The following is a 144179-nucleotide window of genomic DNA, read 5'->3' as shown; positions in this document are numbered from 1 at the left end:
TTCCCTCAACCCCATGGCCCACTCTGAAGGGGCCCCACAGCTCCTGTGACATCCCAGCTCCCAGAGTTGTGTCCGTGTTCCATGGGGCAGTGCCAGTGCCTGGCAACGAGCACAACACAGCCATTCGCTGCAGCCAACGCGCCCTGCTGAAGCTGCCAGCGCTCCCTGTGCCCTGCGTGGCAGTTGCAGCCCTCCAGTGCCCAGCACGGCTGGAGCTCTGTGGGACTGGTGTGGGACAGGGAGCCCTCTCTGAGCTTGGGCTCCTGCTGCAGCCCGAGAGAGACAGCATGGAAGACATGGAGTGGGACATGAGGCAGATCCTGGAGGTGGAGATGGAAGATCTTGATGAGGAGATGGATATTGATCTGTCAGAGGAGGAAGAGATGGAAGTGGAGGAGGAATGCGATAGAGAGCAACCAATGATCCTGAGATGAGGACACCACCAGCAGCAGCACAGGCAGGTGCTCCCCATCCCTGCCCAAGGGACAGTGGCGCCTGGCTGGGCTGGGCTGGGTGTCCTCGGTCAAGGACACGACGGCCGTGCCCTGTATTGTGGCACCACAACTCCCACCCATGCCTTTCCTGCCCTGCTTTGGGCCACAAAAGCCCCATGCCACCGCCGGGGCCTGAGTCTCATTCCCAGCCGGGCTCAGACCTGGCCACACAGTCCCGCTGTCCCCGGCTGTGCCTGCCTGGGGGCACATAACAGACTTAGAAGGGCCCCTCTGCACTGACGGTTCCCTGTCTTTCCTTCCAGGGCTGACGGACACACAGCCATGCCGGTGGGGCTTTGTACATATGTTCAAGAAGTTGGGGGCTTTTCTATATATGTTCTATATTATTCATGTTTATAGGCAGCAGATATTGTTTTTAAGAAGATGGTTGTACTATTGAGAAGTTCCCTTTTATTCTAAAGATGATTTCAAGGTTTTTTCGCAAGTTCACCGTTTTCACAGAAGACTTTCATTGATAAGAAAATTATTCTTAGGAAGGCATAAGATGTTAAGATAGTTTTTCATTAGGTAGATAGTTGTTTTTATTAACAAGATACTTCTTTTTAGTAAGTAACAAGTCTGTTCGTGTTACTAAGAAGTTGATTGTTGTTATGAAGAAGACTTAGTTTTAGAAAGATGATTCTTGTTTTCATAACGAAGAATGCCCTTTTTACTAAGAAGATTTTTCTAAAGTCAATAAAGTCTTTTCATTTGTCATACCTGTTGTGTGTTTGTCCTTCTGTGCATCCATTTCCGAGGGCCCTGTGGTCACACAGGCCCTTCCAATGTTCACTGGCAGGCCAGGCCGGCCTGGGGAAGGTGCCGGCACTGGTCACTGCTGCTGTCCCTGGGCTGGGGCAGAGCAGTGTTCCCAAGGGCAAAGCTGTGCCCAGCACAGAGGAGTCTCTGCCAGGAGTGGCCCCTGCGCTGCTGCCCCCAGAGCAGGCAGAAAACCTCCTGCTGTCCTTGCTGCTGCAGCCAAAGGTACTGCTGGGCCCAGAGCTCAGCCCATAGGGATGCCAAATCCCTATGCATGGCCCAAAGGCCATGGCTGCCTTGGGAATGGCTGGGCATGGCACCTGGGGACAAGCTTTCCCAGCTGCAGGAACTGATGTTGAAGGCTTTGGGGCTCCAAGTGCTCTGTGTTTTGCTTGCCATTCTCCTGGCACTGCCCTGGGCCATGGCAGAGTCCAAAGGCAGGCGAGGTCATCCCTGCCCTGCCCGGATTGCTGCTGCTGGCAGTGGGCCCTGTCCCATGCCCCCACTCAGGGTGACGGTGGGGTGGGCAGCGCAGGCTGTGCTGGGCAGGGTCGGAGGCTTGGGGCTGAGGGTGCTGGTGCCAGGGTGCCATGGGCCGCGTGGGTCCAGGTGCCTGGGGGTGGGTGCAGGGTGTGGGAGCCGTGATGGCTGCAGAGAGTGCCGGGAGATGCCATGCTGGGAGAGGCAAGGCTATGGCATCCTGGGGCTGTGGCTGCACAGATAGGAGCTGGAGAGCCTCAGGACACTGGTGAGCCTCAGCCCATACTGCTCCTTAGTTAGAAATAAAGGAAAGAAACATTCAGAAGGTTGAACTAATTGGAAAACCAATCTTTCTTGGTGGATGAAGATCTTTGTGGGAAAGAAAGTAATGCAGGAGCCCCCAGATGCATTGCAAGGAGCAAAGGATAGGAAGAGGAAATGACGGCTCTCCCATATAATATAAATGGCAGCCCTATTGAGAAGTTTCCTTTTATTCTAAAGAGGATTTGGAGTTTTATTCAGAAGTTCGCTGTTTTAGTAGAAGATTTTCAGTGATAAGAAAATTATTCTTAGTGATGCCAAAGGGGTTTTTGTTATGATTTTCACATTTTGTAGATTTTAGGAGCACAGTAACTGTAGCAAATGTAGATGTAACATGCTAATATTCTGGCAGCCTAAGTTCATTGTTTATACATCCTAACTCTTAGTATTTATCAGTAACTCAAATTCCTTTAGTTAATTAATCTTGTTTAGACTTCTCTCCAAGGTAGAGCTGAAGGATATCAGAAGGCCTACAAAACAAAACATAAACATAGGTCAGAGTTGCCCAGAAGTCAGAACTGGATGAACTCCAAAGGACCTTTGTGTGCCCGAGGAAGAGGAGCTGATGAAGACAGAGGGTCTTGACTACCCCAGACCCAATCGCAGAGGTTGGACCAGGGGTGGAACCAGGGCTGGACTGAGAAATGTGTAAAGCAATGATTGGAGGGATCTTATTAGAAAAGCCATGGAAACTAGAACTGAGGTGTGCATGCATGTCATCATGTATTCCTGTGGACTGTAGGCCTGTGATATTAAAGGACCTTTACTTTTTATCTTACTGTACACTAACATGCTCAGAGTCCTGTTTTGGGGTGGGGGGCTCACTCATGGCATCAGTTTGGCGCCCGAAAGGTGGAAATAGCTAGATAGCTACAGGTTTGATGCCTGAACCCCAGACCACTGAGGGTCATCCGTGGAAGAAGTTTCATCCTGCAGGAATTCTCTAGTGCCAGCACATTTTGAAGGATTCCTTCAGTGGACCTTTGAAACTCCTAACAACCGGATAAGATAAAAGGAGAAGTTCCTTTGGGTATTTTTGCTTGCAAACTAAGGGAAGGTTTTTCCCTGGAACTGGGAATATGTTGGGCTGGGAGGTATAGCTGATCAGGCCAGTCAGTTTTCTCAGCCTGGTGGGCAAATGGGTGTTTTGCCTGGGTGAGGGACGGTTTGGTCCCTTGTTCCTTCAGGAAGGGCAAAGCAGAGTGCTCAGGGGTTTCATGTTGGCTGAATGCAACTGGAAAGGAGAGGAATATCTCTCTGGGATTACATCACTCTGTCTTAGCCTGAAGCGGTAACATAGCACTTGGAGGAGTGAGCTTGCTTGATATTCCTGAGGCCAGCAGTTCAAATCTGGGTGCTGAAAAGTTTTTTTCCCTTGCCTGTAACTTGTCAGCATGGGTTGTACGCAATCCATGGAAGAGGAGGTTCCAGTAGAGTCCTCTCTAGCTTTGGTTTTGCGGAAATAGAAGCATCTAACAAGCCCTGAAACATCTTTGAGAAGGCAAGTGTTACGAAAAGAGAAACAGTGGGAAGAGATCAAATATACAGAGCAGGGAGGCACCGGTGGCTTTCCTGAGGTTGCTCTGGCAAGCACAGTCACTGATAAGGCAGCCCTGGAAAGGGTGGCCAGAAGGAATGTTGCAGGGACTGCAGAGAGCAGTGTGGGGCGGGAAGCAGCAGGCTCATTTCCCCTTTCCTCCTTTCTGCTGCCCAGCAGTTGGCCTGAGCTGTACAAAGGGAGGCAGCACCCTCCCTTCCCCCTTTCCCCACCTCTGGCATTTCCAGCTATGCAGAGGCAGAGATAAGCGAGGGAAGAGCAGCAGGCACTGCCCTTACCCGGCAGCCAGCTTGTCCAGTACAGAAGAACAGAGAGACGAAAGCAGTGGATAACACCAGGATTGCAGAGAACAGTCTCCTTCCTGACTTCCCTTCTCACATAGTGCCTTTAGAATAAAACCCTCAATCACCAGAAAACATTGTATATTTTCCTTCACAGCCACAACTTTTGACTGGTATTTTAAGTACTATTCAAACTAAGGAGCTGAATGTTGAAAATAAAAGAGTAGGTAGATCTTTCACAGATTCCTTCCTTTCTCTCCAAACTGTTACTTTTGTCTTACTTTCAAACAAATGACTGATTGAATTTCTTGTTACCGTTCTTTATTCTGCTGTAAGGTCTTAATTGCAAGCTAGCAACACGTTGGCTGCATGGGCAAAATTAGCTATGCATCAGAAATCAGTGAAAGTGTGTGTGACTTTACTGTAAATCACTTATCTGTATTTGGCTTTATGATGAGTTAAGGATTGCAAAACATCTTACCATGGTCTAGTTTTTCTTGTTTAAATATAAATCTGTGGTTATTCCCCACTATCCTTCAGAAACTTTCCTGGAGTTTTGCCTTGCCCCTCTCCTCTAGATCACAATGTGAGAACTGAAATTCCAAGAAGGTATTGGTCATGAGTTAATTTTATCTCAATGGTTCAGAGGTTTTTATCCATATGTTTACCTTGATGGGTACCTTAAGGGAAGAAAGAGTTATGTCTGCTGTATTTGAATATGTGCTGCAGCTCAGAACAAACCTCCAAGTACATACAAAGGTGTAACATCCTGAGACTGATACAAACAACCACCTGTATTGCATGAAAGAATTGATTCAGATTACAGCCTGTGTGTTGCCATTGTCAAGGCTGCGAATTATCAAGGCGAGTCTATACACAAAGATAGTGTGAAGTGATAGGAAGAGGCTAAAATCTGAGTACTCACAGCTCAGCAGCTGCAGTCAGGGTCACCGCCAGCTGCAGACACCAGGGGGGTGCCATGCCAGCAGTTCTCAGCCAACTGCAGTCAGTTCCCAAGGAGCCAACTGGAAATGGATGTGACTCAGAAAGTGACTTTACAATGAACATGTAGCCTATTGGTGAAGTTTGCGTAAGCTGTAAACTTCTTGTTCACTTTGAATGCTACCTACTATCCCCTACTGATTGCTGGACTTGGACTACTGTTGCAAGCACATAGTAAATTCATGTTACATAGACCCACAAGTTTCTGAATAGCCAGTGCGGTTCTTCCCTAGAGCTGGGTCAGCTTCTCCTATTGAACAATCCGTTTAATTTGGTCCCCTTATTACATCCACACAGAGATTTCAGTGTTTTCATTATTTAGAGTTACTCACTGAATAATGCATGGGAACATCTTGCAGACTGTGTATTTCTTGAGAATGCTGTGCCACAGCTATTGCTTGCTGACTAGCTGGACTGTGTGACTGATCACTGAAGTCAAACAGAATATTTTCTCCCCAGACCAAGATGTATTTTCAAGTTTACACATTTTAAAGTAGGGAATAATCAGTCACATGTACTTCTCACCAATACCTACAACATTTCCAATTCCTCTGCACACTCTTAAGAGAGTAAGTTTTGTGTGTTCACATGTGCCATGAATAAAACATGAAACAAAACTGCAATTGTAGATTAACAAATAAAGTCGGCTCTTAGTCTAGTGGTCAAAATTCTTATCTAGGAAATCAGAAATCTGTGTTCGGCTTTCCTGTCAGCCTGAAGGCATGCAGTCAAGTCCCTGCGGCTCCTAAGGGTCCATCCTTCCCCAGTTGAATCCTCCACGTAGGGAGATCCTTTTCCCTTCTGTTTGAAAGTTTCCTTTCATGGATCAAAATCGTGAGTTTCTTGAATCTGGAGATAGAGAACAAAAAACAAAAAAAATCAGCCCAAACAGAAACAAACACCAACACAAACACAAACACAAACACAAACACACACACACACACACACACATGCACACACACACAAAAAAAAAAAAAAGAAAACCCCAAAACCAACCACCACAACAAACAAACAAACACCTTATACAATGACCAAAACTCAAGAAAATCTGATTTTGTAACCTTGTAGCCTGGCTGGTGGAAGACCTTGATCCAAAGTTGTTTCCTGGAGATACCCTCTGAGCTGCAGCAAGGACCGTGACAGAGGGTAGCACTGGCACAGTGGAAAATGGCTTCCGAGAAGTAAGACCTGCTTACCCCTGCACTAAGGTGGTCTCTCCGCTCTGTGTCCTGAGGCAATGTAAAGTGTCCAGGGTACAGCTTTGATTCAGCCACTAGAGAGGAACAGAAAGCAGGAACGACATCTGACTTAATTTCTTCTGCCAACAGGCTTCTGGTTCTGTTTAGCCAGTACTGGAAATCTGAAGCTGTGTTACCATTCCCAACGACTGTACAGGTTCTGTTTTGACTCTGAATCAGCCTACCCATGATGGACACCTAGATTTTTAGACAGTGCATGGTCTACACACAAGTCCCAAGCTGATGCTCTGTACCTAGCCCCTTGGGACTATTTTCAATTACTTCTCTCCCACTAACCCTGGAAATAATTCTCATGTGACATTTCTTTCCCTCAGAAGGGAGCTGCTAAACATTGCAGGGCCTCTGAAAGATCTGACAGGGACCTTTCCTCCCTCCAGGTCTCTGTGTGCTGTGGCCCTGAGTGCATTGAAGGGGACAGGGGAGGACTCCAAGGCCAGACCCAAGGAAAGGTGTGAGATGGTGTGAGATTGACACTTCCAATGAAAAAAGTAAAATGAATTTTTTAACAGATAATTTTCCAGAAGGAGGGGGAAGGTTTTCCAGAGCTGCCACAGAAAGAGAAGAGCCAGAGGAGAAGAAAGTCCAGGAGAAAGTGTGAAAGTAGAACTTGTATAGGGAGGAAGAAGAATAAACAATATTTGATGAGTACATTTTTAATATAAAGCAACAGTGAAACAGGTAAAAAAGAAACCCTGTGCAAGAGCTCATGTTTCTAATAAATGGTATCGATTTTGTGGATACCAGAGATTTAGTCTCAAAAAATTATCATAGTTTCTGCACTCTATCCTGTGCTTTGCTACCCAAAACATCCAACTGTAAGAGACAGTAGCAGAGAGAAAGAGATAATAAAAAATATGCTTGCAGTTTTTCTTCTAGTGTTCTTGACTCATTTGAACTACAAGGTAAAAAATGGTGAGAGCTTTTTTGTGTCTTAAATAACTCAACTCACATTTTCCATTGTCTACCTTCACCTGCATTGTCCATTGAACAAGAAATACTGAACCTGAGGGCAACACTGTGCAGCAGAATGTGCTGTCAGAGGAGAAGTACTCAGTGATTGGCCCTTGTGAATAATGTGTGTCCCCAGAGATGTCCCAGTGCCCCTCCCTCTTTCATTTGGTGGGTTTGTACTCACGCTCATACCTTTGCATTTGTGCAGTTAGTCCTTCCTTCTGCCTCTGTTTTACTCCATCTTTTTTCCTTCTTCATCTGGGTTTACATCCTTCCTTCTGCACTTTGGATTTTATTTTGCTTATTGTCTTTCAGGCAAAAAGGGAAGTCTCCTACAGGGAGAGCTCATTTCTTCCTGAAATGAATTGCCTCCGATCATGCTGCCCTCCAACACTTGGTCATCCCTTATCTCCCAAAAGTCAGGAGAATAAGCTGGGTATTTTCAGTTAAATACACACAACAATATTATTCAGATTCTGCAAGGGTTAACTGTGCAGTCCCTACAATCTCAGTGTCACATGAGCATGGTAACAGCTGATCCCTTTCTCCAGGGATGCCACTGAGCAAGGGCCAGGGGAAACAGTAACCACACCAGTACTGTCATTGTGGCTGAGGACTCTGCTGAGGTAAGTGCCCCAGTAAAAAAGAGAAGTGAAGGGCAAAGAAGGCATCCCAAAACACTCATCATCCTACCATGCAGGCAGTGAAAGAAATCCCTTCTCCAGGGACTGGGAACACTAGGAGAGTCACAACTTCCACAACTTTTGCTGGTGAAGCTACAGTGGAATGTCCAGCATGTCAAGCTTGTTTTGCCAATGAACAGTCTAGATCCCCCTTTAACTGGAGAAATCACACCCAGTCACTTCCCACCCTCCTAGAATGACCATGTGCATTAGCTCCAGCACATTCCTCCTTCTCCTTTGCTGGTATTGAGAATTCTTCTGTGAGAAAATGCTAACATGCACCCCCGAGGAGGACAGTGTTGAGAAGTGGAGTGGACCTGACCAGGTGCACATGCAGGACTTGTTGAAGTTTGGAGTTGAAGCATTTTCTCTGTGTGGTTTTGAGTCTGAAGAAGTTCTGTATCCCATCCCCAGCCCAGGTGGTTTCTACACCCCCTGTGTTCCTTTTCCCTCCCATGTCTTTCCCCTGTATTTTTTCCTAATGAGCCACAGTGCTGCAGAGATGCCGGTGCCATCTCTCCTGGGCCAGGTTGGTCCTGCGTGGGCACAGTCCCCTGCCGTGCACTGCCAACGCAGCCACTTGACTCCAGCTGTGGCTGCACTCACCCAATGACAGTGCCATGGCCCCTCCGGCACCACCAGGGAGCGCCGCCATGCCTGTGCCATGTGGCATGGGCCATGCAGGCGCCGCCGCAGATGCCGCGCCAGGGCCGTGGTGGCTGGGACCTGCTGGCAGGTCTGGGTTGGACCCTTCCCGGGGCACTGCCCTGCACTGCACAGCTGGTGGTCTGCCAGAAATGCACCTGTGTCTTCCACCCATCCTGTCCCGATCCCCAAGCCCCTATTGGTCAGTTCTCCAGTCACTTGAAGAGTGTTTCCCTGTTGGCTATTCAGGTTGCCAGTTAACCACTTTTCCCCTCCCTTCGTCCTATTGCATCCAAGTTCTGAAACCCTCCCCTCAGAACTCCCTGAACCGATCCTTTATAAGTTGGCTCCTTCCTTTAATAAAGGCTTTTTGGTTTCATCCCCACATTGTGTGTGTTGTGCTCTCTGAGAAGCCATTTCCCCTCAGTCAGTTTTCGTTATTCTTCCGCATCAGCATTAAGATGCAAATGTTCATCAAGGCAATTAGACAATCTGGATGTTGTCCTGCTCAGTAGGGGACATCAGCACTAAGGAGCTGCTAAAGGAGCAGTGAAGGTTCCAGTCAAAGAATCACAGAATATTATCAGTTGGAAGGGACCCACAAGGATCATTGAGTCCAACTCTGGGCAAATAGCCCATGCTGGGATAGAACCTGCAACCTTGGCATTATCAGCACCAGACTCTGACCAACAGAGCTAATCTCAGGATCACCAGCACCTGAAATACATTCAGAGCTCACTTTTGGAGTCTTGTTTATGTTTCCCATCACTCAGGAAAGCCCTTGAATACAACTCTGTACACAGAGATTCAGATGTTTTTAAATTGCCTCCTGCCCTTGGTAGAGTAACATAAGCACACACTAATGTTCCCAAGTTTAGGCCCTTCAAGACTTGCATCCAAAGACTGTTTCTTGTATATGCTTATTTTCTACCTGTAGCACAAACCCCACCAGTTATTGGGAAGCACAACCTACAACAATATATACAGGAATTAATGTAATTCAGAAAGTGAGGCAACAGGCTCCAGCCTAGCAACTGAACACAAAGCTCTGTCAAGTGGCAGGCTTCGTTCATGTGAGCTCCCTTGGGTCATTTGCTCAGGAAATTAGTGGGCTGGGAGCATTGCTGAGGTAATAATTGTTACTTCTGGGAAAGAGCGCCACACCTATGGCTCACCTCCACCTCGGCACAGCAAATGGAGGTTGCTGTGGCGGAGCTGAGGGTCACAATGTAAACAGGCACTCTGGGACTGCCAACCACACCTGTGCCCCTGCCATCTGGGTGTGGGCACTGGGTGTTGTCACAGATTTGTAGGTGGCCCAAACATCCTCCCTCTCCAAGGATCACCAAAAGCAAATGCAGCATTGAGTCAGTTCTCCAGCCGTTGACTCCAGGCAGGTCTTTCCCTCATGATGTGTGAATTATGTTTTTAGTCTGTTTGCTGGTGACCCTGAGAATACGTTTTCTTGTTACAAGTCAGTCTAATACAGTTTGTCTGCTTTTTGGTAAGGAAGAACTCACAATGGATCAAAGTGTTTAATTTAACCACAAAACAAGATATTTCTTTTGATTCTTCATGGGGGGAGAAGGAGAACTATGTTTTTTCTAAAAAATGGGTAAAAAAAGGCAGAAGGGGAGTTGAAAAACTTCAAGTGGTTGTCTAACATGAAACAAATAAAATTGCTTTACAAGTCATTTTCCTTCCCAATTTTAATGCAGTTCCCTATTCAGCTTGATAATAAAATTACTTTTTCAATGATTCATTCTCATATGAAATTTAAATGGTTTAAAAATGTGCCAGATTGGGGAAAGTTTCCTATGTTTTACATAGCTTTATAGCTCAGGTTTGTGTTCAGTTAGAAAGCCCAGCTCCAGCAAAGACTTCTGATCACGAGCAAGGAGAAAAATCCCAGGGTGCAGAGTAGTCTAACACAGCAGGGTTTGCAATCTCAGAATAGCAATGCTGGACAGGGGTGAGGATGTGCCAAGAGAAGGAAAGGGAATGGGGAAGTCTAAAAAACTACAGGGTGTGCAAGAGGCAGCAACAGAGTGAATTGGTGTGATTGTCTTGTAGCCATGAAGTCACAGCAAGGGCTAAGATGCAACTCCCACACACAAATGTCTAACTCATGGAACCCTCCGGATGGAAGGAGTGAGATAGTGGGACTCAGGTCACAGATTTGGGCTTAAAGTCCTTCCTAAGCAGCAAGATCACTTGAAGAATCCATGAACTGTTTTCTTGCCTTTCTGTCTCAAGAATTTTTATTTCTCCCCTTTCAGGAGAGATGCTCAACCATTTGTGCTTCTACATCTAATAAAAAGAAGTGATTAGGCTTAAAAAAAAGGCAACTAAACCTGTTACAGTAAATTATTAACAATAATGAACACACTATATCATTCACTGCATTGCTTTTAATGGCATGAACACAAGCAAAGAATGATTACAGGATGTATCCCTAGCTGCCTCAGTCCTGAATAGGAGCTAAGAGCAGGAGCACAGTCCAAAGGCCTGAGGCTGGCTGATCACTAAGGAATGTGCATCATGGCCATCTACTCCATAAACGACACTGTAAACACAAGGATTAAATCTTGGGTGTGTTAGAAATATAAGCTCTTGGACAAAATTTCAGCAGAAAGAGAGGGTAAGGATTTGATCTGGTATAGGACCTTACGGAAATTGCAGGGCAGAAATGGAGGATGAAATCAGAGCTGGGGCTACAAATACACAGCAGCCCAGTAATGCTGAGCAGTGCTGCTAGTCAGATTGTGCAGCTGTATTTCAGGCTGGGGGTGACTCCTTTGCTGCCAGCACAAACCAGAAGGAATACAGCAGGTAAGAGGCAGAAATGTGCTCACTCCTACCCCTTGGCCTGTAGTGATATGAACTGTTCCTCCAAAACTACGTTCCTAAATTCTGTCCTACCTTCTTGACCAAAGTCAAAATCACCTTCCCAAAGTCCTATTTGCATCACACTTGCTAAGGGATTCTGTGCAAGTCATTGTGATACAGATCTACAGCCTAAATGAAGAACACATGCAGAATATTTGATATTGCAGCAGAAGTATAAAGTTTAAGTAATAAAAGACAGCTTTTTATCCTAGATGTTGATAGTATCTTAGTAGAGTAAATAAGAAAATATCCTGGAATATACTAGAATGAAATATGCCAAAAGGTTCTCAAAAAATTGCCATGTTAGTAAACAATTTTTTCAAAGCAGTAAGGGGGAAATTATATCAGGCCTCTGCCACTGTATATAAAGAGTCCCTGTGTGGGATCAATGAATAGGCATGCGCAGCCAACCTTCTTGCAATTGCCTGCAGGTTAAGAATTTGGAAGTTGGTGCAAAATTTGAGACTGAGGCTGAACATTCACTCACATCAGGACTTTAACATAACATCCTAAAGGGAGTGTTGCTCTAAATTTTAGATCACAGCAAACTTGTTGAAAGGCTTGAGGAGATCTACAGAAAAAGGTCAGAAAAGTTGTAAATGTTTATTTTGATGAGATTAAATGAGTGCTTTCAATCCTACTTTTACACTTTCATCTATGTTTTCACTTACAGTCTCTGCAGAACCCTTCTAGTGCTTTTCTGTCCTAGGAGATCTTTAGCACACATGCACTGAAAGGCAAAGTAAGCCCATAAGGGAATTTGCAGGCAACTGCATTGCCATTGCTAATGCCAGTACAACAGCAGAAAAACCAGCTGGGCAAGAAAGTGAAAGCTTGGACTCATTCAGAAATGTTAACACTTTTAGCAGGAAAGCTAAGGGCTATCCTCCTGTGAGGAATACATAATGAAGGGTACCTGAACTGTTGAGAGACTATGAGGAACATAATGGACAATATATCTGTACGTGGATCACATAAAAGACTATGCAAAGGGAACGTGCACCTGGGAAGCCATCACACTATATTACAAGTATCTACAATTTGTGGAGGAAAAATAACAAAGAAGAAAATGAGAATAGACAAGCAGGCCAAATCATTATACTCTTCTCAAAGGAAAGAGACATCAGTGGGTTCGAGGCACTTGTGAAGTGTGGCAGAGATTTCAGTGGCAATGGGTAAAAGGGGAACATTTTATCCATCATCAGGGGTAGTTGGCTGCACACATTGCAAAACACAGATGTGCCCGCCCTGCAGCATGCTTAGGAATAACTCACCAGACATGCCTGATCTTCAGCTGTGCCCAGCCGCATTTGAACTTTGCTTAAATGGCTGATGACTTCTATTGCCAAGCTGCCAGAGTGGGAACACAGCACAGTGTCCTGTGCAGAAATTTGGAATTGTTGTCTTAGTTCAGCAGGCGGGACCAATTTATCACTCTGTGGGTGTGACCAAAGCTATGTATTCTAAACCCTCTATGTCGTTTCTCATGAACTGTTAACAATGGACCATTTGCAGCAGCTGCCCAGCACACACCCAACCCCTCAGGATATAAAGCTGGGTGTTAAAGCTCGTGAGATAAGAACTGCGATAACTTCCCTCCAGGGAGTCATTAGCACCTTCACACCCAGCCTGAGGGGGCGTGTCTGCTAAGGGGCCATCAACAATACCAAAAATACCCCATGCCTCACAGAGTTAGATCACCCATTATGGAACTCCATGCCTTCGGGGAGGTACTGGGTGCTCTCACCTGAACCAGAAGGTATATAATCTTGGGGTTTGAAGACCTCTGATACCACTCATTGCATCTACAGGAGGACAGAATCTCAAAAGGACTGCGACCATCACTCTCAACCAGATTGCAACTGTCATCTGGACCAACAAGTTTTTCCCTTACTTTTATTTTGGGCTCAGGGGAACCACATGGGACTCAGCACAGGGGCTAACAAACACCAATGGGCTTGTGTCCCAGGGTGCTGGGTTATACTTCTCAGTTTTGTAGGTCAAAACCATTTTATCTGTGTGTCATTGAATTTATTGTAATAATTTTTTACAATTGTAACTGATTTATAATCTCTCTTGAGCTGGGTTCATTTCTACTGCCGGTTCACCTTCAAACTACCACACTTGTGTCTAAAGCCAGCTGAAGTGTGCACCCTCATTCTTGAAACTGGCTCCTAAAATCACTTGGAAGAAGGAAAAATTAATGATAGGGTGTGACGGTAAAGGTCTAACATTAATAATGACAGTTCTTGTATGACATTTAAAAAATATAAGAACTTCATGTTTAAACTGCAAGAGGATTACAATTCAACTTACAAAGGCTGGGTTTAACCCTGGTCTGTTTGACTTAACCATTTCACAATTGCATGGAGCTACTTCATATGACATGTGGCTTTTGTTCTTCTTATAGCACTATTGCTATTCCCTATTACTTGAGGTGTGAGGTTTCTTGACTGAGCTCACTTGTACTGGTAACTTACCAGCTTTATATTTTCCCCCTGGTTACCATGCACAAAGTCTAATTTGAATGTCTTTTGCGTGTATACTTCTGACAATTTGAAAGAATTCCCATTTGTGATAATTTTGAGAAAATACACTGTCCAAGGACAAAACACAAGGATTTAGATGAATTTTGGACTAGTTACATAACATACATGTCCCAAACTACCTCTCCAATACCACCTATTTTTGTCTGAGCCCAACTACTCCCCAGTCGCTTGAGTGCTATTTTAAAAGACCATAGAAAGCATACTTTAAAAGCATGTGTTTTCTGGGGTTTAGACCCATGACAGGTGAATTCTTGGTTTAGCTTTCTCTAAATCCTCTTCCTCTTCTTTCCATCCGTGCTCTAATGCATAGAATTCCTGGTTTACAAAGCAGAGCAAATAACCTGCAACGTAGCAGGAGGAAGAAACCAGTAAGTGTTCATGCCACAAATGTCAGGTTGTGCAGGATCAAGTCCAGGCACGAATGGCTACATACTTATCACTTGTTAAAGTGATTCTGCCTCTCAGAACTATTTGTCATATCCAGTTTAGGAAGTTACAGTTTCTCACTCCGGCTTGCATGAAGAAATGAAATTTATAGATAATTTTTGGAAAACAGTTCCTCAAATTTGCTCACTACATAATGACTACTTTGTATATGTAGTAACAAATTTTTTAAGCCACAGAGTATTTTGTTCCATCTGGACAGTTTCTGTGAAACAGTTCTGCTTGTAGTAGCCATTAAAAGTAAATGCAGGAAATATTCTTCCGGGCCAAGAGCACACCCCACACAATGCCCACTGTGAATTAATGGGGCTCTCCTGCTGCAAAAACAGGTCCACAAAGCTGAGGTGCTACAGCTAATGCTATTCACCCCCAGGGTATCTCCAGCAACAAGAGGATGGATGTCGGGTGAAAGAGAATTCAAGTGATTTTTAAATGAAGGTATCAGTTTTTAGTATTATGATGCTGAACAAGACTAAGATCTCTTGACTTCAAAGAATGAAGTTTCATATCTCAGGCATTTAATGCCAGATATTTGCCAGGATTTTTGTCTTAGTACAACTATTTATAATCACTCTAATGCTATGTAAAAGACTGTGGCAAGACATCCCCAGGAAGTTACATTACTATAGGGTTTTATACTTCTTTTGCTGCTTCCAATAAATAATGAACTTCTTCAGATGTGTCAGAGGGCATTCCATTTCTTCAACTACACATGACAAATGATGAATTGTTGACTTTTTTCCCCACACTAAATTCCTATCTAGCTCTCTAGTGACTCCAACTGTTGCAATTGGCCTGGTTTTGTGTATCTGTTCTGCACAATGACAATGAATCTCTCAGATTTCAAGTGTGAGGAGCATTTTCTTTCAGTGCTAGACATATGTACGTATTTTGTTCAGCTCATTTACTCTAAGTGTGAGTTTAGTAGTTCTTCCTTCCTGTTTTCAGGTATAGAAATATGTGAAAATAAAGGAAATCTTATATGGAAACAATTATTCATTGCTCTGTTGAACTTGGCCACCACAGTAATCATGTGAGTATGCATGGAGCAAGATCACTTTGCGTAGTTTGTGCTGAAGAGCATGACTTCACTCTTGCTTTCCAAGCTAAATAAAGCTACTGCAAGTATACTTTTAAAAGCTGAAATCACACACTCAAATAAGTTACAATCTGTGTTTGGGATAGCTATAAATGAAATTTTTTTTCTCAGTCTTCATATTAAAAGAACATCAATGGAGAAGGTGCTTGGAGGTCTAGCTGGAATAACTTTCTGGGCACAGTTCACATGACTCATGAATTAGTGTAAGTAAGCACAGCTACTTACAGTCACACAGCCTGGTGGTATTTGGAGCTGGCTCATTTGTTGACTTTCTGCTGTGGGAGAAATCTCTTGGGTTAAATTAATCTCCTTTCTCTGTAAGACCCTTGGCTGTTGTGTCAGTGTGGAGTGGATGTAACACCTGTGAGTTACAGAGACATCCCTTTGTCCCATCATGGAAACTCTTATGAGCTGAATGACATGGTGATTGCTTTCTAATTTAAAAAGTACTCCTGAGGGATCATCTAAGAACTGAACACACTTCGGCAAAAAGAGGCATGAAATAACATATAGGAATGCTCCAGCCTGTCATTACCTGTTTCAGGAGGTATCACTAAAGGCAGCCTCTGCTTGCTGGGGAGAGACTTGTAAAACTACCCTTGTGGTGCTCTTTGGGGAAGAGTAGAGCCACCTGTGAGGATAACTGTTGGAAACAGTCTCTTCTGCACTTTTAACAAGCAAGCTTTTGGATCAGGAATGACTACATGTTTCAGGACAATAGACTTTAAAACACTTTGAGTGAACAGACAAGATTCCTCAGCTCCTCTTAGGTTTCTTGTTTACAATGCCGCATTTAGTACTGAATATGACCAGCTTGACCTGTAAGAAATCTGCCAAAAGAGCCTATGATGAGGGAAAATTTCCTTTTCAGCCAATTTCTTTACCAGCCACATCAAGGTGGTTTTCTTATGTCGCAATCTTACTGCCACCTGGAAGGCATCTGGCAGCACTCAAGCCAGGGAAATTTCAAAAGCTTAAACCTTAACAGGCCACTACCCTGGCTAGCTGCTTTTTGCTGTGTACATTACAGAGGGCTACTCTGGAAAAACAAAACAAAATACCTAATTATTTTGTGTTAATTTAGAAATCTACACCAAGCAAACCACAGCATTTCTTTTGCCATGATTTTCAGAAAATGCTGCTCAATAGCAGTTAATTCTCACAGTCAGTTCTGGTATGAGCCAAGAGGACCATGCCACTTGCCATAGTTTAGGAAGAAGAGATTAAAGTTTGTCTTTCTGGAAAGGCACAAAGGAATGGAAAGACAGGTCAAGATCAGATGAAGAAACTAAATCAGCTAAGTAGGCCATATTTGAGGTAAATGATATTAATGTGATCTCATCAGAAACTGTGTAGAAGACCAACTAGTCACTCAGAACAGCTTTATCAGAAGCATCACTTAGTTTTTCTGAGCCCAGACTCTTTTTAACAACAGATCTCAGAGGGGCACAGTGTGGGAATGTGGTCATGGCAGAGGTCGTTCCTATCAATATACCCGAGTCATGTTGAAAACATGATAGGATATCAGTGTTTTGTAACTGTATCCATCATTAGAGCTGTTTCTACAGAGCAGATAAGATCGAAACAGAAGCTCACTGACCCTCTTGCATTTCAAGATTTCATTATCTTTATTACAGAAATCCCTGAATGCAGCTTACTTCCCATGATATATTTAAGTCCATGTTGTCTCTGACACTTTAATTCTCTCAAGACCTGAAAGCACTCTTTCTCTATGCTTATTAATTTTACATGGTTCTTTGAGACAAGTAAATAATAGGATCCAACTCATCCATTGTCCCACTGTTGGGGAACTAAAATGCATGGATGACAAACATAGTGCTAACAGCAATGCTATTCAATGCTGATTTTACCCAGCTGTGTCAGAAAGCCAAACAGTCTGCTGCTCCCAATCCCTCCAATTTTGTCCTGCCCTTTAGAAGAGAGAAGATAAATCTCTGTTACAAAGTTATAACTTAATTTTCCTTCCAACTACTATAATTTTTTAAATTGCACTTCATATGGTACTGCATTGATACTATCTTTGCAATGGAGACATAGATTGACTAACCAGAATACACTGCGCAGCAGCAGCCATTCTCCTTTCTTGGTAAGGTGTCAGGCTCAGGAAGGAAAGTGGCCACCAGGGAAGAATCATACAGGTTTAGATGAAAGGATTCTTACTGTACCAATTCCCGTGCCTAATCTGGAGGAATAGGTGATGCAAGGAGACATAGGCCCATGCCATGGTCTTCAGATACAAACCTTTACCTGACAACTTCAATTCAGGTATTATCAATTGTCACATGAAGCCACATAGCAGCTCACAGTGAAAGATTTATTCAGGTAATACACCACTGCTGTACCTGTGATTAGTCTAAAACAAAGTTTCTCAACATTTGCAGTTCTGAAGTTTACTGAAGAAAACTCTCACCATTCACCAAACTACAGCCTTGTGTAAAGACCAGATTCATTGCATGGCTTTTCTTTTTGTTGCCACCTGAGTCAGATGCTGCTAGTCCCCTTTGGGAACTTCACATTATAGTATAGTGAAGAATAGCGCCCTAACCTGTGAAAGTCATCTCTCTCCAGAAGAGATGAAGAAGAAAGATATATTAGAGAGAAAACTAAAAAAATCCTAATAAGTAGAGATCATGGAGCTTCAGGATATTGAATTAAATGTTCCTAGTGCTCTTTTGGGGAATAAAAAATATTAGAACCCCATGCACAAACAGCAGACTTTCAGGAAGCTGGTGACTTTGCAGTTGATGTATAGGTAGGTATGTTCCAGGCTACACACTCACCTAACATTTGCACCAAGGAATTCCTCTGCACATGGATGTGAAATCGTAACTGGAAATACTGCAGCTGAGCCTGTCTGGTTTATTGCAGGGGCAGAGCTGCCACTGTCATGAGCTGAGAGCACCTGTGTTCATCTCACCCTGCTGTTGGTTCCAGCCTGCAGCTTGTGTCTCTGTCCTGAATTTGTCTAGGCTGCTTTGCTCCCCACTCTGTTCCCGATCAACTGACACAGCACCTACCTTCCCTGAGCCTTCTTGTGCATGCTGGAAATTAGGAAATTTCTTGGATGTTGGCAGGAGAGATTTGTTTAAGATAGGAAATGAATTGTGTGATATGGCACCTCCATCAGACCAGAAAGCAGTCAGTCTTCCATCAGACTGTTTTCCACTGCCCCAGTTATAATAACCTTTTGTCACACCACAGCTCAGAACACACAAACAATGCAAGTCGCCTCTTTTTCTCTGTCACTAGAATTTTTTTAAAGTTGTTGTTGTTGTTGTTATTTGGATTATTTCAGTGGTTGAATTTGGAAGACAACCTTGAAGATCATATCTAATACCCCCGCCATGGGTAGGGAAACCTTCAGGTAGACCAGGTTGCTCTGGCCTTTAATACCTCCAGGGATGGGTCATCCACAACTTCCCTGGACAACCTGTTTCAGTGCCTTACCGCCCTCACAGTTTTTTCTTAATATATGATCAAAACCTGCTCTCTTTGAATTTGAAAGGATCTTTTCAGCACCTTCCCACCAGCAGCCAGTCGAGCACTTCACCCCAAAGCAATCTGGTCTCTTTTCTCTTCCCTGTGAAACCATGGCCCCAGAGTCTGACCATGCAACACTCCCTCATCTTTGAGCTTCCTCACTGCACAGTTTTTCACCCTATGTTTAACATAGTTTCATCCCACATAGTTCACGTGGGGCACCAGGCTACAGTGGCTGCTGGCCCTTACCAGGAAGCTATGCCAGGGAACAACCACCAAACACTGAAAAAAAAAATTGTTTCTAGACCTCATTCAAGACAAAGGAAAGATTGTCGTGGCAAGCCCCAGGAAAGGCTCAGCAGAGTCCAACAGAATAGCAGCACTCCTGTGTTTAATGCTGCTGTTTGCTGCTTGTGTTACTTTCCAGAAGGAGTGTGTTATGCCCTGGGATCACAGATCAAGTCCAAACCATGCCACTGCACTCAGGCTACAGATCTGCTTTGCCTTCCCAAGTGTGACAGACACGGTTAATGCCCCTGAACAAGTGTAAGATGCTGCACAGCTGTGCTGCAGAGCTTCCCTGTTCCAGTCCTGAGCTGGCTGCCTCTTGGTCTCAAGACAGAAGGATCCCCTCCAAAAGTGCTCACAAGAGCTTGAGTGAAAGGTTTTAGCTACAGTCAATGTTAAATTCTGCAGTGTACTTCTGCCTACTGTTGCCTATGGGAAAGTCAGAAGCCTATTCAAATCTGTTAGAAAATGAGCAAGACTAAAGTTAATGGCAAGAAGGTATGTTTATCATGGGAGCAGTTTTAACAAAAGCAGGTGTAGTGATTGCTACACAAAATACAAAAATACAACACAAATTATCAGAACAGTTGCTATGTACTGGGATTTATTTCAGGAAAGAAAAAGTAGCAAAGAAGCTGGAAAGACTTTATGCACTGTATCACACATAGGCAAAATTACATGTTCTGAAAAGAGCTGTCATTCCCATATTGCAATTGCAAAAGCTTTTAGATATCCAACATGTTATTTTGCTATGTACTGGCACCGTCTGAAGTGTTAGATAAAATCCAGGACTTCTTAGATGCCCTTGAAGATTCAAATGGTTTGAAGAACAGAAATTACAAGCTTCATTTTAGGCAGAAGCCAGTATATCCTTTTCCAGAAAAAAACAGATGTATCTTATAAAACCTTTATAGGATTTATTATGGTGCTGCCCATTAGCATCAACATATTTAAGGATATGTCAGAGTTTCCATCATAACCCCCTGCTTTAAAGTGTTTTATAACTCAGCTTTAAAGATATGGCACTTTCAGGGACAGACACAATCCATCTGTTTCTATACCAGGAATTAAAAAAATGTGTACTCACACACACAATCCTAATCTTTAATGCAGTTTTGTAGCCCAAAATGATCTAAATCAAAAGAATGGGGTATTTTCAGCCTCTGACATTACAGTTCTTTACTTTCACTGCTCTCGCACTGTAGCCAGTTGTAATTTGTTTTGCAAACCTTAAAACCAACTGCTGTTAGACCATATCCACTTCTGCAGTGTTACTACCAGGGACCCAAGGAGAGAGTCTCCCTTGCCCTCTCAATACACGTTTCTGCAGCAGGCCTATAATGAGCTATTTGGTCGGTAAGAAGCAGTCTGAAAATCCACTTTAGCAGGTACTTAAGACTAGGATGCAAAGAGCTTTGACAAATTTGCAAGAACATCAGTGAGTGAAACAATAAATTAATTGCTTATTTACAGTAAGTTTTATTTTTCATATTTCTGCTTTTTATTTTAAGCTTTTAGAAAACAAAGGGCATGAAATTAAAGCTTCTCCATTTAAGAAAGTCTGAAATTTCCCTATACAGCTTTTCTAGTATGTTCCCCAATGTCCATTTCTGAATCTCTGAGAAGTGTGGGGCCCCTCCTCACAGAGTAGGACAGGATTCTCCCAGGATCTGTAGGAAGAGCTTTGCAGCAAGGGGTGGAAGTGGGCAGTCACCCCAGCAGCTCTGGGGAAATGTCCCATAGGATAATACATTTTGTACAGATGACCCAGCTCCTACCAGCTGCTGAAGGAGCAGGCTGTTCACTCCACTGGGCTTCTAAACCATCTTTTTAGTGAAGTACTTTATGAAGTTAACCACTGACCACTCAGTGACTGTTCACATACGTAAGCTCAGCTGTTTCCATATCTTGCTAATCCAGAGACCGAAATCAAGACAGTTCCAGACTTACATCTCGTCTTCACCCATAGGAACAGCTACTCTTCCAGTATACAGGATAACAATTAGTTAAAACCCAAAAGCCAAACATATTTAGTGTTTTGGAATTACAGTTTCCAGAGAACTGTCTTGTATGTGGTTTCTGTAACACTAAGAGGGCACTGTAGTTGTGTTGCTGAATAAATATAGCAAGCTGATAACCATCACTTTTTGGAAAAGCCAGACATCAAGGATGCACTGAACTATCCAAGGAATATTCTTTATAGCAGAATTCCAAAACTCTATAATTTCTGAATTTAATCACAAATCCACAGTGTTTGCAGTTCAATAAGCAATACAATTCCTCACAATTCTTACCTACAGAAAATCACCAGAACTGTTGGCAAGCTGAAACATCTGCAGAAAGTCAAGAGAGGCACAAGAGAGTGTTCACTTCAAACAAAGGCACAAAGGCCTTTCAGTAACTCAGGCTCATAGACGGTATGGGATTGATGCCTAAAATTCCTGCAAAAATGCACTCAAAACATTAGTGACAAAGATAGAGAAGTACCTGTACTGGAGGCTTCCAAGGTGCACACCACAAAACATGCACACAGGTGATCAAACGTGTTAAAGTTTTTATAACCTTCAGCCATTTTAGATATTAACACATTGACATATATGTTAGCCAACCCGAGGTACCAATTTCTCTAATACCCCACCCACAGAGGTCCTTAGAACTGCCCCTTGGAGAGGGTCTGGGTCCTCTCTATTGTTTTGTCTTGAAGCTATCTTGCAAGTGTTTTCCTCAAAACACAATGTCCTTGGCAGTGTGAGAAACATGCAGTGATTTTCTAAACACCACCTAAAAATGTGAGCAACACAGGAAGACCCACATAACTATAAAAATCCACAAAATACACACTAAAATCTTTAGGGATCAGGATGATCCAACACAAGGAGGCCATAAGGAAGACATGTGATCTCTCAGTCACATGGCCTGCAAAGGGCTCAACCTGCTGCTTTAATCCTTACCACCATTTACCCAGTAGAGAAGCATTTCGTACTAATGAAAAAAGGAAACAAGCCGTTTCCTCAGGGCTACAAATGCCCATTGTCTATCAAGACATGTAGATATGGACAGAAACAAACATATTGACTGGTTGTTTTGTTCCCCTTGCTGTCCTCTGGTCTGGCCATTGCATGTCCTTGCAGCATGTACATGGTGCTTAGAAAAACTGAAGCTATGTGTATCAGCGAGCCAGCCCAAACAGTCCACACAGTGGTCCACAAATATATCACTCAACTGCAACAGCTGAAGAAAAGCCTTGGCCTGTGGTTAATAGCCATGTTTGGCCTTGGACACTCACACATACACCTTGTCCCCACACCATGATGTGAGTTTTCATTTGCCCCTGCAGAACACACTCACCTGTAAACACTCACTTGAATGGCAGCAAAGACAAAACCACGGAGAAATTACTAGCAAATTCAGGTTCTGAACTCTGCAGTTGCTAAAGCTCAGGCTTCTGCTCAGTGCTATCAGAGCAGCTGCATTTCTCAAGCACCAGTCCAAATGGTGGAAACGTCTTTCATTTTATTTCCCATCACTAGAAGACAGAGACCTAGAGACCTGAGTAACAGAGAAAACAGAAAACAGAGATTGCTGCTGGTAACAGATAACCCAGATGTATGGTAAGTAATGCTGGGTCTGCTATGAGATAGTCCATGGAGATTGCCAATATGGCAAGTGTGCCAGAAAAAGGTAATTGTTCTCCAGTTCAGAAGGACAAATGGGTACACAAATAGCGTTTTCATCCTCTAAACACTCACTGCCATTTTAGTGCATCCAACTGGATCTCCCATAGCTCTCCCCAAACTACACTCAGACATCTGCATACTATACAACAGGCAACTGAAAGATCAAATCATCCTGTCTAGTTGGTCTGATTTTTTCTAGGAGCGGAGCACTGCCTTGGCAGTGTATATGCTTAGTGATGCACTCCAAACTCCTGTTAGTAACTACTGTTTCCTTGATTTTATTCTTTCCAATGAAAGACTAAATGTTGGAAAATTGTTGCCTTTTCAAAAACAAAAAACCCCAACTTCTTGTTAGCTTCTGACTTTTATGGCCTGCATTTGCTGTGCAAGGAGGTCAAAATGCTCACAAAGTTAATGACATCAAAGTCTGAGTAGAGCCATGTTGCTTCCCAATTAGCAGTGGCCACTTCTACCCCAACTGAGAATAGCACCCATAGCCCCCAGTTATCTCTGAGAGGCAGGAACTTACCAGTGTGAGGCTCAAGGTTTCCAGACAGCAAAACTGAACCAACCTGGTCAAACTCTGTACATTAAGGTAATACAGTCCAGCATGAGGCATATACACCATGAGAGCAGCAAAATGATAAAAGAGAATTGTCGAGGTATAGAAAAAGTCCTGGATAGTTCCAGATGGAGAATATAGTGATTTCTGGGAAACGCAGGCTGTGAAAGCAATTGTGCAAAGAATATGAAAGATGTCCTGAAGCACTAAGTAGCAGCCAAGCTATACTGCTCACAACAGAGAATCACAGCACACAGCATGCTTTTAGCACATAATGTTTTTAAATTAGATCCTGGATTTTTGAGAATGGTTGGAGAGGCATTATTTTTCAAAACTGAAACCCCCCAGGTCCTGCAGCATGACAGAAGTGGAGACAGTCTCATCAGTGATGTAAAAATTGCAGGGTGCTGGAGAATGAAGTATACACTGGGTCAGACACTGGTATTGAAACAGGTGGTGGTGGTGCAAAGACATCCTGAGTAACCAGGCAGAGCCATCCCATGCTGCATCCACACCATACCTGGAAATCCATCATCAGGTGGCTAGAGAAGAAAGGTTTTTCAACTCAAAAGAAAACATCATCCACAAATAGCTCCTCTCTCCCACCAAAACCAGCTGGAGATGGGTGATGGTTGTCACAATGTTGGTAGTAAAAGCTGCCTTTCACACCTCCATCTTCGCAGTGCAGCAGGCAAAGTATGACTGTGAAGAAATTATTTTTCAAGTACATTTGTTCCTTTCAGCAACAAGTTAGCATGTCTTCCACTTCAGTGTTTATTTTATGGTATTTTTAATTAACCTACCGATCTACTAAACACATTCAAAGTGACAATTAGTGTCAGAAAAGACATCATGTTTTCTTCAGAAACCATAATCTCCATGCCTCGAAGTAACCAACTGCTGTTAAGTTTTACAAAACGGATCTTGCTGGGAAAGCATTTAATGACATTTTCCCTGTTGCATCCTTAGCCTCCTGAATTGGTTTGGTTGTGCTGCTGAGAACTCATTGAGATGGAAGCAAGATGGCTTGAGCAAGGCCAGCTTTTGTCTCAGACCCTGCATTTTCAGAGGAGGCAGAGGTTTCAGGGATACCATTTGTAATAATGCCTCTGATAAGAGATAACTTGCAAGTTGCCTGACTCTTTCCTGTGCACTGGAAAAGTCAGGCAATAAAGAGCATTACAAATAGTTATTGTGCTGTTTAATGCAATACAGGTCATCTGCAAATGAAGGCTACAAACCTCAAGTGATTTTTCCTGCCCGCTGACTGGGCAGAATTTGGCACTACTTCTCTTGCCACTGTTGTTGTTCTAACTAACAGGCTTCCCAGAAGTGTCTGCCAAGATTAGCCTTGATGTAATTCTAGCAGCTTCATCAGAGATGTATTTACCTCTGTCCTTAAACACTCACTCATTTTTCAACTTTCCAGAATCTTTCTATGAACAGTGATTTGCTTTTGATGCCCAAGATGCCAAACCAAGACTTCTCTGTGGTCAGACAAGCAATTCCAAGGTCAGACAGTGATGATTTTGCATGACAACTGTGGCTGCTGCCTTAGGTCTCACTGAGCTTACCAGCCCCTGTGTAAGCATGACAATAGTTCACCTTTCTCATTAACTGCTCCACAGATACTTCCAACATTATGGACCATGGTTACCAGGCAATAGCTCTGTTGCTCTTTTTACATCATCACACCGTAAGAACATTGCTGTTCAGGTAAACATCTTTCCAAATACAAAGCTCTTTAAATGCAAAAACACATAGGCTAAAGAAGAAAAGGAAAGTTACAATAATGGAATGCATTTGGCACAAAACTCAGAAGAGTACTCAGTAGATGACTCCTGGGGCAGTTCATAAATGTGGTTACTTCCTAGTCATAACTGCTCTCTACCGAAAGAGTTGGAAGAATTAGTCAAGGTTGGTTTTAGAAATAACTTGTGCTTTGTAGTAATAGAAATGTTTGATCCTATGACCTTGGAGTTGTCTGAAAATCCACAACTGATGTAATTTTCTTTTCAAGACAGGTTCTTTTTCTCAGAGAATACAATTCTCAGCTTTTACTAACATTTCAGCTGACAGTCAGGTGCTACTTGATGACTGCCCAGGGTGTCAGCAGAGACAAGACTTGTCTCCCCATGTGCAGTATGGAGTGTACACATCTCCATGGAAGGCAAATCCTAGCAATCTCTTCTCACAAGTACAGCCATCTCTGACACTTTGCTGTCCCTCCTCTTAAGGATCTCACAAAGCTTTTTGTTTCATATTCAATATATTCTGCCTGTTCCACTGTTGCAAGGCAAAGGTCAGGCAAAACCCATTGTGGTTTGTGCTCATTTCCCCATTTATCCTTGCAAAAAATACGTACTTTTAAGGGGGCAAGCACTTAAATGGATGGAAAAATGTTTGCCTCTGAACACTTTAGCCAAAACTGCAGAGCAAGAGGATACCTTAAAGTATCATACTTCTCACTTCTGTAGAAGTATCAGCTATATTGGCATTTTTCCAAATTATAATCTGCATTAAAGGTAGATGAACTCCTAGGACGTTTGTTTTTAAAGCAGAAATGGAAGACTGTATGATCTACATTTCAATAAAATTGAAGACATCTCAGTGAGAAAAATTCACTCTAACTACACCCCAGAAAGCAACATTTCCCCTTGGTATAAGCAGTACCTCAGTTTTGCTGCACTTATTACTTATACTCACTTACATGAAAATCTGAATTTTTCCTAGAGAAACCTGGAAGAAAATTAAAGTTCAAAGTACTATGACAGAAAACTAGAGAATTATTACACAGTGACTTTCACAGACGTTTGAAAGCCTGTAGGAAGAAACTTTGCACAGCTATACAAAGAAAATTATGCAATATGGATTCCTAATGAAGAGAAACTTCATATTGCAAAATACTTACCATCTTCCATCCCAAAAAATACTAGGAAGCCAATTTCACTTTTTGCTAGTAAAAAGAGTCCTCCAGAATTTCAACTGTACTGGAAGAACTGTTGATTAGTCATTCGAGGCACTGACTGCACCTATTAGCAGCAGATACACTGTTCTTGAAAAGGTTCTATCTGTTCTACTGAACAACTATAAGGAAATAGAGTACTAGTCTTGGCATTGCAGCACTAGCCTCAAAATGTTACTTGCAATTTCAAGCAACCTAAAAAATTCCTTGTCATGCACATGCAACACAGATTTAGCTCCATTGTTTTAACATAAGAAGATTTTGCGAATACATCACAAAGCACTTTCAGGTGAAGTTGTGGATTTCAGTTGCACCTTTGAGACGCCCAAATGTGACCTTCTTTCTCTTTTTCATGCTGAAAGCTGTGCAGTTCTCTCTCATGGAAAAAAATGGAAGTTACAACAAAGTAAGTGTTGAAACACTGAGGAGCCAAAACAGATAATTTAATTTGGGTAAGGAAACTCTCTGGCTCCTGTTCTGGCAGAATAAAGGAAACCTGAAAGCAAATTTAAGAGCAAAAGGCACTTTCTTGGGCTGCAAGACAATCTCATAATACAGAAATGGCATCACCTACTTAAGGACTTCACTTTACTCTCCAGAAAAATGAAGATTCAGTGGTACTCTATGGTATGCAAGAATTATGTTCAGTTCCCAATACCAGTGAATAGTGAACCTGAATTTAAAAGAAGTTCTCATTTAAAGCACTCAAATACTTGGAAACAAAGCATGGTACTCAGTTGCGTATCACAAATATATGCCTCTAAAGAGAAGATAAATAATTTGAGACCTTGTATTTTGGCTAGGCTTCCTTAAACTTCAAATTAATTAACAGCTTCAGGAATTGTAGACATATTTGACTGGCTTTCTTCAAAAGATCCCTCACGCCTTTTTTTTTTTTTTTGGTGGAATCCCATTCCTGGATTCCTTCTACCTCCACAAACAAGAGCAGTATGTATTGAGACATATTTAATAAAAAGACTGGCCAAGTCTCTGTTGGTCCTTGAGAGCTTTTACCATGGTGTGAACTGCACCATGTAGCGGCAGTGCAGGCACAGATTTTACTCAGTCATGAAAACCAGCCAAATAAACATCCATCAGTTCTCAAAGAAGACACTGTGCCCATAAAAAGCAGGTGGCAGTCACCAGGACTGCATTTACCCCTAAAGCCTGGTCTTCAGATAGGCTTTCAGTTTTACAATCTACAAAATCCACAGTATCCTTAATACTGAATTATTTGTAAAGTGACAAAAAAAACCAGCAACAAAAAGCAACCATGTAAATCTTATTGCAGAATTGAGTGATACTTCCTTATTGTGCCACAGTCTACGACAGATAATTCATCTCAAGACAAAGTAACAAAGCAAAAATGTAATGAGAATTCAATACTTTGAATGACACAGAATGACAGTACTATTAGGTCAGGACATCTCAGCTGCTAGTAAGGCTTGGTAAAAGACTGGTATTTTACATGACAAGTTTTACAAAGATTCAGACCTTTTCCTTCTTAATCTTCCAGTGACGTATTCCTCACTGTCAGAATTCATGGTTACATTGGCATCTCTAATAGCTGCTTGCTGGATACTAATTCTCTTTTCAGCAGAAGATACAAAAAAAAATAGGAAGTGAGGATGTTCACATCATATAGACAAATATCAGGTAACATTCCTAAGGTGACAAAAATGCAGGTAAAGCAGAAAGCTCCTTTTCAGTTTTCAACCATGTCATAATTCATTACTCTTTGAGTTCTGGGAAATTCACATAACTCCAGTACAGTAAGGGCTCAAAAAAAAGCAGAGATATTGGCTATCAGCTAATGAGCAAGAATGTCATGCTGTGTAGAATGAGTTGTATGATTCAAAATACACATAAATACTTTAGAAAAGTCAATCCACAAACAGAAAGAACTGTCCCTGAATATATCTCAACTCTTATGGTCATCCAAAATCCACTGAGTGGGTACACACCCCCACAAACCCCCCAAGGCAGTATGTCAAGGTTCACTTTGTTATATACAACACGCATCTTCAGAGTCAGGCAGCATTTTGTCCTTCCTGTGAAGCACCAGGTCTTCAGTCACCAGCACCTGTGAACACTGCAATTCCTCAGCAGATTTTTTTAGGAGCACAACATTTATTTTCTGGGCTTGACGGCCATATTGCTTACTGTCATAATGCACTGAAGTTGCAATCTTGGCATTCAAGATCTATGAACACAATTCAACTCCAGCAACAGACACCATTAAAGGAGGCAGAATCAACTTTCAAAAAACTAATTTTAATCAAAACAAAAAAATTGTTTATCATTAACAAGTTTATAAAACAGTGATTTAGTTACATAAATAAATTGATATCAGTGTATCAAATCTTAATTACTTTCAACTTCATGAACATGTTTACATGGGTGATGAAGTACAACCTTTTAACCTATTATAATAAATAAAATGGAGAGCATGAAATAGTTTTTCTAAACAAAAATACCTACAAACATACCTCTAGCATGTTCTCTAATGAAGGGAACAAGAGACACTGGACAACTTTTGCACCAAAACATAAAAACTGCTTTAAACAGCACAAAGATACAGAACCATCAGCTAAAGTAAAGACACTATACTGTAACCAAAGTTGGTACTTAATAATATAATGAACAGTTTGGTAGTTAGATCTCCAGTTTGGTTATTTTAAAGCATTAAGACAAGGCAAGATAAAAGGCTGCTCTTGTTTGAGTAATTCTAGAGAAAATAAAATATATTAAAAAAACAAACTGAAAAGTAGAACAGTCATACCTACACAACTTTCTGTCCTGCACAAAGTCAAAATACCTATGCAGAATATATATATATAATATATATATATATATGTTATTTGTGCACAAAGGTTAGCTTATTATTAGCTCACTGCAAAGGCGTAATGTATCACGTCAATCATTTTGGAAAACATTTTGCATTTTGTGTCAAAAAGGATATTCTTTAAGTCTTCTAGGCTAGGAGGCACAAACCCCAGTTCTGGCATACTGTATTCTTAATGCTAAGGCTTGCTGCTCTGGCTGTGTGTTTTTTGTTGTCCCTCTCTACTATAGTGCCTGTTACAAGCATGTGTGTATGTGTGTATACATATATATGTATACACAGGTTGTATAAATATATATATATATAAAATTCTCCCCATTAGGTATCAGTCCAACCATGCAATTCAAAAGGTGGCTCTGCATAGATGCCCAGCATATAGTTCACCACCTGAGCCAACCCTGAAGCAAGGCGCACTTTAGTCCTTCTGATAGGTTTTTTTTGTTTAAAACCAAGCTACTGCAGCTTCAAGTATTTTGCATTACATAGATTTTTTTTTATAAATTAGTTAATGTTATATTTATCAATATTCAGACATATACTATAATATATATACAGTACAATAAATGCTCTCATTCTTTTTTTAATTTTTTTGATAAATCCCTGAGAATGTATGTTGACAGTCGCTAAGTTTCCACATGCACAAGCATTGTGTGCCATGCTTCTGGATGAACAGCACTGCAAAGCCACATGGTCAGCCTTTTAACTATTAGTATTTCACTTGTTGGTTTGTTTAAATATGCTGAAATGTAAGGATGAGTTACAAAGGAGTAAAGCTGAATCCATTCGAGGTACTTAGCACAGGATGGAGGTGTTTAGTTTGGTTTTTAAAGCCATTGCAATATGTTTGTTTTTGAGGCTGTGAACGTATACAGAAAGAACAGGAGAGCGATGTGGGCTTTTGCCACTTGACAACATATACTCAGTGTAAACCAAACCTTTTTTAACCTCTCTCTCAAACAAAACAAAAAAAAAAGAAAAAAAATTAAACACACATACTTTCACAACATGACAGTTTAGTTTGCAAACTCAATATAACTATACACATATAATACCGGTGTGGCTCTGTTTCTTTAAGTTAAAAAGGATACAAAGGCAGGCTCAAGTAAAAACAAACCACCCCTCCCATCCCCAATCCCCCTGACTCACACATTTTTGTCAACCAAACCGCTCACGAACCAGCATCATCAGTTTCTTTTTGCCTTTGTAGATTTGTTTTAGGTTATCAATAAACTGTGTAAACTGGATGTGACCATCATGAGCCATTAAGAAGGTCTCTCGTGCCTTGCTGAGGAACTCAATAAACTCACTATAGTGTCGTGGGCTGATGTGAGTGAGACGTGAATGAGTTGTATTAATGTAGGCTCCGATCGTGGCATCCAAGAGTTGCCGTAAAGGGGCTTTGTCCAGTGACATGAGCTTACCAGAGTTCCTCCTTCCATGAAGTCCCACCATGCCAGGAGTGGTCAAAGTACACCGACGCAAAATGTCTGACAGTACTGTTGCACACTTGACACTTTTGACCACCAGAGGTATTATAGCTGCTAGCTCATTTTTCCCAAGGGAGTGGCTGAGCGCACAAGCCCACAGAACGTCATTAATGGCAGGGTGTGTGTCCTGATTGTAACTCAGGTTGAGATGTGTCATGGCCAAAGTGGCCAGCTTGTAGGCCCGCATGGGGTAACCACGGTGCTCCATGTATCGTGCTATAGTGAAAAGCTGCGAGTAGCTCATGCCAGTTGTAGCAGCATCCAGAACGATTTGGTAAGCGGTCTCAAAAGCTATGTGATCCTTTTCACATAGGGTCAGTGCAGAGAGGGCACAGTTCTGAGGATCCTTCATGGCACACTGTAGAGCAAGCGTCCTAGCACTGCCGGCCAGCTTCTCCTGCTGATGGCAGTCCAGATGCAGACGGACAATGGTGCTGTTGGACATCACTGTTGTAGCAACAATACTAGTGGCTTCTGTTGGAGTGAAAAGTGTAAACCAGTTTTGCATGATACTATCCAGTGCATAAACACCTGTGAAGAGAAAGAACGGATGAGCCACAACAGGTAAGACCTAGCAGATACAGATGTTCAGCAAGAGATTACACTTGCTGCAAAGTCTAAGAGGCTGCCAGTACATCCCAGCACAAAGGGCCCAAACAGATAAGTGTGGCTGGAAAAGGACAATAAAACAAAAGCTTCTGTGCAAACTCTGTAGCAACTACCAAAATTCAGAAATAACAAAACCAGACTGCATGACAGGTTTTAATCTCCTGGTGTGACAGTTGAGCTGTTTTCTTGTTATTTAAGACAATGTGGATAAAATGTTCTTGCTTATTTGGTCTCATCATGTCATTCAAAAGCAGCCCTCACACTGCACACCAGGGCAACTGAACTTCTTTTCTCACTGTACATCTCAAGGCACAGCATGCCCACAAAAGAATATGAAAAGTATGCAAAATGGCTGTCTTAGTAGAACATCATGGCATACCTTAGCAGAACTTACTAAACACATGTAAATCAATCAAATTCATAAGCACTTGAACATCAAGACCCTTATTACAGAAATACTCTGAGCAATATGAACTACTGGATATTATCTGAAACCAGTGTTTTCCTCACTATTGCTCTATTTCCCAGTGTGTGTTTGACAGTGGGAGGAACTCATGACTCATGGGTTCCAGAAATTGAACCTTACAGCCAACTGAAGTGCCTAATTACTGCTAGAGGTAGTTTAGGCACATCTTTGAGCCCACCTAAACCTCACACAGGTCTTCATTTTCTCTCTAGGAATCTGGTGCTTCCCGTGCACCCCTTCACCCATCTACAACAATTCAGCACAGCCAGAAAATAGCAGATCTTCATTTAAGTAGATTCCTAGCTTTACCAACTTGATTAAGCCTCCAGAGTATTTGCATGATACTATGGTTCTTTATGGGACATTTCTATTAGAAAATGTAAATTAATTTAAAGCAATATTAAACCCAGTATTTTATTTGCTGATATGCAACGGCACAAAATAATACTCAGACACTAATATCTGCAAGACAGCCTCAGCAAAAATCATCTTAGAAAAGATATAAAAGCAATAGAACAAGAGCGTTGCATGAAAATCTGCAGACACAAACCACTTTCTGGCTAAGAGAATACAAAGGCAAACTCTGTTTCTCCATGCTACTGACAACAATAATTACTGACAACAATAATTTCACAGTTAAACATAAAGCAAAGGATAAACTAATCCAGAGAATAAGCAGCAGCAATCCTCTGAAGTTCTGAAACTCAAGAATCACCTGTGCGATACAATCAAACTCATATACGAAGAAGGAATAAATATACGGAAGCATTCTCCAGAAGTACCTTTACTGACAATTAAACATGCTCCCTTATCATAAGTGCTTAGATTGTTCTCATTACCACAGCTGCTGACTTCGGTTTTTTTGTTGTGTTTTTTTTTGTTTGTTTGTTTTGTGTTTTTTTTTTTAAACAGCTACACAGCTTTTAATGCACTCATATCCATTTTCAGATTCTGCATCCTCATCTTGCAGATAGTAAACCGTAATACACAAACTTAGGGATGCCTCATGAAGACACATGGGAAATCTGTGGCAAAGCCCAGAAATGATCACAACATGCTTCTGAGAACACTGTTCTCCCACTGCTGTGGGGGTATTTTGGGATATTGAGTTGGGAATTTTGGATATTGAGCATTCGTATATGGCACTTCCCACCAATTATACACATCCCACCTTATGGGGCAAAGAAGTCACACTCAACTATTGTCTCACTTGCTCTATGCTTAAAAACACACACTAATCCTTGCCATAACATATTCTCACCAATGGAGTTTTAGATGAACAGAAAGTGAGAGGCATTTACAAAACCTGGGTGTTGAAAAGAATGATCAAGCCCTCTAAGAGTAGTTGACAAAAGAAATATTTCAGAACATACCTACTTCAGTTGCACATGTTACCAACCACCTCACCATTTCCCGCCGTCGCCAATTCAGTGTTGACAGCGTCATCCGCATCACCTGTCACAATAACACAAACAAAACACAAATTAACCCCATTGAAAACCAAGGCCACAGACCAACAAATAGGGATTTGAAATTACTCAAATACACTGGAATTCAAAATGACAGCCTCTTGCTCTCTTCTCTTTCTCAGCTGATACGTCAAACAATTTAAAAGACACCATTCAGATATTTTAGAACAGCATGCAGAGAGTAATTCCAACTGCAGATCCATCAAGGATATAGGAGAGAGACTGTTTTATTTGTGGGGAAGAAAGAAACCACACCCCAACAAAAAAGCCTCCTCTCAAACAACAAAAAACACCAATTACTCAAATTAGAATCATAGAATAGAATCATAGAATCGATTGGGTTGGGAAAGATCTCCGAGATCATTGAGTCCAACCCTTGGTCCAACTCTAGTCCATTTACTAGATCATGGCACTCTGTGCCATGGCCAATCTGCATTTAAAAATCTCTAGGGATGGTGAATCCACCACTTCTCTGGGCAGCCCATTCCAATGCCTGATTATTCTCTCTGGAAGGAATTTTTTTCTGATATCCAACGTAAATTTCCCCTGGCAGAGCTTAAGCCTGTGTCCCCTTGCCCTACTGTTGAGTGCCTGGGAGAAAAGACCAGCCCCCACCTGGCTAGAACTTCCCTTCAGGTAGTTCTAGACAGTGATGAGGTCACCTCTGAGCCTCCTCTCGTCCAGGCTAAACAACCCAAGCTCCCTCAGCCTCTCCGTATAGGGCTTGTGCTCCAGTCCCTTCACCAGCCTTGTTGCTCTTCTCTGGACCCGCTCCAGCACCTCAATATCCTTTCTGAACTGAGGGGCCCAGAACTGAACACAGTACTCAAGGTGTGGCCTCACCAATGCAGAGTGCAGGGGAAGGATCACTTCCCTGGTCCTGCTGGCCACGCTATTTTTGATACAGGACAGGAGCCCATTGGCCCTCTTGGCCACCTGGGCACACTGTTGGCTTATGTTGAGCTTCCTGTCAATTAGTACCCCCAGGGCCCTTTCTGCCTGGCTGCTCTCCAGCCACTCTGTGCCCAGCCTGTAGCGCTGCATGGGGTTGTTGTGGCCAAAGTGCAGGACCCGGCACTTGGCCTTGTTGAACTTCATCCCATTGGAATCAGCCCATCTCTCAAGTCTATCCAGATCCCTCTGCAGAGCCCTCCTGCCTTCCAGCAGGTCAACACTCCCTCCCAACTTGGTGTCATCAGCAAATTTGCTGATGATGGACTCAATCCCCTCATCTAAATCATCAATAAAGATGTTAAACAGGGCTGGATCCAACACAGACCCCTGGGGAACACCACTAGTGACCGGCCACCAGCTGGATGCAGCTCCATTCACCAGCACTCTCTGGGCCCGACCCTCAGCCAGCTCCTAATCCAGGAGAGGGTACACTTGTCCAAGCCATGGACTACCAGCTTTTCCAGGAGTATATTATGGGAGACAGTGTCAAAGGCCTTGCTGAAGTCCAGATAGACCACATCCACAGCCTTCCCCTCGTCCACCAGGTGGGTCACTTGATCATAAAAAGAGATCAGGTTGGTCAGACAGGACCTGCCCCTCCTAAACCCATGCTGGCTGGGTCTAATCCCCTTGTCCACCCTGAAGGTGCTGTGTGATTGCACTCAGGATGAACTGCTCCATAACCCTGCCAGGCATGGAGGTCAGGCTGACAGGCCTGTAGTTGCCAGGGTCCTGTTTGCAGCCCTTTTTGTGGATTGGGGTGACATTCGCCAACCTCCAATCACCTGGGACCTCCCCAGAGAGCCAGGACTGTTGAAAGATGATGGAGAGCGGTTTGGCAAGCTCTTCTGCCAGCTCCCTCATCAGCCTGGGATGGATCCCGTCTGGTCCCATAGACTTGTTAGGATCCAGCTGGCTCAGTAAGTCACTAACTATATCCTCCTGGAATACAGGAGGGTTATTCAGTTCCCTCTCCCTGTCTACCAGCTCCAGAGGCCAGTTGTCTTGAGGGCCACTTGTCCTAGTGGTAAAAACTGAGGCAAAGTAGGTGTTAAGTACCTCAGCCTTCTCCTCATCTTTGTTAACTATATTTCCCTCCAAGTCCAACAGAGAATGGAGGTTTTCCTTGCCCCTCCTTTTGTTATTAATATATTTATATAATGTCTCCTCCCTCTATGCACAGTATTATCGGTAGTCATACTGATATTACTGTTTATAGCAATTAAATAAAGCATATAATTCAACCATAGAGCTCTCAGTGATGATCTTTACATATTAAAGTCAAAAAATGCACTAACAAAACAGCTTGGAGTCAGCAGCATTTGTCAGAGAGTTTTCAACCCATAATTCCTCCCAGTCCTACAGTTACTTCAAAGTGACATATAAGCCTCCATCATATTTGTTACTCCTGCCATCTTATGCTGTGGATTGGATAATTATGAAGATGGAAAGATTGATGAGGAGCACAAAGAAAAGATGATCTTTAAGAAATCTGGTTATAAGCAACCATGTGTGGTTCCAAGCAGGCCTGCAGACATTCCTGGTGACTGTTGGTACACCATCTAAAGTTACACAATAAGGCCAGCTTTGCTGATATCAGACACTGTGGTATCATTTTAATTAAACAGAAATGTAAGTCCTAGATTGGAGAATAGTATTTTGAAAGAAATCAAACTGATCTGTAAGGAGCAACTGAACACATTTCAAAATATTCTAATTCTAAGGTAAATCAATTAAGGCTAAGGTAAATCATGGAACCAGATTTCACTTGAAGTCCTCCTGGAAGAAAAACAGGCAGCCACAGATCATAGTAATTGAGTGAAAATACCTGTCCCATCGTTCATCAAAGGGAAAGCAACTAGATGACTTCCTGCATTGATGGACACACAAATTGAAGGTTAATGCTCTTCCAATAACCATGATGAATTTTCAACTTCCCCCAAGCTAAATTCAACAGAACTTACAGGGTTACAGACTGAATTCCTACACTGGTGAGAGAGGGAAGGAGGTAAAAAACCTAGTGTGAATGATGACTCCTCTAAAAGTCTTCTGTAATGACTTCCCTCTCTGTAAAGTATCAGCAGTCACAAGAGTCTTCAGCACATGTAGGGGGCATAATAACAACACCAGTGTAGATAGTCCTAACTCAAAAGAAAAAACAGTACCATATGTAGTTTCTTGACACAGAAAAGTTTCTTGATGAACTATTCCAGAATTAGTTCCTTTTATCTGACTAAACTGAGCAGCTGAGACTAGCAAGAGATAGGTCCTTTACTGATAATAAAAACTCTGTCTATCTCAAATTAAGAAAGGAGGAGCTGAAGTTGATTTATAATTTAACACATACAGCCCAAGAACTGCTCACTTCTTCCTAAAAGCACTTCACTGCACTTCACCTCTTCCTAAAAGAGAGTTCCACATTTGTCCAAGATCTATGCCATCAAATAAGACAGCTTCTCAACAAGTCAAGAAGTCTAAAAATGATGAGAAGACCCTTGGAATTATTATTACCTTAACTGAAAACCAAGCTCTCTTCAACACATGTAATTACCTTGACTTTGTCTTGATGAACTTTTACATAAATTTCTTACAAACGAACAGAAGATCTTACCGCCCACAAGAGATGTAAGAAATGGTCAAGCAACTATTAACTCCCCCACCAATTCAAAACCTCTTCTTTATGATGCACCTTGGAAGAAAGTTTATTAATTTATTCTTCCATTCGCAGGTCTGAGGAGGAAAGGACATCACTTCTCAAACAGACATTGAGTAATAAGCCACACTGACTTGCCCAGCAATTCTGCAGCAACACATGTTTGTAGCATGTGTGCAGTGATACTTGCACTAATGTACATGCAACAGGCAAACAGAAGAAGAGAAGCCCCTCCTACACCTGCAGATCTTGCAGCATCTACGCCTGTAGGGTTCTGAAGGACAAAATACATCTGAGACACTCTGTGTCCATTTGGCCATGTATATATGTACGGCCAGACTTCTCAAACGCAGATTTGGGCAGGGCTCTCCCCACGTGGGTGTGCCCTTCCAGCCTGCACAGTGGATTTTTTAGGTGAGGCTCAGCATGTGCAGAACTGGCCCCACCGTTTAAGTCGTAAGGTCCATTTGCCACAGCCGAGCGAGCTTGGACAGTGACAGTGAAGTCCTCGGGACTGTCACAGCACCCGATACTAACCGGGGCTGACCCTGCTGAGCATCCGAGATCTGACGGGATGGGATGGCAGGGAGGCATTGAACTGCCAGGGAACGGTCCCCACTGAGACTCGAACTCAGGTCCTTGGGATTCAGAGTCCAGAGTGCTCTCCATTACACCATGGGATCGCCCTATTTGGCTATACCGATGAACTCTTTTCACAGCCAGTTTAAAGGCCTTCCCTCTGCTGAGTCACATAATATATGCTGCCATTGGAAACAGGATAAAGAATCCAGGAGTCTATGCACTACTCCTAAATCTTGTACAATGTAAGAGGACTTTGCTTTCTCAGAGATCGCAGTGACAGAGTAGTGAAATTGCTGGTATCACCTTCCATCACTGCTGTAGCTGAGGTAGTGTATCTCTGTATCTGTGAGGGCACTACTGTTTAAGTTTACCATGTAAGAGGAGAAGTTTTCTAGGGCATACAAATGTCTTAAGTAGTCACATACCAGATAGTGAATAAACACAATATAATTACAGCTAAGCCAAGGCGAAGAGAAATCTGTAGACCAGTAGAGTCAGTGCTGACAACAAGTTTTTGCAGGAAAAGCATGACTGCAGAAAACTACACAGTTGGGAATTACTACCAGAAAACTGTTATGCATCTTCCTTCTGGAAAGCAAATCTTTAGGATTATTAAAACACCCTTGGTAAGCTCGGGGGAGAGGAGTGAACAAGTTCTACACCAGTTTGATTGAAACCCTGGGATGGAGGACAAAGCCTGGGTTCATGATATCACTTTCACCAGACCTCATTGAAGGCATTCTGACAACACTGTCAAGCACGAAAGAGTATGTGAATACAGTGATGTCCAAAGTGTGCTGTTTCCCCTAGATGAGATGTGGTGAACACTTGAGGTGACACACAGGCCAGCAGTCAGGATTTTTCTCTTTCTCACATAAACACACATTTAGGGCAGCAACACTGCAGGATGTGACGAAACAAGCAGAGTTCCACAGCGACCTTGGAAATACGAAAGGCTAACAAAGCATACAGAATCTCAGTTTTTTTATTAAAGGCTTTGGCTTCTAACAGCCTAGAACAGACAAATAGTACCCTTCTTCAGCATAAGAAGCAACTGGAGTAATATCCTTACACCAGAAGTCTTTGCAGCTTTATTTACTGGAGCTAAGGAATAAATAGTTTTCTGATCTTTTCATCATTTTTTTAAGAACTCCCTAAAGAGCAATGAAGATATTTAGTTCTGATGAAATGAACCATGTAAACTCCAAGATTCAACAGTGTCAGGAAATATTACTACTTGTCTCCTTTTAGCTTACAAAGTCTCTCCTGAGAGCCTGAACACTGATTTGAGGTTCTTGTACACCTTGAGCTGAATCAGATGCATCTGAATATACCACAGCTTGTGGAGTAAAGGATTTTGATGATGGAAATGAGAGTGCTGTTATCAGCACAGTCTGCCTTAGCAACAGGTTATTAAGTTTGACCCTTGATTTCAACAAGCATGTACCAATTCTCATTTAGGAGAAAGGAAGAGAAGCAATAATAAGAAATCCTTGAAGGCCAGGCACAAAATACAGTGCGTTTCAGACAAGCAGAGTAATTCTGCTTTCAATGCAGTCCTACATATACTCCAGAACCCATTGCATTGATCCTCTCTCACCCCTGACCAGAAGAGTGCCGTGCTGAAGGGACTGCCAGCTCTCTCTTCCACCTGAATGGCACAAAGGGGCTAGCTATGCAGACCTCTTTGGTCTGTGTTTACCAGTACATTTGAGCTTTGTGTCAAAAAACAGCATTTAAAACCAATTCCAGACAGAGCCCAAAGAGAGCATCCTTTCCTGTGCTTAAAAGCTATACCCACAAACACTTCATCAAATTCCTTCATTCTACTATAATACAACAATTATATTACACTACTAAAACAACAATCCAAGGAAATACCTGAAGGCCCAACTCCAGAGAAACTTTCAGAAGAGTGATGTCTGGCAAGCTGTCCATGAGTGCTGCTATTTTAAATGCATCCTGGGCAAGTTTGAAGATGTGTGATGAGGAGTGGATATTTTTCTGGATGGATTCTAACACTGTTTCCAGTCTCCGAACATCACCTGCAAGGTGTAAACAGAATCACCAAAATGGAACAAGATCCAAAAACACCCAGAGATTCATTGTAACTGAGCCAGCCACTGCTATGCAACAGTAGGATGCTTCAGAAGTACACACTTTGTTTTTAGAAATCTTCATAATTAAATCACGTATGAATGAAAGATACAAGACAGCATGTTTTTGTTGCACGCAACTCCTCTAGTGTCTGATGGTGTTAAGGCCAAAAGTCATTCTGATTTGTGAATTTTAGAAGTGATTTGTCCACTCCTGGGTCTCACAGTTCATGTGTGAGAAGAACAAAAACCTGTCTCTCAGCTTCAAACCAAGGTCATCTAGATATCACATAGCTAGATTAACTACTTTGCTAGAAAATTACTTGACAGGTTTAAGCCAGTTCAGTTTGTTGTACCCATTTCAAGCTCGTGTCAGACTGCAATTTGGATTCCTAAATACAAGCTTTATATAATCTATTTACTCCATGCAATATTAAAAGCATACATTTAGCTGAGTACATAACCGACAGCAATGTACCTTTGGCTGCTGTTAGCATGGTTGATGCCAGCTCACATTGCTGGGATTCGATGTGACTTAGGGTGAACCAGCGGGGATACCGGTTTGGAACAACGGATGCTATGTGGTGAGGGCGAGACATATCTCCTGAAGGAGCTGTAGATTCCAGTACCAGCAACCTGAAATAAGAAAGAAATTCTCTTTCGTTAAATGACTATTACATTTGGTTGCTCATGAGCTAAACTAAACCTACAAGAACACTAGGCCATGTCTATGAAATGTGCCTTTCCAGTTACAGCCAAAAAAAAAAAAATCAAACCACCTGGAAAATAACTTTTCTTGGGAAATCTTAAATGTCTATTTCAAAACATGCCTACATCAATGGGCATCTGCAGAAATTCACAGGACAATTAAGCCACCCATTTGCCAGGGCAGCAGAACCCTTCTGCATCATGCATAGAAGTGAAGTTTTTCTTCCTGTCAGTGTTCCAAATCTTGAACCACAGCCCTTAGAAAGCAGAGTGGAACATTTTTTGCTGTATTGAGAACATGTCAATATCTTCCAATATTTGGAACACACCTTCCTCAATTACTAATGCTTGAAAGTAACAGAGAAAGATATTCAATAAGTCATTTAGATTTTCACCTTGCAATAAACTCATATATGAATTTATGTCCAAAAAAGACATTCTCTTTTTCAACTATGACTGCTTTTTAAAGTCTTTAGCCTATCAATTTTTTATAATGTACCATAATCCAAAGTTAGGGTCACAAACAGCAGTATAGAGGAAGGTCCCTTTAAAATTATTTTCAGACCGTTTTCTAATCCTGAAGCAAAAATTTCATCTAGTATGCATCAATCTACAACAGTCTTCTCCAACAAAGAGCACTCATACTTAGGATATTCAAATTAGTGTGTTTATTGTTGACTACTGTAATCCACACAACAACCCACAACAAAGACTAAAGTGATGGCCCCTACAATACCCTAGACACACACAGTACACCAGACACTTTTTTATAAATGCCAATGCAAAGAGTAGAATTGAACAAAAACAGACATTTTTTTCCAATACAATTAAGCATAATTTCAGGACACGAATTTTTAATGAGCCATCAAATGAGAGTAATAAGGCAATGACCAGAAGAAAAGCCTTTTCAGCGCTTAGCTCCTTGGTCAGGGTTGGTATCTGAGGTGTGTTTCTACCAGCATTCATATGCAAGTGATTTTCTGTGAGAAAGTCATCTGGGAGGACACAGGAAGTTGGATCACTTTAGTCAGCAAAACTGCAACTACTGAACATTGAAAATCCAATGCACTGTGGTTTTCTGTGATAGAGTATTTCTTACAGAATAAACTCATTTAAAAATATGTTACGATTTCTTGCACTTAAATAAATACCTAAGTTCTGTAAGCAACTGTGGTGCATGCCTTTTTTGTTTTCGCAGCAAGATAGATTTAAGTTCCATCAGTTTTCTGCAGGTTCCTGAAGCATATGATAGTATATTTAAGAAAATCATATAATAGTATATTTAAAAATTCACAGAGGAAGGTAATATGAATATATGGCAATGCATCTAGCAGGTAAGTAAAAACACAACCCACCACATAAATAACTATCAGCAGATTATATTAACATTTTCAGACACATGTATATGCATGTTAATATGAAAAAACTCAAACCCTTCCGTTTTGAGTTGTATCAAGTCAAATCTATTCCCTAGTACCAGTAAGACACCTTTTTATATACCTAAGAATAACACACATGTAAACTATTCAATTGACTTTTTCCAAGCACAGAGTGAGGTTGCAGGGAGAGATGCATCATAAGATTGTTTCAATAAACAGCAAAAATCCCAAATACCTAATGAAGAAAAGGATTATTAGGTTATGAGTAACAGTAAATAGAAAAAGAGCATGAAAGAATGAGGCCGTTTGGGGGAAATCTTTTGTTACTTTGAATTACACTGCCAGCTTCTGTGCTCTTTTGCTGTGAAAAGAAATCCTGTTGTGAATTGGTGGCTTTCATGCAATTTTGGCAAGATTAGGGAACACCAGAAAAGCACGAACAGATTTAACATTCTTGACTTTTTTATCCCCCCTTTGGAACATCAATTATGCAGTGAGGTTTTAGCAAGGCTACCGTGTGATTAAACATCACCATTTAAATCTGGCTCCCAAAGCCTGGGTGAAATTCAGGCTTAACATGGGAACAGCCAAACTAAGCCAAAAATTGAAGTTCAGATTCCAAGTGAGCAGTCAACTAGGTCATTGCAGATCTTCATTCTCCCAAGGCTCTGCTCCACATGTTTCAGTGTTGCAAGCAGAGAACTGTAGACAGAAGTGACCATTAAAGACAGCACAACCCTGTAACTGCAGGCTGAGGTGCACACATGAAAGGCTTTGTGGTCTCAGTTTCCATTGATTTCATACTGAGTGTTCCATACACAAAAACAGGACTCAAAAAAACAGCAACAGGCATTTTTCAATACAGACATTAAACAAACACTCAAGAGCTGCTATCATGGGTCATTGAACCATGTAGACTTGTGTGCAGATTGACGCTAAACACTTTTGTTTAGACAACAACTAGCTGGGCTCTTGGGAAGTTGACTTCTTAATAAATGTTGAAGTGAGAAAGAAATATGCTTCACTTCTAGAAGTATGAACAGCAGCAGGGACTTCTACAGAGCACCTTTACTAATTTCCATATGAGATTTCTGTCCTTGCCACAGTCATTTCCTCTCTACCACAGAAGAAAAGATGCTCAACTTTCACCTTCTGACCTACTCAACCACTCAGCCATGAGACAGACATTCAATCTTCATGTTTTATTTTTGTCGCCTCAAAACAGTATTATAGTACTTTTTCAGTTAGTTTGTATTGAGAGTCCTTTATACACTGAGTAAGTCTGATGTGAATGCAAAGAGTAATCAACCTTCTGCAGGAGAATTTGAGAATTGTGGAGGAATGCAGATTGCAAATGGAATGGCAAGTGTCTAAATCTGCTACCACCACAGTTCAAGATAGCAGTACACATTTCTGAAGACCAACAAATACCAAGCTACAAAAAGACTGATTACTGTCTGTGGCTGAACATTCATATGTCTTATAAAAAGTGATGACAAAAGGGCTATGGAGAACAGCCCTGAATGCACTGATGTCTCCTATAATTTTACCAGATGGAAACAGACAACTCTCTCTTATACTGGTCTATTTGAAAGGTAACTTCTTGGGCCGAGATGACAGCTTTACAGCAAAAGAGGGCTGGAGATACCCAGGACTAACTGGAGATGGATCTTTCAGTTGGATATTTCAGTGTCTTACTTGTTTTTCTAGTTGAGAAAGGAAACTTTCAGAAAAGAAGTTTTCAGTTATGACTGGTTTCTCAAGAAAGCCCAAATCCTTGTTTAAAAGGAACAGCACACTGCTGTCATGTTCACTGAAGCATTTAGTGCACTAAGAAAAGCTGCTGACATGTCTATTCCACTCTTGCAGCATTATTTCAGTAGTTTAATTTAAGGAGGAAAACTTCACACAACCAACCTCTGAGAAACACTTTAAAGTAGAAATGAAAATAAATACAAAGACAACAAATATACTTTATAAAATAATTAACCTTTTTTCTTAACCCATTCCTTTCCCCATCCAAACACAACCAAAAAATGATAAAAAAACCCAAAACCAACAAACCAGCTACACATTTGGTAGTGTCTTCCTCATCTAATATAAACAGTTATTGAGGCATTTACGCTGAGATAAAAGAGGAGCATACACAGACAGCCCAGGCAGCTTTCTGATCATACATTTGAATGTTCTCAGTAGTTCATCAGTAATGTATATTTGTCTTCTCAACGTATTTCCCAAAATGCTAATTATAACCAGCAAGTATCCAAGGTCACTCTTCCTATAATATCCATTACTAGACACTCTTGGAAGCAGGAAAATATGCAACAGGCTAAGCAGACCTTTGGCCTGACCTGACAGGAACTATGTTTTGCTCTTATGCATGGCTTCCCATTTAGTCCTTTGTAAACAGAATTATTTTCTACCTATTTAGTGTTTTGGAGAAAGTAGCTCCAGAATAAACACCTCCAAACCATCCAGGTACAAACTGTTGAAGCTAAATATTATTTATGTGGACAGGCAGTCCTGCAATCACTGTGCAATCATGCTTGATAACAATGACCAGGAAAACTCAACATTTTTTCCATTTTATAATCTAGGACTTGATTGCTCTACGTATTTAGTTGTGGCTACTCTTTGTCAGCCATCAACTATTAAGTTCTTGACAGCAACCAGACAATTCAGATAGGATCAGTTTCTTCCCAGCATTCTGTGTGGACAATGGATTTATTGCTGATTATTTAAGTCCTTGAAACCTCATTCAGATGGGTTTTCTTAGACACCATTACCAATCTGGTCAGACTTGAGACAGAGCCCTGAAAAACATCTTTTTCCCAGTTACTGAAGACAAATGGGATGCACACCAGACATTTTGTTGTATTGGACATACTCCATTCAAATCCCAAGATTCTCCCAGAAAAGGGCAAGACGTTATGAAGCACAAAAAAAAGAACAGGCTCAGACCACACTATATGGTTTCAAATCTATCATTGAGAGTTAAGTTATAAAGAAAGCCAGTGAAACAAACAGTCCTACTGAACAGGCTAAGCAGCAGATGATCCTGAGACTTCTGGTGAAATGCCTCTTTCCTCATTGCCTTACCAATACCACCATGCATGCACAACCACATGGGTGAGTAAATGCCTGTGCTTAATTGGTTCTGTAACACAAAATCTGATGACCCAAGAGAGGGATACTAGAATTTGAAACAGGAAATCCTGTTTTACAGGTGTAAATGAACACTTAACAGTACACTCTTAAACTATTATACTGTAGTTACTACAGACAACAATTACTTTTATAGACAACAGAACAAAATACTTTTCCTTGAAGTGAAGAATGTGTATTTTAGAAAAATAAGCTAGGTCTTAATTACCAAGCTTTTTCCCTTTTCCCATCCAGTACTGGATGCGCCTTCAAGACCACTTGTGAATACATACCGCATGGCTCTCAGTGCAGTTTTGTATGCCAATTCAGCATCATGAGGTAGGAGAGAGGTGAAGAGATACTTGGCAAATGTGTGCATTGGAACACTCTCACGATGGATAACTTCACCTAAACCACTATAAGGTCCACCTGCAGAAAACAGGAACAGAATGTCAGTCTTTACATACTGCAAATACCCAACTTCTGGACCTTTAAAAGCATTTGCTACACCTTTAGTTAGAACTGCTATTCAAAGACAGAGTTTGCTGCAAAAAAGCTACAGTTATATTGCTATTTTCAGTGAAATACACATTGTATTATAAGTATGTTAAAAGCCATTTACGTATAGCATAAATACCTTTGAGAAAACAAGACATACTCAAAATTGTATAGTATTAGGCTACTAGCACTCATACAAATGACAGAAGGGTCAAAATGCTTCATGGGGCTCATTCATCAGTCTGTGCTACGCAAAAGTAGAAAGTGATACTCCTAGCTTTGCCTCCACACAGTTACATTGTGCACATCAGTCTGTTTGCACCCCATTGGTATGTGACTGCTTTATCACAAATTCACCAAGAGAAAAAAGAGTGATTACATTAGACAACTATCTTTAATTGAAGTTACATGACCAATCACCATAGCAGCACCTGATCCCTCAAATGTCTCAGTGGAAATTGGGCGTTCAAATAATTTTTTGGCCTGGACTTGGTCAAGTTGTGACCCAAGTCCTGCATCCTGCCCTTGGGTTACAACAACTCCAGACAGCACTACAGGCTGGGGAAAGAGTAACTGGAAAAGGACCTGGGGATGCTGATGGACAGTGGCTGAACATGACCCAGCCATGTACCCAAGAAGGCCAATGGCATCCTGAACTGTATCAGCAGGACCAAGGCAGTGATTGTCCTCCTGTCCTTGGCACTGGTGAGATTGCAGCTTGAATCCTGTGTCCAGTTCTGGGCCCCTCAACTCAGGAAGGGCAATGAGAGCCTCCAGCAAGTCCAGAGAAGGACAATGGAGTTGGTGTGAAGGGCCTCAAACACAAGTTCTCTGAGGAGCAGCTCAGGGAGCTGAGGTTGTTTAGCCAAGAGGAAGCCTGCGGGAGACTTTGCTGCTCTCTGCAGCTACCAGAAAAGAGGTTGTAGCTAGGTGGAGATTGGGCTCTTCTCCCAGGTAACAAGGCACAGAAGAGGTTTATGTCAGGGAAAACTTCTTAACTGAAAGGATAGTCAGGCATTGGAACAGGCTTTCCAGGGAAGTGGGAGAATCATCATTCCTGGAATTATTCAGAAAAATTGTGGATGTGTCATGTGAGGACATGGTTTAGTGGTGAACACACTGTTGCTGGGTTAATGGTAGAACTCAATTTTACAAGTCTTTTCCAACCTGAACAATTCTCTGTGATTCAGAGAACACTAGGTCCGATTGTGTCACAAAGTCCATTTGGCTCTGTTAGTCCATTATAGCCACATGATCTTAAAAATTCTATGCTTTTTTCATGGGAAAACTATCCCCATTGTTGAGGCAATGGATTTTTCTCACTCTATGAAGTGTAGATTTCAATTTCTCAACAGCAGCATCAGAATTGACAACAACAACACGATTAAATGCAACTATTTACTTGCCAAGCTCTAAATGTCACAGCATATATGAATCCCATTTCTACATTTTCCCTGTTAACTCAAGACTGTTACTCCTATTTAACTGAAGAACTGTGTCAAACAGTTTTTGACTTCAGTGACATTAAATGTTGCGAGATACAGAGTAAGGATCTTTCAATAAGTATTCCTGGACTGTTATTCCACAGATAGCATCCAGCAGCCCTACAAGTTACTGCAACTTCTAGTAGAGACTCCAATCCAAATCCACCATACTTGTACGGCCGGACGGCTGGGTGGATGGATGGTCAGTCAGCTGCGTGAATTCACTTCTTCACTGTGGAATCATGTGTCACTTAAACTGCTTCTAGCAGCAGTTCAACTTCAAATGTCCTAACTCTACACTGAAGCAGATGAGGAGAAACAGCCAAGCTATTTCAGCAAGGTTTTTGACTGGTGCTTTAGCAAAACCTGCAAGGATTAAAAAAACACTAGGCATGAAAAAATTATGAGCTCCATTGGTGGGCACTTCTGAAGACCAGGGTGATTACAAAGGAAATGTCACTGAAGATGTAGTAAGTGACAGTATGTCTCATAATAATTTAAAATGAAATTGAAAGCCATTCAAAACTAGCTGGCATTGCTTGAATGAAAGGAGCCATTTCATGTATGTTTGCCAATTGGTAGTACAGTCAGAAACTCAGTTAGGACACAAGCAATAAATGCCAAGGCATTTTTATGAAAATATATTCTGCCATTAACTTAGTAATCAAGCAAAAAATCAGAACAGTTCTTGCAAAGCAGTCTTACATTTTGCTTTCCATACACTCAAATGGTAGTTACATACAGCATTCATTAATTTGCATTAATGACATAGAAATCAGCTTAATATTGGATTAAGTTTTCTTTATTGTATTTGCAGGACTTTAACGAAAATCCCACAATTGATATGATTAGCCTCTTTAATCGCTGCACAGCTTTTCCTCTGTGTGGGTTGGCAGTTTCTACCTAAAACTCAGTCAACTAAACTACTGCAGGAAAGCTAGATTTCTCATCACACGCTAATGCAAGACCATTGCTGCACACTACTCATAACAGCAATTTTTTAGGTAGTTTTATTAGATTTCCTGCTAGGATCACTTCTCTACTACTCTAAGAAAACATTAGAAGAATTTCACTCATCAAAGGAGTAAACTAGAATTATCAGAGAATATGTCACAGGAATTCTGTCTTTTTCTCTTAAAACATTCTCACCACTAAACAACAGATGCAGCAAATTGATTCTATAATCCATGGGAATCCTACGTGGAAGTTAATAGCTAGATCTAAACAGCAGCTGTTCTTGACCAAAGGCCATAAAGCAGCAGCACAGCCACTCCATAATATAAACTCTCTTAATGGCACAGCTTCTCTACTGTTTCAAATGGCACAACTCTTAAACAGTTTAGGCAAAAACCAGTGACTTAAGAACCATAAGCAACATACTGCAATTCTTCTATATGACAGAAAATAAAAGAGTAATGTCTTACAAGAACAAACCGAAACCTGACTGCATCGTAACAATTTCACAACTTACCTAGAGCAGTACTACACTCCCCTCCCCTCCCTGAGCAGGCAATCAAAATCTGGACCATGCCTTTGGCTAACTGGTTCCTCTAAAGCTTTTTCCTCCATTTAAAAAACAAAACGAAATAAAAAAAAAAAACAAAACAAAAAAAAACACAACAAAAAAAATCCAAAAACCCAAGGCAAACAAACCAAATTAAAAAAAAAAACCAACAAACCAACCAAAAAAAAAAACCCCAAACCAGACAGACAACTTCAGAACCCATGAAGCTACTCCCTAAGCTACGCCCTAAGTGCTATGTGTTTAGCCTTTTTAAATTTAAGGCAAAAGTATGCACTTCAATGTACAGATTTTATTGCAACACTGTGGCTAATTCCCAGACACAAACTGTCTGTCTTGGTCAAAACTTAGTCCCAAGACCAGGCTTTAAGCCTCAATATTTTAACACCTATTTCAATTTTCACATAGGATACCAACTTCAAAGGCAACTAATTTTCCTAATTGCCACAAAAAAAGTTACATTTCTCTCTCAGCAAATCCAAGTGAAATTTCTGAGCTCTTTACTTGGGAACAGAGGTAAAAATCTTCATCCATTTATAAAGATGTCAGTCCAGTCACTTGTTCAGGATACAAGCAATACCCAGAATTTTCCTGCCTGGGAACGGCTGATTACCGATGCCTGCGTTATATAATAGTGAGCCTGGATTGTATAATCAGGTAATTGAGATTATGACATACAACAAATGTAAAGAACAAAGTGTAACAGTCATGCAATCTCTAGTGTGTCTGACTTTCATAAGAGATCTGAAAAAAAATTTCCTGGAGTTCTAAGTAGAAAACCCCATTTGAAACATTTAAGGCAGTTTCCACAGGAACACTAGGTCTGTGTGCTTGTGTAAGTGGAGACAGTTTATAGGAGCAGTTAGCATCTATATTCAGCTACCTTCTAATAGGAAGACTGCTTGTTTTCGAAAAATCTTCACCAGAGTATCATCCAATTCAATTTCCTGTAGCTTAGAAATGAGCTGCTCCTCATTTCGACAAACCTTCTCTTGTGCATACAAGCCATCTGGCATTATTCGCTGCTGTCCCAGCCCTATCAATGCAACTTCCACGGCCAGTGTTAAATAAGATTCCCCTTCTTCTAAGAACTTGTGCGCAGGCAGGTGCTGGTTCTCCAGAGATTTGCATTGCCCCATGGTCTCTGTAAGGGGTGACACAGAAAGAGAAACATCAGCAAACCATTCTAACTCATAATCTCCCTACAATACCACACATACAAATGCTTCCTCTGTTAGCATTAATTTTTAAAAATTATTTAAATTACTAGTGAAGTCTCTCAAAATGCAACTTAAAATATGTCATCCGATTCCACATGGCAAAAATACACAAAATAAGGTTTTAAATAACCCACTCAAGTAAAAATGGAAGTTTTCATTTTAAAACTGCACAATTCATAGAAAGGCAGCTCCTCCAGCTTTCTGTTAGAGGCCGAAATTGGAAGATCCATTTCAATTTCTTTTCCCACTTCCCCAATTTCTTTTCTGTATTTCCTTAAAGCCTTGATGTGTAAGAGGAAGGGAAAGGTGATTATACAACTGCATAGATTTCAGTTGAAGCTATTAAAATTCTGCAAATATAATAGGCCTGGGAATTCCACACCCTTAAAAGCATCCTCTCTTTGCTAACACTCTTTTCAGGCTTTTAATTTGTTACTGTAAAAGGCATATTATTAACATTATAAGTCCTACTTTTTGTAATGATTTCAAGCAGATTCCACACAGGCCAAGTGATAAATTGCTTTAAAGAGTGCTACCAATTCATTCACAGACACAGTATCTGACAAAACTCTCTTCCAGTCTGTAGCACTTTACAATCTAATTTGGGAAGAAAAAGTTATAACTGTCTGATGTAAGGAGATGGGCAACTACAGCAAATGGAAAGGTTGAATGAGTTTGGAAGACTGCATATATGTATGCAGAAGGAAGTTACTTTTCAACACAGTGTTTTATTTCATGGGGTTGTTTTGGGCTTTTTATAATTGCACAGAATCTGATTTCCAATTTTTTTCAATTAAAAGTTCTTCCAGAATTGCTGGATAGAAGATGAGAAAATTATTGAAGAAAATCTAATTGAATAAAACAAGTTCTGAGGCAAAGCCCCAAGAAGATTATAGAAGAGCTGCAGGTAAAGGAATGAATCCAGTTTCTGTCCACACAACTGGTGTTAAGAAGCTACCCCAAAGGTGGAAAGAGACTGAGAATAGGGAATTAATCAGTTAAACTCCTGGGAAGCAAATACTTAAATTGAAATGGGTGTACACATCTTATCCATATCCTAAATCATGCATTGATACAGCAACAGTACTTTACAAATCCTATCACTTATATACTATGTGATCAATTTTATATGTTTTGTCATTGTTTTGAAGTACTATGTACACTGTAGCTAAGAAGTCCAAAAACATCCAGGGCTGCATTAGGAGTGTTTCCAGCAGGTTGATGGAAGTGATCTTGCCCATCTGCTCAGCACCAGTGAGCCCACATCTGGAGTGCTGTGTCCAGCTGTGGGCTCCCCAGTCTAGGGGCATTCTGGAGTAGATCTAGTGTGGGAACACAAAGGTGCCTAAAGGATTGCAGCCCCACTCATATAATGAGAGTGAGATGAGTGGGATTATTTAGCCTGGAAAAGAGAAGGCTCAGGAGGATCTTACCAAAATGTATAAATATCTGATGGGAGAGTGTAAAGAAGACAGTGCCAGACTCTTCTCAGTGGTATCCTGTGACAGGACAAGAGGCAATAGGCACAAACTGAAATACAGGAAATTCCATCTGAGCGTAAGCAAATACTTTTTACTATGAGGGTGGTTCAAGACCGCAGGAGGTTGCCCAGGAAGGTTGTACAGTCTTCACTCTTGAAGTTACTTCAAAACCCAAATGGACACAGACCTGGGCAATGTGCTGCTCTAGGTGACCCTGCTACAAGCAGACCAAGTGGACTAGATGATCTCCAGAGCTGCCTTCATACCTCAGCAACTCTGTGACCCTGTGATTTCCTGCAATTTCTCAGAAAGAGGACAGTGCTCTATAAAGTCTTCTTTGGTTTTATTTCAAATGTGAAATACAGAACTGTCTTCAAGAATGAGAAACTGGTAATTTTTATGTGCTTTCTTAGTTTACTTTAAGCATTTTTCCCCCTGTGTTTTCTTAAGGAATGCAAATGTGAATTCTTATACTATAAAGACAGTGGCTTTGAAGCTGACTCAAAAAGGCAAGATAGAAAAATACCTCTGGCAAAGGAAAACATATGGGAGATTGCTCCCTTTGCTTAACCTTACCCGTGAAGTCTGAGAATCCATGAAAGCCCTCATCATCCACCCTGCAGGCTTCCATCAGGCTACTGAAAAGGGTGCCAATGGGGTCCAAAGGGTGTCCCACCCATCCTTCAAGATTCGTTACTGAGGTTACTCCTCTGTGGAGAAGATCTGTGACAGAAAACATGCAGGGAGGAGGGAGGGAAAGAGAGCTCATGTTAGCCCCTCAAAACAATTACACAAGTAAAACTGCTTAAAATGCTCTCAGTACAAAATTCAAGGTATTTCCAGTAGCTTCTGCACAGAAGGATAAAATAGTATCTTTCAGGTGATTTCACCATCCTTTGTAAATATGTAAAAGGGGGTGGGTGGGAAGAGAAAGAATGGAAGCTGAACTTTTTGAGCACTAGCAAAGTGTATTATGGATCAAAAACTCCAACTGCAATGTCTTTTGAAATTTCTCCCTTAATACCAGTAACTCTTCTTAAAATATCTGTTGAAGAATTACAACAAAGATTTTATTTGCTAAAATATTTACTACTCTTTCCTCACTCAAAAAGATACAATGCCACTTCTATGTTTTCAGATAATCTGATGGAATTGAAATAAATTAAAATATTCGAAAATATGACCAAATTTCAGAAATTGTAAGCTTATCCTGCATCTATTTATTTTTATATATATGTATGTAAAAAATGCAGCACTAAACTCAGAATGATAGCTACTTCAAAAAACAAAGAATCAAATGTTTAAATGAGAAAAGAAAATAATTGTCTTTTAATAGAATTGAGTGTAATTTTGGTCATTTTAAAATTTCAGTCCACAAATAGATATTTTGTTCTGTAGCCCTCACCCATCATTTGCTCAGAACACAAGAAAATTGTCAAGTGCAGTGAACTGGAGGAAGTGTGACTGTGGTAACAGATGTTAGAGATTTCCCAAATAATTTTCACTAAAGGTCACGTGGCAATAGCTCCCCCTTTGACTCCAACTCCCAAGTTTTTTCTTCCTAGACATACAGACATAACTGAACTATGGGTGACCATCTGAAAACTGTATAAAAGCCATTATAGACACTCAGCTCCTCTGCCTGATGTGTTAATTTGTACCTGTCTCCATTCTATCTTGTTCATGAGGTGAACTTTTTCTGAGTAACCTTATGTGTTATCACAGAGCTGTTAAGTCCGGTTTCTCCCTATTTAAATGTGTGGGGCTACAAAATGAAACACAGACACACTGCCAGGAAGGCAGAGTTTTTTTAAAGAATCCACAGGTACGTAATATGAAAAACGAGTAAATCATTGTCTTACTAACAAACAGCACACACTAAACATGATAGGCAGAATCAAGTAGTATTACCAAAAAGCATTAATCAATGAATTCTTACTCACTTGTCTACATTTTATTTATTCTATTGTGCTTACTTAGGAGCTTCACTTTTGTCATGCCAAGCAAAGGCTTCAATTCTCTATTCAGAAACATTTAACTTTAAATCACACAAGTGGTTCCATGGACATCAGATCAGTCACATAAATAAAAGCTAAGAAGGAGCATGTGATGTTTTCTGAAGGGAAACCTAAAGCTGGGCTATTGCTGCAGACTTCATCTGGTTATAGAGAAGACCAGCATATTTCATGGTATAAAAAGAGCATATTTTAAAAATTTCACATGAGATTCAAAAACTAAAAAGCATTGAAAGACAACACAGAAATGACAATTTTCTTTGCTTTGGGGCAGGATGGATCACTTCCATGCACTCCAATTTTTGTTTATAACAGCATTATATTAGTTGATAGCTATAGAAACTGCTCACAGGGAAAGAAAATAAACAGGAGTATTAAATGTCTACATGCTGCACTAGCAACTGGGAATGAAATGAAGCAGTATTACAACCAGCCCACCGCAACAGATTCTTCACACCTGCCAGTGGTACAAACACACACACTGACATAGGCACCTCCCTTCTTACCAACAACAGTGCTCAAAGAAAACCTTCTTCCTTGAGGACCGTGGGGAAAAAATATGGAGGCACAGAGAAACTGCAGCTGATTTTTTTTTAAGCTAGGTGTATATCAAGCAGGAAGTTTTGAGTACACAGGAACAGGCTATACCAGTGTGCCGAAAGGCTGGCTGGAGGGGAAGATGACTGACTTGGTTAAACAGGGAGATGCTGAAGGAAATCAAGGATAAAAAAAAAATCAGGGAAAGAAAAGTGCAATTTGAAGTTAATTTGGCTAATTCTGTTGGGGATAAAAAAAGGTCCTTCTATAAGTACGTTAATAACAAAAGGAGGGGCAAGGAAAACCTCCATTCTCTGTTGGACTTGGAGGAAAATACAGTTCATGAAGATGAGGAGAAGGCTGAGGTACTTAACACCTACTTTGCCTCAGTTTTTACCAGTAAAACAGGTGGCCCTCAAGACAACTGGCCTCTGGAGCTGGAAGACAGAGAGAGGGAGCTGAATAGTCCCCCTGTATTCCAGGAGGAAATAGTTAGTGACTTACTAAGCGAGCTGGATCCTCACAAGTCTATGGGAAAAGATGGGATCCATTCCAGGGTGATGAGGGAGCCGGTAGAAGAGCTTGACAAGCTGTTCTCCATTATCTACCAACAGTCCTGGCTCCCTGGGGAGGTCCCAGATGACTGGAAGTTGGCAAATGTCACCCCAATCCACAAAAAGGACTGCAAGGCTGACCCTGGCAACTCCAGGCCTGTCAGCCTGACCTCGGTGCTGATGACACCAAGCTGTGAGGGAGTGTCAACCTGATGGAAGGCAGGAGGGCTCTACAGAGGGATCTGGATAGACTTGAGAGATGGGCTGATTCCAATGGGATGAAGTTCAACAAGGCCAAGTGCTGGGTCCTGCACTTTGGCCACAACAACCCCATGCAGTGCTACAGGCTGGGCACAGAGTGGCTGGAGAGCAGCCAGGCAGAAAGGGCCCTGGGGGTACTAATTGACAGGAAGCTCAACATTAGCCAACAGTGTGCCCAGGTGGCCAAGAAGGCCAATGGCATCCTGGTCTGTGTCAAAAATAGTGTGGCCAGCAGGACCAGGGAAGTGATCCTTCCCCCGTACTCTGCATTGGTGGGGCCACACTTTGAGTATTGTGTTCAGTTCTGGGTCCCTCAGTTCAGGATAGATATTGAGGTGCTGGAGCGGGGCCAGAGAAGAGCAACAAGGCTGGTGAAGGGACTGGAGCACAAGCCCTATAGGGAGAGGCTGAGGGAGCTGGGGTTGTTTAGCCTGGACAAGAGGAGGCTCAGAGGTGACCTCATCACTGTCTAGAACTACCTGAAGGGAAGTTCTAGCCAGGTGGGGGTTGGTCTCTTCTCCCAGGCTCTCAGCAATAGGACAAGGGGGCATGGGTTCAAGCTCTGCCAGGGGAAATTTAAGTCGGAGATGAGAAAAAAATCCTTTCCAGAGAGATTAATCAGGGATTGGAATGGGCTGCCCAGAGAGGGGGTGGATTCCCCATCCCTGGAGGTTTTTCAACAGATTGGCCGTGGCACTGAGTGCCATGATATGGTAAAGGGACTGGTGCTGGACCAAGGGTTAGACTTGATGATCTCGAAGGTCTTTTCCAACCCAATTGATTCTATCATTCTATGATCTTGTCTTAGAAATACACATTTCTGCAAAAATGTCTGAACACACACTTGAAAAAATTATACAGGTATTTTTACCTAGAGTGAATGAGGATACACATAGTTTAAGAGCAGAAAAAATTATCTGAGATAAAATTTGAATAAATGGATTATTGTAGCAGCTAAGAAAGTAATTCCAGTTTTTCTGCATGCATTCTTCCCCTTCTTCCACTACCTCTTCAAAGTAAAAAGGTTCAGTGCAGGACTGCTTTGGGTTGCAAGGATCACATCGCAGAGAAACTATCCATTTCCTTCAGAATAAACAAGGGCAATGCTCAGAGGAACACTACAAAATATTTTATAGAAAACAAGTGTTTCAAAACCAAAATCAACCAACCAATAAACAAACCCTCAAAAAACCAACCAATCAATCCCCCCCATTCAGAAACACTGAAATTGTTAAGCGTTTTAAGAGATTCTCCCACAACACACTGCCAAATTTGACAAAGTTCTGTTGTACAGATTTTGCCTCATTTTTACCCTCAAAGTCACCTTTAGGCTTACACCTCAGAACATAGAGTTCAGCAAAATTATGTGTCAGAGAAAGAAAAAATTAAACACCTGACATGCCAAATGCAAAGATCTGTTCAAAAGCCTGTAAACGACATAGGCTGAGAATTTTTACTCCATAATCGAAGCACCTGATTAGGATAAAGACCTCATCACAGCTCATAACACAGCTTACAGAAATCTTCTGATATCCAGCATGTGACATTACTACTGTCTGGACTGAAAAGTTCAAAGTCACTTCGTCCACTTTAGTTTCAAAAGCAGTTTCCTCATGCAAAGTTCCAGTCTGGTGTTACTGTCCACTTGCATGTCCTTTGCCCTTCTCTTCCCCCATTTACCTTTCTTCTGAGCCCGGAACATTTCCAGCTGTTTCTGCTGCTGCCTTCTTAGTGTATTAACAATAGCTATTGCTAGCCTCAGTGCTTCTCGTGGGTATCCATGGGATCGTAATGCATCCACCCTCGCACAGGCCGTAGGAACATGCTCTAAAACAGAGAAAAAAATGAGGAATAGCAATGCTTCCATATCTGCAGTGGCCTGTTTTGCTAGGTTACTTAAAAGGCCTTTTTTTGTTTCTTTTTTTTCCTGTTGTGTTAGTAAAACTATGCAAGAGAGACTTAAAGGACTACTTCTGAGCCAGCATTTCAAGGGAGTCTCTGTTCTTTTTGCCAGGCTTTTCATCCATTTCCCCACCACCTCCCCCTCAAAAATAATGCCATAGAAAATGAACAAAGCAGCATGTCATGGAAACGTCTTTCCGGTTTAGCCACTCACCATGCCAGAGGGGCCACCCCTGAGAGTCAAAGAGCAAGTTTTCAGTGTCGTCATGGTAACAGTAGTTGGTGTACAGGTCACTGCTGATAATGTGCTGTAAGTGGCTGTCCTGCCAGTGCAGATCGCACGCCTCAATGGCTCGAGTGAACACCGTCCGATGTGGCCTGTTTGATGAATCTGTCATTTTCACAAGACCAGAAAGCTGCATCAGCTTTTACTCATTCATACATGAATCAGTCATTCACAGTATTCCTGTCTTCTGCCTATTCACCAACCCCCAGCCCATGGCAGTCTGCCTTGCCCCCTCTCCACTAAGCAGCCCCCAGAGGACATTGCACATCCTATATTATTATCCATCAGCTCAGATGATGTGTGTGCCGTTCATTTATATTCAGAGAGAGATCTAGAAACCAGCATGGCTGATGATAAACAGGACTTTGCAGAGGGAACCAACAGAGGTGAAAGACATTCAATGGCATGTACAAACTCCCCTAGAAAACCAGAAAGTATATGGCACTCAAGCATCGCCAGTTTTAATTCTTAGACTGAGAGCTGTCAGAATGAGCAATGGATAAAGTGTATGAAAGATCAGTAGTTTCTCCCTTCAAGAAATGGCATTAGCTCTGAGCACTTGTGTTAACTTTGCCACGAACATACAAAAATACAGTTAATAAAGTGAGGTACTGAAGCCACAAGGGACTGACATAATCCTTACTAGACATCTCCCTATTGCAAAATTTCTCTGCTGACATGGTACTGCATTTGTGAATGTTGAGAAGCCATGTCAGAGTTACCACTAACCTTCCCACATTGGTCTGACTATCATGAGGAAGCAAAATACCTCTGTAAGCAGTCATTTGCTGAATGAACTTATGTCCCCAGCTAGCCATGAGATTTAGCAATGAACCATGTCTTTTCCTTCAGAGGCAATCTTCCAAGAAAAAGAAACAAGAAAAACCCAACTAAGTGCAGATCTGCCACCTGCCAAGAAATTTAATTTTTACTTTATTGCAATTATATGAAATACGTATCAATACTGAGGGTTTTGAGGATTATGAGGGTTTTTTCCTGAGTAAATATCCTGCACTTTGCCTAGTGAAGAGGACTGTGCAAAGCCTTCTGTAAGATTTCATCATCACATTTTAGATTAGAAAGCATGATATTGAGTAGGAAAAGACACATCCTCCAAGATGGCAGCATTGCTTCTGCACCCTCCACACCTGGCAATGCAGATGACACACACAGAGCACATCCCACAGACAGCGGCTTTAGTTTCTCACATAAAAGATTAATGTAGTTTCAACAGATCTCTCCTTAAATAGCTATAAAGGCTTTGTAACTGCAAACAAAATAACAACCCCAACACCAGAAGGAATATAAGATTATAGTCAAGCAAAGAAACACAACATACTTAAAGGGCATTCGATTTTCATGCAACAGTATTTAGAAGCACCAAGTGAAAAGTTAGAAGACCTAACTAAACACAAATGTTTTGAAAATTTTGCAGCTCTAGAACAGTAAAAAAACATCTATTTGTTCTTCTGCAAAGATAGTATTAGTAAAACTAATTTTGGCTGGTCAGTCCTCAAAAAGAAAGTTACTTGTCCTAGGAAAGAGAGTTCAATTCTGCCAGGCTGGAGTACATAAGATAGAGGTTATACTGTATGTTGTAGTCAGTGCATATGTTTAGGCTCACCTTGGTTAGCATTTGCACCCTGAGGCAAAGCATTGGTTAAATTGGGCAGTTCGTTTCCATGGTTTCCATCTTCCCAGGGACAAACATCCACACTGTTCCATTTTTTCAGCTGTTTTAGCCAACTGGACTTCTGCTCCAACTTGCAGTGAGGATTTAAGACTATACACATCCACAGAGCACCTGATTTTAAAAAAATTGCTAAATTACGTTTTCTATTAAAACTGCAGCAGCCTATGACTAATTGCAAACTTATATATCATACACTTTTTCCTCCCCTCAAAGGCTACACTGCTTGCTTCCCAGCTACGCTTAACACCAGGCATGCTGAATTCCCTACGCAGGTGCTTGGAGCTGGTGCAGTCAATCTGAAGTCAGTCCTCTCAACTAAGAGGCATTAGTAGGTCTTTTGTATTAGAAAACCAGAGTTCCCAGTGTATGGCCCATAAGACAGGAACATCAGTAAATCCAAAAAAAAATACGCATAAGGTTACAGAAGAACATTAACCACGTTTTTCTACTGATTTTTGTATCAGAAGTGAATGTTGTTTTCTGTGATGAGATTTATGAATCTTCCAGCTCCACATTGCAGGATCCAAAAAAGTGTGTTAGTAAGACGTTTTATAAACACACACTTCCACTCTCAGAACCCATCAGAACTACTCCTGATCATGTAACTCCTTTCCAAACACATCTGTGCCTCAGATAACCAGTAAACATGAGTTCTGTGCAGTCTGATAGGAGTAAGACATTTTTATGGCAATTACTTCAGTAACTTGGTTACAGTAGAAAATTTGGTTTACATTTTCTGTTTAGGGAGTTCTAAGGGAAAGCTAATTTGTGCTGACATATCACACATACCGTCACTTCAGAAAGTGCTCCCTAAGACTATATAGCATGGCAAGCATAAATACCATCAGGGTGTCTAGTGGCAATTTTCAAATGGAAAGATTTCTTTCTAAATCAGCTGTCCCTTTATCAGCTTGAACTTTGACAGAAGCATGAAGACATCTGAATGTACTGTTTAGCAGCAGTTCATTTGCTCATTAAGAATGTGCCTTATACACTACAAGAGATTGTGAGAATATGCTTAGACTATGCAATCCTCATGGCAGACTGGAAAAAAAATAATAAAAATGCAGCTGATTCTTCTAGGATAGTAAAATTCTCCAATTCAAGAATTCTTTTGCTAAGAATGCAAAATGGATACCCCTGGATCAGGTCATCATACCATATCAATTCCTAAAGTAATTCAGGTATGCCACTCCATCGGAGACACAGCTTGATCCTTAAAAGTTACAAGTCTCCTGCTATTCAAGAACCAACATGGAATGGGGAATTGATATCAAAAAAATCTGAAAGCCACAACAAAATATGATATGTTCCAATTCAGAACACCAGAGAGACATTACACTACTGCAGTTTATTACTGCACACTAGTTAAATACAGTATAGCAAGTGTTTGGGATTTAAGTGTTGAAACTTGCCATGGAGTGAATAAGGCCAATACTACTTCTAAAAACATAATCAAATCATATGGTTTTCTTTAGACACACTTGCCAGCAGACATCACCCTCCAAAAGGACTCAAATTACAAGTGGCACTTCTTACTCAGCATCAATGGTTCAGTACTGTCCAAGACAGAATGACTACGTTTCTTGCAATCTGTAACATGAAACAGAAGATGTGGCACATGGGAAAGTTTTGGGGAATAGTTAAGTTGGGATTGCTTATTGATTTTCAAAATCAAGTATCGCTTGAGGGCACTACAGAGACACTGTACGTCTCAGCATCTGAAAAAAAAAAAAAGCTGATTTAATACTCTGTAACCAGATTCCCAGTGTTTTCAGACTGAAGTAAAATAGAGTATCTTAACCAAATCTGGTTAAGTATTTCAATCATCCAGCAAGGTAGAACAATTATTGCACCACAACCCTACAAAATGAGTGGCATTTTCTTTCTCCAATCTCAGAAACACCACTAGAGGCAAAAGAATTCACCTGCTTCCTCCTTCAGAAGTTCCACTATGTATGTGGTATATCTATAAGCCCGGAGAGATCAAACAGAAACAATAGTACCAAAACCTTTAAAACTTCGGTGGTTTAAAGTGGAAAACTATGTCAGGCCTAACTACATTGTTAGCAGCTATTGTCTCTGAAACCCAGGCTATTTTTATGTGAACGAAGCACAAGGGCAAGTGCATTTCAAATAAACTCCACACAAACCACTTAAAATTTCTAAAGAGCCCAACTGCACCCTGCTCCAAATGACTTCAGAGAAAGCTGCATGCACATCTGAGATCTTGAACAGCTCAGATGGCTGCCCTATTCCCTGCAGGAAGAAGAGTGCAAGACAAAATTCCCCCATAAGAACAGAAGGGAACAAAAAGCCTTGGGGTCAGCTCCTGTAGTGCTACAAAGCCTATCATCTGGGAGAAGGACACACAATGCCAATGACCCCACATTCTTCAGCCTATATAGGTTGCTAGGTCTTTTGGTTGGGTTGTTTTTTGGTTGAGGGTTTGTGGGTTTTTTTGGGGGGGGGCGGTGTCGTAATTTTTTTTCCTCCTCTCCCTCCCCTCCTCTCCATGTGTATGCATTTCCCTGTATTTGTATTTCTTCCTACTCCTGATCCCTAAACACCTTCCTGTTCTCCTGACATCTGCTCCATTCTGGCCTTTCAATTCACTGGTTCCTGTCCTGCTCCTAACACTGAAAAATCTGAGGAAAACATTCACTTGTGCCCAGACTTTTATCACATGCCAACTGGCAGGAGCCTGGAGGATACTCTTCCCATCTCACTCTGATGCTGCTCAGTGGAAGCACCCCTGAGCTGGCCCTTGTTTGTCAACACCAACCTGAAGGCTTACACTGGCCTCAAACAAGAGATCCTCTATTTCATAACAAATGGTTCCTGTATGGAGAAACTGCTCATCATGCCTACCCTTACAACAGGTAAGGCCTATGGAAAACACTTGGCAGCCACTTCCTAAGGTACCTGAATCAATATCCTTTGACTTTAGCTTAGAAACTGCTGTTGGCAACCATATGCACTCCAAAGAAGTTATCCAAAATACACTCCTAACATTCTCAAGTTTACATGTTTGACTATGTTTAATGATGTCACTCATGTCACTGGCAACATGAGTAAATGTCTTATTAAATAATAAAAATTTTAAAAAGAGAGACACCAAAAATCCAGAGAAAGTATTTGTGTTTACAGACTGCTTTTCTCTCTAACACAGATGTTTTTCATGCTGGTTCCTCAGCAGTCTGACACATTTTCCCTCCCCCTCGAACTGCATTCTAGTAAACCACAAGTAATGATCTTATATTTGGATCCCTTTACCCTAACCTACATCTTTCCAACAGAAGACTCCTTACAGCATAGTGGCAAAATAACCATAATTCAGTATCTAAAATATTTTCCTCACAAAATATTCAGAAAACAAGACATGCTACAACTGCCATTTGACAATAATTCCACAAGAAAATGAACATTAGAGCTGTGACATTGCAGTGAGAACTTGCTTATTTTGATTCAACACTAATCCTTTTGACCTGGAAAAAGCCAGCTTTGCCAAAACAGACCTTTGGTTCAGACAGACCTCCTTTTGAAAACATGCAGTTGTCATTTATCTTTAGTATTGGTCATCCTACCAGAAAAAAACAAAAAAAGTTATATTACTGTATTAAAAATGCATGCCTTCCTTCTACATACACAAGAATATCTGCACTTTTCTGTTTCTTATGGGACATCCATACCTTTGAATTCATGGGGAAGAAAGGGACAGCATGCCTTCACAGTGATCAGGATTTAAATATGCAAATTGAAACACATTCAGAAGCATTAAGGCACTGTAAAAGTACATGTTGCAATAACTACACATTCTGCGCATGCATGTATTCATCAAGCTAAAGGAAAAGCAAGGAATGTGATTAAACATTTCTCACTTTTCTAAAACCCATTATATTTTACTCTTGCCCCCACAAATGGGAAGATGGAAACGATTTTAGTGGGGTTCTAGGACACTGACCATGACTGGGGACCCAGCACACAATTCTGTTTCTCTGATTACAGTCCTCCCAAGAAGTCCGCTTTCCCTAGAGACATTATGCTATCTCTTCATGGATGCTGTGTAGATGCGTGTGGGTCAGCTTCTCCTCATTTACCATACCTGTGTAGTCAACAGCTGAGACTCAGCCTTTGCTTTGGAATTTTACTTTTATGTATTTTAGATCAATCAATGCATTTCCAAAATTAAAATAGGCAAGAAACAGATGTACATCTACTATGACATTTCTTTGCCCTTCCCATTAATGTACAACTCTTTCTTAAAACATAACCTATAAGATTAATAGCATTTGATCATTTCAGAGAAAATGGAGCCAGGTATTCAAGATCATTACCTTCACACAACAGATAAAAGAGCTTCAGCACTTGCTGCACACTGCACCCCACTTGAGACTAACCAATTCTACTTACAAAAGCATTATTTTCCAGCACTGGAAGTTCCAGAAGAAAAACATTACTAACAGCCAGAACCTATGAGCCCTTCAAAGCAGAAGTGTCAGCACAGGACTTTAAAGCAGGACACATCTGTATTTTAAACACACTTTCACTGGGACAGCTACTTGGAAACCTCAGAGAAGGTACTGTATGGTATTTATTGCTTTTTAAGAAAGACAACTACCTACAGAATAACTGGCAAAGCCACCACCTTTCTCCACACATGGAGATATCTCCATTAAAACAAAGCATAATCAGAAGTCCTACTGGAGAATGCTCAAATTAAACAGCTGTTTTCTATGGAATAATAAAGATAGGAAAAGTGCTTCAGTGCTGTTCTCTCTTCAGTAAGAAAACCCCAAGGAAAACCACTCTCAGTATTCAGTTGCATCCAAGTTGCAATTTTGTTCATAAAAATTTCTCAATGCATTCTGGTTTCTCTTTCAGCCTTCAGAAAAAAAAGGCTTTCTTTGGGTGCTGTGTTTCTTGGAGAACAGAATGTTTCATTTTGATCTAAGTCATTCTATTACTGAATTAAACTTTGATGTATTAGTCTTGACAAGTGCTTCATGCTGATTGTATTGTGTATGATCGTATAATCACTCCCCATGCATTTCACACTAGCTGGTTGATTAATGCAATAGATTACCTGCAACACTGATGCCAAGAGGGAATCATTGTGCTTCTGCACATTCACCTTCAAGTGTGCATTTGACAGAGTGGAGAAGTAAAACAGACAAAATAAAATGCCTAATTCATTAAGTTTCCCTTTCTCTCTTGCTGCATGCTGCTGCTGCTCCAAGGGATAAAGGCACATGTGTTATTTGGCTGAAACAGGTATACTGAGATTCTATTCTAAGCTATCAGCAACCACATGCTCTGATCTCTGTATCAAAAACCTAAAACTTCTGCTTTCCTCTCCTACATTTTCAACTTTCAGCAGATTGGAAAAGGAACTAAGCACACTCTTAAGTCATTTTGCATAAGCCTGTTGTTTTGCATAAGCCCTTTTTAAGTATGTTTAAAAGACTGCTGCATCCTTGCAGACACTATGCCATTTAACCAAAGGGCTTCATATAAGAACAGGAATTTGCCTGAAGGGTGGAGTTTAACAGTGTAATAGCCTAAGACTACTACCTCCCCAAGAGATCCCTTAGAAACTGTCATATGCTCATTTGACACCCCTCTATGCATCTGCAGTGCCCTATAACCTAATCACTGCAGCAGGGCATGGCCTATTGCACAGGCTATTAGTCTATGAAGCTGAAGGAAAGTATTAAGAACTTGCAAATGAATCTCACTGATTAGTTTCCCTCATATTTACAAAACTATTCGATCATTTGTTTACAATCAATCAACTGAAGGTAAAAGCACTGCTAATACTAACACATATGTTACAAAAATAGTCCTTTGAGTGTTTCTTCACAATTTTAATCAGTTGCCAATATTTATAGCTAGATGGTGAACATAAATATGTATCAGATATCTATCAAGTACTTGAACTAGTAATAGACTCTCTGAAGTCATCATCTGTTTTTAGACTTTAACAATTTTCAGAAGAAAAGTTAATGTGAGTACTAACTATTAAATGCAGTAAGGTGTTTCTGTCTAAATTTATCACTGAGATAAATGATTTTTTCTCCCAGTTAATTTTTTTAAAGAAAATGTGAAACTCTAAAGTTTGATGTTTGTCCAACAAAACAAGGTATTAATAAAAAAAAAGGGATGGAAATACCTCTCCTTGAAAAAAAAACCAACAAAACACCACAAAAATCCCAAACAACAAACCCACAAATGTGGAGCAAGTGCAAACACTCCCTTACATAGTGGTAATTATGATTGTCACAACTGTCCTCACAGAACATAAATAATGCACTGTAAGTGGCCAGAAGAACACATTCTGATTGTCTAGTCTGAATTCCTTCCTACTTTTACATTTCCAAAATCACTTTCATCTTCCAGCCCAAATGCAATTGTTGAGTTTTTACAAAAAACAGCTAGTTGAATCACAGCTTCTATTACAAGAATCTAGCACAGCTCCTGGTTAGGTAGTCTACCACAACTGGTTAGCCTGGTTACTACAACTCAAAATTCTAATCTTATTTCTAGTTTTCTAGTTAAATTTCTCCAGCTCCAATTACAATTTTCAGCTACCTTTTACTTGTTTAGAAGAACTGCCTTCCCTATCTAATTTTTAGTCTGTGTAGGTTATCTTAATTTATAAAGGGCTTTCTTTGTCTCACTCTGACATATCTAAGCAGAACAAGATTCTTGCACCTCTAACTTTAAATTACTTTTCCAATTCTTGAGTTGTTTTTCCAGTATTCATTCAAGACAAAAAAACGGAAACTATCACAAGGCTAGACTGCAGAACCACAGTAAAGCTCAGAAAAATAAGTGAAGATTCAGTTATTTCTTACTACTCACTACTTCTGTCTAGCTCTGCTATTTACTAGAAGGGGTACTGGAAAACTAAATGGCAGCTTAGTGTTACTGAAATACTAAAAATAAAGGGTGAGAGGAAGAAAAAATATAACAGTAGCAGCTCAGCGAACAGTAATCTTGGTAGGCATGATTCCACAGTTAGGGATGCAATGAGTTTTGTACTGTAAGCTTCAATACACAACAATTTTTTAGTACATTTGTAAGTAAATCAGTTCAACATTTTAGGAATAAAAACTATAAAACCTGTTTTAATGTAGATACTTAAAGAAACATGAAGTATTTTCCATCAAAGTGAACTGAATGGAAAAACAACTTTCTTTATGGCATTAAAAATAAGCCCTTCAAGATATGCTTATTGACCAAAGGTAATTACTGTGACCATTATTCCTCAAATTTGATAAATGCCACAGGATTAGCTCAGTTGGTTAGAGTGAAGTGCTGATAACAGTCAGATCGTGAGTTTAATGCCCATACAGGTCATTCCCTTAAGAGTTGGCTTTCACAATCCTTGTGGGTCCCTTTTAACTCAGAATATTCTGTGGAATTATCTAAAAGGAAAAACCAAAATCTTCTTGCTATATTCTGGCCTCATTCACTCTCATTCCAAATGCCATTACAGCAATCTCCATAAGGCAGAGGAAGGAAATGATCCTCAGACAAAGTGGGCAAAACCCACCTTTGCAGAACTGCAGCCTGGCTTCATTCACTGGGCAAACAAAGATGATAATGACAACTGAGACACTGCAGGGTGTAACAGTGATTTAAGTTGTCATCCATAACTCGGGCCTCAGAGCAGCAAAACTGTGATGCCAACTCTGACCTACTGTTAATTTAGTGACTCCAAGAGAACAAATCATTCAAAGTCCCTGACATATGGTAACAGCTTGATCTGTGAAAAAGCAGGCGTAACCCTAAGTGGGTGAAACTGAAGCTACATGTTTCATAAAATCATGACAGCTGAGACTAAACAAAAGTAAGCACACACAGCCTACTGGATACCATACAGTGTAAGATACCACTCTACCTAGAAAATCCCAGGATAAAAGACCAATGGAAATAGTGCCAAGAATGGTGCATCCCACCTCCTTTGAAATACAGAGCTTCCCACAGCTTTCACTTCAAGGCCAGAAATGCACTGTGTGGAATTGACTAATGTATACTTACTTGGAAATTTGAAGTTAACTTTATTTTCTACAGGTGCAGGGCATGGGTACTTTTCCCTTAGCTTTAAGGCAGAATTTGATGCAACTATAACCTGGGATATTCCATGATATAATGACAATATGGAAACAAATTTGGCATTCTAATTTGAAACTTAAGATTCTTGCTATACCATTTTTTAAATACCATAAAATAATGTGAAAAAGTGAACATCTCGACTGCATGGTTGATTCCTAAAGGCAGATTGCACAAAGTATGCAGCTCCAGAAAATGGTACTAGAGCACAAAAACTTTAATGCATGCTTATCAATTCTTTTCCATGGCAGCCCTGGAGCAGTCATCAAATTTGTCATCATGAAGGAATTTCTCCAGGGGCATATTGGCAACAATCCTGGCTGCTTTCGTCCTTTTCCCCCCTCCATTTAAGTACTAAGCACAGATAATCTGTTTGTAACAGCTGGCATGTCCCATTCATAGAAATTTGTCTCTCTAATACCAAAGGAAAGGAATGCCAGAGACAGAAATACAGATGGAAAATTGCTTCATTCAGTTAAGGTTAAAAGAGTTTTTCTGTTTTCTTGAGATGACTATAAAAACTTTTACCCAAAAAATTCAGTGCAGTTTCCAAATTAAAAAAAACCCCATTACTTAACAATTGATCATTAGCTTGCTTGTGGCAAAATGGTAATTAAATCTCTCTTCATTAATCTATAATGATTTCTTGCTTAAACTCAATATTTGGAATTAATGTTTAGATGAGGAGCAAAGTGTTGCTAATAAAAATTTAGGCATGATCCACAAGAAAATACATTGTACTACTTCTCTATATCACATGACCTTGTAAAATGATATTTTAGTTTAAATTTTAACACAAAAATGTATCATTCTGATCAAGAAAATGGCCAAAATATCAGCAAATGCGAAATCAAAACAGACCATTAGCCTGATCCAACATTTAAAAAGCAGTCTATAACAGGGCAAAGTACTAGTGAAGAACTACTAAGATTATTAAAACTACTACAGGAAAGATGTGTTATTCACCTCAAGAAATACCTTTATAGCAACAGCCCATTTAGTATGATAGTATATACTTAGTATATAACAGAAAGAATTCTAAGGATGCAACTGGGAGAAACCTTATCCCATGAATGAGGCTCATCACAGCATCATGAGAGGTTCCTATGCTTAAAACCTTAGACACCAATAGGTGGCCGAGGTAGACAGGAGAAGCTTATGTATCAAAATGTGAAAGGTACCTAAGTGAAAGTACAGAGTACAACTTCAGTTCTCCTCAGCATCATAAAATGACCAACACAGACCAGACAGATCAGCATGATACAAAACCAGAACATATTCACCAATTTTATCCACTGCCCTGCCTTGCCAAAGAGCTCTTTGGACACATGTTCTTTCCCATGGCACAGCCATCACATTGTTACTGCACAAGAAACTAATCCTTAACACATAAAAAACAGCTCTCCTCCTCCTTTAAGAGTTCTCACATACCAAAATGGAGGAAATGTACTAGAAGTGTTTGTTTTGAAACATGCAAATTAGGTGAAGCTTCCTCACCATGAAGGCAAGCAGTAGGATATGAAGATATCTAAAATGGCAGTTCTCAGAAAAAAAAAGTAGATCTGATCCTGTAATCTACGTGTTGACAAGGTATTGGGTTCCATCACTCCATCAAGCAGTAGATACTTGTCTTAGACTCTTCTACGTGACTGCTTTCATCAGATTAAGCATCTGGGATTTAATTTAACAGTTTCAGCTTTATTAAGCTGTCACAAGAGCAGCCCGACTTTGATAACAGTAGCTGCTCCAATTATGGCTTGGTTTAGGGTTGACAAGTATAATGATTCATTCGTGGCACATGAGAAGCAATAAAAGGTTGTTTTGCATTACAGTTTTAAAAATGTGGGCACTTTCTTCATTTGATTTGTCACTTAGCTTTTGCTAAGAGGACTTTTAAATTGCAGTAAGAGGCAAATGGGGCTTTTAGTTTAAATGTAATCCCTATATTTAAATGATCTGTAATGGCACAGTGTTCGAGTGGGAACACTATTGTTTCACAGTGGGCCCTGATGGTGACATGTGACATTTGTATTCAGGTCCTGTTTTATCCATGTGGCTAAAGGGCTTCCAATTTCATTTCACAGCCAGAAGCCTGCAGAAAACACCAATTAACTTGCAGATCCCATTTGCCGACAAAACAGTCTCTTCCCAATGTCTGGCATCTGGCAGTGCTCAACATTTAATTCCAAAGCACAGCCTTGCAGCCATCATGATCCATGGGCTGGGGCACCAAGTCCATTTCCCCCCTTTCTTAAGGAAATATCTTCACTTTTGTAGAGAACAAGCAACTTTTACTTAATTTTCATGGATGAATATTAATGCCTTCGTGATGCACCAAGATTCACTGTCCAATTTTTTTCCTCTGGACTACAAAGGTGGTTAACTGACCTTTCCTTCAAATCAGAGATCTCAGCTCAACAGGCTGTAACTCAACAGCAAGTATTCACTGTGTATTGCCATATCCTCTCATCTTACCAATGCAATTTAACTAAAAGGTAAACCAAGGGGCTTTAGATACTTAATCATTAATGACATACTAAAGTCTTCAACCATGGTCACCAAGAGCCTGACACCTAAAGATCAGCATGAAAAATTTACGTACAGAGACATTTATGCAGCAATAACATGAAGAATTCTAACTCCACTCCAAACTCTGAAAAGTGGAATTCATGTGGCAAATGGGAAGCATTCCCCAGTGCATCACTGAAATTACATCTAAATTCTCTAGAAAGAGAAGTATGCAAGCAAGCCTTAGAGTTCTGACCCACAACCTTAAACCTTCCAATAGTACACCTTTGGCATTCCACGAGTAGCATTTTGCTCATCCGATTCCGAGTTTGACGGGGGAATATGACGGGCCTAGTTATTATAGTCTTACTCCCGATCTACAGGCATTAAAATCCAACTACCTAGGTATGTGTAAGGAATTTTTTTTAATATGATGCTTTTGAATTGTAATTACTTATGAAATTAGGATTCTCTACTAAAAAATTGCCAGATTCATATTTAGACCTGAAGTATTTTATTTGGGTGTCTTAAGTGCAGGTTTCAATAGCTTATTTTTAGGAGGGGGGTTGTTGTTGTTCTTTTAGCTGTGGGGTTTTTTGTTGTTGTTTTCAAATTGGCATCTTCAAACATTCAAACCCAATCTGACTTCTACTGAAATCAACAATTTTTTATAAACTTCAACAGGAACTCTGATCAGAGCTCAGGGTGTTCTTCCAGTACCCTTGTCAATGCCCAGTGCCAAGCAGGAAGCACCAGTTAAGTTCTAATGAAAGACTCAAGGGACCCAGTCAAGGAGCAAAGCTAAAGCTAATTAAGTATGCTTAAAAATCTATGCCAAGATGGAACTGACAAAGTGGCCATATGCCTAGCAGTTGGCAGAGAGCATATCAGGGCAAGCAAGCAAACTTTTATTGAAAGCAGAGTCTATTTTTACATACTTTTTATCTCCTAAAATTCTCCCTAACTAAAATGTTAAATTGTTACCTACCTGTAAAACAAGTAAGAGCATAGATAAAACATTTTAAAGGGCATACAAATATGGCACTCCCAGATTACAATACAAAAGGTTAATATGAAAAAGCCTGTGTCACTCTCTCTGTTGATATTTTGGTTCTCCAAAATCCTAGATTACAACACAGGAAGCCAACAGGACTTTTTAACATAATGATACCATCACTCCCTTAAATTCAATGTTTGAGTTACCTCTTCCATTGAGAGCACAGATTATACATTGCCAGGGCCATTCAGCTTTTCCTTCTACAGTTTCCTATTGTAACTTTGGCCTCCCTAAAAATGTCCTTCAACTTCTGTTACATTCACTTCTTTTTTTGTTTTGTTTTGATATGCAGGTCTCACACAGTAAAAGGATGTGTTTACAGAGAAATTCAAGGCAAAATCCTAGCAAAAACATCACAGAGACTTGTAACTTTCACACCAGATAGGAATGAAGTTGGAGACTCATTCAATTTAACAGCATTTTGGAGGGAACTTGCTAAGCACCAGTGGAAGGAATCCTACTAGTAGAAAGAAGAAATGGACGGTTCAGCAAAATAAACACTATCTGGAGGTGGAAGAACCAACTTAACTTCTTTCGCCTACTGCACACCTGAAAGGATTGAAATGTATCTGCAACTGAAACCAGGGCATATGGTCAACATACTTTGATACTGTTTAGAGGTGGCAGACCAGCTCAGGACTGAAACAACAGGGCCTGCCTCAGACTGCATAAGAGGGGCACCTATCAGAGGAGGACACCAAGATGATTAAAGGGGTCGAGCACCTTTCCTGTGAGGAAAGGCTGAGAACTGGGGTTGTTCAGGCTAAAGAAGAGAAGGCTTTGGGGAGACCTTAAGTGCACCTTCCAGTACCTAAAATGAGCCTACAAGAAGGCTGGAGAGAATTTTTTACAAGGGCATATAGAGATAGGACAAGGGGGAATGGCTTTAAACTGAAAGAAGTTTTGATTAGCTATTAGGAAAAAAAATTGTTTACTGTGAGGGTGGTGGGGAACTGGGACTGGCTGCCCAGAGAAGTTGTGGATGCCCCATCTCTGCAAGTGTTCAAAACCAGGTTGGATGGAGCTCTAAGAAAACTGTCTAGTGGAAGCTGCCCCAGCTCACAGTAGGGTAGTTGGAACCAGATGATCTTTAAAGTCTCTTCTAACCCAAATCATTCTATGATTTTATGATGAAATTCTTACGATTTTGAAAATTTCTGAAGCATAGGTTCAAAGCCATATTAGTTAGTTTGTTGAACACTTTAGAGCAAGTGTCCTCAGATGCCACCAGTTTAATATTCCTTTCCCATTTCATCCTGTGTTCTCCTCTTAATTGTACAACTAAGTCATGGTCACCTTTCCTGTAAAACACTGTTGTGTTGATTTTCTGTCATTTCATCTCTTTTCCTGCTCAGTAACGGACTTCTCTAGTTGTGAAGTGATTTCTTCAACCTTTCCAGTTTAGCACTAGCAGCTTATATATTTAGCCTCAGTTGTATAGCTATATTTCCTCTTTCTATTTTATTCTTTCTAGATCCTTAAGTACTTAAAACCTGTTGGAATTGTACTTCTTTCATACTGTGTTTCCTCTCCATCTGCAGTTGTATTCTGCTGTAGATCAGAAATTCAGTTTCACTCAATCTTAACTGAAAAAGGAAAACTGCAGAAAACTCTGCATTGCCTAGTACCACACAAACAGTTTCTCAATACCAAATATGCAATCGTTTCTTTATTATACATATGTACACCAAAATGAGTCTTTGAATTTACCCAGTTCATCCCAGAGCTGCCTATACTTGTCAGTCATTGTGGTTCCTTGTTGTCTCCAAAGTGCCAGACGAGGGTCAGCCATGAACTGTTCTGTTATCAACGTCAACATGCGAGCTCCATTTGAATCCCTCATTTTTAGCATCTCTCGCACCTAAGAAACGAGTGTTTTAATACAAACTTGAAAAAAGCAAAGAAATCACAGTACAGACAATACGCTGCAATGATAATATTCCCCTTCTGTTACGTTAAAATTGCAATTAACATGTGCAATGTGAAATTTTAAGTGGAAAAAATAGTCAGCCTTTCCAATTTTAACAAATTTTGATTTCAGTATCCAATTGCAATTTTTCTGAGAATTTTTCCAGAAGTAATCCACAGGTGTATTATGGACACTGCTGTAAAACTGATTTCTGCAGGTTTTTCCAATATTTTGGGGGTGGGAAGGAAGAGAACAGTAGAGCTGTAGGTAATTGAAATGTTACTTTATACCCTTCCACTGATCAAGACACATCAGATTGCAGTCCACCGCTGTACAACTCACTATTAAGTGGCCATTGTGTTCCCAAGATTTTGCCTTGTTTCAGGACAGTACTTTGGATAAGACACAAACAAGTTTGGACTGGCTTGGAGAAAATGGAAAAGAAAAAGGGTTTGAGTACTCAACACACCTTTGCAAAAAGCAAATTGAGCTGCTTTCCTGATCCATGGTATCCACCTTGAAAAAGGAAGAGTTTAACCTGTTCTTGAACTTGTTCCTCATCCAAATGCCAGCAATTTTCATCATCTATGCTAGCACCTGCTGTTGGGTCAGGAGCACCTGCAAACAGCAAGAAAAGAAATCATTACGTTCTGTATAAAGACAGGAGGTTCTTGTGTCCAGTGGAGAGGACTACTACAGAAGGGTTTGGATTTGTGTTCTCTCCTGTTTTGGATTTCTTTAAAATAGACTTAAATTTCAGTGGTCTGAAGCACTCAGACATTACAGCCTATGAACAGAAATTTATATAAACAATATTCTTTTTTCTAACAAAACATTACAATCAGGATGAGGAGGTTTTTCCTCCCATTTCAGCACCTACACCAAGACAATGTTACGAGCAAAATTAGAACTTTGCATAACATTTCTACAACTGTGATGTTAAAACCACTCTCCCCCAAACACCTGTGTAATTCCTGTACCTTCAGCAATCTTGCTCAGGTTTAAGTGACTGCTAGTGAGCGCTGCTATTGATGAACATGAGGAGAATCATCACCTCGGTGCCTCTGAGCTGTGATGGCTCTGCAAAGCTAAACAAAGAGTAAAAAAATCCCCAAACAAATCCAAAGTCTTGAAGTACTAAAGGCATTTCCATCATAAATAAGAGTCAGAGCTGTGTAAGACCATCCTGCTTCCAAAGGAAGCATTTTTACATAGGCCATGTCATACGCAGAGTCAATTCAGAGTAACTGTACCTGAATTAGCCTGCAATTACTACATTTACATTAGGCAGTGCTTTGGCCACAGGCTCCATAACTCAGATTTTGCAGTTCAGACCAATGATGTTCTCCTGGTGGCTTCTTCTAAAGGAAAAAAAAATCAACTAAAACAAGTTCTTGCACCATTTAGAAATTTCTGATTTTCTTAAGAACTGTGCACTTTTTGTAAGGTCTTCAGACTGAAAAGGCTGAAACATTTATTTACAAATGTCAGACTCAGCTCAAGGTAGGACATTACCATACCAGATGTAAGGCATTTTATTTAAGCATGCCGGAGACTCAAGTTAACATTTTTATTCTGGTCTTGTCATAACTGTGTAATCTTTATCTATGTTAGGTTTTGCAAAGACATTAGATATTGAAGCACATTAGAAGATCTCTCTCTTTTAGATCCATGTCCATGTTACCTCTGTAGCCAAAAAAAAAGGAAAGAATACTGCCAGGGAAGGAAAATTACTTAGATTTGTAAACATCTGGGTATTTTCAGAGAAGTCCCGAGAACCCGAAAAACAAAGACAGCTAATACTCTCCAGATGTATAGGAAAGAAACATTACTTCCACTGATTCAAACCTTCATTTCACACTTGCAGTTCTGCCATGGAGGTGAAGCTTTTAGGTAGTCGAAGGAAATGCTAAAATCGTATTCAATAAAAACAGAATCAGAAGATTTAAAGGGTCAGAGGGATGTCTTGACTACAAGTTACTGAGATAGTAAACAAAAAAAACCAACATTCCAGCTCAGCAACTTCCTACACTGTCTCCACTTTCGGAGCCTACAGCTAGGAACACTGCATTACCATATATATACACATACATATACACATATATACACTTAAATTACTAAGTTATCATGTCTTTGAAGACATGAATGAACTTTCCTACCTTCCATAAGAACAATAACAGGATCAAGTTCAAGACAGTACAAAACCCAAGTAATGAAAAACCTCCTCTTTCTGCAAGTGCTTCTATCTTTGGTATGCTAGTTTTAAGGGGCTTTCAATTCCATCAGCTACATGGAATACATACAAGTCTTTGGTTGCAAAGAGCAAGATAAAAAGGGAAATCAAGCCACACAAGAATAAGCAGTGCAGCTGTTGCAGACCCAGGTTTTCAGTATCACCTTGCAAATAGTTTAAATATTTCATTGCTCCAACACACAAAGTGCAGTGAAGAGGAACTATATAAAAGCACCAGTATACAAAATACACTTATATTTGCTCCTAACTTCAATGGAGTGAATTATCTTTAAATAATCTTGGAATTGTTGCTTTCAATGTGAATTAAAAATAGCTCAAGATTCCTCAGCTAAGCTTCCCTATTTAGGGAAAAAACATAAATTCCTTTCATAACTGTTTACATTTTATCAAAAAGCTCACCAGTCAGTTTGTGCTAGAAGGTTAAACTTCAACAAAACTACCACAGATTCTGTAACAACGGGATTCCTTTACAAAACAAGCATGCCCACTACCCCAGGCCAGCAGCACTGTCCCCACCAAGGCTATTTCTCCCAATACAATCCCAAATATACCTTTCCCAGGAGCTCAATATCACTACACTCACGCCAGTGTTAATTTCAAGTCAGGAGGCCGGAAGGCTGTAAAAGCTGAATGTGCCAAGCCAAGGGTCTGAGCTCTGCAATGCTTTCAGCACAATATTACAGGTATGTCCAACTCTGAAGAATTATTTTCTTACATCACCTTATACAGGCTACACTTAGTATAATCAAAATTTTTGAGCAGGTTGTATAAAGAACTTTCAGGGTACGTGCAACCAGCTACAGTTGTAATTCACTCATTTTCAACACTGTTATCAGACGTCAGCAATAGGCATGGATGCAAAGGCATGGAGACACCATGTCTGATCAGGCACAAGTCCAAACCACCCTCCCACCATGGCAGCAGCCAGGCATTCAGTGGTGCTGCAGGGGAAGTCTCAGCTTCCCACTGCCCATGTCATTCTGTTTTTGAGGTCAAGACTTGACCATTTCCATGTCTCTCAAATAGGCACTTCTCAAGTTCAGGGTAACTTACAGTCAGGTGATTGCTATGGCTTGTTTCCTCTCCCACTCAAACACAGATCACAGATAGGATTTCTAATAGCCACTTCTCTTCTGGAAACAGGGGACTGAGTGAAGAGATTAGGAACTATCTGAATAAGCAACAGGAGGGAGCTGCCTCAGGAGCTAAGAGAAAAGGGTCTAGCAACAGCTGTCAGGAAGGTTCAGGGTCAACACCAGGCAGAGCTCAAGGTTCACCCCAAAGGCAGTCGCTTCACGCAGGGTGCAGCACAGCCCTGAAGAGGCACCACAAGGCTTTGGCAGAGGGACAGTTTGGCTGCAGAAAGGCACATGGCAGCTCTGAAATTAAACTCTGTAGTGCAGTTTGGTACCAAGGCTAAATGCTTGTTCCCTGTTTGTAAACTGGGGATAAGTGTTACGTATGTGCTTTAGGGGGATGTCATGAGGATAAATTAGTTTTTGAACTATGAAAGTGAAAAGCACTGTATAATTACACTAATTATTAAAACCTGTAATTAAACTGTGTCAGTTCATAGACTAACATATGTCATCTCCTTCACTCCAACAACCTCTGGCTTTTTAGACTTCTATCCTGACTGATCTTTGACGTATACTTTACATCATGTACTTACAGTTAAATGCAATAAATATTTATAATCAATATATAGATACAGCCATCTATACTTACTTTTACTGAAATTACTGAATTGCAATCCTAGCAATCAAATCAGGAATATTGTGCACAACTGCCTGTAACACTGAATACTCAATATCTGAGAAGAGGGTAGCACCCTTTTATATTTAAGATTATAGCAGGTTGCATGTTAAATATAATCAACTCCCAAGTTCTATGGAGAACCACTTAAAAAAATAGGTTGATTGATCATCTACTTTCTGATCACCTGCTTTCAAAGCAAGCAATCACCTTCAAGAACTGGTGTTGTGCATGGAGAACAACCTCACCAGTAAGTAGAAACAAGCAAGAAGCACTGATTAAAATGGACTAAGAAATCTGTATATTGCAAACTATTCAGGTGCAATAGACAGAAATCTTTGGATAAAGGAAGGCAAACTGCTTCCCTGATCCTTATTTCCTAAGCATCATAAGAGATGTCTTTGAATGATACCATGCCAAATTACTCAGCGATCGACACTGAAATTTGTTTGAACATTTAATAAAAAGTATAAGTAAGTATACAAATGAACTGTATAACAGTTATATTTTATTGTCATCACACAAAAGCATTAATGAGAAGAAGATATGGAAAAATCATTACAAATAAAAGCATGACTTACTGAGTACTGTATGAAGATTGAATGGTCCTAGCTAGAAATAACACTGCTGTATGCTGATTCACAACAGAATAGTGATGGATTTTATAAACTTAGTATGCTCAGAACTACTTTTAACAATGGTTAAAAAACCCCAAAGATCATAACATTAATGATCCAAAAGTATTATTACGCCTTTGATTCCCCGAATGATTCAAAGTTTTCACATAAGCCACGTCATGTTGCACTTAGCTTCAGAACTCTTGGGTGACCTGTAACACCCGTTAAGCAGCGCTCAGCATCAAAGCAGAACAGCAGCTGCTATGAAGACATCAGTGCTAACACAAAATATGAAGGCAGGACAGGTGATCCTAAGTTGCTGAGGAAAGTTAGTAAATCCCCAATAAGTTTTTAACTTCAAAAAATTCTCTTCTCTCTCTGCACATACAGCAAAATGCACTAACGTATTTACTGGCAGTATCTAATCTTTCCTGCTAAAATCCACATCTCACAAACATCATATAGCAATACGTTTCAAAGTTTATTTGTGTATGGCAGATAAAAGAACTTTATCAGTATAGATAAGCATGCTTTATTTCAATTTATTTTTACCTTATGTGTTCTTTAATAAAATTTCATTATCTTCTATATAATAGTTTTTATATTTATGTTTAATGTGTCTGAAAATATCTTTCCTAAAATCATGACTTTCATAAATTAGTTTTTCATTTTACTTTGCTATCTTTTTTTGGTTACATTGTCATACTTACTTAGTTCTGCTTGATTTTTTGAAATTTCTCTAGTTTTGGCTACTTTCATTTCTTTCATTTCTTGCCTACTAAACAATTTGGATACTAAGCACTGAAGCACTTCATTTTCATCCTTCTTGAAAGGAAACTCACCTGTCATTTGTTACGTTCTTTTGCAACTAATCTCTCAAGCAATTTTACCAATTTAGGCAGGGCCATGTGGAAGATTCCATCACTTTTTAGATAATTTTACTTCTTTAACATTAAATAATCCCTTTATTAGTACATCAGCAATAGATTGTACTCTGTTGTTCAGTCCTACTCTACCCTACAATTTTCCACTAAAACAGCTGCAATTTCAGTTAAATATATTAAATAGATCTTAACACATCTTATCCTTTACCTCCAGATTGCTCTTTAGAACAGCACTAGGTATTCTGAAGTAATCTATCAAAAAAAAGCTTTCAAATAAATTTCCTTCCTGGATGCTTCCTCTAGTGCTGCTAATACACATTACAAATTAATGTCAGCTGAGGATGTACCTCCATTTGCCTGGACAAATATAGAAAAAAACCTATAGAAACAAGGTACCTCTCCTTGTCAGAAGATAAACACACTTCAACTGCTTTCACCAAGGGTCTCCCTCTTAAATTTAAGTTCATATGCACGGGGGTTTGTACTGACAAATAACTTTTATTGCAAGTTGGAGAATCAAAGAATGGAAGAAAGTCTGGAGAAATCCAGATGGTTCTTCCAAAAGCAGAGATTGCAACAGCAGCACTAAATACTCAAGGGAAAGAAACACTACAACTTAAAAGTTAAAAATTAAATACGTTTGCCAGGCTGTTCTTATACCAAAAAAGGTACACCTTTTTCCACTATGCACATAATAAGAAATCAACAGTAATACAGGATTAATATGAAAACAGACATTTCAACTCTCCTTCCTTCCATCTTGCAATTACTTTCCTATTTCTACTCAGATTCTCATGAGCACAGTTTGACCTTCCAATCAATTTATTTGAGAGAAAGTTTCACACCTATCAAAAGACAATACAAGATGACAAACACAGCTGATCATCTACTGTCATCCTGACTGCTCTTTTTCCAGCCTACACACCTGACAGCACTCTCTGCTACAATGGTATAAAAACTAACAGGGAGGAGGAAAAACGCCTCAGCTATGCAGGACCCAAAGCTACGTCCAGGTTCCTTCAAGAGCATACCCAGATTCAAACCCAATGTGAAGCCAACAGTTCTGCAGCGCAGACATCAGGGTATCAGCATTAATACTTTCAGTTGTCCTCAGTATAGGAGATTACACACAACAGCATTCTTGTTTTGAAATCATCAGGAATGTGCACAGCTGTAGCAGTGTCACATGAGAAAATCAGAACACAAGACATGAGTTGCTTTTGTGCTCTAAAAACATGCAAAACACCCTCATGTAATCACTACCAAGTGGAAACAGAATGGGAAATACAGAAGGGGGTTCCCAATAAATCAGTTGTCTCTCCTAAATAAGTTACTGAACAGTGTATTCCTGTGCTTCTAACAGCATCCTCTTATTTCTCCCTGCAGAGAGGCTCAGTTATGAAGCAAGAAAGGATATTGGATCATTTGTATCCACAAAGGAACTCAAAGTGATTTGCTATTTCTAAGCCCATGTCATCAGGCCAAAACCAGTCATCAAATGCTGCACCACACAGGATTTTGAGCAAATGAACAATTACCCAATTCACCTTCTGTGAAAGGACAGTACTGCAGAGTTGTTCCACCTGATCATCTCCCTTATAAGCCAGCTCATAAGCAAGACAACACGACCACTGTGGTCAGAGCTCTTGTAAGTGCCAGACCATTCACATGTACAAATAAATATTATTCAAGAGCTGATTTCTTGTATATATCACTGAAAATGCATGAAAACTAGAACTAGTACAGTCACCACCAGAGAATAACAAAAATTTACAATCTCAATTCTTATACAGAACAACCCTGAAATTAAAACACATTGAAAGGAATTTCCTCATTCAACTTCAGAATCAAGACTTCCCTTAAATCAAAGCTGTTTCTGGTGTTTCTGTACCAGGTCTCCTCTCCCTTTTTTAAGCAAGTTTTTCCTCTCACTCACCTGTGCCTTCAAGCAGCAATTAATATAATTTCTCTTCAGACATCAGTTCAGTGAGGTTAAACTGTTCAAAGCAAGACAGATGTTATGGGTTTGGCCAGGTGGGCCTAAATTTAGGCTTTAAAGTTCAGACTAGGCCTGAAATTGTCAGCTAACTTGAGCTGGGCTGAGCTAGCTAACAGCTGACTGCTTCGAGCCAATAATATTGTACTCCATACCATACTACATCACCTCAAAGGGTGCAAAATCCAGTGTGTGGGAGTGGCTTGGTCAGTTCCATTATGGCTGGAGTGTAGAGAAGACCACTCCAGTAGTTCTGTTAGGCTCTGCCCCTGCTGCTGCTACATCTTATTTTGTTTGAGTTCAGGGAAGTAGAAACATTTTGTTGCTACTCTTTCTGTTTCTTGCTAGGCGTCTTTTAGAATACTTTTACATTTAGAGTGATACACTTTGTATCAATTGGAGAGTGGGAGGTTATTACTTTTTTTATATATATATATAACTTGTGTAAGTGTGTGTTATATTGTAGTTTTCTCTTAATTTTCTCTTTTCTGTATAAATACATGTAGTTAGTTTCAGCATAAATCTGGTTTGAAGGTTTTTTTCTTCCTCTCTCCCTCTTCTTTTTTTCCCTTGGCTGGTTGAGGTGGGGAGGGACACTTTCACTCTGTCTTGGACAGCTGGCATTTTGCCAGCTCAAACCAAGACAACAGGTCTACCAAGACAGTCTTGTATTACAAACCTAACGTGCAGCACAGGAGATACGATGAGGTGAAGGGTGATCCTAGATCCATCACCCTATGATACTAAAAGCAGAGACACAAAATTTTTTTGTTATTTTTCACAATTTCTTTTGGTTAATATTAGTTATTTTTAATAAGGAATTTGATTAAACATCAAAATAACAGAATTACAATATGAGTATCCCAAAAGAATGTTTACTTGGTACATAATTAGAGGAACTTGTCATGCTTTTAAGGAAAAAATAATTCTTTTAGTATTGTGAACATTACAAAAATTCAGACCATGGCTTCACATGAGTCTGAGAAGAAAAGCAGGAAACTAGAATGTCTTTTACAGATTCATAGAATCGATTGGGTTGGAAAAGACCTCCAAGATCATCAAGTCCAACCCTTGGTCCAACTCCAGTCCATTCACCAGATCATGGCACTCAGTGCCACGTCCAATCTCAGTTTAAAATCCTCCAGGGATGGTGAATCCACCACCTCTCTGGGCAGTCCATTCCAATGCCCGATTACTCTCTCTGGAAAGCATTTTTTCCTGATATCCAACTTAATTGCCCCTGGCAGAGCTTAAGCCTGTGCCCCCTTGTCCTGTTGCTGAGTGCCTGGGAGAAGAGACCAGCCCCCACTTGGCTAGACCTTCCCTATGATGCAGCTTTCTTTGGTAATAGCAGTTTATTTTCTTCTTTTGCCTAGATTTTGTACTTTGGCTTTTGGTATTTCATTAGGAAATAGTGATAGGCAATAAAGATACACTGTAATCTCACTTACTAGGAAAACAGCAACATGTATAAGAAACATTTTGGCATTGGATAATTTTAAACCTCAAATTCACTGTGAAATTTCATAACTTATCATCAATTTAGTTTATCTTCTATTCTTTTTGCTATTTGAGCTGTGACATAAGCCTCAAATCTCTCTCTAAAAATACTTTATATAATAACGAATAATGAGATACTTCGACAATAAGAAAACAGCTGACAGACTAACATGCCTACAATAACTGCAGACTTCATATTGATTGTCTGCAACAGCTTGTCATTTCTCTTACACTGGCCACAGTATAGCTAATACAGACACACAGAGCCATCACCTGTCCTTTGTTTCTCATCCCTGCCTTCCTCTTTTCTAACCATCCTCGATTGTTTGAATCTTCTATGCCAATTGAATCTTCTGTGCCTCTCTCATACCCTAACTCTTCCTTACCCTTTGGCTCCTTACACTCAGGTTGTTAATAACTCTCATGTGACACATGCCTTCATTCCGTAACATCTGAGCATCTTCCTCTATTGCTTCATGTCCTGCATCTCCTTTAGTTTCACTTGCTCTGACAATCACCTTTTCATTATGTTCAACACCTACAGCACCTGCCTTGCCTCTGGCCACATCCCCATAGCACCCGATGCCAAAAAAAGAGCACTGGCCCTGAAATTCATTTTCTTGCAGTATCATCTGGCTGGGCCTGGCAGTGTCACAGCAACCTAAGAGACAAGGGCTAAGCTGCAGAGCCCTGTTACTGGAAGGACTCATTTTGTTCTGCCTACACTGGAACTAACACACATGTGGTTTTCTTTCTCTTATGCATCTGAGTTTTGTTTGTATTGCAAATACTCTGAAAAATGACCATGTCTCTTTAACACAAGACATGTTGCTGTCAATGACAGAAAAAAGAAAAATACATTTCTAGATATTTAGATAACTTACAGGTCTGGTCACCTGAGAGGACACTTCTATCAGTCGACCTTACAGGAACACAAGACTCTGACACCAGTTGGGTCAACTCAAACCCACACTACCTGCTTTCAGTTCAGCAGGGCTCATAAAAAAGCCATGTCAGAAGGCTCAAGTCACACCCATCACCCCTGAACAAAAGTAAGTTGTTCGCTACAAAAATCAGAGCCATTAAAACTATGTACAGCTGAAAGAGCAGGAAAGATCAAGACTTTGCTATGCTGCAGCTGCTGCAGCACTAATGGGGAAAAAAGCATTAAAATACAGGGTTTATACCTTTCCTGACTTTATACAGAAACCAAATCCCAAAGGTTAACATAAGGATACTTAATGAATGAAAAAACCAGTAACACCTACTTGCTTTTATACTTTGCCATTAAAACAAAATTACACAATCAAAATGTCAGCAGATTAATACAAAGAAGAAAATAATAATAAAAAGGCCATTGATAAGTTGGCAAGACAGTTCCTTTAAGCAATATGGATACACAAAGAACACCACTACCCAGTTTTTAATAGCTGAAGAAAGTATGAACCAGATCAGGTCACACTTTTCCAAAGTTTTCTCAACATCTTAAAATGAAGGTTCAATACCAGAATCCTCTTTACTAAACACTATAAAAATCACAGACTAATTCAGCCTAAAATACAACCAAGCAAGTCGTGCTCCTGATGCCACAAAAAAAGCTCAAAATGTAAGAGGGAATGAAGCAAAAGGAAGAACAATATCAAACTCACCATGGACTTGATTGATTTCTGAATTCTGAGAAAGAATTTCATCGGCTAATTTTTGAGCAGTTGGCAAAACTTCTGTGTGGTGCACTGTGATCAAATACTGTACAAATTTTTGTAGTTGGTCTCTGTTCATTTGAAAGAGTGTCTCTGAAATGGGAAGATGCAGTTTGACCTGATCTGGCTTGCGGATCCGGTATAAAGAGAGTGCCACAACGTGGGCACAGTAAAATATGTCCTTGTTTCCACAGCTACAGGTCACTGAGGTAATCTTGCAACGATCAAAGCTGATAGCTACATTGCAAACAGTTTCTGGCTCCGATTGCATTGCAGGCTCTGTTACTGTGCCACTCAAGTGGAAACCTGTGCAGAGAAAAAAAGAGAACTTAATGATATATGTAAAATATTATATCTCATTATCAAGACTCTTTTGTTAATAGAGTAAAAGTCATTGGCTATTTCTGAGAAATGATAAAACTTAAAGAACTTCCTTAACTACACATATGATTAATCCTTTCTTTTGCACATACCCCTTTCATCTCCAATAAAAGCAAAAGGATAGTAAAAAGTTTACAAGACCTCTGCCATTTCATCACAACATTCATAAAAGTCTGACAGCAAGAGAAATATTTATTTGACAAATGACAGCTGCAGAAGCAGAGTAGCACCCCATCAAGACCAATATGAAACTCCTACTACCTCAGTAAATTAGCAGCAATTTTTCAACCCCCCCACCAGGGAGCCTGCAGCACCTACCAGCAGATTGAACCATCCTCTCAGTAAGCGAGAGGGACGTAGTGCACTCTAGTGGCATGAACACAGGTCCTAGCCTCGACTGACTCACTAACATTAGTCACTCAACCTCTTTGCTTTCACCTCTCCCACCTCTGGGCTCATGTTAAAGCTCACCTTCACCCAATCGACCCAGCAGAACAGCCAGTTTTGCACCTCTTCACAGACGCAAACTGCTGCGGTTACCAATACACAGGATGTCAGATTTGTAACCCTGAATGAGACACATGAACTGCTCCAGACATCTGCATTATGGCCCTGTTTTCCACGCGGCATAACAAAGCACAAGGCAAAAATCTTTCTGCGGTAAGGAGGTGTGGTATGCCATGAGCAAGATGTTTGCTTCAGCAAAGGGGCCATGTTAGACACAGCAAAAGGCCTCAAACACTTAAGATCTGACCTCAGCTCACCTGTTTGCCCAAAATAAGGGCCCAGGTTTGGCTCCCAGTACTTTATCACTGAATAGCAGAATATGGAGGTTGACACTGACACTGATTTCAACCCAAGCATTAAGTCAGAGGCATAGATACAGGGCAGTGCAACTGAATCTCATACGCCGTATCAGTGTTAGACTTGCACAGTACATATAACATCTTGGATGGAAACAAGTAAGGTGTTACACATTAGCTACTTATAATGGAACAAATATGAACCTGCACTCCCACAAAGTCAAAAACAGATCTAATATTCTTCAACTACCAGAAAAGTGTATTGCAGTAAGCATTGTCACATGAAGAATAGATGGGGGGCGGGAGAGGGGGAATATACACATAAAGCATGTCTGACTAGAACTATCTTAAATCATTTTTAAAAATCTTCAACTTCTAGGAAACTTCTGTTTCAGAGCAGGTTGTGCAGGCACCACCTCTGTCTGGATTACATTCAGCTGCAGCAGACTGATACTCTACCCTGAAGAAAAGTCATGCACACACTGGCCTTGACTTTGCAGGAGGATGCTCCCCAGGTAAAGCAATTAAACATCTCGGCTGAGGGAGTAAGCTGTCAAGTGCACAGAGATGAAGGGGAGGGGATGAACAAGCCCATGCCTAGCCAGTATTTGTGTCCTTGCCTTCACTCAACACTTGCTGAGAGAAGAGGAGTGGAACTGCCCCTCACATTGTGAGCTTCTCCCTCTGCCTTTCCCTTTGGTTTCACAGCATGTTCCTCCCTTCACTTCACATTCATTCCCAGTAAGCGAAAGCTGGATTGATGATCCCAAAGAAACTGCATGGGAGATTATTTTTTATTGTCAATTTTCTATGAAGCACCTGTCTCTGATCCATGAGCTGAGGAAAAGTCTAACACTTGCACACTGCAAGAGCCTGATCCTACTTCTTCATACTTTTAGTAAGCATTTGAACTCCTATTAATTCCAGTAGAAAAAGGCCTGATGAAAGACTTTCCATTTCCATTAAACTGATGCAAAATAAAATAAAAAAGACAAACCAGCCACTCCAACAATATTACCACTTTTAATTTGCCAGTATGTAATTCAAGCATTCAGAGAAAGTTAAAATCCTCTTGGAAACTTGGAAGGTCTCCAGAAATATTCACAGTCAAAAACAGGCCTGCCTGCCCTTAAATCCCTGCACTGTTCAGGCAGAAAGAGCTCATGGCTTCCTCTCCACTGAGACGTTAGGAATTTCTGTTACGAGCAGCAACATTTAGAAACACACATCCTCCTCATCTAAACAATGATAGCACTGATACAAGTCAACTTACCTAACCTATCCCTCTTAACTCTCAGTGTAAAGAGAAAACATCAGCTGTCCTTTCAGGCTAAAGATGTAAAAGCTCTGTATTAACTATCCCACCAGGAATCTCTGGTAATTATGAAATACTTTTCCTCCTCTTTTTCTGTTAGTGATTTTAAAGAAAGAAACTGCTGCTAGTAAATATGACCTTCATAAAGGTTTCCACATACCAGAGAAAAGAATTCAGGAAATTTCAGCTCAGAAGCCCTGGCAGGGCTGTTATAATTAACCCACTGGACATCAAGTACCACCTTCTCCACTGCCTCCAACACTGCAGAGGACTGAACAGGGAGAGCTGCTCCCCTCCTGTAAACACAGCCTTTATCTTTTTTAATCTACCCATCTAATATTCTCCAAATAAAGTATGAAAAGTTAGGAGCAGGTAAAAAGTTGATGCACTGTAGTTTACAGCCTGCCAAGAAGCAAGATGTTACATGCTGCTGGAAGGAGCCTAAAGGAATAACCTCTGTGGTGACTTGAATATAATGACATTTCACTAACAGGTACGAAGGTGCAGAAAATCTCTTCAGCTAAACCCTGCAAGGCCTCACGCTAAAGAGGTACTTCCCTTCAAAGAGAAAATTTCTTTTATCCAAAGTAACAAAACCTTTGCTGGAAATACTTATCCATTCCAAAAAACTCCAAGAAGATTTAAGTTTTTAGCTTAAGAGATTATTCATTATTATCTGAAGACAACAAAAGAGTTGCAGGAGGTGAAGCGTGTTTCATTACAGAATCTATTTACAGAACAGGCATGTTTTCCCTTCAGCTGCTGTAGTTTGAAGTGTTTTACTGTTTTCAAGTCAGCATGCGATCAGCAATTTAAGTTCTGATGACATTTTAAATGACACTTTGCATTCTGCAAAAATGTGCTTAGAAAAGAAGTTGGAGCATTAAGACAATGTATGAAAAAAAACTTTTACAAAATGATTTTGCTTCTGTTGAACACTCACCTCAAACACACTTCAAGTTATTTTAACAGCCAATAAAATAGTGTTCTCAGCTGTCATACTTTTGAAAGAGGACTGTGCCAACGTGCCATCAGGAGGAAAGCATTAAGAAGTCTGTGAATTTTACAAAACCATTTTTGCCAATATCTGCTTGACAGCATCCAATGCATTAAGGAAAAATAGCCTGTGTCTGTAAAGCTGCCTGATAAATGAAAATTCACACTATTATAATGTTTTGTCAGCACAAGTATATATGCTTGTCATTAACAATAACAAAAAACCCACAACACTTCAGAATAAAACAAAAGAAAATCTAAACTATAAGACACTGAAGAGGAGAATAACAGTGGCATGTGGAGAAGCAGCAGCAGGAAGGCTTTTAGTTACTGAACTCAGAAGCAAATTTCGAAATAGTGGATGTCACTGATTTAATAGGCTAAGCAGCAAAGTTACTCCATTAAATAAGCATCAATGAGACCTCAAGAGCTTAATTCATTTCTACTACCATCCAGTGTTAAAAATCATCATCCTCAATACATTCAAGCCCAAAGACGCTTTTTGAAAACAAAAACCAAAATGAACAAGAAGTACTAGAACGAGCCATGTGAAATGCTAAGTTGGGGGGAAGGCATCAGGGAGAGGGAGGTGTGTGCAGTCAGTTATTCCACTGGTTAACAGACAAATGAAACAAACAAACAAAATACCACTCCAGGATGACACTTGCAAATGAAGGATTTGGTTCAAATGTAACTATACAAAACACCAAGGTATTGTTTATCCTTTACAGAAAATATAAAAAGTGTCAGAACTGGATTATAGTAATACCTCAAAGCTTAGAAAATGGTGCTTTTGAAGAGCTTTTTGCCACATCCCTTTTGAGAACACATGCATGCCTCATCCACTATGCACACATTATCCTAATATTACAAAATGTACGACCGACTCTATTTGGAAAATAGATGCCTCCTTTAACACTGATCCAGACTATTTTCCCATGTACATACCTCTTAGTCAGGAACATGAGCTATTTTACTGTCTCGGTTTGAGGGGAAAAAACCAAAATGTTTTACCCACAAGCAGGGGAGGGGCCTCCTCCACGATAATCACACCACTCTTTATCAAATTTAAGAAAAGGAATTTTAATACAAGAAGGATAACTGCTATATATATATATGTAAACAGACTAGTGCAACCCACTTCCCCAACACCACAAGAGAGGAAAAAAAACCAAAAAAACAAAACAACAACAAAACCCAGCAGGTTTTTTCTCCGGGAGGAAAGGTTATACTCAAGTGTTCATATCACAGCCCGGCTGGCTGCAGAGTGAGTTTCAGTCCCTCTCCAGCGAGACAGACGAGCAGTGAGCTTTCAGATGGACTCAGTCTCTTCCCCCTGTGTTCCCCGTCCAAGAAGCAGAAAGGTACGAGCAACCAGCAGCAAATCCAAGGCAGGCAGCAGCAGCAGCGCGGCACGAAAAGTAGTCCGAGGTAGGCAGCGGCAAGACAGCCAGGAAAACCCCAGCAGTAACCAGCAGGGCAGCTGCCTCCTTCGAGCCCCCACTCCCCCGTTCCGCCGAGCCAAGACTGGGGAGAATATCCAAAAAAAACCAAAAGAGACAAACCTGCCCCCACCCCAGCGATCAACAGTTAACTGCTTCTTTTGTTAACCGCTGGCCTCGGCAGTTAAGTGGCAGGGGAAAGAATTTACATAATAATCCCAAACTACAACATTTACATTCACAGGACAGGCCAGCAAAGGAAGCTACTTAGAGACCAAAATGGAAAAGCTTGCTGTGGGAGCTGGATAGTCTTCAGCATGCCAGACCTATGCAGGTAACTTTATGGTGGTTACCAGAATTGTACACTCTAACAAGCGTTTAAGGTAACTTGCAGGTCCATCAGGTAGCACTTATTCAGACTACACTACTTGGCATACTCATAATCACTGTGTAAAGTATAAACACTACTTCATCTTGCCTACCAAAAACAAGAGAAAGAAATGCTTATGGAAAGTAGTTTCCAACCATGCACATTAGCTATTTTTCCATACTTACATCAGTGGTTGCATTCTTTTTTTCCCAAGACAAGCAGAAATCTAAACTATGTCAAGTTTTGTCTTTTAAGAACTGGTTTTCCTCTAAGATGGTAAAGTCGTATCCTGCACTCAATTCTGTCTGAACTTTGGAACACTGTAAAAACATATCAACAACACACTTTGAAATTATTATGAAGTCAAAACTTCGCAGGACACCACTCAGCCTGAAGCTAACGTTAACAGCCTATTTATAAACCAGAGAAAACCTTGATTTAGGGTGGAAAAGACTTACCCATCATATCTTAAACATACAAAAGTATTAAGTGGTGGGGAAAAAAAAGAGAGCAGCACATAAGATGTTCACTGTATGTAATCAATGCACAAGGTACAGACAAGCCTGTGTTTCGAGATCACTGCCACCTAGAACAAAATTGCATTACCACTGCACCCAAACACAGAGGATCTGTGCCAACCGACCACCGGGATTCCACAATTCCCTTTCATAAAGGCAATAATCAGGATTTTGTACTTCAGAACTTTTGCAAGCAAGATGGTGGGAATAATCCATCCATGCACACAAACCACTGACAACTTGAAGATTCACCACCACTGGCACACTTTCAAGGACATGCAACAGTGACAGCACTAGTGACTTGAACAATAACATTTCTGTCCCAACACTGTGAGTTCAACAGCTGCATTAAAAAAAGAAACACCCCGAAACAAAACAAAAAACAAAGAAACAAACAAACTCACCAAAAATCAAACCAATCTTTCAAGTCTTCCAGGCAAATCTTCAAGTCTGAGAACTGTACAACTAGTAACTAACTATGCCTGTCAGACAAAGGCATCCACTAACCCCTCAAGCCAAGCTTGATCATATCTCTGCTGATCATAAGCAGCCACTTATCACTATAGCCCAGGCAGGAGTCATGGATGATTATGGATGGGATGTATCGATCCAGACTACTCTTCCCTGAAAAAAAGGAAAGGCTGCCTAAACAGCCATTAAGCCAACAAAATGCCTTCCTCTGCCCAAGAGCCTCATCAGCTCCGGACTGCTGTAAGACAGATGCAGACTGCAGCAGCTCGTGCTGTCTGGAGGTGGAGGCATTGAATAAAACATGCACCAAACGAACACGGCCTCCAGAGTCCCTCAAGGTTTCACTGTTGTTCCTGTGGTTAAGCAACTTGTAACGCACCCCACAGGAAAACTACACAAACCAAAGAACTACATCCTCACCATCGCTGCCTCAAAGCCTCTGATGATATCTCTGCAAAACCTAAAGGTTGTCTGCACTCCAATTCATTTAATATGGATATAATCAAAGCTGTTTTAGGTGTCTGTAGCACCAGGGTTTGTAGACAAAGGGAAACCATCAAAATCTGGGTGTAAATAAGACATGCTTAGAAAAGTGCTTTCTGGACAGCAGTAATAGAGAACTTTCCTCTAGCACAGTGATGCTTAAACTGTGATCTAGAATGTTGTGGCAAATGATGCTTATGGCTTGCAAATCAGAAGCACAACTGAAAAAGACAAGTCTTTTCAATTAAAGGCTAAACATAGTGCCAAGATTCACTACACCCATGAATGCCAACAGAGTCCTGTGAGGCCAAGAAGGCCAGCAGTCCATGGCTGCAGGTTGCCCACTATCTGGTAAACAACCAAAGCCTTTTTGTTGTTTTATTGTTTGGTTTTGGTTTGCCTTTGCCATTTTTGTTTGTTTGGGTTTTGGGGGTTTTTCTGGGGGTAGGGCCGGGGTGGGTTGGTTGGTGGGGGTTTTTTGGGTGCAGGAGCGTTTTTATTTGGTTTTTTTAAAGGGTATCAGTTTAAAAGAAACTATGCTCCTCTGTACTACAAGTTTAACAGCTCCTGTCTCAGTACCACATACCCTGAGAGCACCAGTGAACAGAAGAAAAAACCACCTCAGTGTGAGCCTGGAAACCCTGAAGCTGATGGATAGCAAAGTACACTTTACTGTAAGAAACCAGGCGACAGGAGATGTTATTCATATATGACATTTTCCTAATAATATAACCCACAGAGATCATGTGACAGTAATTTACAAAAACAGGAATGCTGAAGAAATCATTACCTTTGTAGAATATGGGCAAAGCAAGCTCCCAGACTTTTGAGGAAGACTTAATAGCTGAGCTGGGGGAAACGTTGGATCCATCATACAACAGGTTGCAGCAGTAGAACCCTGAAATAACAGTCACCAAAACTACTCTAAAGCTGAAGGGATGAAAAAATGGGCAACTAATACTCAAGAAAGTTGCTAGAAGTGGAGGTGCTCTAAAATAACTGAGCTTTTAACTCACCATGCTGTCCAGAGCATCCAGCTAACATATGCTAAAATGTTTGTAGGTAAATTGTAATAGAATGTAAATGTAGATCAGCATCATGCTCAAATTTACATTCATCCATAACAAAGGGTAGAAGTAAGAGGTCAAGAGAGATTACTAAACTACATTTCAATTTTGGTAAACAAACCTTCATTCTGCTGGCAAATTTCACAGGCCTTATTTACTGCAAAAGGAAAAGCTTGAGACAGGAGGAAGTGCAAACAGTCTACAAGGAGTTGCAACCTGAGAATACATTGAGAATGCCCAAGAACAAAGAGGATCACTGCAAAGACATTTGTTAATAGCTTTTGAGGAGGAATTAACTCCTATATGGTACGGAGAAGCTGACATCCTTCCTGCAGGGAAGCAAAGATTTCTCCCACAGCCCAAAGTGTCTACCTTTCAAGGTGAAACCATTTTAGCTTTTACTACAACTTTGGATTTTCATCACATTTGCAGAAAAAACTATGATTACTTGCTATAGCACAAACATAAAGATAACAAATGGAAGAGCCACTGCAAATGAAGAGCAACAAACCCAAACAGACCAAACCTGTTTTCCTTAAAACATCCCTATAGCCAAACAACAAAAATAGGCTGCTCTCCAATTCAAAAAGGTAAATATTTAGAGACTAATAAAGATAAGAGACTAATAAAGATAAATATTTAGAGACTTAGAATATGTCTTGCCTTTCAAATAGGTAAATAGGATTGTTTTTTAAAGTTATTACTTGCAGTGTCATTGCTAAGAGCAGAAATTTTCTGCATTAAGTGTCTACACTTAAAGGCTTATCTTCAACTAAGAGCCATCTTCTCCAGCAAAAGTAACAGAAATTAAATTACCTTGAAGAAGGTCTTCAGCAAGACCTGCTGAAAGGGAGATTTTAAAGGAAGGATAGGAGAAACCCAATCTAACCACTTTTTTTTTTCCAGCTCCCTTTTGACAGTTCAACAGCATCTCTGCTCTTTTCACATTCTTTTTACTGCCAACACGTGTCGAAGGACGTGTGTCATGTTACACAGGCTGTATCAGCTTCACTTTGCTGACTGAAGTTGGGGTTCATCCTAATTTGGACAGTAAAACATTAGCAGCAGCAGCAGTTATCCACCTGGCCTTTCACAGACAAACTGAATTCAGCTAACACGGACCGGGGAACAAATCCTCAACAGAAGACACATGAAAGGAAGAGGGAAAAACCTTTAAAATTACATCCGGCTTGACCACTGCTTTATCATAAGGAAAAACTGCTTTCTCTTACACTTGATAAGGACTTGATCAAACTTGCATTTTAAATCAGAAGTGCATAAAATCCTAAAAGGGAAGACAACAGCAATCACCAACACAAACTTGGGATGAGATTTTAAAAATATTAGAAAATTACTAATTCCTGGAAAGAGTATGTCTGTATTTCCACAATCACAGTTTGAAAAACACAGCAAAGGATGTCTGAAACACAGACATCCTGCAGTAAAAGGTATATAGGTCATTCCAACAACAGAAAACATTTGAGTAATTTAAAGACCTGCACTCAAACAGTTCAAGTTAAGCTATGCAAAAGCACAAGCCAATGTAATTTTAAATCTAAACTGACCTTCCACCAGGAAGTGTTATACTGGGCCTAAAAGGGGAAACAACCCCTCCCATTTCCATTACTAGCTGTGGAATAAACGAATTCTTTTTTGTTTACAAATGGGAGGGAAAAAAAGAGATCAATGTTGCACGTGTGCCAAATGACAAATGGCACTACAATGCAGAGAAAGTAAGGGAGATCTTTGTGACCATGATTCTATTCTTCTACTCATATATCAAATATTCATGAATACTTGTGGTTTTATTGCTTCAGTTCTCTAGCAAATGTCTGTGAATTACTGCAAGAGTCAGGCTGTTCACTGAACCACTATTTTATCCATAATCAAAGTGGAGATGAAAAAAGAGAAAAGAGACTTTTAAGTGTGGAATCAACAGTCATACACAGGACTTTGGGAGGAGCTCAGTTCATTTTAGATGGCAAATTTTACAACATAAATGTTTTCAGCAACTTTCTGTAGTCACCAGAGCATTACAAAAGATCCCAGTAAAAATAATGAAGTATGACATAGTATTTCCTGACAAAGCAAGACAGAAAAAGCCACTAAAACTATAGTTGAAATAGTTTTAGAATTAAAGGCTAAAACCCCGCCAATATCACAAGTGAGTCACCCTTGCATGGCTGAAGCCAACATCAGGGGAAGCATCTTTTTCCTAGTTCTACAGGGCCAGCTGCAGTGGAGTCACAAATGCAGGGTGGAATCCCAAAAAAACTAGTGTAATAACAATAGAAGTCTTTCAAAAAGAAGGTCAGCAAAGGTCACTTGTATTACATGCCAGAATACCCTTGATGACGCTGGCATGCTGCCCAAACCCACACAAGTGGACAGCTTCCTGTGGTTCACAATTTTTCCCAACTGTTCCTAAGTTAGATCCTAATCCACTTCTCACCATGTCAGTTATTACTCCATAAAACCAAACCAATATGCAGTAGCCATAACTCTAAACCAGGTTTATGCTGAAACCAACTACATGTATTTATACAGAAAAAATTAAGAGAAAACTACAATATAACACACACTTACACAAGTTATATATATATAACAAGAAATAACTGCCCACTCCCCAATTAATACAAGTGTATCACTCTAGATCTATAAGTACTCTAAAAGACACCCTGCAAGAAAGAGAAGGTATAACAACAAAATATTTCTACTTCCTTGAACTCAAACAAAATGAAAGCGGCAGCAACAGCAGGAGCAAGGCCTACTCCAAGACAGGAGCTGCACCACGTCTGGCTTGTAGCCCGGCCATGGTGGAACTGACCCAGCCACTCCCACACACTGGATTTTACCCCTTTTGAGATGATATAATATGGTATGGAATACAACACTACTGACTAGAAGTCAGCTGTCAGCTAGCCCAGCTCAGCTCAAGTCAGCTGACAATCCCAAGCCTGGTCTGAACTTGAAAGCCTAAATTTAGGCCTACTTTGCTAACCCGTAACACTGAGTGCACCCCGTGGTCACTGGTGAGACCTGCCACTCTAGTGCTCCTCCGCAGAGACAACCTTCTACACAGGGACAAAGAACAAAGAGGCTTCATTTAAAAAAAAAAAAAATTCCAAATGGAGAGAGACAATTTCCAGTGTAAGTTGCTTACATATCTGTTCATATTTATAAAACAGAAATACCTGTCAGTTTGAAGGAAAAAAAAAAAGGAAGCATGTTCCTTGGCATTTCTGATGTCTGGAGCTGCATAAGTGGGGAAGCCCCATGTACGTTCTTCTCCTAAGCCAATGCAAGCACATCCAGAGCACATGGCTGCTCCTCAAGCAACAGAGAAAACTAGTATGCCATTTTCTTTAAGAAAGATAATTTTCTTAATGAGCACTGTCAGACTTGCCCACATTTTAAAATTACACTGATGACCCCAAAAAGTTTGCCCATACCCTCTTCAGATAAATGGAAAGGAGAAGAACTATTTAACTCCTTCTATGCTTCCAGAAAGTCAACTACGATTTAAATTATTTTGCCTATTGAGAAATGGTTCAAATTGATCATTCACTATACCATGGTAGATTAAATAGACCATATAGCAAGGATTACTATTCCCTACATCTGGCTTTTCCTGTTTACTCAGTCAAACAGGAGGCTTCCTCCTCTGATAAGGAGTGAGACAAGTACCAAGAGCTACTAGAATTAACAGCCATTTCCTTGGAATTCTGTCTCCTCTCTGCAGTCTGAATCTCATGATGTGTGACATAGAGCCCTTCTTATTGCCCAAGTGAGTCTTAAACAGCTTGGTCTTAACTTCCAGTTTGATGTTTTCAGGTTAAATGGAGTCAGTTTCCCACATAAATATTTGAACATCAGACCAACTCTTTTCAAAATACTTTAAAAACACATAATGATGTCAGCAATGAAGGTGGAATACCCAGCTTGTTGGGTACTCAGCAAGAAAACCCTGTTTCTTACCAGGAAAACTTCTCACCTCTCACAAGACAATGCCCATAAAGACGTACAGTGCTATCTGAGTCTTCCAATCTGTGGCCTACATTAATTGGACCAACAAGCATACCCACATGTTCTGAAGGAGGAATGAGGGAAATCATTGCTGACCTTTTCAGTGTCAATTTTCATGTACACATTTGCTTGGTTTCAGTTCATCTACTGGTTGGACACATGAAAAGAAGTAGAAAACAAGACATCTACTACCTCTGATGAGGCACTTAAAGCTGTCACCATCTAATCCCTGCAACAGCACTTGACATGCCCACTTGTCCCTTTGCTGAACTATATTCTGTTTGAATACAAGCAGCTGTGCTGGTTTTGGCAGGGGTACAGTTAATTTTCTCCACAGCAGCTACCATGGGCTATTATTTTGGATTTGCACTGGAAACAGTGTTGATAACACAGGGATGTTTTAGCTGTTGCTGAGCAGCACTTACACAAAGTCAGGGCCTTTCCTGCTTCTCACCCCACCCCACTACCAAGGAGGCTGGAGGTACACAAAGTTGGGAGGGGAGACAGCTGGGACAGCTGACCCCAACTGACCACAGAGATATCCCATCCCATATGGCATCAAAAAAGGAGGGAAGAAGGAACGGGGAGACATTTGGAGTGATGATGTTTTTCTTCCCAAGTCACCACTACGCATGACAGGGTCCTGCTTTCCTGAAGACAGCTGAACACCTGCCTGCCCATAAGAAGCAGCGAGTGCACTCCTTATTTTCCTTTGCTTGTGTGCTTGGCTTTTGCTTTACCTAAACTATCTGTATCTCAATCCATGCGTTTTCTCACTTTTAGTCTTCTAGTTCTCTCCCCCATCCAACTGCAGCAACTGAACAGGCAGCTGTGTGGGACGTAGTTTCCAGCTGGGGCTAAACCGTGACAGCATCCCTCTTGATGAATTTATCTCCAAGAGCTCAGAAAAGTTGCTCCACTAAAAGCACATCTCAGCACATCCTGCTGGTTTGGGTTGCTGCAACACTGTACCCCTCCCTGAAGCCCTCTGGTCTCTCATGGACTATCAAGCTGAAATTAGCTATTCATTACATGTGAAGGAGTCCCACACCAAGCAGCACCCTGCTGGTAAAGACTCCAGTTTCACATGGCAATTTTGCAACTACAGCATCTGCTACCTTACTAATATGTATATTTAATACCACTGCATAATGTGCAGAATTATATGCTGTTCAATGCCTATTTGTTCAGATATTATTATGGGCTCTTAAGCAGCATTATTACCTTTGAAAAACACTGTACTTTTTTTATTAGGCCTTCTCCCTAGTGATGTGTAACAGAGCCCCCCAAACAACCAAGCTCATAGACTGTCCTAGACCAAAAAACCCCGTGACTCAGGGTGAGACAAGCTTCTGGCCTGCACTACTAACTTAGTTTATTACCCAGGTCCTACTCTATTCTTTACATTGTTTAGATAAGAACTGACTTGGAAAAGGAATCGCATCTCAAACTCGTTGCATACATACTCCAGGCTACTCTTGGCACTGGAAATGTGAGTACTCATATAGAAGCAGTGGTCTTCGCAATGTATTTTATTCTTTCTCCTAGAAGACAGTTATAGAAGTAACATTAAGTTCTACCACATGCATTTATTAATTATTTTGTTGACATAGCAAACCACCTCAGAGGAACAAATCAAGAAAAGAGGGTTTTGGAGTCAAGTGTGGGACCAGCACATGCATGTGAGATGTTTTATGCCCTTCAGGAAAAACTTTATGCTCGCTATGCCAAATGTCATCTTAAGACAGTCTCACCAATTCTTCCCTATACCCCATTCAGGGAAAAATGATTATGAACATGGCTATTCCAGGTGGCAAAATCACTGCTCATCTACTCTAGAAGGCAGCAAGCACTAGCATTCATGATGCCATCTCAGATTTTGACTGGAATTACATACTTCCAAAGCAGCCCAAGTACAGAAAATGAATGTACTCTGCAAAACTGGGAAACATGACTTTAAATCTGACTTGGGAGTAAACAATAATCTGCTCTCTGTTGGAGGGAGAATGTAAATTCAAAGCAATGGAGAATCCAAAATACTTAGCTAAAACAAGCTTTATCTCCACCAGACACTCATGATTATGTAGGCAGATATTTGTGCTAGGCTTAAGTTTTCAGACAATTTTGACATTAGGAAGATTTGGGAGCTGTACCTACACTGAAGTATCCCCACAGGCTGCTTCAGGATGTTAGGAACAAAATTCTAGGTCCACTCTCCTTGTTCCAAGCTTCAAATGAATCTACAAATGAGCACAAAGTGACAGACAGCCCTTCCTGGCCAGACAGAGCCTCAGCCTAGTCTTCCCTTTTCTGCCATGAGCATGTGATAGTTAAATAGCCCATCGTTTTGATATGAAAGGACGCCCAAGGCTTTCCTAACCCTCCTTTCTTTATTTACACAGTAGACAAGCTTCATTCCTAAGGAACAAAAAGTACTCCAGCAGATTGGGTCTTTCTGCTCACCCAATACACACATGAAGGCTGCTCTGACGTGCCATTCAAACTCTGCCCTGAGAATGCTGTAAAGCTCAGCATCACCCCACTGCCTGAGAGCACAGCAGGCTGGAGGAGGCAGCTGCCTGCCCTGCATTGCCGACCAGACTATGGGTCGCAGAGGAACTGGGAGAACTGCAGAACCCAACACCAACATCTGTGCCTTGCACACAGATGCATACAACAACTGGAAAATTCTCAATTAACCTTCTACATTTTGGATCTACTTAACACATGCTAGAAGCAGCATGATTTTTTTTCCTGCTACAGAAATATCCAAAGTTGCTCTGTTTAAAGCAGTAAGCTACTCTAACAACACATCAATACCTCTCAATACCAGGCAAGGGTTCTCCTGTCAGTGAGGAAGGACCATCACAGCTATTCACATGTATGAAGTGTATGACAGCAAGTAGAATTATTGCTCAAATTAATTATGCCAGATGCAGAACAAGCAAACAAAAACAACAACAACAAAAAATCTACTTCTTTCACCACAAGCATATTTAACAAAGACAACTCCCTTGTAGTCCGTATGAAGAGAAAAAAATCTGAATATCAAAATCATGAAGCAGAACCAAGATTTTCCTAAAGGAGATTAATTTTTACCATGTGTATTTTTTTATTCATCTACACAAAATTCATCAAGTAGAAAACCCTGATCTGTTATGTTCTGGTTTGGGAAATGTAGTATGATTTTGAAATATTCCTGCCCAGAAATAAAACTAGTTAGAAAATTAATTTATTTGCTTTTTCAGAGTAAGGATGTCACTGTCTGCATAATTTGTTTTGAAAGGTGATGGTTGCTCTTTACATGAGAGGGCACTGGAAATCACAAACCTTCTGGACCATGAAAAACAAGACATCCGAAGAAACTACTCTTTAAAGCAGGATAACATTTCATTTCTGAAAAAAATGCTGAACAGAAGGTAGATTGTCCAGTTGTCTAAGATATTATGAGAAGTAACCTTTGTATTTTCTCTTCCATCTGTCTTCCAAATAAATGACTGCTGGAAAAGCCACAGCATTATTTCTATTTCAGGTGAATTCCAAGGGTTTCGTTTCTCATCAAGTTGCCCTTGCAACCTTATTGTTTACCACATTTGGACAGAGAATTTTTATATGACCTCATTTTCACAGCCAAAAAAAACGTTTCTCAGGACATTTGTAGGATCGATTGCTGTAGTGAAATGGTGGTTTATTAAGAAAATATATTACTTTTAAAGTGTTCTACAATATAACCAGGCTGAAACAAATACTACTCTTCTTTAACATTGAAATCAGCACTAAACTGAATTAAAACAAACTACTTAACACAATTTTTATCCTTGTGCATTTACTTGTTAAGCAACTAAAAAAGCCTTAATAAAGAGAGAACAACATTATTTTGCATTTAGAACTGGGCTGCAGCTCTCCAGTAAGAAAACCTCTTCCCTGAAAGCAGAGGAACTTTGCTTGTTACAGTTCTTTTATGATACTGAAGAGACAGAAATCTACTGCAATCTCACTAAGTACTTGTGCCTCCAACGACCTTTCGTGGTTTGTTTTGCTTTGTTTTCCTCAGGACTTGAAAGACTCCACTGTAAGGAAGGCTCTCGTTCCAATACTTGGGATGCTTCGTATCACTAGTCCACTCCACGGCCACTTCAAAGGACAGAGAAAAGGCTCCCAACACACCAGAAGCAGTTTGTTGATGTTTACAGCACTAGAGTATTTTTTACATTCATAATCCACAAAAATCGTCTGCATGGGAAGGGGAGGCAGGGACATATTTCTTCCTCTATCATGGATTGCACATTATCTTGTTGAGCAATGACAATGAAAAGACATTGGACAACAGCAGTGGCTAAGCCAGGGCAAGGCTGACAGCTGTCCTGGAGGAATGCCTGTGTGCCGCCCAGCCTCTCCCAGCCCCACACTGGCATCAGGTGGCAGCTGCCAAAAACTGATTCCCCTTTGCTGCACTCTAACAAGCAGAGTTTTGTACGGAAAAAGTTTGCAGAGCAAACTGACCCACCTCACACAAAGGATGCCTGACACCAGCAGAAGGTGAACTGCAGACAAAGAGAGGAAAAGAGCCCACGCTGCCGCTCATGGAGGAGCAAGCGACAAAACCTGTGAGTAATGTCTGCTCAAAGAAGAGCAGTGCATGAGAAGCAGGCAGTCTAGACAGGATGGGGGGCGGGGGGTGTGCAGCCTGTTTGCTTCCAGTTGCACAATGCAGACTTTTCCCACATCAAAAGGAGGGGAAGGGAGGGGAAAGAGGCAGGCAGTCTTGCAGGAAGACCTACCCCACTTTTAACAGAGACAGAAAGAAGTCTGCCACCATTTATTGGTGATACTTGCTTTGTGTCTTAGAAAAGGTTATTTTCCCACTTAATAGCTCAATGACTGTATTTTCCCATAGCTGGGTCACCAGGAGCTGGATCCAATTCACTATCTCCCACTAAGTCTGACGGTGTGTAAGTTGATGCTAAGAACCTTCCACTCTATATAACCTACTTTTAGAAACCAGGCAAGACCACTAAGCTGTTTTAATGCACCATGGCAAACAATCACCCAACAGATTAAAAAGATAAAAAGAACAGCCGAGTACCCTGAGCATCCATACCCTACACATTTTTCTTCCCTCCACAGCTCTCCAGTTCCAATGCAGCTAGCCAAATGTACAACATCCCAACCCTTCAAGCAGGAAGATGGAAGAGAGTAAGGATGAGGAAAGGACCCACTAGAAAATTTAAGTCCCTATTGGAAACAAAGTATTTAACAGTTGTTTAAAATATGCATAACTGGGTTTGGAAGAGTTATCCCAAATTGGAGCATGAGTACATCAGTTTATGTGTAAGTAAATACAGTCTGACAGCAGTTTGAATCACCCACCAGAACGAATCAACTGAAAGTTTAATAAGCCGTACTTGCATTCTACATAATAGTCTATTTGTTCTTTCAAGCCAGTGCAATGATAACACGTTTAAAGTCTTTCACCGTGTACTAAATTGAAGGTACCTAGCAAAAGGCAACATATTCCAGCTGGACCGTTCCCAAACCATATCACTCAACTTTTTAAATATTACTGCCATCTGGATACTAGGCTTCACTTACCCAAACAGTAGCTGTGTACACATTTCTACAGCAGTTGTAGCAAAAAAACCCCAAACTTAAGCAATGCCATTTGCCATTCATAATTGCCATTCATATTAAAAAAATGGAAAACTTTAAAACTATCAAACCAGTTACCATTGTACTTAGAAAAATAAAATATGTCTAGCTTTGTGTTTTGCTGTCTTTTCCCTTTCAGTGCTTTAATGTTCTTCACCAACTCACTTCCCACAAACACTGTCACAGGAAAGAAGTAACAGTGACTGAAAAATATCTCAAGAGCAAAGTAAGTAGTATTGCTTGTATTACCCCTAACTCCCTTTTGGATAAGCACTGGTGCTACTCAAGTACAACATGGAAATGCTGTTACAGCAGCCCCTCTGGTTGTTCTTAGGGTACAGAGCAAATCACAAAGCCCTCTCAGAGAGACCCCAAAACCATGCTGGTTCAGAGGCTGAAAGCTCTAATGAATTCCAGAGGATCATCCCAGTGTCCAAGCCACACTCAACAAAATGAATTATTTCAATTACAACTAATCTGAAACAATGCACAATGAAAGCTGGGGAAGTCCTGGGAGCAGTGGGAATATTTAAATTGGAAAAGAGCCTATGGGTTTTTTTCCTATTCCTAATTACAGCACATTACATTAATCAGGCTTGGAAACCAGAAACTCAAGGCTTTTTTTGACTGAGTTGTCATGGCAGCATAAAACACACTTAAGGCCAAACAGGTGAAGCATTTTCAGAAGGTTAATATGTGGCTTTCTTAGAGATGTACTGCATGTAGAGGAATTCAATTTTGAAAAAAAAGGCTGTGGCCTCAGAGAGCAGATAAGTTTGGGCTGGATTAAAGAGCCAATGATAGTGCAATTACAGCAGCTTTTTGTTTTTTTGCAACTTCTGCTGTGCTGAAAACATCACCTGAAGCTTCAACCAGATACTTAGTCATTTCGGCACTCACATAACCAAATATAAGAGATTCGAGCAGTTACTTAAAATATGCACAACTAGAACTGAAATAGCTGCATCAATTTAAAGCAAAGGCACATGTGTCTGTGTGCAAGAAAACACTGTCTGACAGCAATCTGGACCAACTATCAGCATCAACTGCAAACTTAGTAAGCTAAGGGATAATTAAGAAGTGTTTTCATACTTATGCCAGTAAGTTATGTGCTGTTGGCCCAAGTTTTCCACCAGCCACTCTGGCTTGGTACACGCACACGCATTCCTTGTGGCAGTCACAGCTTGTTCTTACATCTGAAGGAACAGAGCAGACTGATCAAGCACTTCACAGACCATAACAGCTCTGCAGGTTGATCTTGCAGACACTGCTGTAGAAAAGAAAGGTATCTTTGTTCTCTTTCAGAGGACAGAATTTTGTGACCTAAAAGTTCTTCACCCATTGATGTTTTACAAAAAAATCAGTATTTCTGGAAGTAATAATTGGACTTTTACTTTTTTTTTCTCCTCTCTCTCAAGTCAGGTAACCTCAGTCTTTGGAAGGAGTGACATGTTCCAGTCCACAGTGACTGATACAAGTAGTACATCATCTGGCCAAGTTTTAGCCCGATCTGACTTGAGTGTTTTGTACGAAGTTTGAGGACACAGGAACAGTTCCTTCTTCTTAGGGATCAAAACAAAAAGAATTATGAACCATAAGCAATCAAAAATCCAACATCACCTAATTTTATGAGAAGATCATGCAATACGCATAGAAATCAGTGAGTCTATCAAAGTAAAATACCTTTACGAATGGATCCTGAAGGGTCAGGAGAGTTATCATTAGGAGTTATACATGAACCATCTGCTAGGCCAAGAAAGCAAAAAGGAAGTATTTTCTTCCCCATCTTATCAAAACAGCTTTCAGATCTTCAAAAACAAAAAAACCCCACATTAACTTTATTCCAGTATTTTCCTAACATGCTGTGCTTTTCATCCCTAAGGAAAATAAAATTTGTCATGAAAGATTCAAGCAACCAAGTATTAATGAACAGTAGCAACATGATCTTGAGATTTTATGATGCTGCTCAGCTGCTGAGTATTTGCAAATGACATCTATCTGAGACACTTACATCAGGATTGTGCTGTAAATAGATAAACAACATTTATACAGCAGAACATGTCAGGTACATCTCTGGATAGGTAAGTAATAGGAAAAAACAGCAAACAATTAAAGGATATAATATTCAAATTTCTGAAGGTTGAAGAAAAGCAATAATTAGATATTCCTTTTTTTATGCTTATCAATGTTAGCAAAGACATAAAATACAGATAAGGAAAAACAGCCAAGCAATACGAACTGCAGCACTAGAGAACCACTCTAACTCTACTTATGTCCTAGAGAAAAAGATTATACTGTGGTGCTTCGTTCAGAAACGTCACCCTTTCGAGAGATTAATTTCAGCTGTTACAAGCACAGCTGGCAAACAAGAATGTTATTCAAATACCAAATTTAGTTTATCTTTTCCTTGAATAGAGGTAGAAAGAAATAATGCATTATCTTGTATAAAGACCTTTACTTCTGATACTCCCTTGTATCTTCCACCTTTGACCTTTTCTGTATTTCTCTTATCTGTTAAGCATAATAATGACAGAGTTGTCACTGATGCAACAAGTGTTTTTCCTGTTTGTACAGTACAGACTCAATCACAGTTCCGCTCTCAATGAAATTCCTAGAACTTAGGAAATTTCTGTATTTTGTTTTTAAATCTGACCTCCAAGGTGTGTACAGCAAGATAAATACTTATACGAAAGGTTTCAAGAAGAGGTGTGATAGTTGTATTTCTTCTCCCCTCTTTCTCCCTCACTCTGCAGTTCTGTAACAAGAAAAAAAAATCCCCATACTAATCCTCCCCTCAGCTTCTGACCCACATCTAACTGCTTTTTCAGCTAAGTAATACCAGCTGGGGCAGCTGTGGATGAAACATTATTCACTTCCCCTGAATTCCAGGAGCTGGAGTCTACAGCTGAATTTGCACAGGTTGTTTCCATTCACTCACCATCTCTCCAACAATGCACACAAATCTAAATTCAAATTTAGTACAAGTCAAGAGTTTAATTTAATGCTGTTGAGAAGAGAGAGGCAGAATTGTTTTGAAAGTCTCCCTGAAAAGCAGCCTGTTGTATTAGAACAAAGCAGCTTATTTCTATCATTTCTTTGTTTGACAAGTTTGGGCTGGTTAGAAAGGTCATTTATGCCTCAAAGCATCAAATTAACATTTGAGGACATGAATTTTAAAAAATGGCTATTTGCCTCTGCTCTCTAAATTGCAAATGATTTTTTCTTTAGAAGGAGAAGAAAAAAAAAACCGACAACCCAAAAAACCAACACAGCCAGACCCCAAATGTAAAAAGAGCCTTTTCCTCAGGCAAACTAGGATGGAAAATCAATGCCATGTCAGCACAAGCTGACTATACCTTAATTAAACCCCACAAATTAGGCAGGTAGTTCAAATAGTGTCAAACAAAATTAATCTTTAAAGCTAAAGAAATATCTTTGGCATATCACACACAATTTTTCCCCCTCACCCCCACAGAGACAAGCTCCAATATTCACAATGTGAAATCGCCACTAACAGAAACAGCCTCCAAGCATTCTCTGCACTGACTTGCCATCATTAACACAGTAACTGCTCATCTTGCTAGTCCTGATTTTAATAAACTACATCATTACTCATAACATAATTATTTATATAATAAGTAAGTGTTGGGGATTTTAAAAGTAATAAAGAAAGCCTATGTGCTTTTAAACTAGAGAACCTTCAGTATTTGGGACTATGCTAACACCAGGCCTTACACCTCCAAAAGCATCTGTGATTTTCATCAACTCTTCACAACTACCACCAGCTAAACTAAAAACTGCATTTCTGTGAAAACCATTCAAAAAACCACAAATATTCTTCACAAAAAATCATGCTGTACTCAAATTATTCCGATCAGGTACAGTTTGAGCAAAGGCTCATACCTGGTCACTTGCTTCCTCCAACTCTTTGAAGTCCATTTGGCTGCATGGCATTCATTTCCACCACACTGAGACGGAAGCAGGACAACAAATTGCAGATCACATTACCTGCTACATTATGGTATTGCTGAGCAAAGAGACTAATTTTAGGCCATAATTCCCAAACAGTAGCAGCATCAGCTCAACTCAGTCAGCCTGCAGAACACCAAGGCAAAGCCAGTGCCAACTAAGTTGTATCAAAGAGGTGGGGCAGCAGGAGGAGCCCAAAGTAGTGCACACACAAGGTGTTTATATTGGCAACCTCTCAGGGAAATTTCATTGCTTGACAAAAAGTATCACCCAGAATTCACTGGGAATTGGGGTTTAATGCTCTCTTCAATGGGAAATTTGTATTTAAGGAGAACAAGCCACATTCACCATAAAAAACCCAAAAAAGATTCACCTACTCTCTGTTCTTTCACAGGTAGATGTTTTTCAGACTAAGGATACCCAACAGCTCTAAATACCCATTATCAAATGTAACAATTCACTTCTAGCCAATCCAAGACTCACAGAGACCCAGACACTTCACAGTATCTTAATGCTGCTCACCCACCACCAGACAGTATACACTCTGTGACAGTCATCTGTAGCACCAAAAGCACTTGCCTGTGTGTCGCTAGGCACTGGTTCACATCAAAAAAATGTAAATTGCTAGTACAAAACACAGCTGTTGTTTTGAAGGCAACAGAAAATTTCATACAACAGAGCCCTCATACAGGCAAGTGAGGGCAAAATTTTCTTCATGTTCCCACCTGTCAATTTGAGGAGTATCTCTCACTGCTTGTTGTCAAAACAGGGAAAAGAACAGCATGGAGCAAAGAAACAACTCAGCCTGCATAAATCTGCTCATAAAATGCTGCTTTGTTGGTTTCCTGTGATTGTTATTTGTGCAATTTTTCTGATACACTAATGCACAGAAAATTTGAGTAGAGTTACCCACAAAAATTGTTCCTGAACACAGAGAAATTATTCTTTTTTGTGCCATTATCAGCATAAAACCCCAGATGTTGTGCTCTTACATTACCAATTTTTCAGCTAATAGGTTTTTAATAAACTGTTATTCAAATCACTGTGTTTTAATTCCAGATAGGCAGAAGCAATTATATCAAAACCTGTGAATATTCTTCTTTATTATTCTTAATTTCAGTTAGCTATACAACAACATGTTGATTATAAGGATCTGTGCAGCAACTATCACTTGAATGAGCATGTGAACTTGCCTCAAGAGAAAGTTTCCAAAATGTCATGAAGCCAGCTGAAACCAGGACCATACTCTTCCAGTCTGCTTCTACAAATACAACAAATCTCAAAGCAGTAGAGAAATGCAGACACCATTGTATCTCAATGTACTATTCCATTATCTTTGTGACATAAGTACCACACTATTACAAGAATTTGTCAGGTACCATCAAACAGCTCTGTGATACACTTCAAGGCTAGAACAGGGTTATACCATGTTTCACAGTAAATAATCACCAATACGTGAGCCATCAAAAGCCATTAACAAGAAAATGGACGCCATTTGTCTTTGACCAAATTCTTTGTAACTGTGCAGGATACAACTTTGTCTAACTCTGGGTCTCCTACTAGCACAGGCCAGCCACATCCAAACCATGCCCACTGTTGTCTTGCTTTTAGTATGCACACAGAAGACACACTCAGCACAATTAGCTGTGCTGTTTACATACTAACAGTAACACACTGCAGTCTGTGCTTTACAGAGCAACGTAAAGAAGTGGAATACGGTCAAGTCAAAACTCAAGTTAGAAAGGTACAAAATTCACAACAAGATTTGAACCAAAAAGATACAAGATGTCAAAGTGAACAAATTCTCTACAAGGACTGAAGAGTCATTTTAACAGATGCATAAGAAAATGCTTCATTTACTCATTTAGCCACAGTCCCTGGGTACAGCTATTTTGCTGTTCTTTGAATCATTAAAGAAAAACGTACATAACATATTACAGTCAAACCAGCCACCTTCATCAGGTCTACACTGTGCCACAGAGCTCTGAGCCACACACTGCATCTGGTAGGGGGTTCCCAGACATACTAACATCCACTTCTTCCTTCTTCCTGCAATGCCACAGGACTACCTGGTAAACAGCACCCATTATACTGTTCACACCCTGGTGTAGGATCAATATGAGATGTTGGGCAAACAGACCTGAAACAAAACTTGCCACGTGTCTTGGGAAGCAGAAATGAAAAATAAAATGATACGCAGTAAATAGTTTGAGACAGAAAAGTTGTTTATTTGCCACAACTACTACATCCAAATCCTGTCAAGGCAAGCGTTAGGAGAGATGTTCACTCTCCTGATTCACCAAACCAGAGAGGAGGGAGGAGGGAAAAAATGAAAACAACATCCAACAACTAACAAAACCATTCTGTTATTTTAAAGCTAGAGGGCCATTTCCATCTCCAACCCATGCAAATCAAAAAAACAGCTGCAAAAGAAAGCCTTTCTTCTGCTATTGAACTTAGAAAACAGAGGATGGAGGGGAGGAAGGAGACACATGGAAAACTTTCACACCCATCTTCTGCAACGACTTCTCCTCAGAATCATGAAAAATACCTTTGCTGCACTTAAAAACACATGACTTTTGGAAGCTCGTAGTACTCAAGAAACTGGTTCTGTTCGGTGTTAGTTTCTTTCAAGTATCTGCTAAATTTACTATTCCTAATTTATCCACCAGCTGTGGCAGTGCCCTGCTCTCAGCTCTCTGACTGTCAGAGTTCACCACATGTGATGTACCCAAAGACTGACCTAGTGGGGAAAAGGAGGGGAACAAGAAGTGGTGCCTTAATCAGAGGCCCTGCTAAAGTAGTTTCTGTGGAAACTGTATGTGAGGCTGCCTGTTAGCCAATGCCTCTAGAAAGAAGTGAGGCAAGAACATGCTGTGCTGCAAATTTCTTCAGTAATTAGAAGTCAAGACAAGGACACAAATTTAGCCCAAGCACCCCTTTGCCAAAATAACCTAAACAGGAAAAAAATATCCAACAAGGCACTTGATACTCTAACATGGAAATAAGAATCATCCTGGGAAAGCAGCTAGTACACAAACAGCCTTTACTGGGAATTCCATCTCTTTTGGCATTATTCCCTGTCTGTTATCAGAGGGGCATAACACATAATTGCACAGGGGCTGCTACTACATTGTTTTAGCTTTCTGGAAGCCTTCTGACATTTTCTTCCTGAACACTTACATTGGCATTGCACTGAATTGCTAGTACTGCACCAGTACGCCTGTACAAGCCCGGATCATCACCTGTAAGAGCACAACAGGAAAACAAATGTGCCACTTAGGCAGCAGTGCTGCTCTGTACTTCTGGTTTTTGGTTGGTTTCACTGGTTTGTGTTTGGTTAGTTGCTGGGGTTTTTTTCTAAAGTAAATGCTATGCTCCACAGGATTTCTTAGTGGATACGTCACTGGGTTCATTTCCCTTCTTTACAGGAGAAGGGCCTCCCTCTCTCTGAACTGCTTCTAAGTCACTTTTCATTATGAGTCAGGATGACAAGGGAGTTCGAGACATATAAGCAAGGAGGACTGAACATAAAAGCAGGCTTTAAGTCAAGTGAAACATCAAATAAGAAGAACATATATACCATAACACCAATGAGAACCAACTACAAAACCAACATTGCTTCTGCCATGCTAATTCATAGATTTAAAAATAATGCTTAAATAAATATTCTAGTAAAATCCATCTTCAAACACAAAATTAAACCTCTGACAGTGAATTTCAGAAATAATATGTTAAGCTTTATGTGGTGCCTATTCTTTCCAGAAATGCAGAACGATAATGAGTCTCTCATGGCTCAAAGCCAGTATAGGCAATTTCTGTTAAATAGCCTGCAATATTTAGAAGGCTTGAAAGCTCCATACTCCTGTTTTATACAATTTATGCTGCATTTAACTAGACTGAGTCATGTTACAGCTCAAGAGGAAATCCCAGAGTTGCTTAATGGAATGAGAGGTGTCAACTAGTCTGATTCACACAGGCAACCCAGAGGCTTCCTCGTAGTCACACCACTGTGTTAATACTACCCAGATGCCCCAGACAGAACTTAAGGCACCACTGTGGTATGTACTGTCCAGCAGCAGTCATGAAATTTAATAATAATCTCCAGCAGACAAGACAGGAAAAGGACAGTGGAGAAAGCAACACACACCAACAGAGTGACTCACCTAGAGTCATGCAGCACCTCAGTAGCACAGAAGAAATTTACTTCTGAGCCCTAAAGCCCCAACCACTGACTAGACAATGTCTCAAACAAATTCTTAAAGGTCTTTGCCATACTAGTACTTCTGGTCTTTTTTGGTTAAGACTTGGCCTTCGTACCATCTGACAGTGAATTTCATGAACTAGACCTACCTTGCACAAACACGGTGCCCTTTTTAATAGTTTCAAAACTTTTTATCTCCAGACAGTCATCTCATTTGTCTTCCTCACTACTGAAAATAGGTCTATACCAACACCACCTATACCTGCAGTATCACTAGCAGGACAGGAAAAGCAGGAGACGAAAGAGAAATGAGCTTCTCTGAGATTTTTTACACTTCACCTCTCCTTCACAGAACGATTAAATAGTCAATCATATACTTATATTCTGGATGGAGTCCTGCAACCTTTATCTCTACAACAGCATTAGACTCCTGCAACAAGTGTACACTGACCCATAATGAGAAACACTGCTCCAGAAGTTTTGCAGTCTATAACAGTGAAGACTACAGTCAACAAGGCTGATCATAGGAGAAAAGGTAGGTCCAAAAATCTGAATTAAAAGAAAACCAAAGAGCAGCTTGAAAGAAGCAGCCTGGGCCTGCTTAGCAAGCATTCAGGCAGCCCAGAAGTCTCTGCAATCACCAAGTTTCCCAAAATGTGTTTAAAAAGAGAAACATTTAAGTAAGGTTCCACTTTCCCATATTGCCAGTAAGGCTGATAGCAAAACATGCTTTCTGTCACTCTTTGGTAGTCTGGGTAATTTCCAGATCACTTTTTTCACTTGTTTCGTAACAATACAGAAGCACAGATCTGCCCCTCAATCCGATTATAGAGCTGCAGAGCATCACCCAGAAGGCAACTACATCCAAAAGCAGGGTAATTTTATTAATTTCTTATTGAAATCACTTGGCCATCCTCAAAACACCTCCTTACCTAAGCCCTCCCCTAATTTCGGTCGCAAGGCGCTGTGCTGGCACACGGTGCCGCAGTGTTGCGGCGGAGGGCACACCGCGCCCCCGACACGCTGCAGCGCGGCCCCTCGGGAGGCCGGAGCTGCCCACGGGCTCACCTGCAGCACCGAAACACAAAAGCGCCGGCGCGGGGCTGCCTGTGTGTGACACTTGTTCTTCCCGTGGAACAGCAGTTCGCGCTCCCGCCGCAGCCGGGCCCGGCGCGGCATGGCGCGGCGGAGCTGGAAGAGCGGCTGGGCCCGGCGGGGCATTGCGGGGCGGAGCTGGAAGAGCGGCCACGGCATTGCGGGGCGGAGCGGGAAGAGCGGCCGGGCCCGCCCCCGCCTGTCCCCGGGCTGACCCGCCCGCGCGGTGACGTCAGGCGCGGCATTCCTATTCCAGAGCGGCCGCACGGGCCGCGGGTTGGAGGGAAGGAGCTCACTCACCGAGCCCTCAGCTGTGGCGAGGCAGGCGCGGGCTTGGCCGGGAGCCACGCTCCTGAGCTCAGCATTTTGCAATGCACTTCCTTTTTACTCCTCGGCTTTGCACAGCGCCGCGGCCCCGCCGCCTTTAACCCCTGCGGCACTGCGGGCACACCGCGACACGGACCAGGGTCACCGTCCCTTCGCCCAGCACCGCGGGCTGCGGAGCGAGGAACCAGCCCCGGCAGCGCGGGCTGAGGAGCGAGCCGGCACAGCGCAGCAGATGCAGGAACACTCACAGCCCTGATTTCCTCACAGGTTCTACCCAAGTCCGCATGCAGACAGACAGACACGAGACTGTATTTACAGCAGCTCTGATTTTAATCACATCTTCATATATGACACTTATACACAAAGCCTGAAGGCGCCACCGGTGGCAGAGGTTGATCCGCACGAGCAGAGCACAGGCAGAGCACCGCTGGCTCTGCACTGGGCTAGGCAGCGCGAACGGGGAGGATGCGCTGGTCACGCCCTGAGAGGCGACTCAGAATAACCACGTCTAAAAACAGAGGTGGAGAGTAGGCTAAGAATAGCTGTGGTTAAATCCTGCTACATCTGCTATACAAAGGTTTTCCAGTAACCTCTACAAATCTGAAGAAAATGAAGGAAGCTTTCTGAAGCTCACAGCGCTTTATTTTCCACATTGCATTCACACAGCCCTGCTACTTTTGAGAGGGTTCCAATCCCAGAGCTGCGCAGACAGTGCAGTATAGTAAATTCCTTCCCACCACTCCACCCATGATGTTTTGTGACTCTCTGAAGATGACAACCCATTTTTAGACTTCTGCTTCCAGACTGCAGCTACATTACAATCATGGAACTGTTGCTACTCACACTCTCCCCTTCCAAACACACACCAGTTGTTTTGAAAGTAAAACTAAGAATAATTACAAGCATCACAGAAAGTTTCACTATCCCTGAATCTATTTTTCAAAAGAGGTTTTTAAGAATGAAGTTAAACACAAGGGCTCTAACTTGTTTAACACTGACAGGCGCAAGTGACACCAACAACATGCATTCCCAGATAGAGAAGTCACAGTCTGCCACACTCTTGTATTCTCTCATCACAGATCCCTGTTCTATATGAATCCAGTTAAGCTCTGGTTTTCAGAGTACATGCCATGCAAAAATACTTTATTCTAGAACACAGTGAGGTTTTGCCCTTTTAGGTGAACATCTATCCAGCAAACATTGCCTTACCCAGCAAGGGACACTCATTTGAAAGCAGCAGTCACCCTAATACTGTGTAAAATTCCTTTCTCTGACTGTCAGCATGACCTCAGTGCCACAGCATTACATATACTCCAAAGCTGAATCAAGTAATCTGACAGTAAAACTAGAGATAATTTTTAATTAGACTGCTTACAATGTACACCTGTCACTGAAAGTTGTTCACAAAAAAACAGGAAAGCTTTTTACAGACATTTAGTTTTGATCAACTGTTTCCAGCTCCCCACTACCATTTAGAATGTAAGTAACCATATTCCTGTAACCATGTCAGATAACCCAAGTTTGAAGGGAAAAAACAACCAAAGCAATACACAAAAAAATCCACGTACTTCCTGAAGAGGGGCAAGTACAGCATTGGCAAGGACTCCTAAGTTTGCAGTTAATTTTTTTTTAAATTACAAACTAGATTTCCTAAAATAGATGTTTATGTTCTTAATTGGAAAAACAAGTTCTGATTTTTAAAGTTCCCCACGTAAAGAAAACAAACAGGAAGACAGCCATCCCTTCTAGTGTTCCTTAGAACAGGACATTGCTCAGGGACAGTTTAAAGCAAAACAAAAAGCTTTGACTTCCATACCACAATATTGTCATTCTACATTTTAATCTGAAAGAGAGATCAGAGTATCAACCTGGGATCCTAAACTGAATGAGCATGTAGGATGAGTAAAACAAAAGGATGTCTCTTCCCTCACACTTCTCTATGCAGTCTAAAGCATGGTTTCAAGGAGAGACCCTTATCCAGTGTTCTGTAGTCACCACTGTCAGGAAGCATAGAAGCTCCAGCCATCAACATAGAGCATAAACTTTACAATGTTATTAGACTGCAACACATGTGGCATGCACAGTTTTAATGGATAGCATGAAGAACTTCAAATATTAACAAACACCTAACATTTCTACACTCTTTTCATGTTAAGTTTTATCAATCTTGCCCAGATCACATGGTGTGGCAAGCTGGACAAACTGAGGAGTCAACTACAACAAGCAAAGTATTTGATCTGAATGCATAAATGACACCAGCATGGAATAAATCAGTTCAATGCCTTCAAAGCACCAGGGCATTTATTTGAATAAAAAGTTCTCCACAGCTACAGTAACTGCCACAACATACATATTTTAAGGCAAGATTTTATCAGCATATACAGCAACACCAAAAACTCAAGCACACTATGGAATGACTTAACATTTGCTGTGGGGGCCATAACTTTAGGTTTCCTGAGGGTTACAAATTTCATCTCTGCTCTAAACATATGAACTGTGTACTTATTTTATATTTAATACTTGAGTTGGAAAGGATCTGTTGCTGTAACCAATCTATTCTACCATCGCAATATATATCACAGGCCAGTTCCACAAACTGACAAATGTTCCACTGGGTAACTCACAGGAGTGTTGAAGGTATTTCAGTTACTGAGCTTCCACCTCCATAGTTTGAGGTTTCCATTTTGCTAAATTGCACTAACACTTAAAAAATAGCTACCCATGAACCTCCTCCATTTCTTCTCTTTCAGCAATGCTCCTAAATCATCTTTTTTGCTAAAACACAAGCTGAGTAACAATTAGTATATCTGATTTTACACACTACAGAGTGTTACAAAAGCGAAATAACAATTACTTTCAGATGTAGTGGTGTACAAACATTTTAAATTTAGGATTCAATTTTCACCATGTTTGTAACATTTCCTCATGGTGATTCCAGGTAATGCTGTCATAGACAATGATGTCCTTTGGATGGTTTTTACCATATCACCATTTCAGTTATCTCAATAGACCTCAAAAAATATCATCGAGAGGCCAACCACATCATGTGCTGTTTCTGGCTCCCCTCTGGGACTTGAAAGCAGGAAAATGACTGTTCCTAGCAGGTATTTAGTATCACGATGTTTGTGTTTCACTACTAGTTTACCATTTGAAAAAAGCTGAACATCTTGATATTTAGAATGGGCAGCAACTATTGTCTTCAAAAGGTTTCCTAGAATACTCACTCACATGCCTAAATTTCTTACGGATTTCAACTTGGTATTTGGGTTCTCTCACTCAAAATAGTAAAGTTTTATTTGTGTCTGCCTTTTACTCATTAGATTGCCTGTAAGCTTCTCTTTTTAGCTGCAAAGGACAGTTTGAAAACTGCAAACCCCTAAAGCACTACAAGAAGCAAGTAACTATGGAACTTCAAAGTCACCTTCTAAAGTTTTTTTTAAGCCTTTTGATTTCAGAACATGGTCAATGATTTTTGAACACTTTAGTTGCCAACTACACAACACTGGAGTTATGTAATACCTGTTTAACCCCTGAAAGAAACCACATGTCCACATCTTTCTCATTCACTCTTTCTCTTCCCTTTTTTTTTGTTTTTGCTACAGCTCTTTGCATCGCAATTTAAGAATAAACTTTTCATCAGACAGGTCTAATGTAACTTAAGAGCTGGCTTGGAGAAATAGGTAAGCCAGATGCAAAGGGGACTGCACACTCTTGATTAGACAAAGATTTAGCATAAGCACAGATTGGAAGGTAATAAAGTATTTCATTAGTGCTTTAGGATCAAGAAACCCACAGCACCTCAGGCTGACATTCCTGCAGGCATGACGTCAACTGAGTTACTTTCAGCATTAAGGAGTGGCAGAAGCTGCATAAGACACCATCAGCCACTGACATTCATTTTTGCCTTGTCTGTCCTATCAAGTTTTACCAAAACCCCTCTCTGTGGTCCTATGTACCAAACTGACCAAGGAATGGGTGCAGCTAGAAGGGAAAAAAAAAACCCACTCAGATAAAAAAAAGATAACCCCACCATCTCTCAATGCTTAAGTTCCCTGATCCACACCACCACACCAGGCCAAATACCAAAACAACCTCCAACAAAACACTTTTGCTGGCACAAGTAAAGGAGTAGCACAAAGACAGAAGAAAGAACCTGAGAGTGACTCCAGTGTATACTGACAGTGCAAGAAACATATGTGAAACCATCACAAGCTTAAATCATACTTAAGAGCATGGTAAAGTGTACTTTGAAACACTTAACATATCTTAGCCATTATTTTTAAAAAGTTTTTACTAGTTTAAAATGTAAATTTCAAATTAAAACTAGATAAACCAATAATGCAACAGCTTCCCTGCAAAGACAGCAGGTAAACACACACTCCATACCATTGGCTCTCTCTCTATTACGTTTTGAAATTGTAAAAAGTCCAGAACCTACATGTCAGTAAATCAGTCACCTGACAAGAAAACATCTGTCTCTGAGCACTTTTGATTCTCACCACCACCTTCGGCTAACTAAACACCACAGCACACCATTCATAAAGTTCTTCCACAAGCATTCTGAACACACAACTTTTCAAGTAAAAGACAACAAGTTCCAACCTTTGCACTTCATTCTGACATGTTTCAGCATATATCCTGCTTGTTACTCTCAGAACAGTTTTGCCACCCTCTAATAAGGGTTAAACCTGTTTCCTTGAAATGTCAGGTATCCACAAGAGACACAACCCCTATCTATGCAACATGCTTAAGTTTACTGTGGTATCATCCAGCCCTTACAAAGAGCTGCTCTAGTTCAAACTGTGAACTTCCTTGTATTTTTTGCCTACAAGTTGATGTTCATGACAAAATGCAGCAACTCATAAAGAGTAACAACAGCTAATCAGAATTGCAATTCTAGCAAGTAAAAAAAAAACATCATAGGGTTCAAACAAAATGTAAAAATACAATGGCAGTGTATTATGCTGCAGCAATAAAGTCCTAAAATTCTGTATCAAACAACAGAAACCAAAGGTATTTCAGAAACTTAAAATTAGCACAGCGCATAAGCTGTTAGACAATAATCTGTTTAAAACAGACTCTTATAAGCAATCACCCCTTCTTATTGACATTTTAATGCTTCAGAAAAAATTGGAAACATTCCTGCCTTGCACCAACATAGGAAAGCCAGTTTTTGAAACAATGCTATTGCTGAGACAAAACAAAATAAAATGAACAAACAGGACTGCCAAGTGCATTGAAACATCGAAGTGTAACCACCATAGAGCAAAAGTAGGAGACATTAGTGATGCAAAGCCACCACAACAAATGTGGATAACATAGTTACTATCCAATAAAAGCTACCTTTAAATTCAAAAAAAGGGGAGGGACACAACTAAAAATGTGACACTTGCAGGATGTCATCACAGCAACACCACTACAACCTCGAGCAGCAACATTCAGATAGTAACAACACCTCCAAGTTCTATTTGTACTTACAGAATGCTGGGAAGGGAGAAAGGCAGAGGATGATTTGTATCCTAATGCATCAAATAATTTTGTCTTCAGGTTAAGGATAGGATGTAACACATTCCTGAAGGACCATCTGAGCTAATGACCACAGTCCTGAGGCCTCAGGGCATTTGATCCAGACTGCCTTTGTAAAGGGGCAGTGTCCCTGGGAAGGTAAGGGTGAAGGCCAACGCTGACCAGCAGCCACCCAACCTCTCAGAACAGCCTCTCTTGGGAAGCCTCTGAAGCATCAGAACATCAGAAACTGGGCATGCAAAACTGAGAATGCGCAAACCAACCCAACCTTGTGTAAGCCATCTTCTCCACAGATCTCTGGGTAAAGGAACGATCCCTAGGGAGTACCTGTCTCCTCAGAATGGCCAACATTTTTGAAGAAAAGTCTTCTACATTTTCAAAGAATTTAGCAGCAACAAAATATGAACATTTACACAGAATTTTCTTCTTGTTCCTCCTAAATTACTGTATTTCTCAAGGACTAAGTCATGATCAAAATACTCTACTTCAAATCCTCACTGCTGTTACTTCAGGGAATGTAACTTTGTAAAAATATATTTACTAAGAGCCTTTCAAATCTTATCACTAAGCAGTGGTGATTACCTCAGATTTTATCTGAAAACCTGTTATCATACTTAAGTCACTATGCAAGGACACATATTGTAACATCTAAGCCAAAGCTATGCCAAAACTCCTACTGTGAATCCATTTCATGTCTCATGTTCCAAGGCCTTGGATTGAAGGACAAGTTCAGTAATTACTGCAGAAAGCAAAGACATGAATGGTTTATAGGCAAGACTAAAATACTTAACTAACTGCTGTGACAGATCTGGTTGTGATAACATCTACTTCTAAGTTGGAAAATACTTCTCTAAGCTGCATGATCTTCCCCCTCCAGGATGCTGCTGGCTAGAACAAGAGTGTCACTTCTCTGCCAAATGAAATAGGCTGGGTAGAATCTACCAATGTCTACAAAAGTGTGTGCTGCTGCTTCACTGGCACTGTGCAGAGTGAGAGAACTGAGAAGGAAATATTGCTTCATCCCAGCTGCCTCATGAGACATGGTCTAAACTATGGACAAAATAACACCTTCTTAACCTAAGACACTGAAGTAAAGACAGGGTCTCTGCTTTGACCAAATGGAAGCACATCTGCTCACCAAAGCCTGAACCTCACAGTTTTACATGGTATTACAAATACTTTAGGCAAAAACAAGAGGTTAGCCCAACTTGCCTCTCAATAACAAAGAAAATTACCTGAGGCACAGCCAGAGCCAACAGACTGATTTTCCTGCTTACACCTTCTGATGAGAACCCTTCTGTCACTGTCATCTTGACAGAACAGATCAGAAAACTCTGTGAAGTGTACAGAACTTTAAAAGAAGATCCAAAACACCCCAATATAGTCTCAATTACACTGCTCTCTGGTGACAATGACAGTATCCTGGAGAGGCAGAGGACTGGGACAGGAGCCAAGTTGAATTGTATCAGTTGGCAATTTGCCTGATAGGGGGAAAACAGAAAAATAAAAAAAGGAAAATAAACCAAAACAAAACCCATATACTTGCACTAGCAGCCCTGAAAAACCACGTTGCTTAGACCCAAATAACTTTGCCTTTTGGATTGAAAATATCCATTTGCCTCACTTGGTTAGGTATTTAAATTCAAGCCCCCATTAACATGCTCTTCAGTCCCTAAATTCTGTCACTATTTCACTTCAGTGTGGACTTGCAGAACTTCAAACTCGCCCTCATTAAGTCTTACTTGAAAGAATCTAATTTACTCTAGCTGCCTTGTACTCTTGTACTCAGACAGGTATTTTCTTAACAATATTGATGACTGAATGGATATAATTTTAAGCAAGATGAAAGGCAAAATTTTTCTATCAGTGGGGTTGGTGTAATGAATACTTAGTTACACACATTCATGGCATGAAGGTAACAAGACTCAACAAAGTTCACTTGCCACTAATGTAATAATTATGACTGCTGTGCTGTATTTGAGACATTTTCCTGTGTCTGACATGACATTAAACCTTTTACATTTTTACCTAGTCACACATCTTCAGTGATTCATTAGAAAACATGTAAACTTATCTTTAAATACTGTGAATTCTCTCTATTACATTCAAAGCCAACTGTGTCTATCTCTATAACTTAAAATTTTTCTAACATCCTCTTAAAGCAACAGCAAATTTTTGTAAAGTATTCTAAACAAAACACTTCGAGTCAGCCATATGATCTCCAGCATGACCTTTTCCTGCATGTTTATGTCCACCTGCTCCAGATGTTGTCAAGAATATGCAGAAAGGCTTTACAGAGTCCAAGTCAGTTCAGGTCCACCTAAATGAATACATTCAATAAGTAGTGAGTATTTGACAATCAGGTTGTGGCTATGACTTCATCCTTACACATGGAGAGTGAAGGCATAACATGCTTGAGGCTTTCCACTAAATGTTCAAAGACATAAGTAGATCTTCATTGGTGGGGCAGGAAGTAGGAAATTAGGCCTAAATTCCCCCAAAGAAAGACCATTTTAGACCTGTGAGAATTTGCATATATTAGAATTTTGAGACAGGGTCAACCACATAAACTGGAATTAAAAGTCAAACACTCATTGCTTACTTGCTTCCAGAACATGGTTCTTACCTCCTTGTTTTATTTAGGAGCAATTACCTGCAAGCATCTATGATGCTGTATCATCATTGCACTTCAAATTTTCTTCTCAGAGTATGGGCTAAAACTTTGACTGCAAGGTGGTATCTGTATCCACATCTATTTTATCACCTGCTTTTCAGACTTCCAACCATAACAACGGCCTTCTAAAACACAATCTACCTGTTTCTCAAGTGCAATCAAAAAAACAAAGATAGAAAAAGCTGTTTATCGTAGTGACAATAGAAACAATAGCAGACATTATACCTGAGCTTTAGGAAATAAAGCTGTTTTAGTTTTCTTTTTCTAAATCCCTCCTGCAGTATTTATCTTCTGCAAACACAAGTGACTCTTCAAACAGCATGGGATGGAGAACAGAGGGGAGCACAGAGCGGCTGTCTATCACTTTGAAAGCCAGCTCCTGACTTCAGCTGCAAACAGAAAACCCAGCTTATTTTTAGGAAAAGGAAAAAAAAAGTGATCAGTAGGCACTTGCTATTTAGTTACCCCTTCACCTGCATGAAAATGCTTATTCTGCAAGTCTTACTGTACATGGAAAAGTCAGACTGTGGAAACTCTTAGGCCACTCTCAAGAAAAGATTTGCTATTAAAAAAACCCTCTAAATAATTCCATTTCTCAAATGTAATCTTGCAGCTATTTTCCTTGTCACTTTCTGTGATAAACTGCATCTGTAAAAATACAATTCTTGTTAAGGACAAGTAATCATTGACTTGAAAACTACGTCACTTACACAGCATTCTCTGTTCTACATTAAAAAGTTTTTCACCATTCGGCCAGAAAGCAGCCACTTGGATGTATTCTGAAGCTATAATTTTTGGTTTTAAGTAACATCTAGTTGTAGGAGATTCATCTTAACATTTATTTACATTCTGGAATAATCAGAACTATCTTGATATTTGCTGGTGAACAGGAGGAGAGGAAAGAAAGGGCATAGAACAGATCCTAAGAGACAGCTGTCTTCACCTACACCAGTTTCCATTTCAATTATGGCCAGTAATGAAGTCAGAAGGTTACATCACTATAGAGCTTGCTTTCTTCTAATAAAAGTACTTACCAGAAACTGCAACAGTTTGATGGGTTCTTACTGCATGCAGAAAAGAAGATATAAAAACCAAAATTTCTCCAAGAGGTATCCTTCATCCCTCTTTACCCATGCTTTGCTCTATTGAAAAATTTGAAGGAATCAGAAAAATGGTGAAAAGAGCCTATCCAGATAAACCTTGGAGTACCCTCAGTACACGAGTACCCTCAGGCCTCAGGAGTCTTGTCAATGAGAACCAAAATAACCAAGTTCTATTAAGCAGAAATTCAAGTAAGTCACAGGAACAGCTACAAACTAGTGGATAGCAAACAAGGTAAGAACAGAGAATAAAGAATTCATTAATTAATTCTGTAGCTCCTCACAAATAAAAGTAGCACCAACTCCAATATTGATGCCTAAGAGCTTGCATTTATTGCCCTGTATCATTTTCATAAGCATGACAGTCAACATTCTTCAGTCTTGACTGAGAGGTTAAAATCCCCAAAACAGAAATAGTTTTATCCCTGGATTAACCTGCCAAAAATCCCGGACTACAGAGTTTCAATTCTCAGCTAATCACTTTTTGGGGAAAAAAACCCCAACAAAACAAAAACAAACCCAACACCAACTGGCAACCCCCCCAAACAGCAAAAGACCCCCACCAAAAAAACCCACCCAACCTCAAAACAAACAATAAACCCCAAACACACACAAAAAACCAAACAAAACCAACCAACCAAACACGACCATCACAAAAAACACCACACCACCACCACACAACTTATACTGATAATTAATATTGACATTAATCTATATTGATAACTGCCCCAAAATTCTAAAGCTTAAATTCATTTGCCAACAAACACAATCTAAAGTAGTTAATGACTGATGAAAGATTTGAAAAGCTCAAAAGGGGCAGTGCTATTTTTGTTTAAGAATATCATTCTTCATGGAGCAGTAATTTCTAAAAACAAACCAGTGAGGACCTGTTTTGGCTGTGTTTTTAAGATGACATTTTAGTGCCAACAAATATACACATGCTCAAACTTATTAGCTGTATAGCTGCTCCTGTGCTATACACTTGTGCACAGACTTGCATAAAAATACTCTACAAATCTGACTTCAATCATTTCTGGGTTTGGTGAAAATTAGATTTAAGTTCTGCAATCGCTTAATCAGCTTTCAGTATGTTCTACATTAGCAGTATATGCCTTACAGCACATGCAATTCTTGCAAACTCAATTTAAGGCCCATCAGCACTGCAAGACTTCAGGTTCTTCAACTGCAGGTTCAGCCAAAGCTACGTCAGCAGCAGGAACATCCAATGACATCCTGTACAGACACAGCAGCAGCTGTTCAACAAAGCCCTATCTTTCCATAGGGACAAACTTTAGAGGGAAAGTAAATGATAACTTTTAAGAAGCCTTATTGCATACAGCTCTTTACAGGATAGGGGCAGTCCCGTGGTGTAAAGGAGAACACTCTGGACTCTGAATCCCAAGGACCTGAGTTCAAGTCTCAGTGGGGACCATCCCCTAGCAGTTCAAAGCCTCCCTGCCATCCCATCCTGTCACATCTCGAATGCTCAGCAGGGTCAGCCCCGGTTAGTACCGGGTGCTGTGACAGTCCTGAGGACTTCACTGTCACTGTCCAAGCTCGCTTGGCCGTGGCAGATGGACCTGAGGACTTAAACGGTGGGGCCAGTTCTGCGCACGCTGTGCCTCACCTAAAACATCCACTGCGCAGGCTGGAAGGGCACACCCTTCCCAAATCTTCATTGGTGAAGTTTGGCCATACATATACATACATACTTTACAGGATGAACCATATTTCAAGAACAACAGATGCCTCCTTCAAAAACGTTTAAGGTCTTTTATATGAAGTTTCAAGAACAATCCATAATAAACACAGTTAGAAAAAGAACAGATCTAAGTAACAAACTAAAGAACTCTGTGATGCTTTCAAATTACATGAGAAGAAAAACCATAGCATTGAGGGTCATGGACAAGAAACTTCATCCCACTATTCATTTGCAACAGATGAATAACACAGTACAAACGAAAAATTTGAAAAGGGGGCTAAATGAGCAGGAAAGGGAACATAATGAGTGGTATTAGTATCTAGACAAAGGGAACCCAAAGTGATTCCTTGAGCTCTGGGAATGCTGCTCTACATAACGCAAAAGGTGCTGCAAATCGCTGACAGTGCTTGCCACAAATGGAATTTTAAAAAAGGAAATGAAAGAATGTTAAGTCTACAAAAGAGAAGGTCACTTTGGGTTGCTGGGGTGAAGAGTAATGGCCACTACCATCTTTCTAAGTCAAGAATCTGCTCAACTTTCTCACAAATACAGAAGAACATTTTGAATACTACAAACCTCTGGATCATTTAGTGTTGAGCATGCTGTGCTTTGATAAGCCTGCACACATCAGTGAACTGTTATAAGCAGTTTTCAAAAACATATTACTATGCTCTTTAGAAATCCTTAATTCTGACAATCTTTTGCTCTTTGTAGACAGTACAGCTGAATAATTGCAAATCAGAATGATTTAAAAAGAAGTGTAAGCAGCGTAGGAAAAAAAGAGGCTGTAACCAATTTAAAATTGTTTTCTACTGTTCAGTGAACACACTGCATCCTGTCCTCTGTAAAAGCAGCATAAACACTCAACTCTGCTGTAACTAAGCTCAATGCCTTCTATATGCAAGACATAGTACTAAGAACCTCAGCATTTTAAGACTTTATGACTGGCACAAAACTGAACTAGAAAAATAAAAGTATCCCAAGTAATACAGTATAATAAATTACTCTATTGAATTTGAGTAGTTCCAGTTTTAATATTTGGTATCAGTTATTTTGTTTGAGATCAGGTAACTGAGCTAGGTTTAAACCTCTTTTCTCAAGGAAGCCTCACAGAGCCTTCCATACTACATATTTTAAAAGCATTAGTGTGTCATATTAGAAATGTTTTTCAAATTAAAAAAGCAAGTAGTTTCTGTTATTGTTTTAGACTGGTAGGTTCATAATGGTTTATAATCCAAAGGACAAAAATATCTGTTTCCCGATCATGAAGGTGGTGACAAAAGCTTTTTTGTTTTGCTCTTCAAGAATTTTTGAAGGCTGTGATAAAAACTTTGTTTTGCTCTCCAAGAACTTTTGAAGGGAGTGAGAAAAACTTCTTGGTTTGCTTTTCAAGGCAAAGCAATTTACTCTCAGCAAACAGACAGTGTTGTACAATTCAGCCTTTCCCCACTTGTGTAAGATACTACTTTCTACATGTCATTTATCCCGACCACTGCAGTTGGGCTGCATTCTGTTATCCTGCTGTTGCACTCAAGTTCTTCTTCTTTGTGCTTGGAGAACGAGACTTGATTTCTGCCAGCACAGCCCTTGCCCAGACCAGTCACACATCAGCAGCAGCCACCCCTCGAAGCAGAACACACGTTTCTCCTGAAGAAAATCTTCTTCAAGAGGGTGAAATGGCAGAATAAACAAAACACTAGAGCTGAAGTAGTCTCAGAGCTAAATCAAAACTTTGTGGTAATGGTATAGGCATAAACAAAAATGAAGGAGGAGATGAGAAGCATTCCTTTAACGTTATCTAAGTAATAACACATATGCAAAATAAGCAGTATCGTGGCTATGGAAGGAGCATTACAAAAGCAAGCACATCAGATACCAGGTTACAAACATCAGAGGTTGCTTATTTTGAATTATTTCCATAACACTCCCACATAATGCTGAATTCAGGAAAACCCAAAAGCTCCAGGACCTACAGGGTTTGTTTATTTATTTGATCTAGTTTAACCCCAGCAACTCCCTCATTCCTCACCATAAGACAAATCACACAATTTGTGCAAGCACCTCCATTCTTCTGTTTTAACAGAATTATTCTCTGTGGATCATTGCACTTTTTTACTTGCTAAATATGACCATCCTTAAACACAGTAAGACAAAAACAAATATTTGCACTTCAGTAACACCACAGTTGGGGGAATTAAGTTTCCAGATATGTTTCTGATTTGCACTCATGCTGCCAGCTGCCTTTACATTTGTGTTACATAAGGAAAAAAAAAGTCTTTCCTACCCTACTGAAGGTCTTTGTTCTACTCAGGGGGCAGCTCACCTTACCCCTGAAAGCCTGAGCTTTTGTCACCTGTTCATACAATAAACAGCCATAGATGTGTGGAAAACCTATGACCATTGGCAAAGAACAAAAGTTGGCAAGTAATTTCTGTGTTTGAAATGGGTAGAAGTCTCCAAAACATATTAGCATTTAGATATATTCTGGACAATTTCCCCACACACACCTATTTTTATAAGCCTTAAGAATTAAGGCTGAGTAAACAGCATGATAAATGTAATTAACTTCAGAATGCCAAAACCAGGCAATCTCCCTGCTAACTGCTAATTATAAAATCAGAGAAGAAGCCAAATCATCAGCAGCACGTAGGATTAATGAGGGTTTTCTTAGAGGTCTTGTTCCAGCTTTAAGTGGAGTAGGCAGGGTGATATAAATCTAACATGGTAGATGTTTATCACCTCTGAACGCCATCACCAGAAGAAAAAGTTATTCTACTTTTCAGGCATGGTCAGGAACTTAATAACTTTCAGTGAACTTGTTAAAGTCTCAGATTCCTTTATCTGCTATGTTTTTCCCCTCTGAAATAACCTGTGTGCTACAGCACAGTTTCCAGTTCGATATATCATTTTGGGTATTAACTTCAAGTGATGACCAAAATACAGCAAACATACTTTATCCACTCTTCTGAGGAAATACATATTTGCTAAGTGACCAGGTCAAGTGAAGCTACTTCAGCATTCAGCAGAGGTTTCTCCTTTGTGTTCAGTTCACTCTGTATATATAAAATTAAAGCAGGCTTAATGAAGATGCACCAAACTGTATTCAGAATAACCAGGATGCAGAAAGACAAAAAAGCTCGCAGCCATCATGAATCCATTTCAAGTTTTTGGTAATTAATAACTGAAGGATTTCAAAAGGTTCACAACCATTGCATCTATGGAGGTCAATGTCACATTCTGCTTACCAATAGGTGGTTTAAATCTCAGCTGTCTTTCTTTAATAAATGGCATGGGGCTCAGGTTTGCCTTCTCATCACTACTACATGGGAGGGGGAAGGAAGACAGAAATGAACTAAACCATCATGAAGTTCAATGAGAAGCACAGTGTGAAGCTGTATATTCACCATAATTCATCATTCAATATAGATTTGTCCTTCTTCTAGGGATGTCAGTGTTTCCTGAACTGATGCTTTGCTTTTAACATCTCAATTTACTAAGTGTTCACAATGGTCTAAGTCATGAACAGCCACTCCTACATAAAAGCATGTTTCATACATGTGATTAGAAAGGCCAATCTTCTGAGGCCCCCTAAAAGCCAAGGTTTCAATCATTATGCACTCCAAATCTTCTATTTTCTTTATTACCTGGTGCTGCACTATTCTTGGGAAGATACTACTAAAGGACACCTCTTAGAGACTCAGACTAATTAATTCTTATTGTTTCTGCTGAAGTATTGTGAGTTAGAACAGACACAGTACCTGCATTCTGACTTTGTGACAGATTCAACTTCACAGAAGCCTAACAAATCACTGTGCACACTAAGTCCATCTGCAATGCATTGAGCAGAAATTGTGTGCTAAAAACAACTTCATGAGTCCAAGTTTGCATAGTTTTATTATTAAAGATGGATACATTTAAGGAGACTACTAGATGAACTAAACCTACCGCCTGCACAGCACAACCAACAACAATCCTAGCCAGAATTCAAACAGTACCTTTGTGGACAAAACTACATGAACAATGTTAGAAGTGGAGGTAATCTGAACCCAATATGAGCTCTTCCTCATATCTTCAAAATTAAAATCCAAAAGTAGTCTTAAACTTCTCTACTAGGTCAAACACTATTGTGTAACTTTACATCTACTGTAGCAACAACAACTATGCCCAGGCACAGCTGGTGGCACATTCACTGCTCCATGGAAATTGCCCTGTGGACAGTCTCCCAACAAAGACTGGAAAGGAATCCACAGGACTTTGGCTCTTGGTGGTCAACTGTCTTTCAAGAAGGTGACAGACAAAAGTCCAAAAAGGAAATTACAGTGAGCAGCTGACTTCTGACCATGCACCCATAGGCTGCATTCTCACCTCCAGCTGGTGTGAGAGTATTTATGTAATACTTCTGGATGACTTTGGCAAGGATGGCAAGCGCAAGTCAGGATTCCTGAACCAGTTCCATGAAATGCTGAACTTGGGAGCAAAAGTGTAGCAAAGAACTAGATGATTCTTTTGGGTTTTGTTGGTAGACTGTTTTTCACTCAACACCGAAATTGTGATGAAACATCCACTCTGAGCTGTTCTGTCAAAAAAACATTAATACAAGTAAGTTTTACACTTGGCAGATTTGTGGACGCTCACCCAGCTGCAGTGCACAAAAATCCAGGGTTTGATCCCTCTTTTGACTTTCCCATAAAATAAAGGCGAATGAAGTTTTCTCCAGATTCAAAACATACTCAGTTATGAAAAAAAATTGACAAACTTTTTCTAGAAATTACATGAATCACAGTCTCTGATTTGCACAAACATAGAAATTGAAGTATCTGATCCACCCACAGTAAATGAAGTAGCTTAAGAATTTCATGAAGATAAAGGAAGTCTACAAGCACTGCTCCTCTCCACTTCCCTCACCCAGGTCCCGTAAGTCTCCAGCTCCCATGGAATTGTGCTCCTCATGCTGAATATAACTTATCCAAGCTTCAAAATTGAACACTTGTTTGCTTTGAGTGTTTAAAGAACCTTCTGCATTACCCCATGGGGATTGTTCTTTTTGCTACTTATAAGTTTCACATGAGCAACAGCACTGTGTATAGTTCAGAACCCTATTCTGAACAGCCAGTTTCCTCTGATTGTATTTATCTTCAAAATAGCAAAGCGGAAGTCAGGGTAGAGGTAGAGAGGTCAAAAACAAGACAACCATGAAACCACACTAATTGGTATAAAAACTGAAAGACTGAGACACCTGATGGCTTTCCAGTCTTCAAAGTAGAGAAGAGTTCAACTTGGCACTTCCTTTAACAAACCTGGCTTGCAGAAGTCTGGTCAGCTTGCAAAGCATCACATTAAATACCTGTGATCAGCCTAACGCAAGATTTGACAGAAAGTAGACATATAATTTTATAAGACTGTTAGCAATGTTGCTGTAGAACAGGAAAGATACTAGACTATATAAACTTCACTTTCCTCAAATAATTTACTTTAGGATCCCGGATAAACATGTACTATCAACACCACCGGAGGTTTTCAAGGATCCAGACACTTCAGTTAGCAGCTGGAGGTCACACAGGCTCCCCCTTCCAACAGGGCACGACCCAGAGAGGTAAAGTGCCCCACTTAAGCTTTGTACACCTTAAGGACCTGGTGTCTCACTCATGGATGCTTTAACAGTCTGACAGCCACAACTGTCTACGCAGAGCTGTAGGAGGGTTCTAGGAAGTGAGTGATCCAGATTAATCCTTCCTCACTGAAGCAGGCTACTGCCAAAAGCAAGTCAGTAATAAGCTTTGATTTTCCCCCAGCACAAGCAGTTGAGAAAGCCAAAGCACCCTCTCCCGGAGACAGGTACACAAAATTCCATGAAATCTGTTTATGGTAGAGGGAAACCATTTCTGCCCTAAAACTGGCCTCATCTGCACTGTGAAGTGTGCAACAGGACTTGCATGCACTTCTTCCCTCCACCAGTTATGGACAAAGTTCTGCATTAGTTAGCTGCGTCAGGAATAGTGGCTCTCAGTCTTGAACACAGGTCATTTCAGTAAATACACCTCACTCACCAAAGCAGCTTCCACACTATGGATGTTATACAAAAGTACCAACATTCTTCTCAACTGCTGCTCTACTTGGGGAAGCAGTAATGATACCAGAACACTACAAAGCTATTTTAGACTCCCAGTGATGTTCATACAAAAATATTGAGTTTAAAAGTAGTAAGGTTTTTACCCTCCCCATACAAGGAAAGATACTAGACTATATAAACTTCTACAAACTCAGCTTGAAATTTTCTTGAAAGAAAGGCATGCTCCATAATTTATTTCTGAAGTAATTCTACCAGTAAGAAAGACCATGTCAGACAACTGAAGTCTCTGCTATACTATCAGAACCCTGCAGCCTCCAGTCAAGACTCCCGAGTGGCAACAGATCAAAGTTCAAAAAGGAAAGAAGAGACTTCACCTCATTCTCTTAGCTGTGTTGGCTCAGCAGGTCTAGTTAGACAAAAAGCTGTGAACACTTTAGCAACTGAGGTCAACAGCTATGATGAAAAACATTGAACATACTATTAAGTCACCAAACAACTCCATATTAAGGAGAAAAATTACTTCAAAAATCTGTGTTATATGTATGCTGAAGCTCAGCTCTGACTCAAAAGAAGAGGAAATGTGTCAGCTCTGAAGGCAGAAAGTACCTTTTGCAACAGCTATGCAAAGACAGACAGATGTGAATGTGCACAATTGGACTAAATGGTTAGGTATTTCCTTCCCCTTTCTTGTACTCCAAGCAAACATTTGTCTCACTTTCTTCTAACCACTGGTGGGGTGTGTGAGGGGTACTCGTCAGTTGGCCAAGGTTTTGTAACAAAAAAAAACCTCTGCAGAAGAAGTCATATGGAAAACATCTCACTCATATAGGCCCAACACACAACCTGGTCTCAGGAAAGGCCTGTACTGATGTCTCAAATGAACAGGCTGCCTTTTGCCATAAGTGAATCCTCAGGCATAGCAGCCACCTCCTTTCCCCAGGCAGCAGTCAGTCCACCATGATAACTTTAGGTCAATCTAAGTGTGACTGACACAGAAAAGAGCCCAACCCCTCCCAGTATCCCCCGCTTGCAATCTTCTCTCTCTTGCATCAACAGTAGCATATTCTTGGCCAATAAACCAGGAAAACTCACTCAGCAAGATTTGAATTCCAGGGCAGGCCAGTTCTCTGGCTCACCACACAGCTCCATAAGCCCTGGCACAAGTGGCAAGCTTGAGGAGAGCTGCAGTGTTCTTTGAGAGCAGCCTGCATTTAAGCCAGCCTGAAGCAATCATGTAACTTCAGGGTGAATAACGCATGGTGATCATCACAGTGGGTCAAGTTTGCAAATGGCAATTCCAGAAAATCTTTCCAAAATACAAGTTTTATTATAAGCACAGCAATGTGTATTTTCTGTTCTAAGAGTTACACAATGAGGAACAGAGCAGTAAATTAGTCAAGGCACAGCAAATGAGTCAGTTCTTTCATTTACCATATTCATGACAAGCATTTCACAATGCAAACCAATTATTTTGATAGGACTGTTTTGTAGTCCATCCTTGGAGGAGTTCACAGAGTGATATGAGGTAGCAAATATGCTAGAACAAGCTTTTGGAGAACTCCCATACTCACAGACACACTGTGTTTCTGCATCAGCAGCTTTCTTTGGGCAGCAGGTTTGCTCAACCAGGAATGCCCCCCTTCCCAGAAAAAGGGAGAGGAAAGAGTGATAACTCTTGTTAAAGTGTAGTTGGAAATACAGTTATAACTTCTCTCAGAATGTAAGGCCTTCCTCATTTATGACCTTCCTCAGGCAACCTAAGCTTGCCAGCCTTATTAAAAAAACCAGCATTCCTGTATTCGAGCTTCAAACTCGTATTTACAAAGACCACAGACTACTGATTTTGGCCTTGTTCAGCACACCACCATCAGGAGACAACCCAGGCTTTGTAGGCTGGTCCAAGAACCTCTGAACAGCTGACACGAACTGCCCAAGGCAGTGGAGGTCCTGCTTCACTGCACCAGCATGCCCATGTCAGGGCTGGCAAGCTGCAACCACCACAGCGGGCACTGCTGTCAGACACCTACAGCTCATACTGCCCACAAATCTCACAACAACCCCTGCTTGCTCATACATCCCATCCTGCCACAGCCAAACTGACCAAAGGTCCAGCAGTGCTTCTGCCTATAGAAGAGGAGCTGCTCAGTGCAGAGAGCAGAGTGTGAGGGCAGTGAGCTCTGCAGGGGATGAGCCTCTAAAAGGTCCTACAGCCTGCACTGAATATGCTACTGGTAATTTATATTACCTGTACTCAGCTACTGATGGAAGACTACTTTGCAGGCTACTTCCACCCAGAATCTCACCTCCAGCCCACCCTACAAACAGAGCCTTCACATTCTGCTTCTGGCACTTCAAGCATCATCAGCTGCAATACAAGTGGATGTGCTCTGATTTTGGCATATTCACTTATGCCACACCTCCCCATTCCCAGGCTCATGACACTTATTTCCTCACCAAGGCTGAATGACATGCTATACTTCCCAGGCTACTGAACCAAAACACAACTACAGATAATTCCATGCCTACCAAACAAGTTACATGCATGCCAGACTAATACACAGACTTCTTGCGCTCTTACTTTGCTGATTCTCCCATCTCATTCACCCATTAACTTTTGCCTGAGGTGCTGTGTGATATCACACCATCACCTTGTTCCACATCACCATCTCGGCTGCCACTGAGTACACCAAGGCCCTTTCCTGGAATGCGGACCTGCCATTGGGCCTTCGCTGGTTCTGCCACTGGGCCTTCGCTGGTTCCAGCACAGTGCATCTCACTGGTGTGGCTTCATCATGGTCCTCAGCGGAGATGTTCTATGGATTCACATTACTGTAACTTTCAGCACTTCTATAAAATGTTTGTTTCCCTCCCAGAAGTTTAGACCTGTAATGGTTTGACCCATGGCTTCTCAGTAACCATTGTATCTAAGGAAGTTACAAGTATTCCACACGTGTCTTCCACGTAGCAGTGGGGGAGTGGTTTGGTCTCTTCCCTTCCTTGGCCGGGGAGCTCGTGGGAGGTGTTGGAGTCTGATCCCTCCAGTTGTTGGTGGTTCTCCTGTCGTGGGTGAGATTGTTTCATGCTTGTTCTCCTTCCCTGAGGTTTTTAATTGTGTTTGTCTGTTTCATTTGTTTGTTTTTTTTTTTTAGTTTGGGTTTGTTTCTTCCCTATTTTCTGGTTAATCAGTCCCCTTTTTCCCTTTCCCTTTCCCCTGGGGGTGGGATCCTATGTACTGTGTATACAGTGTGGTTGTTGGGCAGTTAAATGCCTCCCTGACATCCGATCCCGTCAGATCTCAGAAGGTTAAGCAGGGTCAGCCCCGGATTAGTACTTGGATGGGAGACCTCCTGGGAAATGCTGGGTGCTGTAGGTTCTAGTCCTGAGGACTTCACTGGCACCGTCCAAGCTCACTCAGCCATGGCAGATGAACCTCAGGACTGAAACGGTGGGGCCAGTTCTGCGCACGCTGAGCCTCACCTAAAATCCACTGCGCAGGTTGGAAGGGCACACCCACGTGGGGACAGCCCTGCCCAAATCTTCGTTCGCGAAGTTTGGCCATACAGTGTGGTTGTGAATATTAGAAAATATAATTTATTCTTTTTATTCAGTTCAGTTTCTTTTGAGTTCGTTTCTTTTCAGTTTTTTTTCTTTCATTTGCTTGGACAAGTTCTGGGAGGGGGAAGGGGGGCCAGTTCAGGGTTGGTAACAGCTGGGCCAAACCTGCGACAAGACCTTTAGTGGTTTTCCTTTTATTTACTAAAATCACAGCTTAGTGTCTTATTGCTCTGTCATCTTCCTCTTCTTCCTCCTTTCACAGTAGAATTTTCTCAACACTTTTACCTCTACTTCTCAACTTCCTGTTGTTATTCAAGGAGGGAGGGGAAGATGGACCTTGCAACAGGCAGGATTCACTGAAGCACATGCCCACGGATTCATCACATCACTTTCCATTCATCCTTTCTAACATGTCACTAGCTCTCACTTCACACTTTGAGTATCAGGAAGTATCAGCTTTGATCTTACCAAGATCTTGCTCTTTTAAGCTTACTCTACATGCTGGGAGAATTCCATTTTCTGATCACATCACATCTTCCTTGTCCCACTGAGCCTATGTAAGTCCCTCCTTTTAAACACAACAAAACTTCAAATCTCTTGGCTACTGAGATTACAATGCTCACATCTGTCCTATGTTTCCAATCTTTACCGCTTATACCCTAACAGTGTCAGGTTTCTCATCCACATAACCTCTTAACCACGCGAAAATCTTCTCCAGTCCTTCTGATGACTATCAACTCTACCAGTTCTCTTCCTCTTTCCCCTTCCTACTTCCTGCTTTTGTTCTGAAGAAGTGCTAATAAAGCTGTGCATCATTTGTCATCAGATTCTTGTCTTTCTTCACCACACTCCCCATCCTTATTTCCAGGTCAGGAAATACACAGTCCTGGGAAAAAAAAATATCTGTTGTTCACAAGTGTGAGTACCACAAACATTCACTACTGGGGGGGCAGAGGCAGGAGGGAAGATAAGAAAACATATATTTTTGCAATTATATACAAGGCTTTAAAACTAAGCCACTTACGGCCTGTTCAGGGGAATTAAACTACAATTTGACTATGGTTCATAGTAAATGAAATTCAGTTATAGTCTATGGTTTTATCAATGCATATTTAATGCTCTGAATAAATCTCTTTCAAACAGCTGTACAAAATGAAGTTAATGATTTTGTTTTATCACTGTAATGGTCAAGCCTCCACCATTACTCAACAGAAATAGCTTCTGCTTCTAATAAAGTAAAATCTGACAAACACTCTTCAAATACACAGAAAGTTAGCACTGTCTGAAAGCTCAGAGCATATCAGACACATCTTATTTATAAAATTTATCTTAGAGAGAACATCCACTTCATAATTTAAAACATATTTCCCAATTTCAAAAGCAACAGAACAGCTAAATTATAGTTTGCTAACCTGTCCTTCTTTTTGAAAGCTGGGTTTCATTTTACAGGAATCTACCAGATTCTCTGCCCTTGCTAACTCCCATTGGAAGCAGACCACACAGAGGGAAGGGTCATTCAGACTGTATCCTCCCTAAGTGCACCTCCTCAGGTATCTACTGAGGTCTCTGACTACCTTATCTCAGGCATCACCACTTCCCCACTTTTCTTCCTAACCTCTAAACTATAAAGCATTTTACTCAGAATTTTACTACCTTTCTTCTCCTTAAGCACATATTATTTGGAAAGGAAAACTCTTGTTTATTCTTAAACACTTCTTCACCCTGTCACCAAACAGGCATTTACATTTATCATCTACACAATTACCTAGAAATCAAGGCTGTGAACTATTGCCTTGATGGAAGACAACATAAAGACTGATCACTGAAAACTGTTGGTAAAACTAAGCAGTATGCTACTTTTAAAATTTGTATGTAGGACTGATCGAGTTATTCACAGCTTCCTTATCCCATTAGACTGTCATGGCATCTGTTACATCACATCCCATCCCTCTTCACCGCCTACCATTCCTGCATTAGCACAGTGAGCTGAAGTCACCTCTATTCATTTGTGTATTCATATTTGACCAGGATAGCTGCACGATGGTGCTCTCACATATCACAGCTTGCAATAACAAGAAGTTAAAAAACAGCTGTGTGTTTTATATCACTCACATCCCCCTGCTCTAGAGGAAGTGAAACTGAAGTTTCAGGCTTCTGTGCAATATAGCTAAACTAAATCCAGAAACAGAATATGATGGACTTGGTATTTTATTCCCAAGACACTAACTGTAGTCAGTTTGCAAGGTTTCAGTTTACAATCTAAATCAATGGAAGAACTGAGACTCATTTCGCATGTACAACAGCAGCAGCACAGCCAGTTGTCTCAGCCGTCATTGGGCATAACACAGAACTTCAGGTTAAAAGAATTCCAGACTTTCTTTAGCTAATATATTAAACAATTCATGTAGACTATCAATTTTTCTCATTCTTGAACTTTTAAAATCAGCCATGTTTAATGTGGTCACTGAGTCCAGCTTTGTAAATATGCAAACGAGTGTTTAACTAAGACTACCTTCCATCCTCTCAAAGCACTGCATTGCATGCCACAAAGGAGAAGCAAAGTCTGATGCAACTGTTGTGGAAGCAACCAATAGTTTAGCCTAAGATTCCCCACTCAACTGATTTGCTCACATTTTCCAGAAGATCCCAGGAAGATTATCTATAGGTGCATTTGGTAATGAATTCTTAACACAGATTTTATCTGCCATCCTTTCACAGCCACAGCTGCACGTAAATGGAATAAAAGACCAACCATCGAGCATATGAAACCCCAAGGGCCACACCACCTGTTTTTTTATACCATTCAGAAACATACTATCAATACTATCATTAATCACTGAATATAGATCAGTGCTCCATGCACTTCAGCCCAATCAAAATATGAGAGTTGAATGTAGAAATTAAACTAATAATAATAAAGTTCTCCAGCTGCTCTTGACAAGGGTAAGGACACCAGCATAGCAGAAGAGTCAAACTTTAAGCATAAAACTTTAAGCAACAAATCTCAGATCCAGTGCTAAAGCCTTTAAACCAACACCTTGCTTATCATACAAGCTTAAAAACACTTACATCATTAGAATACATGTAAACCTAATCCTCCACTCTTATAGGTTGTACATTTGTCTCACACTTTATAAAACTTGATCCAATTTAAAGTGCCTCAGTGGTCGAACATTTTTATTTCACTGTTGACTATAAATTAAACATTGTAGTCAGCTGCACAACTCCTGCACAGTTCCTGCACTGTCACTACACTACTGCCAGCTGTCAGTAACGAGTCAGCATTTAAACTTGGCACACATTCAACAAAATGTCTTCCATTTCTTAGAAGCCATACAGATATGCAGCAAGCTGATTTTCCTAGCCTTTAAAACAATCACTTGAATGCAATTAACTTTTTTACAAAAGGTAAAAAACCACAATAAATGTATGTATTAACACATACTTCTGTAAAATTTCTTCAAAAATATTTTTTTTCAAAAAAAATCATAATATATTAAATGTCTGACACCAATTAACAATGAAACATGACTTATGAAAACAGGCAGATTGTTAAATAAAGCAGAAAAAAAGGCAGATCACCTGAATTTTTAGCATTTTAATTCAGTAAATGAGCTTCTTATTTATCTGTTCAGCAAGCTCTACTAGTGTGAACTTAAAACTTACTGACAGTTTTTACTGCGTCATTCCAATTAACATCAGACCTCCTCAGTCATTGCCTTTCCAAAGCAAAATTTCCAGGTACTTCAACACTGTCAAATGCACTCATTTGCAAAGAGGAGTAGAGGGTTAGAGTAAAAATTATTAATAATAAATAAATCATAATTAAAACCCCACAAATAAAAAAGCAAACTCTTCTTTATAAAGCATGTGAGGGAGTACATTACAATTATTTTAAAATACACTTTAAACACGTCTCATGTCTCCCTGCTTTGACAATGTGTTTTCACTTTTCAGAAGGGTTTAATAAAGTGTTGGTAAAAACTCCACATTAGGAGATTCTTCAGTCTATACTGAATTGTGTCACACCAGAAAAAGTCTTTTGTATCCCCACTCAACTTGTACAGCAGGCCTTTTATCAGTTATGACTTAACCACAAAGGAATTCTCTACACTGTAGTTACCATTAGAAGGCTACATTCCTCCAGTCTGTTTGCACATTTGCAGAATTAAGTCAGAAAACAGCTATTTTAGGATTGTGACTTAAATCTCAAGTTCTCCAGGCTTTCTGGCCTTCCATAGCAGGGCCAAGGCAACACAGTCTGGATGCACATTGCTACTTCACCAGAGCAATGTGCCACAAGGGTATCACATAAATCACGGTAATCGTCCTGTAGCTGTAAGGGGAATGCAAAGCAGCGCAGCACCAGCTGACACCCATCCGTGTCACAGGAGGTTACCGAGCCGTGCCAGGGGCTGCACGCACACCCAGCTGAGAGAAGCCTTTCACACAGGTAGTCTCAGATAGTAAAATGAGAGGAAGAACTGAAAGTTCAAGGAGAAAAATCTCCCAGAACAACAAGTGCAGTTGTTGGACAGTACTCAAGTATTCACGTGCTGTCAGGCTGACTGCATTTCAGGCAATCAGAATTCACATTAAATCTGTACCCTTGCTGCACATGAAAGCTTTTTAAGATTTCAGATTAGTTCATGTCACAGACAGCATATTCATAAATTAGGATAGCTTTTGTCAGTTAAAACAGCACAGTACTTTTTACCTTGTCCTTTTTTAGTCTTTTTTTTTTAAAGATGCAGTAAATTCTCCTACCTAATCTCCAAAGAAAACCATCTAAAGAGAAAGCAAGCCAAGGAATGTCAGCTGCTTTACTATACTAAAGTGACTCTCTACTTGTATTTTGTTACATTACTACGAAATGTCACACTTTATCTTGACCTAACTAGATTACCTGACAGCAGGTGACATTTAAATTGAACACATGCAGACACATCATGGACCATGCCATCTCATGTACTTCGCCCTTCACCAGTAAGAACTGCTGTATATAACAGTATACTGTCCCACTTGGAGTAGCTTGTACTTTTTAAATTAGAACTTTACCAGAGTCTTAAGTAATGGTTCCATTTTCACAGGTTCACTTCAAAAAGCAAGTGATACAGGAAAAAGCAGCAACTACTGATTTTTAAGGAAACCAGTTTGTCCAATGCTGACTTTTAAATATCTCCAGACTACTCCCACACAAAGATTTTGCTTTTTTAATTAATTGTTCATCTCAGAAAGTTAAGAGTACAGGGAAAATGAGAGCACATGCAGGCATCAGTTCCTGGCATAACTAGCTCAAATTCAAGCATTGCTACACAGCAAAACATCTGACCACATGTAAAGACGGAATCACCTTCTAAAACAGAAGGCCAACACTGAAAATTAGAATTGTTTTCTTGGAAGTGAGGAAAGCAGTGAAACTGAGGGAAAAATGGAAGATGAGAAACATGAAAACGGATCTAAAACAAACAATGAAAAATTTTATTACATCAACAAAATATAAAATTTCTGGACGAAAGAAGAAGCCTAGTTTTAAAAATTGTGATGGGAAGTGATTTGCAATTAATGTTTTCCTTAAAAATAAATGAATTCTAGAGCAGTATTGATGCTATCCTATCACATTCATCCCATAATGCACAATTAGCATAAGGTTTTATTTTCAGATCTGGAAATCATTCTAAAATGCTTATGGTCTCTTCAAATCCATATCAGATATTTTTAGAAAGACTGAATAAAAGGCAGGAGCTGATTTACAAAGTTTTTCTACCTTCTGTGAGTTGGTCTTGAAAGACAGCTTTTCTACTTCTTTACCCCTACGTTATTTTTTTTAGGGTTTCCAAAGAAATTACTCAAGGACAAGGACCATACATCAGAGCACATACACTGAAAATAGCTTGCATACTCCCCAATTAATGCATTGCATTACAAATCTAACCAGGAAACTGGAATGCATTCAATGTTTCCCTTTTAGGAAAAAGGTATTTAAAAAAAAGCTTACTTATTTCTGTTCTGGAACTCGAAAATATTGGTAGATATTTCTTAAAGCAAACTCAAACTAGGAAGACATTTTCACAAGACTCTAATAGTCTTGGAAATAAGTCAAAAAAGCCCAGCAAAAAGTCAGACATCATTTGTTTATGCCTGTACCGCAATATTGCATTAACAAATGCTGAATTACTTGTTTTACTCCTACATCCTTAACCAAACCCCAGCTTAGGGTGACTGTGGAAGAAACCATGGTTGCTCTTTCAGCATGGCAGAAGATAAAATTCTCCTCTTCAAATAGGCAGAGTTTAACACAACCTTTTCCCCCTAAGTGTCACTATACATACCACAATAATTTGGTATCACAGGTCAAAAAAAGTTAACACAAAACATAGTGCTTCCATTCCCATAATTATAGCCTTAGTTTTGTCACGCAAGTCCGTATTACTTTCATTAAATAAATGTTTTTTACTAAACCAATCTGTTTCACAGGTCTCATCAACAATTACATATATATTGCCTGCATTAGTGAACATCATTTTGTCTGTTAAAACACACATTTCAGTTCACAGCACAAAACAGTATTTGTGCCAGCTTTGCTAATGAAATACTCAGTACGGGTATGGCTTTATAAACAGAAAGGTGTTTCATGTTCTACCACTGCCACCCAAACAACTGAGCTCTGATAGAAGAGAAATTGCCTTTGTCTTACTTGCTTCACAATTTCGCAGAGGTTTTGTGGGGTTTTTTGGAAAAGATGGATAGGAAGAATCAAAACTTAACTGGAATCATGGAAAGGATCTGAAATTTGCTGACTAACAACACACATTCCACCAGAATTGCATGTAGCAGTTACCAATATGCTCACCTAAAGCCTTCTCCTCATGGTGAAAAAATTACTTCCTCTGATTTTGAAAGCAATCACCAACTTTCAGCTCATATTTTAAAATATTTTTAAAAGAAGGAAAATGCGGGAAATAATCTGCTGTAATAACAGATGATAAAAGCACCTCTGAGTCAGAAGATAAATACTTGTCATTAAAAGGGAATCAGGAAAAAAAAAGCTCAAGTCTTTAACTTCATTTAAGAACCAACAGACCTTCAACCACTATTTTACAATGGAGAAATTTTACTTTCCTTTCCTCTATGACATATTTTGGTTACATCACTCAGTTACATATCACTGAGGGGCTTTCAAAAAATGGTCCTGCAGCTCCACAGTGATGGCTGTCCTTTGGCTGAATCCCCTTCCACAGACAAGGCAGTTTTCTAGCTCATAATGTTAACATTATATTCCAGAGCTGTGGTAAGTGCCAGTCAATGAATTCTTTTTATTACTTTCCTTCCCCAGGAGTCTCTTCCCTCCACCTCACTCCCTTGCCATTCATACCTAAGAGGCATGACTACCACGATAACAAAGCTCCATGCTACCATGGAAAGGTTGTAACTCCTTTAAGGAAGGCCTGTATGAGCAAGCAGGACCTATGCAACAAAACCAAACTTACCTCAAATTACACAGAGGTGGGGATTCTGTAGGAGTACTTGTATGACATATCCAAAACCCAACCACTTCAAGTGCTCCTAATGCAGACGTAGTTACAGCAGTGAGGCTGAGCTGTACAGCACCACAGCCAAGGCAGTCTGTCTGTCCCCAGCAAGTCATCACAGCAGAGGCACAAGGGTTTTTTCTTCTCCTAGAATAGCTGCATTAAAGGGCTCTTGCCGGGTCAGCTGTGCCACTGAGGGATCACACCTCTTCCTAACCTTGACAGCCATAGCTGTGATGACAATACAGTACTGTGTACCAATTCTGGACTAACCTCAGAAACCAAATACACACTTCACCATCTAAAACTGTCTGCTTGCTCCTGGCATCTTCACGAATTTGGCCAAACAAAACAGTCAATTTCTAATTTCCCTTACAGATTGTTCTATTTACTTACAAAGTGCTTTCTTGCTTGGACTAATTTTTACTAAAAATACTTGCTTTCAAATAAATTTAAAACATGCATGGTAGAAAAGCTGTTTCATGCAGTTAGGAAGGTTTGCTTTATGAGCCTGCATTCTCTCTTTTTTTTTTACATAGAAGTAAAAAAAAAAATCCTTCATGTCCAATTGAAGTGTATCAAAAAGCTATAAATACTTCAATAAATTAGATGCAAATAGAATTTTGAGAAAAATTCTTTGGAAAAAAATCTTTCAAAATTAAGAGGGCTAATTATTACACTAGGCCAGTACCATACACCTTCAAAACTGGCTAGCAGACAACTTTGCTGCCTGATTACCAAGAACACTGTTTCTGTGTATCATCAATACATCATCTTCACCTTATTTCAGATTTTCATTACAATACACATCAGATTAGGCTGGTAGGCATGAAGAAGGATCACATCAAGATTTTTAGCAAAGCTTAGACACAAGGCTTTTGAAATCCTCCTGCTTGAAATGAGTTGCCATGATAAAATTGTCCAAATGCTTATTCAGGGCTACACTGAAAAATTTAAAATGTAAAATTCAGAAGCAAACAGTTCCATTTAAATACTGCTGAACTGAAATCTATGCATCCCTCAGAAATCAAATCCTGCATTCCTTGTTTATAGTAATACTTTAGGTTACAAGTAATGCTCTTAGAATTGACATGTAATAAAACATACTTTGTACAATAACTGCTCTTTTCTATAGTACAACAGTAAACACTCACAGAGTCTCCATTACTCATACTGCAAAGAACATAAGTTCACATTTATATGGTCACTAAACATGCACTTAATGTAAACTCAAGTTTTCCTCGATGCTACATATTCAGCTGTAGTAAAGGGAACTAGTTCCATTCTCTGCCCAGTGTAACTCACTCTATTTGAATTGCCTTTAACAGCTGTACCTTTCTGCTTCACAAGGAATACCCTGTCAGCAACACCCAGCATTAATGACACAGCTACCAAATTACACAAGAACTTTCCTACAGCAAGACCCTGCCTACCCAAGTCCTCCACAACTCCCTTGCCAAAGGCCTCTGTTAAAACAACTGACATCTTTCATATCACCAGTTTCCACTACTATTTTTATGAAGACTTTCAAAGGACGCTCACATAAGGTTGGGGAAGGTGGGGGAGAAATACAACAAAGCAAATGTATTTGCAGCAGTAGGTATAGCATGTGTTTGGAATGCTTTTAAGGGCTCCAGTAAAAGCAGTCAATACTTCAGTTGTATTTATGCATATTTTCTTTCTTCATATTGACTCTTGCCAACGTTAATCAATCCCCCCCCTCTCTGAAAGACACACAAAGTTAGTTTTTTTCTTTCGCAACTACTCACTGAGGCCTATACTCCACTCCTGAAAGCAAGCAAAGCAAAGCCCATGCTGGGTGTCTGTCTCCTAGAGAAGATTGCATCTTTTATTTATCGCCCCTTGGCTTTATTTTCACAGTGAATTCCTGGTTTAAATGCAATCAGCCAAGAAACCCTCCCTATGTGCACTCCTGTCATTCCTCATCGCTTGCAAACAGAATCAAGTGCAAGCAAAAGGGAAAAAAACATTCAGCACTGCCAACCAATCCAAAAAAAGCCCAACTTCTGGTTTTGCCAGTCCTGAGTAACCGCAGATGCACTTCAGACCTTTGGAAAGAGAAAGCCAAAAGATGAAACTTGTAAGAAAGTTAATTAGATTAAAAAAAAAAAGTCCCCCTAGGCAGAAGGGAAGGGCACTGAGCCTAGAAGCAGGGACACGTCTCCCCTTCGGGAAAAAAACTGATGGCATGTTTGCAAGGTGTCCGCCAAGTCAAACCCGCAGTGGGCAGGACCGAGGTTTTGGGGAGGGTGAAGGGGGGCATCCCGGCGCCCCACACAAACACACACCGAGCAGCCGCCGCCAACAAAAGGCGAGCAGCAGTCTCTTTTGTCTGTCTTTCCCTTTTCAGAAAAGGAGGAGGGGAAGCGACGGAAAACTGGGAAGGAAAAAAAAAAAAAGACGCAAATAAACATGAAAATGAGAACAAAGTGGCCTGGTCGCACAAAGAGCATCAGCCACCGGCAGATCGGGCTGTCTGCTGGGGGCGGCTCCCCTTCCATTTCCTGAATGGAAGGGCAGCAGCCCTCGGCAAACAGTGCCCCAGAAGTGGGGTGTACCCACCTCTGCAGCTCTGGCAGGGAGGAGTTAACCAGGGGCGCCCGCAGCGGGTGAAGAGCAGCGGCAGGCGGCTGGGCTGGGGGGAGGAAAAAGAGGGGGGCATTGTTCCATGAGGAGGAAGAGGTGCGCTTCCCCCCTCTTGTCACGAAGCGGCTCATCCCAAGGCAACCCTCCCAGCCATACCACCCCCGGCGGCGCGGATCGCGCCCCCTCCCTCCGGCTCGCTGCCGATGCCCTAGAACTGCCTTTGTTCGCGGATCCCTCGCCGCCGGGGTCTCACAACGCTTTTATGTCTTTATTTTGGACGGCGGCGCAACCCGCCCCCCCTCCTTCCCCCGCCGGCCGCCCTTCTGCTGATTCATTTCCACCGGCGGTCCCCCCCGGGATGGGTGAGCGGCATCACCTCGCTATTGTGGCTCGAGGTAAGGCGATGACCCGGATTACCGGGGGGTGGGCGCTGCGAGGGGGCAGAGCCAAACGGGATTACACGGGCTGGATTACCGTGAGCGAGCACGGCGAGGTGCGGGGCTGCTAGTTAAAGGGACAGGCGGGGGCCGTGTCCGTGTCACGGCGCCGGCAGGCACTGCGCGTCCCGGGCGCCACGGGGAGGACAGCGGCGGAGGAAGTTGCCCGGCCCGCGGTGCCCCGGAGAGCGCAGGGCTCGCCGGGCTAGGCCGCGGGCGGGGAGCTGCCGGCGCAGGCAGGGACAGAGGGAGGGAGGGCCGGCCGGCGAGTGACGAGCAGGGGGAGACCCAAGGTCCCGGGGCGGCCGGTGGTGCCCTCCCTGCCCGGGAGGCGGCGGCCGGGCCCCGGAGCGCGGACCCGGCGAGTGACTCACCGACTTGGAGGACGTTATCGACGCAACCGCCGTCGAGCAGAGCGATGCCCCTGCGGAAGGGCAGCCGGCTCTCGTCGGCGGCAGCGGCGGCGGCGTCCGCGGCTCCGCCGGGCGCGGCGGCGCCCCCGGGGCCGGCGACGGGATCCTCGGCGCCAGTGTTGAAGGAGGAGTACATGCAGATCTCCCTCTCGCTGCGGGGGAAGGACCAGTAGACGATTCTGCGCTGCACAGGCTCCGGGATCCGTTCGAACCGCTCCTCCACCCGCTGGAAGGGCCACTTCTCCGCCACCCTGCGAGCCGCGATGTCCAGCAGGGACTCGGGGCTCTGGGTCTTGCCGAGCGGCAGCAACCCTAGGGCGGCGGCGGCAGCGGAGGGTCCGGCGCAGAGCGCGCCGCCGCCAGGCCCGGCGCCACCCGCCCGCTGCCCCGGCCTGCAGCCCGAGCCATAGCCGGGTCTGCAGCAGAGGCGCTTGGCGGGGTGCGGGAGCTGACCGCGCTCCGCCATGATCGCGCCGCTTCTCAAGCGACAGCGGAAGTGGCTGTACCCTATAAATGGCTCCAGGAGGGCAGCGAGCGCCCGCGAGGCCCCGAGGGATACGCCCCCTCTGCCCTAATATGGTGAAGGGGCGGGGCCTGCGGCGCGCTCGCGGCGCTGTGGGCGTAGCCTTGTGCACCACTGCGTCACCAACGTAAATAGAGCGGACCGCGGGGCGCGCCCCCCCCCGCCCCCCCGGTGATGTCACGCGCACAAGCCCGGGCGCGCCCTCGCGCGCGTGGTGGGAAAGAGGGGCGTGTCCAGCGGCGCCCCCGCCACAGGGAATCATGGAATGCGGGGGCGGTGCCGCCTGTACCCGTCACCTCTGCCGGGAAAGCCGGAGCGGCGGGAGAGCCGCGCCGTGCGCACAGCAAATATATCCGCTGCGGCGGAGCGGGGGCGGAAGAGACCTGGGCTTTGCCTCACAGGCGGGACGGGACGGAGCCCCTTCTGTGGCGGGAGATCGGGAGCGTGCCTATAACAACCCCTTGACGATCCTTAGTGCGGCGCACCCCGACGTGTGTCGGGCTGTAATTTTCCTTTGCACTTCGCCCTGTTAGAGGTAATACGGTAGCGGCGTCACCCGGTGTCCGCTCTCTGTTGGCTCTGGAGACGGCCCGGCTGGGAGCGCTGCGGGACAGCAGGGCCGCGCTGCACCGACCCGCCATGAGTCAGCTGGATGCGATGATAGCACCGTGTCTGCCCAAGGTGAGTCGTGAGGATGTCGCGACAGAGCGGAGGGGCCGGGGTGTTTTTCGAAGATCCGTGAGAAACGCGCCATTCGGGGCTGTGCCAAGGCCTCAAATGAGTGCCCTGCCTGCGAAATACGTGTATCTGTATGTGTAATAAAATACAACAGTACGCTGGGGGTCCCGGCATCCGGGGGTGACCTCCGCTTCCCGCAGCACCGGGCGCGGCTCCCGCGCCGCCGCCGACCCGGGAACACCGCGTGGAAGCTCCGCACAGAAAGGACCGGGAGCAGCAGACACAGCCCGCACCGCCTTCCCTGGAACACCGCATAGAAGCGTCGCACGGCAAGGACCGGGAGCAGCAAACACAGCTCGCACCGCCTTCCCTGGAACATCACATGGAAGCGTCGTACGGCAAGGACCGGGAGCAGCAAACGCAGCTCGCACCGCCTTCCCTGGAACACCACATGGAAGCGTCGCACGGCAAGGACCGGGAGCAGCAAACGCAGCTCGCACCGCCTTCCCTGGAACACCACATGGAAGCGTCGCACGGTAGGGACCGGGAGCAGCAAACACAGCCCGCACCGCCTTCCCTGCGCAGAGAGGCCGTCGGTGCACATGTCATTGCGGAACAACCAACTAAAATAAGTATTTTTGATATTTTGAAATTTTATCTCGGAGATGGGATTACGGAGAGAGGCTTTGATGCGTCATTGTAGAGGCATCAAGATTTTATTTTTATTAACCAAATTTAAAACCAAGTATTTTCTATTAATTAAATATTTTGGAACTCTAGCTTGTAAGTGGCACTGTTTTGGCGACTCGCCGTGGAAAACAGCACTTGACTCGCTCGGCGAGCAGCACTTGCTCGTACGCCGTGCCCTGCAGAACCCTTAATAGGCGCGGCTGCGCTCCGGCAGGCTGGTTTTCCCAGACAGACTACATTTTCCGTGATGCAGCGCCAGCCGCCCTCAGCGGGAGGCGTCTCCCTCAGGGAATGCGGCGGAGGAATGTCAAGCGTGCCAGGCATAAGATCTAAGAGGTGCAAACAACATCAACTTGGCTCCAAACTTGTCATTTGCTTTTTGTTTCCACCATCCCCCCCCGACTGGAACAGTAGCTTATTTTCTGATCAAGGGACTGCAGAGCTTTCCAGAAACTGTATTTTCTATTAAAAATGGATGGGAAATTAAACGAACCATATCAGACTTCCTGACTTTGATTTTAAAAGGAAGATGGACAGAAACCTGAAGATAGTTTAGAATATGCAAGTATTGTCTTTTTTATGCTTTTAAGCTCCTAGACAGTAGCACTGATTTGAAATTTCATGGTTTGAGAATTTTTTTACATTTAGAGTTTTTGGGGTTTTTTTCTTTTTCTGCTGCCAGTTGCTCATACTAAGAAAATGACTGATGATTTTTAACCAAGGAGTGTAAACTGCAGGCAGAACCAGAACTGTGTTCTACATAGGGTTTTTTTTAATTGATTATTTTATATATACAAGTTTGGGGGGGGGGGGGTGTTTTGGATCATGAAAGCTGCCTTCTGGGTAAAAAAATAAGTTTAAACTGATGCTTGTGCTTCTGACTATGGACTTCACCAAACAGTTACTCCTGATGTGCCAGTTTCACAAAATCACAGATAACCCTTCTGGAATATTAACTGCCTTCTTTCTTATTTTAGGCATGTGTTTTACAAGTGTTCTGCTGCAT

General features: G+C 41.0%; 1 protein-coding gene across 2 annotated transcripts; it reads right to left on the bottom strand.

The window, feature by feature from the left end:
- Positions 1–28667: 28667 nt before the first annotated feature.
- ZSWIM6 (zinc finger SWIM-type containing 6) lies at positions 28668–141770 on the bottom strand. Of its 2 annotated transcripts, XM_071581137.1 has the most exons (14): positions 141244–141770; positions 82500–82856; positions 72314–72462; positions 71646–71796; positions 58184–58363; positions 56488–56664; positions 56052–56198; positions 51581–51727; positions 49187–49447; positions 45093–45228; positions 40047–40204; positions 39354–39517; positions 33188–33269; positions 28668–31270 (listed from the first exon to the last, which is right to left on the bottom strand). In XM_071581137.1, exons 1-14 carry the CDS (start codon positions 141746–141748, stop codon positions 30408–30410), a joined length of 3477 nt encoding a protein of 1158 aa, XP_071437238.1. In that variant the 5' UTR covers positions 141749–141770; the 3' UTR covers positions 28668–30407. The 2 variants fall into 2 exon arrangements, with proteins under 2 accessions (XP_071437238.1, XP_071437239.1); XM_071581138.1 differs by lacking the exon at positions 58184–58363.
- Positions 141771–144179: the final 2409 nt, after the last annotated feature.

The sequence above is a fragment of the Pithys albifrons genome, chromosome Z (assembly GCF_047495875.1).
Source record: "Pithys albifrons albifrons isolate INPA30051 chromosome Z, PitAlb_v1, whole genome shotgun sequence".
NCBI lineage: Eukaryota > Metazoa > Chordata > Aves > Passeriformes > Thamnophilidae > Pithys > Pithys albifrons.
The sequence above is the reverse complement of the archived record's forward strand: the minus strand, read 5'-3'. Positions and strand labels throughout refer to the sequence as shown.

Excerpts from the sequence above, each read along its gene's own strand:
- ZSWIM6 (XM_071581137.1), bottom strand. The coding sequence starts at position 141,748 with ATGGCGGAGCGCGGTCAGCTCCCGCACCCCGCCAAGCGCCTCTGCTGC. Across the intron at positions 72,463-82,499 it reads AGAAATCAATCAAGTCCATG|GTGCTCCTGACCCAACAGCA; the intron begins GTGAGTTTGATA and ends TGCTGTTTGCAG. Across the intron at positions 56,199-56,487 it reads GGGGTGGCCCCTCTGGCATG|AGCATGTTCCTACGGCCTGT; the intron begins GTGAGTGGCTAA and ends TCTCTGTTTTAG.